The sequence below is a fragment of the Procambarus clarkii genome, chromosome 4 (assembly GCF_040958095.1).
Source record: "Procambarus clarkii isolate CNS0578487 chromosome 4, FALCON_Pclarkii_2.0, whole genome shotgun sequence".
Lineage (NCBI taxonomy): Eukaryota > Metazoa > Arthropoda > Malacostraca > Decapoda > Cambaridae > Procambarus > Procambarus clarkii.
In genome coordinates, this window is record NC_091153.1 from 8,444,145 (window position 1) to 8,588,323 (window position 144,179).

The 144,179-nt window shown below is 42.0% G+C and overlaps 8 protein-coding genes across 8 annotated transcripts; 4 read left to right on the forward strand and 4 right to left on the reverse strand.

Moving 5' to 3' along the window:
- Positions 1–6,625: 6,625 nt before the first annotated feature.
- LOC123751370 (molt-inhibiting hormone) lies at positions 6,626–9,788 on the reverse strand. Its single transcript, XM_045733468.2, has 3 exons — positions 9,571–9,788; positions 7,589–7,761; positions 6,626–7,345 (listed from the first exon to the last, which is right to left on the reverse strand). The coding sequence occupies exons 1-3, from the start codon at positions 9,604–9,606 to the stop codon at positions 7,234–7,236; spliced, it is 321 nt and encodes a 106-aa protein (XP_045589424.1). The 5' UTR covers positions 9,607–9,788; the 3' UTR covers positions 6,626–7,233.
- Positions 9,789–15,313: 5,525 nt separating this feature from the next.
- LOC123751362 (molt-inhibiting hormone-like) lies at positions 15,314–18,786 on the forward strand. The gene is made up of 3 exons (XM_045733458.2): positions 15,314–15,554; positions 17,503–17,675; positions 17,919–18,786. Exons 1-3 carry the CDS (start codon positions 15,519–15,521, stop codon positions 18,028–18,030), a joined length of 321 nt encoding a protein of 106 aa, XP_045589414.1. The 5' UTR covers positions 15,314–15,518; the 3' UTR covers positions 18,031–18,786.
- A 4,839-nt stretch (positions 18,787–23,625) lies between these two features.
- LOC123751349 (molt-inhibiting hormone-like) lies at positions 23,626–29,386 on the forward strand. The gene is made up of 3 exons (XM_045733451.2): positions 23,626–23,972; positions 26,532–26,713; positions 28,870–29,386. Exons 1-3 carry the CDS (start codon positions 23,937–23,939, stop codon positions 28,982–28,984), a joined length of 333 nt encoding a protein of 110 aa, XP_045589407.2. The 5' UTR covers positions 23,626–23,936; the 3' UTR covers positions 28,985–29,386.
- Positions 29,387–29,648: 262 nt separating this feature from the next.
- Positions 29,649–48,445, reverse strand: LOC123751334 (uncharacterized). Its single transcript, XM_045733441.2, has 7 exons — positions 48,382–48,445; positions 38,304–38,506; positions 36,532–36,747; positions 35,059–35,289; positions 31,608–31,835; positions 31,273–31,397; positions 29,649–30,207 (listed from the first exon to the last, which is right to left on the reverse strand). Exons 2-7 carry the CDS (start codon positions 38,496–38,498, stop codon positions 30,117–30,119), a joined length of 1,086 nt encoding a protein of 361 aa, XP_045589397.2. The 5' UTR covers positions 38,499–38,506; positions 48,382–48,445; the 3' UTR covers positions 29,649–30,116.
- A 12,971-nt stretch (positions 48,446–61,416) lies between these two features.
- LOC138369505 (uncharacterized) lies at positions 61,417–66,378 on the forward strand. Its single transcript, XM_069332803.1, has 4 exons — positions 61,417–61,586; positions 61,996–62,122; positions 62,770–62,890; positions 63,695–66,378. Exons 2-4 carry the CDS (start codon positions 62,024–62,026, stop codon positions 64,216–64,218), a joined length of 744 nt encoding a protein of 247 aa, XP_069188904.1. The 5' UTR covers positions 61,417–61,586; positions 61,996–62,023; the 3' UTR covers positions 64,219–66,378.
- Positions 66,379–79,156: 12,778 nt separating this feature from the next.
- LOC123752572 (secretogranin-1-like) lies at positions 79,157–88,750 on the reverse strand. The gene is made up of 4 exons (XM_045734622.2): positions 88,566–88,750; positions 79,924–81,093; positions 79,322–79,550; positions 79,157–79,210 (listed from the first exon to the last, which is right to left on the reverse strand). Exons 1-4 carry the CDS (start codon positions 88,748–88,750, stop codon positions 79,157–79,159), a joined length of 1,638 nt encoding a protein of 545 aa, XP_045590578.2.
- Positions 88,751–121,726: 32,976 nt separating this feature from the next.
- LOC138369508 (uncharacterized) lies at positions 121,727–131,485 on the reverse strand. The gene is made up of 6 exons (XM_069332806.1): positions 131,188–131,485; positions 127,003–129,155; positions 125,593–125,694; positions 124,651–124,767; positions 123,654–123,767; positions 121,727–122,230 (listed from the first exon to the last, which is right to left on the reverse strand). The coding sequence occupies exons 1-6, from the start codon at positions 131,246–131,248 to the stop codon at positions 122,030–122,032; spliced, it is 2,748 nt and encodes a 915-aa protein (XP_069188907.1). The 5' UTR covers positions 131,249–131,485; the 3' UTR covers positions 121,727–122,029.
- Positions 131,486–138,206: 6,721 nt separating this feature from the next.
- LOC138370586 (uncharacterized) lies at positions 138,207–139,139 on the forward strand. Its single transcript, XM_069335001.1, has one exon. The coding sequence runs from the start codon at positions 138,207–138,209 to the stop codon at positions 139,137–139,139; it is 933 nt and encodes a 310-aa protein (XP_069191102.1).
- The last annotated feature ends 5,040 nt before the right edge of the window (positions 139,140–144,179 follow it).

The following is a 144,179-nucleotide window of genomic DNA, read 5'->3' on the forward strand; positions in this document are numbered from 1 at the left end:
AAATATAAAAACTCTTCACAGTTCATTTAAAAGCTGTAAAATGACCTTTGGGGAGTTAATTTTTCAACTTCCTTCTCAATTAAAGAAGAACACATGACATATAGAGGTGATTCGTGCTAGAATCATTGATTCCTCTCTTTCTGTCAAGTCAGTAAAATACGTCTACAAGAAAGGCAGGGAACAGTTTTGGAAAATATTTTTGTCATCAAATGGAAGATTCTTACAATGCAACCAGTTAATCGTATTGCGATTTATGTAAGTTTTGAAACTAACACAAAATTTTCAGTTACTTCTGTTACAAGTTGATTAGACAATCTTAAACAAGGTAAACTAGTGAGGTATATATATATTGAGATATTTTTTATTGTATTAGGAAGGGAGTTCCAAAAATTGGGTCATTTTATTTACATACTGTGTTTGCATTAATACTGTAGGAGAGAATGTCTATTTGTCTGTTCAAAGGTGGAAGCCGCATTCGTGGGGGCAAGCCTTACCCAAATTTGTAGGGGGGAATAGTCTGGGGTTCAGGACGCACATAGGCCGACACATAGGGGAGCCGGTTGGCCGAGCGGACAGCACGCTGGGCTTGTGATCCTGTGGTCCCGGGGTCGATCCCGGGTGCAGGCGAGAAACAATGGGCAGAGTTTCTTTCACCCTATGCCCCTGTTACCTAGCAGTAAAATAGGTATCTGGGTGTTAGTCAGCTGTCACGGGCTGCTTCCTGGGGGTGGGGGCCTGGTCGAGGACCGGGCCGCGGGGACACTATAGCCCCGAAATCCTCTCAAGATAACCTCAAGATAGGCTTGTCGGGGTAGCCCTAAGGTAAATGATTTATGAATTATTATTAATTATTCACACCCAGCACCCGATTCTAACAGAATCAGTCCTAATCAAGTGTGAAATATTTGTGCAGTTATATATATTCCATTTATGGGACTGTTGTTGTTTGTTGTTTATGATTCAGCTACTGGGAACAAAAAGTTCCAAGAAGCACGGGCTATGGCGAGCCCGTAATGGACTTACCTGGCACAGGAGCGGGGCTGTAACTTGATTTATGGGGCATGACAGCTGACATTTATTGTTCCATTTATGGGGCCCTGACAGCTGAGTGGACAGCGCTTCGGATTCGTAGACCTGAGGTTCCGGGTTCGATCCCCGGTGGAGGTGGAAACAAATGGGCACAGTTTCGTTCACCCTGATGCATCTGTTACCTATCAGTAAATAGGTACCTGCGAGTTAGACAGCTACTACGTGCTGCTTCCTGGGAAGAGGGGGGGGGGGTGTAACAAAAAGGAGGCCTTGTCGAGGACCGGGCCTCGGGGACGCTAAGCCCCGAAATCATCTCAAGATAACCTCAAGAATAACTGAAGACTTTCTGGCACCAAAACTTATTTCTTAAGCACATAAATTAGTTTCATTTACCCATAATTTTATATTTTACATAAAGGAAGAAGGGCTAATTGGAGGGGGTGAGGAGGGAGTTTGAGGAAGGGAGGGAAGACGAGAAAGGCGAGAGGGAGGAGGGATGGATGAGGGGAAATGGAGATGGAAGAGTTTATTATTATTATTATTATTATTATTTTCTACCACAGACGTGGCCAGACATTTACAATGCTAACCAGCATATATACATTTTCTTCTATCCTCCATGGAGAGAGTTAGAGATGTGTTAAACATATAGTTCAAGGGTTTATTGAACACTCAACCACAGAAGGTGATTCGGTGCTTATAAAAGGCTAAGCTAATCTACATACGTAAATACATAGATACACAGATTTACGTATGCCCTACATAAAGTGTTCGATGTGTCTTTTACATAGTGTCATTAATGTTCATTTACAAAGGTGAAATGTAATTTTGATCAGCTTCGATACTGAAGAGGAGGGGGGGGGGGGCAAGGAGGGACAGGTGGGCACGACGAAGTAGAGAACGAGAGAAGAAGAAAGATCACCCGGGCACTACCGGGTAACCCCTTAAATATCATATATAATAAAAGGGAACAGTGGCTAAGATTCCTAATTCGTTTTATAGGGGAAGAGGCAGCCTGTATATACATGTACGTTAGGCTTATATCGAGGTCTCTCCCCCCCCCTCCAAGGTCGAACTAGTGACCTCCGCCAGAATGCCACCCACAACAGTTGCCTGTGGTTGATTGTTCAATAAACCCCTGAACTATATGTTTAACACATCTCTAACCCTGTCCATGGAGGACAGAAGAAAATGTATATATGCTGGTTAGCATTGTAAATTTGTGGGCACGTCTGTGGTAGAAAATAATAATAATAATATAACAGTTGCCTTGCTCCGGGGTACCTATTTACTATTAGGTGAACATACACATTGGGTGAAAAGAAACGTGCCCAACCATTTCTAAACCGGCTGAGATTCGAACTCGGGACTCCTGATTTCAAGTCGAGAAAGAACCCATGTACAACCGAGGATCAAACCAGAATCCCCCCCCCCCCTGGCCAAAATCCCTCTAGTTCTGGAAATATCAAAGATATATTTATTTCAGGCGAGGTTCTATTATACAAGATCTATTATAGAAATCTATTATACAAAAATCTATTATACAAATCTAGAAAAGAGCTTCGAAACCGGTTTAGCAATGAATAATACGGCCTTTTAAAACCTAAACATCATAATAATATTGGAAATGGGTATGTTTAGCATGTTTAGGAGTCAGAGACATTAGTTTGTGAGAGTCTTATGAGGCTTGGGAAGGTAGACACATCTAGATAAGTCTCACAGCTCTCCCAGCCCAGACAATGGTATTCCGTATTGGCTATATTTTCAATTAATACAAAATATCATAGTTAGGTATGCGATTTAAGCATTCAGAGCATTTTCTCTAATGCTAAAGAAAACGGGAGAAACAGGAGTGAATGCAATGGTATTCATAGCTATCTTCATAATATATATATATATATATATATATATATATATATATATATATATATATATATATATATATATATATATATATATATATATATATATATATAATGACTTCACCATTGAAATTTATCTCACTACACAGTCATAATTTTTTTTTTAACTTTACACATTAAACATCTGAGCATTCCACATATTGTGATCTTTCTACACCTGCACGACCACATATGACAGTCACCACGTAAGCATCTAGTGTGGTGTACCAGAGGCTACATATCTCTGTACTAGATATTTGATATCTATTTCAGTTGTGTAGATATTCAGTTGGGTAGCTTATCAGTTGTGTAGGGTGCTAGTTGTGTAGGTTATCAGTTGTCTAGGGTGCCAGTTGTGTAGCTTATCAGTTGTGAAGGGTGCCAGTTGTGTAGCTTATCAAGTGTGTAGGGTGCCAGTGGTGTAGGGTGCCAGTTGTGTAGGGTGCCAGTTGTGCAGGGTGCCAGTTGTGTAGGCTGCCAGTTGTGTAGGCTACCAGTTGGGTAGGGTAAGAACTATGTAGGTTGTACTGGGCACCAGGTGTATGGAGTCACGGGTATAGCAGCGCACTATAGCTGTGTAGCGCACCAGTTATGCACTGTGAGGCAGCCAGTTGTGGAGAATGAGGCAGTTGTGTGGCCACAGGTGTGTGCCGTGTGAGGCAGTAGAGACGCACAGAACCGCCGCCATCGCGTCTCCTCTCATTACTACGCACCACCGTATAAATAACTTAAGAAAGATATCGATCGCGAAGGATTTTCTGATGACAATTAGCCGGGCGCCGTAAGGTCGCGGATGACGCGTGCCACTAGCTGAGTCATTGGACCCCAATCTTGGCCCGACCTTAGCAAAAAATGGAACGGTCAGTGCTTCTCTGATGTCGTGTGGCCGCCTTCATTGGGGCCCTGGCAGGTCTCTGGCAGTCATTTCCAATGGAAAATTGCCGTTATTCTCCTCGAGAAATGGTAGTGGGCAGATCACATGTGGTATAAATAGTTCATTCATCGCAAAATACGCTGCATGGACAGCAGATATTTTGGGAATTGGGCCAGAAATGCCAAATTAGACATTTATTTTTGGGAAAATTTCATATATAACAACTTTACCCAGCAATGACTCCATGATGTGATAAATATGAATTACAGGAAACGAGAAACAAATTTTGTGACTACATTACAGAACACGATATATAGCAGTTATCAATTTGTGCATGTCGTGCAGAGCAACAGAGAGAGAGGGACTAATGGTAGACCAGAACACGTCCGGGACTTGTCATTACTGCCTCGCAGCCTGTGAACAGCGCATCAATGGGGTTCTGCCCTTGAGAATTGAGTGGCGTCGGGGCGTCTTGGAGCCAGAAAACAGGGGTCCACTACACTTGTTGAGGGCAGCGACGCTCCAAGTTGGCGCCAGAGTCGCGCCATCTCTCTTCGGACACTTGTCGTGCTTCCCACTCTGATGGTGACACATGGGGTGTCTCTCCTGGTGCTGGAGGACACATTGGGTGTCTCTCCTGGTGCTGGAGGACACATTGGGTGTCTCTCCTGGTGCTGGAGGACACATTGGGTGTCTCTCCTGGTGCTGGAGGACACATTGGGTGTTTCTTCTGGTGCTGGAGACACATTGGTGTCTCTCCTGGTGCTGGAGGACACATTGGGTGTCTCTCCTGGTGCTGGAGGACACATAGGTGTCTCTCCTGGTGCTGGAGGACACATTGGGTGTCTCTTCTGGTGCTGGAGACACATTGTGTGTCTCTCCTGGTGCTGGAGACACATTGGGTGTCTCTCCTGGTGCTGGAGGACACATTGGGTGTCTCTCCTGGTGCTGGAGGACACAGAGGTGTCTCTCCTGGTGCTGGAGGACACATTGGGTGTCTCCCCTGGTGCTGGAGGACACATGGGGTGTCTCTCCTGGTGCTGGAGGACACATGGATGTCTCTCCTGGTGCTGGGGACACATTGGGTGTCTCTCCTAGTGCTGGAGACACATTGGGTGTCTCTCCTGGTGCTGGAGGACACATGGGTGTCTCTCCTGGTGCTGGGGACACATTGGGCATCTCTCATGGTGCTGGAGGACACATGGATGTCTCTCCTATGGGGCTGAGGATTCACACTGGGTGTCTCCCTGTTGTCAGGGACATACAGGGACACATTTTTGTTATCAAATCTCCCAGTATCCACCCATACTTTTACCCATTTGTCTCCGCCTCCACCGGGAATCGAACCCGGAACCTCAGGACTACGAATCCGAAGCACTGTCCACTCAGCTGTCAGGCGCCCAAGTGCATTGTTTTTATACATTTAAGTGTTAGCATTTGTTTTGTACTTTCGAATATTTGCATTATATTATTGTCTTCATTTACAGCCATTTAAATCACATTTTGACGCGTATATATTTTTTAAATATATAGTTCATTGATTTTGATATTTTAGAAATCCCAAAATCCCAAAACATTTACTTATATATTTTGTGATTAATTTTTCAATTTAATTTTGTATTTTAATCCATCACCACGAATTTAGGATATATATATATATATATATATATATATATATATATATATATATATATATATATATATATATATATATATATATATATATATATATATATATATATATATATATGAGAACCAGGAAAACATGAAGACTTTGGCAATATTTATTGATATTCGTGCTGTAACAGTCCCCATCATCAGTAATCACTGCAACGCAGACCTGACACTCATTATCTTTTACTGTAAAGTTTCATTAACTGTAAATTAATTAGCATAACCAAACACAAAATTTTGTTAGAGATATGCAAGAAAAAATTGGAAATCCAGAAGAACCTTTCACATCTAATTGGTTACTGGGGAAAAGGAGAGTGGGAGGAGGGGTGGGGGGAGGTGGGGATATACTGCTAGGGGAAGGAAAGAGGAGGGGAGGGGAGGGGAGGGGTTGAAGGATTGATTCGTCAGGGGTGATATTATGATATTAAGGGGTGGGGGTTAGATTCTCCTAGTGTGAATGAATAACTATGTATATTTAAACAAAGTGTGTCTCTCCTGTACATATATAGTGCGTCTCTCCTGTATATTTAAATATATATATATCTATGGACTCAAGGCTGATGAATATGACCTGTCTTCAACTGTGGACTTGGTAACGGGCTTATTTGAAAATGAAATCTGCAATATGTAAATATATCATCATTAGGTCCTGTCGTCATCCGAACCTCATATATACGGAATTATAATTAAATGCCTCTTTATTTAGGTGCAACTCTGAACCATCCACATATGCAGTGAACAAGCCACATATACCGTTACCAAAGGTATATATCATTAACTAGCACATGTTCCGTTAATCAGCCTCATACACTGTTATGCTGCCATGTATACCGTTAACCACGTGTACTGTTTCCAGCAACATGTATGGTTAACGAAGCACATTTATGCTTAATCCACATACGTGAACACTTCTTGGTGGGCGATATATCTGGTGACACTGGTTGGGGAACACATACACACACACACACACACACACACACACACACACACACACACACACACACACACACACACACACACACACGCACGCACACACACACACACACACACGCACACACACACACACACACACACACACACACACACACACACACACACACACACTCACACACACACACACACTCACACACAAATGCAGACACACACACACACACCCACACACGCACACACACACACACACACACACACACACACACACACACACACACACACACACACACACACACACACACACACACACACACACACACACACACACACACACACACACACACACACACACACACACACGCACGCACACACACACACAACTAAGTCTTAGCAAGTACAGAAAAACAAAAGCAATCATCAATTTGTATCCGGTACAGTGCGACAGTTGATGGTCATGTATCGAGTGTTATTGGGACGGTTCATCTGGATAGTGTGGAGGAGAGTCAGGAGCATCACTGGGACGGTTCTTCTGGATAGTGTGGAGGAGAGTCAGGAGCATCACTGGGACGGTTCTTCTGGATAGTGTGGAGGAGAGTCAGGAGCATCACTGGGACGGTTCTTCTGGATAGTGTGGAGGAGAGTCAGGAGCATCACTGGGACGGTTCTTCTGGATAGTGTGGAGGAGAGTCAGAAGCATCACTGGAACGGTTCTTCTGGATAGTGTGGAGGAGAGTCAGAAGCATCACTGGGACGGTTCTTCTGGTAAGTGTGGAAGAGAGCGTCAGGAACCGGTATGGAAGAGTGTAGAAGGCTTGTCACTCTTCACTAGCGTCCGGCGTTAAGAATACCAATCCATCTCTTGAAGTCTGGAAACTCCTCGACGCGCTCCATAGCCAAGAGGCAAAGCTTGAACATCTCACTAGAGAAGCAGCCTTTCCTGTGAAGGGAAATAAATAATTCAACAACATGTATGTGTCGTGTCGCTAAAGGGAACGTTTTGCTTAGTCACTCTTCAGCAACTTCAGAGGCAGAAGAAAATGTATTAAATATTTGTGTATCATTAAAATATATTGCATTATCAGCCCCTAATATAGTACTGGAAGATAAGCATTCTATTTGTAAACATTTTAGTTAAATTTTTGCTGTATTTGACAGGAATTTTGACAACTTGGATACTGACCTGCATCCGGCCAAGACGTCAGTGTCCCGGAAGACGTTGTAGCAATCCTCACAAACCCGGGTCACCTTGCCGTGGACGGCTCGGTTGCCCATCACTCCAGGACATTCTTCGAAGACATACCTTGCCGTTGTCTGCTGTACCAGTAGCCCAACCACCACCACCAGCCACACTCTCTGTAAGGTCACACCAGCAGACATTAACAGTGTACTGTGTACTCCACCACCACCAGCTACACTGTAAGGTCACACCAGCAGACATTAACAGTGTACTGTGTACTCCACCACCACCAGCCACACTGTAAGGTCACACCAGCAGACATTAACAGTGTACTGTGTACTCCACCTCCACCAGCCACACTCTCTATTTGGTTAATGTTTTCTGTACAAATCTCCAAATGTTTCAACAAAATAAATACATTTTCTTTGCAGAAATATTACCTTTAACCAGTCTTATGAACACATAATGTTTAAAATATTATGTATCATCACAAGTTAGTATTATTTTAGTTCTGTATTAGAATAAAGTATAAATCTTTATTGTTCTTTCTTAGTAACATTATAGCATTAGTTTAGATTAAAATATTATATATATTTAGAGTTCTTATAGAAAGTTACAATACGAATTCTCAGTAACATTCCTGAATATATATTTTATATACTCAGCATTTGATTTCAAACACAACTTTGCCGGGTTTTAAGGAATAACGTCAATGTTATGTGAATGAAACTATAGGACCATCAGAGTCATGTCACTAACTTTGTCCAGGTGTAATTTTGTCCCTGAATAAAGACTTTAGTTGAGCAAGGAGGTGTAATTGTTCCTTTGCTCACTCTACATTCACCTTTATGTTGCGTTTTTATAAAGTTAATATATTTTCTATTTTCATTTTCACTCAGATATGTTGCATCTAATGAAAGATTTTTCTGCTCAGAGACCGAACTCATTTTGATTCTACTGCTATGACAAGTGGACGGTAGAGCGACCATCTCGCTACATGCTGGTTGGTGATCGTCCCGCGACTGTCCAAGTGGTTGGGCACCATTCCTTTCCCTCTGTCCCCATCCCAAATCCTTATCCTGACCACTTCCAAGTGTATAATGACTTGGTGCTTTCTCCTGATAGATTCTTTCCATTCCATGCATTTGTAAGTGCGTTTGTACGTGTGCTTCTGTGTGTGGGTGTGTGTGTGTACTCACCTATTTGTGCTTGCGGGGGTTGTGCTTTGTCTCTTTGGTCCCGCCTCTCAATTGTCATTCAACTGGTGTACAGATTCCTGAGCCTACTGGGCTCTATCATATCTACATTTGAAACTGTGTATGGAGTCAGCCTCACCCACATCACTGCCTAATGCATTCTATTTACTAACTACTCTGACACTGAAAAAATTCTTTCTAATGTTTCTGTGGCTCATCTGGGTACTCAGTTTCCACCTGTGTGGTATATATTCATTCACATATTTGTGTGTGTGTGTGTGTGTGTGTGTGTGTGTGTGTGTGTGTGTGTGTGTGTGTGTGTGTGTGTGTGTGTGTGTGTGTGTGTGTGTGTTCAAAATGAGCCAAACCTAACCCATAATTGTGTCCCTTCAGCTGAACATCGACTTTGTTAGAGCTTATGGTCGCTGATCATCGTCCTTACAGAGATTATTCAGGTGAAGGACAAATCTCCGTTAGCGCTTATATCAGACCGCATAAAATGTTCTCAACATCCATTACCTCTTTACTGCCTTCAGGAAATATCTTCTCTGAGAGCATTTAATTGCCTTTCATTCACCATTTGTGTTGCATTTGTTTTCGTGAAAGCGAGAGAGAAAGAGAGAGAGAGAGAGAGAGAGAGAGAGAGAGAGAGAGAGAGAGAGAGAGAGAGAGAGAGAGAGAGAGAGAGAGAGAGAGAGAGAGAGAGAGAGAGAGAGAGAGAGAGAGAGAGAGAGAGAGAGAAATAATGATATAAACTATTCAACGTGTAAAAAAATAATGACTACTAACCCGTACAATGAAGCATTGAGCCGCTTGGTTAACCATGTCTTGAAGCACTACTGACACCCGCTCTGGTGCTCTTCCACAAGCAACTCGTAGAACCTTCTTCTGTTACTGGTAACTCAGCACCAAGCTTAAGGTATGAAACCTCTCCAGGTCCGGAGACGTTGCGTCACGCAGGAATCGTGTCACAAGTTGTTACCAGGAGCGTTGCTTCTGGGACTGCACTACGCAAGGATGCTGCGATTCCATCTCCACTCTTCCCCCTTATATATGGCAGAACTCTTTTCACGCAGATAATGGTACTGCGCAGAGTTCCAGAAATACGCGCTGGGTCGATTATTCTGTATATTATCATTACTCTTTGCTTTACTTTCATAGGAGGAAAGGGTGACATCAACCCGAAGAGAAAAAACATTGAGCGATATACATAAAAATATGTAAATGCATTTATTTATATCACCAAATAATCACAATGTATCAACGAGAAAATAATTTTGTGGGAATGGGGGGTGACTTGAACCGGCGTTCTGGTGATTTCCAGACACCTGTCTTAACCCACTCGGCCAAGAAAGGACAAAATTAGACCAACCCGGAACTCTACTGAATTCAATGCTATTGACAGCGAGCAAGAACTGGCACTGGTAGGTACTCCTGAATTAATATGAGATTGGGAAATTTTCATTGATTCGTTTGAAACTATTGATAAAGCTTGTCTGCGGATTGGGGAGGGGGCCAATGTGACTCCAAACCGAATGTTCAATTTCCCACCCACACTTGCATCACCGCCAGAATTATAACTATTGAAGGAACGCGACGAGACGGAAGGTAATCTCTCCTGAAGACTAGCTGGAAAAAGGCACTCCAGAGACCTGTAAATACCTGAGACTAGCGAGATCCTGTCCGTCTCGCTTTGGCGCCAAGGACTTCGCTTTCACGAAACAAGCGCGTCTAATTTGTTTTTCTCGTGTTTAACATGTGTTATAAATGTGTTGGGATTCGTTATCGTCAGTTCAGTCGGGCTAATTTTTGCTGGCAACTGCTGTTATTAGTGTCTAGCCTTCTCATTTGTCACTGTTGGGTTATATGAGCCTGACCTATGACCTAAGTGCAATGATATATATATATATATATATATATATATATATATATATATATATATATATATATATATATATATATATATATATATACATATATGCAAACAAGCCTGAATGGTCCCCAGGACTATATGCAACTGAACAGGATAATAAGGCGTCCTGTACACGCCAGTTGCGCTGCTCCTGGCAGTATGGGTTCGAGTCACTTCTGGGGTGTGAGTTTTCAGTTATATATATATATATATATATATATATATATATATATATATATATATATATATATATATATATATATATATATATATATATATATATATATATATATATATTGGGTACTACCTCTAGTGCAATTGTAGGGACTTACAGCCTCGAAAAAGAAAATAAAGAGTATTCAGAGAAGATCTTGTGGATTCTCGCTGAACACTTGGATATTTTCCTCTCCTACCACCCCTATTTTTTCTTAAATTTTATTTAATATTATTTTATTTTATTACATTACTACAGTTTACAGAAAACACACACAAATAACAATCAATGTTCGAAGACCTCGTCCAGCTCTTCGGAGGTTGGGTGCGTGCCCAAGGCACAGCACACATTTCCTCTCTGGACCGCGACACTGAGGCGCTGGAACAGGAAACTGGCCGCTCTTGAGTCTTTAGTTTTACCAATGAATTCCTCACCCACCTTCTTTAGGAACTTAAGTGAATATATACCCCAGGCACCCAGGGTTTCAGAGTCTATAGGCACGAACCTGAAACAACGTTCTAGGACCCTGTACTTGTTGGTTTTCTGGGTCTCCCTGAAGGTGGTCGCCCCACCTCCCTAAGCTATACAGCGACTTAGATAGGTATCAGCCAATGTGGATGCACACGTGTAGTCCCACACGACCTGCTAACCATCCCTCCATGGCTGCAGGGTGACTCCGTCTGGACGTTTTTGGCTGTTGTCAGGTCTGCACAACTGAGGTTCCCTTTGTTCTGGACTCTCAGTGGGAGCAAGCAACCCTCCCTGCAAGTCTCGACGGCCTTGGTGTCCGCACAGCCTACCAGATTGCTCTACCAGCCTTCCTTTCCTCCTCCCATGCATCGCACGACCTCGTAAGAGATATCCTAAAAGAACCCGCGAGTGATATAGCAGGAATACACGATCATGCTTTCACTGAATGTTCAAATCAGTGGGATACTCTTGCAGCCCCAGCATCCATCACAGATCCAACAAAAAAACATGAACAGTCCAGCTGGGACCACCCGCTAGTGGAAAAAATAGCTGATGCCATGCTCAGCGCTACAATATCAGACAAGGAGAAAGCCCGCCTCAGAGAAGTACATGTCCCACCGGGCATGTACGCGTCTAGATCCAGAATCCCTTCGTATAACAGTGGCCCTCCGCCTTGTTTCCCCAATTCGCACTGAATACAAGTGTATTTGTAACATGGTGGAAGCAGACCAATATGGACTGCATAGGTTGCACTGCGGAAGCACAAAGGGCTGGCATGCAAGACACAACGAGGTTAATGACATCATCAAGAGGAGCCTCGTCTCAGCTCAGTGCCCAGCGGAGAGAGAAATTCGCATCCTAGGGTTCCAAAACCCGGATTTCCCCGCACTTCGCCCTGATGGCATCACAATATACCCCTGGAAAAGGGGAAAAACACATGAGGAAAATGGGACAACACATGTGTATCCGCCCTGGCAGACACCTACATACACTTCGGTGCTGATCAAGCAGGTGGGGCGGCCAACCACAGGGAAACAGCAAAATCAGTCATATACGGGCGACTGGAAGGTCAATTCATCTTTGTTTCCATAGCGTCTGAGACGCATGGCCTCTGGGGGCAGGAGTGCCTTGGGATTTCTCAAAGAATTGGGTTCCAGGCTCATTGACATCACCAGAGACCCAAGGGCTTCCAGTTTCTTGTTTCAGCGCCTCAGTGTGGTGATCCAGAGGGAAAACGCCTGCTGCGTCCTCGGTTTCTGTCCGGAAGCGGAGGAGCTCCAAGAGATCCATAACCTTTAAATCCTATTGTAGTAACTAATGTACATCTTGTACCTTCCAGCCAGAGGTGGTACCCCGTTTTATATATATATATATATATATAAATATATATATATATATATATATATATATATATATATATATATATATATATGTATATATATATATATATATATATATATATATATATATATATATATATTTTCACACTAGCTGTACCCGGCCATGCGTTGCTGAGCCACAGCAACCTTCCCCCGTCCCCTCGTCCTCCCCACCATCCCCCACTCCCTAGTCCCCTTGTCTTCCCCACCATTCTCCATTCCCCTGTCCCCTGTCCCCTCTTCCTCCTCACGATTACCCCCACCCTTATCCCCTCATCCTCCTCACCATCCCCCACTCTCTAGTCCCCTCGTCCACCCCACCATTCCCCACACCCTCGTTCGATGCATTCCCAAATGATCTGAAAATTGGGAACAATGAAATTGTTATATCAGTTCCTATCAGAAATTGGATAGAAATCCTATCTCGCTTCATGCAGGTCGGCGTTCAATCCACGACCATCCAAGTGGTTGGGCACCATTCCTTCCCTCCGTCCCATCCCAAATCCTTATATCCTGATCCCTTCCCAGTGCCATATAGTCGTAATGGCTTGGCGCTTTCCCACGATAATGCCCTCCCATCACTGAAACATAAGAAAAACAGTTAAAAAACGAAATGAAAAACTAATATATAAAATAACTATATCCTCGAAGTGAACGGAATAGTAAACAACACAGCTCAATTCCAACGCATTGTCACAGAAAATAATTAAAACAAAATGAAAATAAATCAGAATCTATGAAAATTCAATTAATCAATGAAATCGGTAACATTGAAATGGAATCGTAACATATTTAATAGCATGTGTTGCTATTACGGGCAACAGATGGCGCTGTTTTTCAAAAAGTATTTTTTTTTCCCCGTCACAGACGTGACATCTATATAAAATGTATATAAAAATCAGCTCGAATGCGAATGGAACGTTGTGTGAAAATTTTAAATCAATCGGTGAAGAACTTTCGGAGATTAGCGATTTTGAACAAACGAAAATTTACTTTTTTATTTATATTACCTGGCTGATACCTGGTTGATGGGGTTCTGGGAGTTGTTCTACTCCCCAAGCCCGGCCCGAGGCCAGGCTTGACTTGTGAGAGTTTGGTCCACCAGGCTGTTGCTTGGAGCGGCCCGCAGGCCCACATATACCTGGTTGATGGGGTTCTGGGAGTTGTTCTACTCCCCAAGCCCAGCCCGAGGCCAGGCTTGACTTGTGAGAGTTTGATCCACCAGGCTGTTGCTTGGAGCGGCCCGCAGGCCCACATATACCTGGTTGATGGGGTTCTGGGAGTTCTTCTACTCCCCAAGCCCGGCCCGAGGCCAGGCTTGACTTGTGAGAGTTTGGTCCACCAGGCTGTTGCTTGGAGCGGCCCGCAGGCCCACATATACCTGGTTGATGGGGTTCTGGGAGTTGTTCTACTCCCCAAGCCCAGCCCGAGGCCAGGCTTGACTTGTGAGAGTTTGATCCACCAGGCTGTTGCTTGGAGCGGCCCGCAGGCCCACATATACCTGGTTGATGGGGTTCTGGGAGTTCTTCTACTCCCCAAGCCCGGCCCGAGGCCAGGCTTGACTTGTGAGAGTTTGATCCACCAGGCTGTTGCTTGGAGCGGCCCGCAGGCCCACATATACCTGGTTGATGGGGTTCTGGGAGTTGTTCTACTCCCCAAGCCCAGCCCGAGGCCAGGCTTGACTTGTGAGAGTTTGATCCACCAGGCTGTTGCTTGGAGCGGCCCGCAGGCCCACATATACCTGGTTGATGGGGTTCTGGGAGTTGTTCTACTCCCCAAGCCCGGCCCGAGGCCAGGCTTGACTTGTGAGAGTTTGATCCACCAGGCTGTTGCTTGGAGCGGCCCGCAGGCCCACATATACCTGGTTGATGGGGTTCTGGGAGTTCTTCTACTCCCCAAGCCCGGCCCGAGGCCAGGCTTGACTTGTGAGAGTTTGATCCACCAGGCTGTTGCTTGGAGCGGCCCGCAGGCCCACATATACCTGGTTGATGGGGTTCTGGGAGTTCTTCTACTCCCCAAGCCCGGCCCGAGGCCAGGCTTGACTTGTGAGAGTTTGATCCACCAGGCTGTTGCTTGGAGCGGCCCGCAGGCCCACATATACCTGGTTGATGGGGTTCTGGGAGTTCTTCTACTCCCCAAGCCCGGCCCGAGGCCAGGCTTGACTTGTGAGAGTTTGATCCACCAGGCTGTTGCTTGTAGCGGCCCGCAGGCCCACATATACCTGGTTGATGGGGTTCTGGGAGTTCTTCTACTCCCCAAGCCCGGCCCGAGGCCAGGCTTGACTTGTGAGAGTTTGGTCCACCAGGCTGTTGCTTGGAGCGGCCCGCATATTGATATGGTGGGTTGTTTATTTTTTTTGTCATAATTTTGCATAATAAACAATTTGTCTCTAAAGTCTTCTAAAGTATTGTATTCTATTCAAAGAATAGAATACAATAGTTGAATAAATCACACGGTGCTAAGAGGTCTCTGGAAGCAGCTACCTCATACTGTATCATTCTGCGCATGGTGTCATCTGCGTGTAATAGACATCTGCCATATAAAAGACGAAGATTAGAGATGGGGGCCGCAGCATCCTTGCGTAGAGCAGTCCGCGTGGCATCGCTGCTAGCAACAGCTTCTGCACCGACGTGACGCACCGCCTGAGTCCAGGGGGAAGAGTCATACCTTAAGCTTGGTGCTGAGTTACCAGTAACAGAAGAAGGTTCTACGAGTTGGTTGTGGAAGAGCACCAGAGCGGGTGTCAGTAGTGCTTCAAGAGATGGTTAACCAAGCGGCTCAATGCTTCATTGTACGGGTTAGTAGTCATTATTTTCTACACGATGAATAGTTTATATCATTATTTCTCTCTCTCTCTCTCTCTCTCTCTCTCTCTCTCTCTCTCTCTCTCTCTCTCTCTCTCTCTCTCTCTCTCTCTCTCTCTCTCTCTCTCTCTCTCTCTCTCTCTCTCTCTCTTTCTCTCTCGCTTTCACGAAAACAAATGCAACACAAATGGTGAATGAAAGGCAATTAAATGTTCTCAGAGAAGATATTTCCTGACAGGCAGTAAAGAGGTAATGGATGTCGAGAACATTTTATGCGGTCTGATATAAGCGCTAACGGAGATTTGTCCTTCACCTGAATATTCTCTGTAAGGACGATGATCAGCGACCATAAGCTCTAACAAAGTCGATGTTCAGCTGAAGCGACACAATTATGGGTTAGATTTGGCTCATTTTGAACACACACACACACACACACACACACACACACACACACACACACACACACACACAATTGAGAGCCCAAATGAGCCATAGAGACGTTAGAAAGATTTTTTTCAGTGTCAGAGTAGTAGACAAATGGAATGCATTAGGAAGTGATGTGGTGGAGGCTGACTCCACACACAGTTTCAAATGTAGATATGATAGAGCCCAGTAGGCTCAGGAACCTGTACATTAGTTGATTGACAGTTGACAAGCGGGACCAAAGAGCCAACCCCTGCAAGCAAAACTAAGTACAACTAGGTAAGTACACACGCACACGCACACACACACACACACACACACAGAAGCTTACGTACAAACGTACTTACAAATGCATGGAATGGAAAGAATCTATCAGGAGAAAGCACCAAGTCATTATACACTTGGAAGGGGGTCAGGATAAGGATTTGGGATGGGGACAGAGGGAAAGGAATGGTGCCCAACCACTTGGACAGTCGCGGGACGATCACCAACCAGCATGTAGCGAGATGGTCGCTCTACCGTCCACTTGTCATAGCAGTAGAATCAAAATGAGTTCGGTCTCTGAGCAGAAAAATCTTTCAATAGATGCAACATATCTGAGTGAAAATGAAAATAGAAAATATATTAACTTTATAAAAACGTAACATAAAGGTGAATGTAGAGTGAGCAAAGGAACAATTACACCTCCTTGCTCAACTAAAGTCTTTATTCAGGGACAAAATTACACCTGGACAAAGTTAGTGACATGACTCTGATGGTCCTATAGTTTCATTCACATAACATTGACGTTATTCCTTAAAACCCGGCAAAGTTGTGTTTGAAATCAAATGCTGAGTATATATAATATATATTCAGGAATGTTACTGATAATTCGTATTGTAACTTTCTAAAAGAACTCTAAATATATATAATATTTTAATCTAAACTAATGCTATAAAGTTACTAAGAAAGAACAATAAAGGTTTATACTTTATTCTAATACAGAACTAAAATAATACTAACGTGTGATGATACATAATATTTTAAACATTATGTGTTCATAAGACTGGTTAAAGGTGTAATTTTTACAAAGAAAATGTATTTATTTTGTTGAAACATTTGGAGATTTGTACAGAAAACATTAACCAAATAGAGAGTGTGGCTGGTGGAGGTGGAGTACACAGTACACTGTTAATGTCTGCTTGTGTGACCTTACAGAGAGTGTGGCTGGTGATGGTGGAGTACACAGTACACTGTTAATGTCTGCTTGTGTGACCTTACAGAGAGTGTGGCTGGTGGTGGTGGAGTACACAGTACACTGTTAATGTCTGCTTGTGTGACCTTACAGAGAGTGTGGCTGGTGGAGGTGGAGTACACAGTACACTGTTAATGTCTGCTGGTGTGACCTCACAGAGAGTGTGGCTGGTGGTGGTGGAGTACACAGTACACTATTAATGTCTGTTGGTGTGACCTTACAGTGTGGCTGGTGGTGGAGGAGTACACAGTACACTGTTAATGTCTGCTGGTGTGACCTCACAGAGAGTGTGGCTGGTGGTGGTGGTTGGGCTACTGGTACAGCAGACAACGGCAAGGTATGTCTTCGAAGAATGTCCTGGAGTGATGGGCAACCGAGCCGTCCACGGCAAGGTGACCCGGGTTTGTGAGGATTGCTACAACGTCTTCCGGGACACTGACGTCTTGGCCGGATGCAGGTCAGTATCCAAGTTGTCAAAATTCCTGTCAAATACAGCAAAAATTTATCTAAAGTGTTTACAAATAGAGTGCTTATCTTCCAGTACTATATTAGGGGCTGATAATGCAATATATTTTAATGATACACAAATATTTAATACATTTCCTTCTGCCTCTGAAGTTGCTGAAGAGTGATTAAGCAAAACGTTCCCTTTAGCGACACGACACATACATGTTGATGAATTATTTATTTCCCTTCACAGGAAAGGCTGCTTCTCTAGTGAGATGTTCAAGCTTTGCCTCTTGGCTATGGAGCGCGTCGAGGAGTTTCCAGACTTCAAGAGATGGATTGGTATTCTTAACGCTGGACGCTAGTGAAGAGTGACAAGCCTTCCACACTCTTCCATACCGGTTCCTGACGCTCTCTTCCACACTTACCAGAAGAACCGTCCCAGTGATGCTCCTGACTCTCCTCCACACTATCCAGAAGAACCGTCCCAGTGATGCTCCTGACTCTCCTCCACACTATCCAGAAGAACCGTCCCAGTGATGCTCCTGACTCTCCTCCACACTATCCAGAAGAACCGTCCCAGTGATGCTCCTGACTCTCCTCCACACTATCCAGAAGAACCGTCCCAGTAACACTTGATACATGACCATCAACTGTCGCACTGTACCGGATACATATTGATGATTGCTTTTGTTTTTCTCTACTTGCTAAGACTTCTTAGTTGTGTGTCTGCATTTGTGTGTGTGTGTGTGTGTGTGTGTGTGTGTGTCTGCATTTGTGTGTGTGTGTGTGTGTGCATTTGTGTGTGTGTGTGTGTGCATTTTCATCCTTATATATTTGAGGTATTAGGCACTGCTCAAATTCCAGCCTTGGGAACATTTATACCTGAATGCGATGACTAGTTTCCCGGTTTTTTCATTTTCTTTATATACGTCAAAGGCTGAGACAGGCTGAACGACTACTTCTATAACCACTCCACTTCCTGAGAGCTTTAATGCGGACGAGTTTTCTATTGACGTCTCTGCAATTGATTGGTCATTCGTATTTCCATCTGTTCTTCAATTTTTGCTACTAATAAATTAAACAGTGCTTCTTTGTTTAACAATTTTCCATAGACCTTTGCTTTTGTTTTACTTATCCCTTGTTCTTCGTCGCCTTTAATGTTGGGTGCTCCTGTTCTCTCAGTATCGAGCCGGTCAACCACTTGGGCTGGACGGTAGAGCGACGGTTTCACGTCATGTAAGTCGGCGTTCAATCCCCGACCGTCCAAGTGGTTGGGCACCATTCCTTTCGCCCCGTCCCATGCCAAATTCGTATCTTGATCAAATGCTATATAGTCTTAATGGCTTTTTGCTCTCTTATGATAATCCCCTTCCTCAGTGTCGAACTTTGTTTACAATATTTGTCCCATTTCTTGTTACGCATTGTGCTGTTACAGGTGAGGGTTATATGCTTGTGCTGGATATATAAGTGGGTTTAGCAGACAGTATGAAGTGCCCAAGAGGCTCCTTTACAATAGTTTTTGAAGCCTATAGGATGGTTGAACAGTTGGTGACGGTGGTCTTGTAATGTGTTATTCTAGCATTTTATTTTTGGTTATATCTATTCCAAGATCTTGCTCCTCTGAAGCAGGAATTTACTTTCCCCTCATTTTACGCCCTTTTCACTCCTGTTGCAATCCTGTTTGCACTCCTGTTACATTTTCACTTCTGTGTCATCACTTACGAGTGTTTGCCCAGATGCTTCTGCATGGTATCACAGGCTATCTCTGTAGTAATTCCTCTTATTAATTTTTCTTGTTATGCAAATATTTATGTAATGGAGGCCATATTCTCTCTCAGGTCGATGTCATATATCAGAAACAGAATGTGGGCTCAGCTCTGAGATATGTGCAACTTTACTCGTAGCCTCACTCGACTCTGATTTCCTCACACTCGACTCTGATTTCCTCACACTCGACTCTGATTTCCTCACACTCGACTCTGATTTCCTCACACTCGACTCTGATTTCCTCACACTCGACTCTGATTTCCTCACACTCGACTCTGATTTCCTCACACTCGACTCTGATTTCCTCACTCTTGACTCTGATTTCCTCACTCTCGATTCTGATTTCCTCACTCTTGACTCTGATTTCCTCACTCTTGACTCTGATTTCCTTACTCTTGACTCTGATTTCCTCAGTTTCACTGTAACTCTTGACTTTGTTCCTGAGAGGTAGTCACTCATCCACTTTCGAACTTCTTCTGTTGCTACTAAATCATTTTGAAGAGTCTTTCCTGTTGTGGTCGTGTTGTTACCTCAAGACGTTCTAACGATGGATCAGTTTCCAGCTTAAAAAAAACTTACTTGTAGCTTGTATTAAATAGTTTGCAAACACTTTCGTGCAGCCTGATCGTCTGGTCATTCTCAGTAATGTGAATGATGTGGCTGTGAAACGGTTGGGCTCGTCCTTTGCTTTGGCTGATACATCATTCTCGTTTAGCTGCTCCGGCAATCACTTAATTTCTGGTGCGTTCGGGGTCTCGTCCCTTTGAATACATTGGAATTTTATTCTATTCTGTGTTCTGTTAATTTCATTTTCGCAAGTTTTCTTCTCGTTGGCTCTAGACACTGCCAATTGAAACATGAGTTAATTCTCTTTTTAGTTTCCGATGCTTACAATGGTGGCAGAAACCGTTCTTCCAAATCGAGTTTACTTGTGGCTCGGTTTACAGGTAGAATATTTTTGTGTAACTGTATTGATATCACAGGAAGATGACACATAATTTTTTTGTTTATGTTACTCCAATTTTTGTTTGCTATTCCTTCATATTTGATTTTACTCCCACTAACTCTTTACAATGGCATTTCTTTCAGGTATTTGTTTTAAATGTCAGCATTATTATCTCCCCCTTATCTTCCCCTTTTCTATTGCCACTATTTAAACTACATAGTCGTTATTTGTTCCATAATGAAATGTCGTGATCTACGATCTCATTCAGTGTGAAGCCTTATTCGTTAACCCGGGGTTGAGCTTCGGCTCTTTGGTCCCGCCTCTCAACTGTCAATTTATTGGTGAACAGGTTCCTGAGTTTATTGAGTTCTATCGTAACTACACTTAAACCTGTGTGTGGATTCAGTCTCCACCACATCACTAATCGGTGGACATCACTTATTTGCATTCCTAATACACTCAATTAAATTCCATGTATGTTTGTGTGTGTGTGTGTGTGTGTGTGTGTGTGTGTGTGTGTGTGTGTGTGTGTGTGTGTGTGTGTGTGTGTGTGTGTGTGTGTGTGTGTATGTGTGTGTGTGTGAGTGTGTGTGTGTGTGCGTGCGTGTGTGTGTGTATGTGTTTGTGTGTGTTTGTTCGTTTATTGGCTTACATGAAAGAATGCGTGTTAATTTTTGTGAAATTCATATGAAAGTTTAAATATTGTTCCCTAGAAAGCCATTTTCGAATTATATATGATAATTTATTATTAAAAAGAATTTTTTATTTTTATTTAGTTGACCGTTCAATAAAGTGCAATTTATTAAAAACGTATTTTTTTTTAAATACTACTAAGATATTTCGGTTCACATGTACTCCGGAGTATTGAAGTGCAAATTCTTCCACTGTGAGCTGGTCGAGCCTAGCGACCACCCTGATATAACGTCCTAACCCTTCAATGTGGTCTCGACCACAGCTGTCAGTCATGTGTCCGAGGGCGTCACTCTGCCTGAGAGACATCTGACAACCGTAACTTTCCTGCCACTGTCTTAATAAGAGAAACGGATTACAGTTTGATACATAATATAATGAATCAATAAAGTATGTACTGCTCATGTAAATATTTTTTTATTTTTTTTTTTGGTGTATGTTACGAACCCGGATCCAGCGTCCTAGCCTGGAGCAGTGACAAACACGCCATCTGTGGGTCAGCTCCCGAAACTCCCGCCAAACGAACGACGACACCTAGTGAGGACAGCGTGTACTGGCCTCGAGGACCAGTTTCCAGTCTGGTTCAGCGCTCAACACCGCCGCTCCTGACCTCTGGTGAGGTGGTGCTCCGAAGACAGCGCCATCTATGGAGTGGATATGTCGGGCGTTTGTATCTGAGCCTGTGAGTGTGGTGTATTAGTGTCCCGGTTATTAATGACGTGTCTGCTTACAGAGCCGACCTGGGACCACTGTGTTGAAGGTGTAGTCAGTCTACCCGAGGCAGCCAGTCTCCATACAGTGAAGTTTGCTGCAGCTGTCGTGACGTCGTCCCCCCGGAAGAACACTGTGGTGTGTTAAGCCTGCCAGTGGAGTGGCAGTGGAAGGATTTACCCGGGACCGACGGTTGGAGACGATAATCCACTGGGGTATTGAGGACAGGAGGGTGATTGGTGATATCACACGAGACTCCTGTCTAGGGCGTACCCCTTATATCGTTCGTGGAGTGGCCGTACCAGCCTTGGTGGCTCAGTACCTGCCAGCAGACCTGCTGGACGTGTGGTTGACGGCCTCCACGACGGTGCCCCCAGTGGACCTGTGTTGTGGCTGACCTGTGGCCAGGGTAGACTCGGCGCTCTCAGTGGACACGTCTTGAGGCCACGAAGAAAGCACCACGGACTCAGCACCTAGCTTCAAGGATCCATAGTCTCCAGCAGAAGACTACAGTGTTGATCCCCTTTGTAAAGTGTTAATACCCCTCCCCCTTGTGTACGTTTTACTTTTATATATTTAAATGGTGAAGGTTATATTATATTATATTAAGTTCTTACCTTTCTTTCCCTACTCCCTTTAAGTTACTTGCGTCACGGATCGCATCCCTTGATAGCCTCTACTGGCTTGGGGCCGGATATATATCTTCCTCTAACTACATCAGAGTGAGAACCCTGTTGCGTCCCGAGAGGGCCGTAACAGTGTATCCCAATTCATGCTTACACCTTATTTGTCCTCACCTGAAGACTCAGCTTCCTGTAGTCTCTTTACCTGAAGACTCACCCTCCTGTAGTCCCTCCACCTGAAGACTCGCCCTCTTGCAGTCCCTCCACCTGAAGACACCCTCCTGTAGTCCCTCCACCTGAAGACTCACCCTCCTGTAGTCCCTCCACCTGAAGACTCACCCTCTTGCAGTCCCTCCACCTGAAGACTCACCCTTCTGTAGTCCCTCCACCTGAAGACTCACCCTCCTGTAGTCCCTCCACCTGAAGACTCACCCTCCTGTAGTCCCTCCACCTGAAGACTCACCCTCCTGCAGTCCCTCCACCTGAAGACTCACCCTCCTGCAGTCCCTCCACCTGAAGACTCACCCTCCTGCAGTCCCTCCACTTGAAGACTCACCCTCCTGCAGTCCCTCTACATGAAGACTCACCCTCCTGCAGTCCCTCCACCTGAAGACTCACCCTCCTGCAGTCCCTCCACCTGAAGACTCACCCCCTGCAGTCCCTCTACATGAAGACTCACCCTCCTGCAGTCCCTCCACTTGAAGACTCACCCTCCTGCAGTCCCTCCACTTGAAGACTCACCCTCCTGCAGTCCCTCCACATGAAGACTCACCCTCCTGCCTCCCCTCCACCTGAAGAGTGATCCCTTCCCTCCTCTTCCCCGCTACAAGGACGTAGAGGAATGAACAAGAAATATGGGTACACCATTTGGTGTTTGTACCATAAAAATCCTTTTTGTCAATTCGTGTAAATTTTGTGTGATTTTTTTTTATCAGTGTATATATTTGTATTTGTTGCATGGGTGTAAGTAAAGATGAAGTGGTCTGGTATAGAAATACAGGGGGATTACAGATATACACAAATTAATAGACGACCGGCGAATGGACCTTCAGCAAATCGATACGAAACTTAATTAATGGAGGTGAAGCCTTTAAAACCTAAGGTTGCATGATGCAGTTACGCAGGCTCCACGTTGGCTCCAGCTCCAAGAACGAGGAGCGTGTCATAGTGCCACGCAAGGTGCTGACGTCAGTCGCTGTCGGTCGGTATATAAGGTGATACCTGTGACCTGTCCCCTCTAAGACGTCTCAACCACAAAGCCTCAAATCTCTCAGCTTCGCTTCTCCTAAATTAAGAGTGTTCCCAAGTTATTTATTCGTAGTTTCCCGTTCCTCGAGATTACATTATTCCTCCAATCTCGAGAAGACGTCTGCTTGTCGTTTTTTTCCTGAAGAACACGACGGCATTCTTCTCCTAGACGCTTTACAGTGTTCTCTAAGATTGTCAGATCTCGTCTCTCGTGTTCCAACAGCGATCACAGCTGTGAGATCAGTGACTACACGAGTACCGGCTGGTGCAGGTGCCGTGGGGAATGACACCACAGGTGTCCTCGTTTATCTCATTACAGGTAAGTGCTTCAACACACCTGCAAATACTTAAAAAAAAAATTTGGGTACATTTACTAATTTTAGCTTAAATGTATTTTTACTACTTTTTCATTGGGATTGTAAGTGATAAACTTCATTATTTGGATCACTCTTGATTATCTCAGAGTTTTATTTAATTATAGAGGTTGAGTTTATTGGTATATTCGTACATTGTTCACCAACATGTAGCACATCTGTACACTGTTGATGAACATGTACCACATCTGTACACTGTTGATGAACATGTACCACATCTGTACACAGTTGATGAACATGTAGCACATCTGTGCACAGTTGATGAACATGTAGCACATCTGTGCACAGTTGATGAACATGTAGCACATCTGTGCACAGTTGATGAACCTCTAGCACATCTGTGCACAGCTGATGAACCTCTAGTACATCTGTACACAGTTGATGAACCTCTAGTACATCTGTGCACAGCTGATGAACCTCTAGTGCATCTGTACACAGTTGATGAACCTCTAGCACATCTGTGCACAGCTGATGAACCTCTAGTACATCTGTACACAGTTGATGAACCTCTAGCACATCTGTACACAGCTGATGAACCTCTAGTACATCTGTAGTTGATGAAAGTGCCGCAAATCTGCAAATACATGTAAAACCTTCAGCTCATCTGTAAAGAGACAGTGAACCTTAGACACAGCTGTACTGAGCCTAAGAAACAGCTGGGTACATAATACATAGTTACTGAACCAACGACCCTTTTGGAGGATTTGCAAATAGGCCAAAATCTATAATTGGCAATTGTGCAAAGGAAGGGGGGAACCCCCAACAAGCACTTCCTTCAGACGTAGCAATTTGGCACACACTTTCCAGAGATAAACGATGTTAGAAGTCAAGCTTTTGAGACGTAGCGGTGTTGCCATAGCGTTCTTGAGACAGCGGTGTTGTCATAGCGTCCTTGAGACAGCGGTGTTGTCATAGCGTTCTTGAGACAGCGGTGTTGCCATAGCGTTCTTGAGACAGCGGTGTTGCCATAGCGTTCTTGAGACAGCGGTGTTGCCATAGCGTCCTTGAGACAGCGGTGTTGTCATAGCGTTCTTGAGACAGCGGTGTTGTCATAGCGTCCTTGAGACAGCGGTGTTGTCATAGCGTCCTTGAGACAGCGATGTTGCCATACCGTCACTGAGACAGTTGTGTTGCCATACCGTCCCTGAGACAGCGGTGTTGCCATACCGTCCCAGAGACAGCGGTGTTGCCATACCGTCCCTGAGACAGCGGTGTTGCCATACCGTCCCTGAGACAGCGAAGTTGCCATACCGTCCTTGAGACAGTGGTGTTGCCATACCGTCCCTGAGACAGTTGTGTTGCCATACCGTCCCTGAGACAGCGGTGTTGCCATACCGTCCCTGAGACAGCGGTGTTGTCATACCGTCCCTGAGACAGCGAAGTTGCCATACCGTCCCTGAGACAGAGGTGTTGCCATACCGTCCCTGAGACAGTAGTGTAGCCATACCGTCTCTGAGAGAGCGGTGTTGCCATACCGTCCCTGAGACCGAACAGAGTTGAAAGACACTTCCCAGAGACCTAACGGACTCAACAGACACTTTCCTTACGCCTAGCGCATTGGTAATTCCTTCCTGACACTTAGTGGAGCAGGCAGACACTTTCTTCAAAGCGAACGAAGTTACTAGACACTTCCCTCAGTTCTAGCGGACTTGAAAGGCACTTCCCTCAGTTCTAGCGGACTTGAAAGACACTTCCCTCAGTTCTAGCGGACTCTAAAGGCATTTCCCTCAGTTCTAGCGGACTCTGAAGGCACTTCCCTTAGTTCTAGCGGACTCTGAAGGCACTTCCCTCAGTTCTAGCGGACTCTGAAGGCACTTCCCTCAGTTCTAGCGGACTTGAAAGACACTTCCCTCAGTTCTAGCGAACTTGAAAGGCACTTCCCTCAGTTCTAGCGGACTTGAAAGGCACTTCCCTCAGTTCTAGCGGACTTGAAAGACACTTCCCTCAGTTCTAGCGGACTTGAAAGGCACTTCCCTCAGTTCTAACGGACTTAAAAGGCACTTCCCTCAGTTCTAGCGGACTTAAAAGGCACTTCCCCGAGAGTTAAATGAGTTGGGAGACATTCCTGACCCTGGGTCTTGATAGCTACCTTGGAGTTTTTCCGGGGCTTAGCGTCCTCGCGGCCCGGTCGTCGACCAGGCCTCCTGCCTAGCTACCATATAATGCCGACACCAAACCCAAATAAATATGTGTAAATGTGTTAGCTAAATCATCACAGAAAATCAGGAAAAATTGTGTTGTTATTTTTATAGTGTTGGCCAAACCACACACTAGAAAGTGAAGGGACGACGAGGTTTCGGTCCGTCCTGGACCAATTGACTTGAGAATGGTCCAGGACGGACCGAAACGTCGTCGTCGTCCCTTCACCTTCTAGTGTGTGGTCTGGTCAACTTATTTCAGCCACGTTATTGTGACTCCTCGACTGCATTGTGGCACTGTTTTATTTGTGCTTACAAATCTGTTTAACGATGAATGTGTATTGACGTTGTGGTACGACCACTCAGGGAGTTTGGGTGATGGTGTGGATGGTCGCGTTGCTCGGGGCGGCCCACCAGGCGACGGGCCTCTTCGTTGACGACCAGTGTGCAGGGGTGGCTGGCAACCGGGACATCTACCAGAAGGTATTGTGGGTCTGCCAAGACTGCTCCAACATCTTCCGCAACCATGACGTCGAGGTCAAGTGCAGGTCAGTCTCCTTAGGTCTATTTGTCCTTCGGCTAGGTTCGTTCAGGCGGCGGACGAACGCTAGCTAGACGCATTCCAGATTTTTACCTTACTGCGTATTCAAAATTTGTTTGTTCTCAAATATAAAGAAATATTATTTGACCATCCACTCTACCATCCACTTGGGGTGGATGGTAGAGTGACGATCTCGCTTCATGCAGGTCGGCGTTCAATCTCCAACCTTCCAAGTGGTTGGGCACCATTCCTTCCCCCCGTCCCATCCCAAATATCATCCTGATCCCTTCCAAGTGCTATTTAGTCGTACGAACTTGGCACTTTCTCCTAATAGTTCAACTCAGTTCACAATAGAATGTGTTGAATAGTTAGGCCTGAATTAGGTTACATTAATTGGCTTGATTCTGTTCACTATTATTCGTATTTGTAGTGCGTGAATGAAGTATTTAGTGGTGCGATTCGAGCAGACTTCAGGAACGAAACACTGATTGAGAAACATACATACATCATTAGTTGAGTCGTGTGTAAAGTGTTTTTCACTAATAACCAGATGGTTTGGTGGTTAGATTAACAAGCATTTGGCGTTACTGGATGAAGACTGACTGCAGTTTGTCCAAATCGTGCGCCACATGAAGCTGTATGAAGTATGAATTTCATTCATAAATTTTAATTCATGAAAAAGGGGTTTGGCGGGTGCATGGAATGGCCTCTGGCCTTTGTTGATGAGGACGGGCTGGCCGCCGGGGTACACCAGCCCCCAAACCACCTGTCATGAATTACAAATGCTTCACACACGGCTCACAACTGATGACGCTCGAGAACAGTGCTTCGCAGACGATCTCTGTTCGAATCCCGCCCGTCTCCATCAACACAAGCCACATGCTCATTAAGTGCAAAACCGTCTTCATCATCAAAAGCCAAACGTGATCGTTAATTCGGGCGCCAAACCTCCTGTTTATGAATAACAAACATTTTACACACTACTTTCACCTGATGTATGTATTTTCATCCAGAAGTGCTTCGCTCAAGGCCTCTGCTCGAATCCAGACTCCTCTAGATGCTTTACCCACGTACTACAAACGCTAATATAGCATTAAACAGAAATCGAATAAATCAAATGCTAATATAGTATTAAACAAAAACATAGAAATTAAACAGTTTTAGCTCCAGCTATTCAACATATTATAGTATGTAATAATATTATCTTCTTGAGAATCACTTGATTCACAATCGATTTGAGAATGGTCCAGGACGGACCGAAACGTCGTCGTCCCTTCAACTTCTAGTGTGTGGACTGGTCAACATACTTTAGCCACGTTATTGTGACTCATCGCCAGCATATGGCAAGGCTCTTCTTATGTCAGACGAGCACAGTTTGGGATAATTTATACATGCAGTCAGGTTTGCTACACTCTAAGTTGACAGAAAGGATATTGGCTCCGAAAAGTTTACCCAACTTCTCGGTATATAATACACAAAGAGTTTGAACAAATCCACAAGGGCGTGACGAGGATTCGAACCTGCGTCCGGGAGCATCCCAGACACTTCCTTAATCACAAAGAGTGACCACTGTGTCACAAAGAGTTTACTTTAGTCTTTGGCAGTGTTCAGAAATAAAGTATTATTGCTGGACCTGTAGTCTGTTGAGGTGGTTTTAGGAACCCGTCTACGGACCATAGCTCTTAATACCATTACAAAACGAAAGCCATGTGCATTTGCCAATACATATACCTCTCCTCTTACAAATTACTTCTGAATTTGGCCGTTTACCCGTATGGCCAAAAGTGGACGTAATTTACAAATAAAAAAATTAATAAAATTTTGGATTTTTTTTTTCCAAAACAGTAAGTTAAGGGTCCTCTGGTTGGTTAGGAGGGCAGGAAATTATCCTAAAGTTTAAAAATATCATGAAAAACGTTAATTGAAAGTATTCTCTCCTAACCTAACCGAGTAAGCCAGAGGGCACAAACAGAAAACAGTACATCACTTTCGTGAGCCGATTTCAATTCATATTACGTTAATTTTTGGCCATAGTGCACATACAAGCGAAAAAAGACGTTATTTTTAAGAGGACGAGTTGCTATCCGATGAACAAAAACTTATTGGCACATGCAACCAGGTGTGCAAGCAACAAATGTGACTGAAAACCACAATTTTCTTCAGGAAAGACTGCTTCTACAACTCTGATTTCCTGTGGTGTGTCTACGCTTCTGAGCGCCACCAGGACCTGGAGCAATTCAAGCGTTGGATCAGTATTCTGAGAGGAGCTCGCAAGTAAAACCCATCTACCTACTCACCCTCCAAGAGGTTATGTAAACCCATCTACCTACTCACCCTCCTAGAGGTTGTGTACCATTCTTTCTCCCCTCTCAGTCATATGCCAAATTCTTACCCTCGTTGACTGATTGATTGACCAAGATTTAGCCACACAAGAGGTGGCACGGGCATGACTAACCCGTATTGCCGTCGTTTCCCATCCATGTGCTATGTAGCACATGGATGGGAAGGTGCTATATAGCACATGAAGACTTAGCACCTTCTCATACTCACCTTACAACCCTAATTTCTTACGTTAAATGTGTTTCCAAGCTTCATATTTATTAATATGTTTAAGGATTAGCAATAACAATATTAATTGGTAATTTTTTGTTTAATGTTTTTGAATAAAAATGTTTTAATATTTGTTTATGGACGAACTTAAACACCTACTTATAACTAGTATTGACACATAAATAATGAGGAAACTGCACCACGAAGATAAAAATATGAATATTAATGTAAATAAAAATGACCTAATGCATTATGAGTATAAAAAAAACATGAACTATAAGACAGGACTAAATTATGGTTGCTGGTTGGTTAGTAGGCAATTGTGGTTAGCCATAATAACCATCTAGAGGTTGACAGGACTTTTTAACCCCAGCATCTCTAATATGAAGAGAGAGAGAGAGAGAGAGAGAGAGAGAGAGAGAGAGAGAGAGAGAGAGAGAGAGAGAGAGAGAGAGAGAGAGAGAGAGAGAGAGAGAGAGAGAGAATTATCACAATGCAAAGCGCCAAGCCATTACGACTATATAGCACTGGGAAGGGATCAGGATAAGGATTTGGGATGGGGACGGTGAGGAAGGAATGGTGCCCAACCACTTGGTGGACGGTCGGGGATTGAACGCTGACCTGCATGAAGCAAGACCGTCGCTCTACCGTCGAGCCCAAGTGCTTGGACAGAAGGGGAAGGGGGACTATCTGGAGAAAGCGCTAAACCATTTCGACTAAATATCACTTGGGAAGTGCTTGGACAGAGAGAGAGAGAGAGAGAGAGAGAGAGAGAGAGAGAGAGAGAGAGAGAGAGAGAGAGAGAGAGAGAGAGAGAGAGAGAGAGAGAGAGACTGAGAGACAGAGAGAGTATGAGACAATCAACAGAACTTCCAGTCTTGGTGTTCCACAGGGCGGCACTTTTTCGGACAGCGTTGAGTTAGCGTCTCACCCCGGTACTTCTTCCGATAACTGTGAAAGAAAATATTTAAATGTGAAGTTAAATTGACGTTTTAATAAACAGTAACTTTTGTCACGAAAGTATTTCGAAGTTTCATTAGAGATATATTTTTATTCAGGCATATTGGAATAAGAACAGTTTTGCTATTTGATATACACTTTTTTCGAGTGCCAAGAAAAGATTACTTAATAGTAGCAGATGGTGTAGTGGAACAGTTAAAGAAATGATGCTCGTTATTGTGAAAATAAAATGTTATTAGTAAGGTCAGTTGCAATTGTATTATTTGCAACAGCTGTATTTGTGGAAAAGGTACTACCTATGTGCCTAGGAACAGCAGTTACTCTAATGTATGAAGGATAATTCTTAATATATTTTGAAGCTTATATACGTGTGTGTGTGTGTGTGTACTCACCTAGTTGTACTCACCTAGTTGTGCTTGCGGGGGTTGAGCTCTGGCTCTTTGGTCCCGCCTCTCAACTGTCAATCAACAGGTGTACAGGTTCCTGAGCCTATTGGGCTCTATCATATCTACACTTGAAACTGTGTATGGAGTCAAACTGTGTGTGTATGTGTGTGTGTGTGTGTGTGTGTGTGTGTGTGTGTGTGTGTGTGTGTGTGTGTGTGTGTGTGTGTGTGTGTGTGTGTGTCTGAAGCTTTCTCTAACATATCCAAATACGGATAATAAACATCTTTTTAAGGATTACTTGAAATCCATACCTAAGACTGAAACAATTATTGGCAATCAAATAACCTGCTTGTGTTTCAATTACTCCGTCCGATAAAAACATTTGCTAACATTTTAAGTATATATTTATTTACCTGTATTTACCGGAAAATGCTTATTTTCTTTACCGGAAATATCTATGTAATGCTGAGGCAATAGATCCGTAAGTTGCCTACCGTGTATAACAGTCTTGGAGCTTATCCAACAGAAATAAAATCACATTAAAAAGAATAATCCTATCAAGAAACTTGATATTAGGAGAAAAACACACAGGGAAGGAGACACTGGAGGATACATGGATGGAGGGAAACACTAGAGGACACACTGAAGAACACATGAACGAGACACACACCTGCGGGAACCAACGAAAGAGCCGTTCTCCCTCTGTGTGGGCCACGGAACGTTCCCTTCAGAGTGCATGCAACAGTAGCTGTCATGAGCGAGCACTCGTCCCTTCATCAACGGCCATAACCATTTCTAAAAAACATTATTGTCAATAATAACTAAATCCAGAAACAATGAATGGCTTCACAATGACTCTTATGCACTCACGATCAAGACATTCTCCGGTCCTGAACTATTATAAAAAAATTATAATCGTTCAAAATAAACCGAAACATCACCACTTTCTTTATGTTCAAAATGTATGCGATGGGTATCTATGTTTACAGTTAACAATATACTTACTCCTAACACGTACTGATCGTATCCACGATTCGTTTGGTGTAGAGAGTCAGCCAGCATGTTCATTTTGACCACAGTTATCATGCTGCTGTTCTCGAATTCTTGCCTCCAGCGAACGCCCCATAATCCTCCCAAGATAGACACACAGTGGAATGGATGATCTCTCATCACGTGGAAGGGTTTATCCGAGGCTAACCAAGCTTGGACTGCAGTAAATTCGCGCTTACTCACCTGCCAAAAAAAAATAATCAACCTAAAAATTTACAAACAACTAGTTCTTCACATGTTTAACAAGGACATTAGAAGACGATGAACACTTAGGTGGATCCTGTGGTCATACGAGTCAGAATCTATTTACTGAGAAATAAATTACACGAATCAGTTCGATGTATTTTAGCAAAAAATCTTCAGAGCATTTACTCAGTAATGCCAATATGTAATTAGGTCAATTTGATGATGAATTTGATTGCATTTTTTATTTTGGGTACTCTGAAGTATTTATTACTTTTATTTTGGGTATTTTGGGTATGTGTATGACTCTTTGAGTTCTTGTTTATCTGTAATTGTGGGTAAAACATTGAATGAACAAGCTATATTTATAAGTTTTCACTTATATTAAACAAGATTCCCATTTGCTGTGTCATAAAATAATATATTTATATAGTATATATGTATATATATGATAGCATGTTCAGTTGGAATAAAGTGTTGCAAGTTCTGTACTCTTCTGAAATTTGTAAGTGTTGTACCATCTCGTATCCTTGTAATATCCCTGACTAATATTTTAGTGGTTTTTGTAACATGAAGATGATTTTTGCTTAAGCTTACAGTGATTTAAGTACATTTGTATTAATTTTAACCAAGAAGGGTAATTAAGCACACACACACACACACACACACACACACACACACACATACACACACACACACACACACACACACACACACACGCGCATACACGCACACACACACACACACACACACACACACACACACACACACACACACACACACACACACACACACACACACACACACACACACACACACACAGAAGAATCCATGGTATAATAGGGCATGTATGGAAGCGAAGAAACTGAACAAAAAGGCGTGGAGGAACTTCCGGAATAACAGAACACCAGAAAGCAGAGAGAGATACCAGAGAACCAGGAATGAGTACGTCAGGGTGAGAAGAGAAGCAGAGAAAAATTTTGAAAATGATATAGCAAACAAAGCCAAGACCGAACCAAAGCTACTCCACAGTCACATCAGAAGGAAAACAACAGTGAAAGAACAGGTATTGAAACTTAGAACAGGCGAGGACAGATATACAGAGAATGACAGAGAGGTGTGTGAGGAACTCAACAAGAGGTTCCAGGAGGTCTTCACAATAGAACAGGGTGAGGTCACTGTGCTAGGAGAAAGGGAGATAAACCAGGCGGCCTTGGAGGAGTTCGAAATTACGAGAGAGGAGGTCAAGAGACACCTGCTGGATCTGGATGTTAGAAAGGCTGTTGGTCCAGATGGGATCTCACCATGGGTACTGAAAGAGTGTGCAGAGGCACTTTGCTTGCCACTCTCCATAGTGTATAGTAAGTCACTAGAGACGGGAGACCTACCAGAAATATGGAAGACGGCGAATGTGGTACCAATATACAAAAAGGGCGACGGACAAGAGGCACTGAACTACAGGCCAGTGTCCTTGACTTGTATACCATGCAAGGTGATGGAGAAGATCGTGAGAAAAAACCTGGTAACACATCTGGAGAGAAGGGACTTCGTGACAAATCGCCAGCATGGGTTCAGGGAGGGTAAATCTTGCCTTACAGGCTTGATAGAATTCTACGATCAGGTGACACAGATTAAGCAAGAAAGAGAGGGCTGGGCGGACTGCATTTTCTTGGATTGTCGGAAAGCCTTTGACACAGTACCGCATAAGAGGCTGGTACATAAGCTGGAGAGACAGGCAGGTGTAGCTGGTAAGGTGCTCCAGTGGATAAGGGAGTATCTAAGCAATAGGAAGCAGAGAGTTACGGTGAGGGGTGAGACCTCCGATTGGCGTGAAGTCACCAGTGGAGTTCCACAGGGCTCTGTACTCGGTCCTATCTTGTTTCTGATATATGTAAATGATCTCCCGGAGGGTATCGATTCATTTCTCTCAATGTTTGCGGACGATGCTAAAATTATGAGAAGGATTACAACAGAAGAGGACTGTTTGAGGCTTCAAGAAGACCTAGACAAGCTGAAGGAATGGTCGAACAAATGGTTGTTAGAGTTTAACCCAACCAAATGTAATGTAATGAAGATAGGTGTAGGGAGCAGGAGGCTAGATACAAGGTATCATCTGGGAGAGGAAATTCTTCAGGAGTCAGAGAAGGAAAAAGACTTGGGGGTTGATATCACGCCAGACCTGTCTCCTGCAGCACATATCAAGCGGATAACATCAGCGGCATATGCCAGGCTGGCCAACATACGAACGGCATTCAGAAATTTGTGTAAAGAATCATTCAGAACTTTGTATACCACATATGTCAGGCCAATCCTGGAGTATGCAGCCCCAGCATGGAGTCCATATCTAGTCAAGGATAAGACTAAACTGGAAAAGGTTCAAAGGTTTGCCACCAGACTAGTACCTGAGCTGAGAGGTATGAGCTACGAGGAGAGACTACGGGAATTAAACCTCACTTCGCTGGAAGACAGAAGAGTTAGGGGGGACATGATCACCACATTCAAGATTCTGAAGGGAATTGATAGGGTTGATAAAGACAGTCTATTTAATACAAGGGAAACACGCACAAGGGGACACAGGTGGAAACTGAGTGCCCAAATGAGCCACAGAGATATTAGAAAGAACTTTTTTAGTGTCAGAGTGGTTGACAAATGGAATGCATTAGGGGGTGATGTGGTGGAGGCTGACTCCATACACAGTTTCAAGTGTAGATATGACAGAGCCCGATAGGCTCAGGAATCTGTACACCTGTTGATTGACGGTTGAGAGGCGGGACCAAAGAGCCAGAGCTCAACCCCCGCAAACACAACTAGGTGAGTACAACTAGGTGAGTACACACACACACACACACACACACACACTTGTATGTGTGCTAGAAACGTATGTAGTAGTCATAATAGAGTCAATATAGATTGGTTAAACAGGTGGGGTCCAAAATCTAATTGCTCGATTCTGCTGGCACAAATAGTAAATACACACACATGCACACTCATACCCACCCACAAACACACCCACATGCACACCCACATACACACACACACACACACCCTCACAAACACACACACACACACACACACACACACACACACACACACACACACACACACACACACACACACACACACACACACACACACACACACACACACACACACACACACACTCACACCCACCCACTTACACTCCCACATACATACACACACACACACCTCCCCCACAACGTACCGGCATGTCAGTATCACGGACCATCAGAGTCTCCAACTGCGGGTCCCCTAAGGCCGCCACCCGCCACATCATAGGGTGAATGTTGGTAATGTTACCCAAGGGTAGGGGAAGGTTCCCCACGTCACACACATACAAGTGCGGGTGACGACTGAGAAGAGGGCAGAGGTACGCAGAGCGGGTGTCTGGGACGGTGTACAGACGTACCATCCACCCTGGGTACATGGTAGCAACCTGTAGACAATAACATGATTTTTGGCTGAATTTTGTAATCATATATGCTCTGTGAAAGAGCATATAGGATTGCTTAACTATTTTGCTTGCAGGGAGCTTGGGTGGGGGATGAGTTGGAGCTTTTTGGACCCGTCTATCATTTAATCAATGAGTGTAAAATTTTCTTATACTATTAAATTTAGATTTGAAACTGTGAATGTAGTTTCCATCCATATATATATATATATATATATATATATATATATATATATATATATATATATATATATATATATATATATATATATATATATTGACTGCATAATCTGTATTGATTATTTTTTGGTTTAGGGCTTTTATCTCTCTGACTAGTACTCTTGCATCTTGGATTAATTGAAGAGGAGTTTTCCAAATGTCATCTTTGTACTAGGGGAAGAAAAATAAATAATTAACCGTAGGATAGTTATTCTACGGTTAATTAAACTTATTATAAATTTAAACAACGCTCGAACCTACATGGTTCATTCTCAAGTGATGAGACAGTAGAGAGCGTATTGGAAATATAACACATAAAATTTTCCACAGAAAAATAGAGCAATTCATCATAAATGCCCTAATTACGGAACTATGCAGTCTACCCACCATGAGAGTAAGAACAAGACCAGAAAGTGAAGATGCCAACATAGAAGACACTGCTCAACATGCCACGCCCACTACACCTGATAAATCTTTGTATGTGCTGCATCCCCTTTTTTTCGCCTTATTCTTTGCACTTTACTCTCCACTTCCTTTATGCTTTCTTCACCAATTTGTATTTGTATGTACCTGACCTCCCTTTTGGTATAAATCGAATATGCCCTTTACAGTCCCATCACTTGAGAATGAACCATGTAGGTTCGAAACGTTTTGTTAATATATAATTAGTGTAATGTATTCAACAGTTAATTATTTATTTTTATTCACCTCATTCAAAGATTACAATTGGAGTTCTTCCAATTAAACTAAGATGCAAGAGCAATAGACAGAGGGATAGAAGCTCTAAACAAGAAATTAATCAATACAGAATATGCAGTCATATTAAATGAAACATGTATAAATGAAAACCATACCTCCAGTATACACCAATATATGAGAGAGAGAGAGAGAGAGAGAGAGAGAGAGAGAGAGAGAGAGAGAGAGAGCACTCTAGTGTCGTGCACTAGAGTGCACGACACCATCACTATATGTACGAACTCCCACGGTGGAGTCACGTACGGTACTTACCTTACTGAGTATATCATCAAGACCTTCCCAGTACTCGGCCTCTTCACCATAGAGAGAGAGAGAGATGACCTTCTGCCCTCCTCCTGCCTCCCATGCCCGCTGCCCACAGGTGCCCCCAACACGTGCCATGGAAGCTCTCTTCACTGGACCTTCAGGGACACACACCTGCCTCTCACACTTGCATCGTCCGCCGTCCCACCACGGAACATGTGGCTCCTGTAATGCCAGTCATTAAGAACAGAGAGTAACGCGTTTTAATATAGAGAGCTCATTGGCCTTACCAACTGCTACTGACTGCTGCAGTCATATCTTTCTGATGTTTAGACACAATATATGTCGAGTAATACACCTGTTTCATAGTCACACACATGTCTCATTTATATTCACACACGTGTTTCATTTATATTCACACACGTGTCTCATTTATAGTCACACACGTGTCTCATTCATAATAGTACACTTACAGGTGTATATGAAAATAAAAGATCTCTTGAAGCACCTAATACAGTGTTCAGAATCCCAAAGTTTCATTCAGAGAATTGTCTATCACCAGAGCAGCAGCGTAGGACCCGTGAAGAGTAAAGTACACTAAGAAACTGGAGTGGTACATGGTATTGATTCCTTGGACAGTATCTATCTTGAATTATCTTGAGATGATGTCGGGGCTTAGCGTCCCCGCGGCCCGGTCCTTGACCAGGCCTTCTTTTTTTGTTACACACCCGCAGCAAGCAGCCCGTAGTAGCTGTCAAACTCCCAGGTACCTATTGACTGCTAGGTGAACAGGTACATCAGGTTTAAAGAAGCTCAGCCCAATTTGTTACCGCCTCCACCGGGGATCGAACTCGGAATCTCAGTACTACGAATCACAAGCGCTGTCCACTCAGCTGTCAGGCCCCCTCCCTCCCTGTATGAGTTATTCGAGAAGGGATATGAGGTCCTTAGGAAACATTTCCACATAGCTTGAACCAGAAGAATGCCAGGGAATATTGATTTCGAAATGTAAACTGAAGGGGGGCCTGACGGCTGAGTAGACAGCGCTCGGGGTTTGTAGTCTTAAAGGTTCGGATTCGAACCCCGGCGGAGGCGGAAACAAATGAGCAGAATTTCTGTCACCCTGATGCGTCTGTTCACCTAGTAGTAAATAGTTACCTGGGAGTTAGACAGCTACGACGGGCTGCTTCCTGAGTATGTGAGTGTGTGAAAATTAGGATTAAGGACTTGCTCGAAATGCTATACGTGCTCGTGGCTGTACAAGTATTTACGAACTCTTGTATATATAACTAAAACAAATAAGAAAAGTACGTATGGACATAGACGGACTTGAAAAAGACAATCTATTTAGCAAAGAGAACAAATGGCAATGATTAATTGCCATTTGTTCAATTGGAAATGCAGCAGAGTCGAATTAACACAGGGAAATTGTCTTCCGCCTTCTGGGTAATAAGTAAAGATGAATTGAATTTAATAGAAACTGACTACATTCACAGTTTTAAAAATAGGTTTGATGGAAAAAAAAAGATGGTTGTGAGTAGCTGTATAACAGATAATAGATAATATTGAGGAAACACCCTTGTAATCTATTAACTTAGATATGTTTGGTAATTTTTTTAAGCGGGTGTAGTCGTCTCGATACAAATAGCCAAGCTAACACGTCAAAGCCGTAATAACCATCGAATATTAACGACATAATTGCTTCCTGTTCTGAACAGACACAACGATATGTTAAGAACAATAAATAAATTAGAAGACAATCTTAACTAATCTTAACTTACGTTCAGAGAGAGATTGCCTGATATCTGCGTTCCAATGTCTTGCGATGAGTATTTCAGGAAATACAGTGTGTCAATCACTGCAACACTGTTGCTGTAGGTGGTCACCAGGAGAAAAACACAAGCGACCAGACACAGCAACGCCCCGTGAGATCGTACTTGACACATTCTCTGTACCTTGACCAAGATTGCTTTCATCGCCTCTCCTGTATATAGAATGTGGGTCCCCTATAATACAATTTGATTATACTGATAGAATTTTTTTGCCAATCATTTGCAGGGAAAACCATTGATTCATTACAAGTGTTTGCATAATTGTACAAGGTTTATTAGACCAAATCTGAAATTCAATGGAGAAATGCCATTTCACTTGCCAGTTACTTGTGTAATGATTTGCATATAATAACATTAATGATGTTATGTATTATATATTTCGTGTAAATTACTTTGTGCCGATACAAACACGAATGAAATTAATGATTTTCCCATTCAAATCACATTAAATGGTTGTTGCAATTTTTTACATTGAAGGTTATGTTGTCTATAACCCTTTTTACTGTAAAATACATATTTGCATATTTGTTATCAATTTCTTGTGAAAATTAATAATATACAGTAATTTTTGTTAAATGTAATCTATTATGTATGTACAATCAATTATTAATATTGTTTCTAAACTTACGTTTGAATGATCTGATGTATACTTTTACGTATGAAGTTGAAAAATTATTGTTATTAAAACAAAGTTTTATTTTCAATATATACCTTATTAGTAAGCTTCTCTGTCTTATGATACATATAATTCATTGGATAAGCAAGTTATGGAAAACGTAAGTTATTACAGGTGTGTGTAAGTCTCGTTCTAATTATAACCAAATATTTTGTTTTAAACTTACACCTGTGCAGTAGAGCAACAGCTGTAGTTATGAATATATATCACATATGAATATATGAATTAAAGTCACTGCTACACAGTAATTTACCAATAAATATCGTCACACAAAGTGAAAGTTAAATGTTATGAAGGAAATATATTTAAATTGTAGTCTGTTTACACTGCTGTTCAATTCTTTTCGTTGAGTCAAAATTGTGACGATTTGTATATGTTGGTATTATTGATTCTGATTATCATACTCATGCTGTTGACATTTGAGATAAACGTTTAGAAAGATCTGTGATGAAAGTTGACCAGACCACACACACTAGAAGGTGAAGGGACGACGACGTTTCGGTCCGTCCTGGACCATTCTCAAGTCGATTGTGAGAATGTGTTGATGAGAAGTGACATCTTTGTTACTTATGTGGTTCTGAGAGCCATCATACCTAACTTGAAGTACTGATATCAGGCACAATCGACTTGAGAATGGTCCAGGACGGACCGAAACGTCGTCGTCCCTTCACCTTCTAGTGTGTGGTCTGATCAACTTACTTTAGCCACGTTATTGTGACTCCTCCCTTGCATCTGTGATGAAAGTTATAAGAGAGAGCGCGAGGAAAAATGCCTGATATCAGTACTTCAAGTTAGGTACGATGTCTCTCAAATCCACATGAGAAGTAACAAAGTAACACATCTCACCAAACACACGACGATATTACGACGTCGCTACAACGTTCAAACAAGTTTTAACACCTAACAAGTTGTAACAAACAATATAGCAAGGTTGTAGCAACGTTCTAATACGTCATAAAAACGGTATAACAAGATGTAACAACTTCATTACCTGTTGTAACAAGCGGAAAATAGAGAGAGTTACGTTGTGTGTTTGCAGGGATTAAGACCAAGCGATGTCAAGTTCCTGGGGCCAGATTCACGAAGCATTTATGCAAGTACTTACGAACGTGTACATCTTTCCTCAATCTTTGACATCTTTGGTTACATTTATTAAACAGTTTACAAGCATGAAAACTTCCCAATCAGCTGTTGTTATTGTTATAAACAGCCTCCTGGTGCTTTGGAGCTCATTAATTGTTTAATAATTTTAAAAATAAGCCGCAAAGAATAGAGAAAAGATATACAGGATCGCAAGTGCTTGAGTAACTGTTTCGTGAATCTGTCCCCTGGAGTTTTGGAATTAATATGATCTCGTGCCCTTGAGTACGCCATATTAATTCAGCCAAAATTTCCCAGTGCAGAAAACTGATCCCATGGAAATATAGGATTAACCATCCAGCGAGATGGATAATCTCTTGACACAAAAATATTCAAACACTTCATGTATTCAAATAAAGCTGAATCAATGTAAATATCCCTAAATATGGGATATTTGAGTCGACTTGAGAACGGTCCAGGACGGACCGAAACGTCGTCGTCCCTTCACCTTCTAGTGTGTGGTCTGGTCAAAATTTTTTAGCCACGTTATTGTGACTCATCGCCTACCCTAAACATGGGTTAACAAATTAAAGTTTCTTAGCTTAGGAACCCAAATATTTGGCACGCCAGTGACTAGCATAACTAAGGAAACACACTGACAATCTTATACAGTACAAAGAAATTCTATTCCACTTGTAAGAGGCGCTGCCTAAGGTCAGCCCAGGACAACTTCTCCAGTAGTTTTCATCGAAGATTTTGGTTGGAGATGAAGCTGTACAACATGCAAAAGGCACTCAACGAGTCTGGAGGAGACAAGATGGTCAGTAAATGTAAATGAGACAGATGTGTGCTATATTACCCGAGCCACATAATCATTACATCATAGATGAAGGTGTGGAGCTAAGGAGTGACTTGGTGAAAAATAATATAAATAATTATTAGTAATTATGTTAAAAGTAATTATATAAAATAATTATCTGTAAATGCTGAAAACATACAGCAAGCAACCTTTTGTATTTAAGAACGGACGTTTCCTCGAGGTCTAGTAATTAGTTTTGTTATCAGAAATGTAATCACTGAACAAAACTAGAAATGACCATGATATGATATTTTCAACAAGGTTCGTTCCTCAGATAAATGCACTAAGCTTTGAAGAAAGATTAAATTATGCAAATCTCAGAATATTAGAGAGAGAGAGAGAGAGAGAGAGAGAGAGAGAGAGAGAGAGAGAGAGAGAGAGAGAGAGAGAGAGAGAGAGAGAGAGAGAGAGAGAGAGAGAGAGAGAGAGAGAGAGAGAGAGAAGACATATCAGACAACAGCAGAACGAGTGAACATGTTAGACAACAGCAGAACGAAGGGACATAGATGTTAACCTGAGACGCAAATAAGTCACAGGGACGTTAGAAAGAACTTTTTCAATATCAGAGCTGTATTAAGTGGAACAGGTTAGACGTAGAATCTCTTGAAGCTAATTCCACTCAAAGCTTTAAATGTAAATATGATACACATGGGAGAAATGTTTCATTGTATTAATATAAAAACGTTCAGAGGTGGGGCTAGGAGTCTACCTCGACCCTACAAGCACAACTTGATGTATTCACTTAGTTATGCTTGCGGGGGTTGAGCTCTGCTCTTTCGGCCCGCCTCTCAACTGTCAATCAACTGTTGCTAATTACTAATTTTGTTTTCACACACACACACACACTTTCGAGTTCACACGGAAGAGTTCGAAATTACGAGAGAGGAGGTCAAGAGACACCTGCTGGATCTGGATGTTAGAAAGGCTGTTGGTCCAGATGGGATCTCACCATGGATACTGAAAGAGTGTGCAGAGGCACTTTGCTTGCCACTCTCCATAGTGTATAGTAAGTCACTGGAGACGGGAGACAGGCCAGTGTCCTTGACTTGTATACCATGCAAGGTGATGGAGAAGATCGTGAGAAAAAACCTGGTAACACATCTGGAGAGAAGGGACTTCGTGACAAATCGCCAACATGGGTTCAGGGAGGGTAAATCTTGCCTTACAGGCTTGATAGAATTCTACGATCAGGTGACAAAGATTAAGCAAGAAAGAGAGGGCTGGGCGGACTGCATTTTCTTGGATTGTCGGAAAGCCTTTGACACAGTACCGCATATGAGGCTGGTACATAAGCTGGAGAGACAGGCAGGTGTAGCTGGTAAGGTGCTCCAGTGGATAAGGGAGTATCTAAGCAATAGGAAGCAGAGAGTTACGGTGAGGGGTGAGACCTCCGATTGGCGTGAAGTCACCAGTGGAGTCCCACAGGGCTCTGTACTCGGTCCTATCTTGTTTCTGATATATGTAAATGATCTCCCAGAGGGTATCGATTCATTTCTCTCAATGTTTGCAGACGATGCTAAAATTATGAGAAGGATTAAAACAGAAGAGGACTGTTTGAGGCTTCAAGAAGACCTAGACAAGCTGAAGGAATGGTCGAACAAATGGTTGTTAGAGTTTAACCCAACCAAATGTAATGTAATGAAGATAGGTGTAGGGAGCAGGAGGCCAGATACAAGGTATCATCTGGGAGAGGAAATTCTTCAGGAGTCAGAGAAGGAAAAAGACTTGGGGGTTGACATCACGCCAGACCTGTCTCCTGCAGCACATATCAAGCGGATAACATCAGCGGCATATGCCAGGCTGGCCAACATACGAACGGCATTCAGGAACTTGTGTAAAGAATCATTCAGAACTTTGTATACCACATATGTCAGGCCAATCCTGGAGTATGCAGCCCCAGCATGGAGTCCATATCTAGTCAAGGATAAGACTAAACTGGAAAAGGTTCAAAGGTTTGCCACCAGACTAGTACCTGAGCTGAGAGGTATGAGCTACGAGGAGAGACTACGGGAATTAAACCTTACTTCGCTGGAAGACAGAAGAGTTAGGGGGGACATGATCACCACATTCAAGATTCTGAAGGGAATTGAAAGGGTAGATAAAGACAGTCTATTTAACACAAGGGGAACACGCACAAGGGGACACAGGTGGAAACTGGGTGCCCAAATGAGCCACAGAGATATTAGAAAGAACTTTTTTAGTGTCAGAGTGGTTGACAAATGGAATGCATTAGGAAGTGATGTGGTGGAGGCTGACTCCATACACAGTTTCAAGTGGAGATATGATAGAGCCCGATAGGCTCAGGAATCTGTACACCTGTTGATTGACGGTTGAGAGGCGGGACCAAAGAGCCAGAGCTCAACCCCCGCAAACACAACTAGGTGAGTACAACTAGGTGAGTACACACACACACACACACACACACACACACACACACACACACACACACACACACACACACACACACACACACACACACACACACACACACACACACACAGGAAGCAGCCCGTAACAGCTGTCTAACTCCCTGATACTTATTTACTGCTAGATAACAGGAGCATCAGGGTGAAATAAATTATGCCCAACTTTTTCCACCGGCGGCGGGAATCCAACCCAGGACCACAGGACTACGTATTCAGCGTGCTGTACACTCAGCCACCAGCGCCCTAACTACATGTGTTCACCTAGCTGAGTACACACACACACACACATCTAATATATAAACATAGTATAGTTTACATCTGTATAGGCTACATCTGAGACCACGCATAATACATGAATATACAATACACGAATGCACAATACATCAGACAAGCAACCTTACAGAATCATAAGTGAAATAACATATAATAATAAATAATAACAATAATATTTCACAAATAACACAATATATTTGTGTTATTTGTGAAATAACACAAATATACAATTGAAATAACAATTGAATAGATATGCGGCTCCAGCATGGTGTCCATATCTAGTCAAGGATAAGACTAAACTGGAAAAGGTTCAAAGGTTTGCCACCAGACTAGTACCCGAGCTGAGAGGTATGAGCTACGAGGAGAGACTACGGGAATTGAACCTCACTTCGTTGGAAGACAGAAGAGTTAGGGGGGACATGATCACTACATTCATGATTCTCAAGGGAATCGACAGGGTTGATAAAGACAAGCTATTTAACACAAGGGACACACGCACTAGGGGACACAGGTGGAAACTGAGTTCCCAAATGAGCCACAGAGATATTAAAAAGAACTTTTTTAGTGTCAGAGTGGTTGACAAATGGAATGCATTAGGAAGCAATGTGGTGGAGGCTGACTCCATACACAGTTTCAAGTGTAGATATGATAGAGCCCAGTAGGCTCAGGAACCTGTACACCTGTTGATTGACGGTTGAGAGGCGGGACCAAAGAGCCAGAGTTCAACCCCCGCAAGCACAACTAGGTGAGTACACTCTTCCAGGTCTCTTCCCTCAAACACCCTCTCCATCTTTTCCAGCAAGCACAATCCCCGTTACGTGCCTTTCCCACCTTTCCCATTTCGCCTCATCACTGTAACCATTCTCACAACCCACTGTCATGATAACTGTAGCCATTCACAGTTCTCACCATACCCTTCACTAATTTACACCTCGCCATCACCCACATATACTTCCCCCATTTCCCTTTATCACTGTAACAAATTCACTTGCACACTATCTGCATCACTGTAATCAAATTGTTGTACCCAGAATACAAACCTGTCATCTGAACATTTGTTTTGAATATCACTATTATCACTATTTGAATATCTAAATTCACTATTTTTGTTTATTATCACGATATTATCACTATTTGAATATCTAAATTCACTATTTTTGTTTATTATCACGTTTAGGTACATATACATATGTGCAGATACTAGGCTATATGAAAAGTAGTACAGTGTCAAAACACTAGCTACGTGATACTAAAAATTCCCATTATTTTTTTTTATTAATACATGAGGTACATCTGCATTAGTGCAGCTACCCTAGACTATATGAAGTGGAGTACAGTGTGTCAAAAAAGCTAACTAGTTGATGCTAAAAAATCCCAATCACACAGGATGGTTAGTCATACAGAGGCATGAGATGGGCAGTCTGCACTGGCAGACTCCAGAAGCCAATTTTTTTTTATTATTAATAATACATGAGGTACATCTGCATTAGTGCAGCTACATTACCATTATTTATTTAAATGAGTGCTAAACTCTACGGACTTTATGCTGTATATTTCATATCCATGGATCTCATGAAGGTGGGGTGTGGAGGCAGACTGCCAATCAAGTGTGCCATAGGGGCTTACCCTGAATGGGCACATATATAATGTATTAGATGGGACATGTATAAGCAAGTAGATGGGGTCGCCATGGGTTCTCTCCTAGGTGGCCTGTTTGCAAACTTCTACATGATTACCATCGAGCAGAGGGTCTTAGTTGACATGGACTTGAAACCCGCCATATCCTGCAGGTATATTGACGACAATTTTATGCAGGTACCTGATGTCAGACGTCTGCAGACCATGAAGGAGGCATTCGAGCAGAATTCTGTGCTAAGTTTCACTTACGAGATGGAGAATGATGGGAATCTGCTCTTTCTAGATGTAACAGTCACGGAAAGGAATGGAGGCTTCCACACTGCAGTCTACACTAAGGAAACAAACATAGGAATGTGCCTCAATGCCAACAGTGACTGCCCAGACAGGTACAAGAGGAGTGTTGTCAACGCTTACATCGACCGTGCTCTCAGCCACAGCTCAGGATGGAAGCAGGTCGATGAAGAACTCTGTAGGGTAACTCAGGTCCTAGTCAACAAAGGCTTCTCTAACGGTTATGTTGAATACGTCATAAAAAGAAAGGTGAAACGCATTGCAACCTCTGAAGATTCAATTAGCACAACACTTGTACTCCCTATTAAACTGTTTTACATGAATTTCTTTTCGACGGCTCATAAAACGGAGGAAAGGGTCCTGAAATATATTATTAATAGGAATGTTATCCCTACAGATAAAAATCAGTAAATACAATGGACAATTTACTACAAAAAAAAAGGCCAACCGACTTATGAAAAACTCCCCAGACACCAAATAGAACGCCTTGAATGAAACCAACGTCGTCTATGCCTTCACATGCCCACTTGGGGACTGTAAGCCCCAAAGAACTCAGTATATAGGCAAGACAACAACGTAGGCGATTAACAAAGAACAAACAACAGGACTCCATCAAAGAACATATAATCTCTTCTCAGAACCAGACCATCACCAGAGAAATTCTAACAAGCAACACAGAAATCATCGATAAATACAGCGATAGCAGGAGACTCGACATCAGCGAGGCACTACACATCAAAAAGTCAACACCAGCAATCAACAGCCAATTAATGCACAACTATATTCTACCCACTTCAAGATCCTGAACCAACATAGAAGCAGCAAGAGAATGTATAGGCCAATAGGCCTTCTGCAGTTGCTTCCATTCTTATGTTTTCATACCCGTTGATTCGTGTTCTGTCACCTCCACCAAAAGTTTTGTGCCATATCACAACTCCCCCAAAACGAGGATAAGTATGATGTATATTATGTGTAAACTAGTCTTTGAAAATGTAAAAAGCTTACGAAACGCGTTCAGGCGTAAGATCAAAAATAAAAATGAAAAGAATGAATTTTTGAGAGAGCATTTTTCAATTGCCTTCGACAGTGAAGCAAACCTTAAGAAATGTAAAACGTAAAGATTCGTGTTAGAATTATTAACCTTACCCATTCGGTCACATTTAACAACATATGTTTACAAGAAAGACTGCTACCAAAATATATTAATATTTTGTTAGCAGTAAAATATACTAATATATATGTGGACCAAACTCTCACAAGTCAAGCCTGGCCTCGGGCCGGGCTTGGGGAGTAGAAGAACTCCCAGAACCCCATCAACCAGGTATCAACCAGGTATATATATATATATATATATATATATATATATATATATATATATATATATATATATATATATATATATATATATTATTAAATATGACCGAAAAAGTAAGATTAATAATTCTAACACGAATTTTCTCAATCTTTCGTACATTTCTTTTCGTACATTTCTTTTCTGCCTGTGATTTTCGAATGATAGAACGAGAAATAAGAAAGAATGTACTCACCACTTGATTGCCAAGCAGGAGTAACGAGACTGCGCCTTGATTACTTTATTTAAAATATTAATACCATATAATTTCTCCCTATATAAATGATTATCTCCCACCCGATGTATATTCCTAGTTGTGAGAGTATTGGCAAAATTGACAGATAATGTCAAGGAAATAACCAAACGTTGTATTGGTTATGGGTGTTATAAGCGGCATCTTTAATCTCTTGTGAATGTCAGAAAGATAATAATGAACACCTCATTACAGAGTCAGTTATGATCGATGAACAAGAGCTGAGCTACATAGCAGCCTCTGAACCATAGTCTAGTATCAATGACGTGCAGTCTCTGCAATGTATCAATAACACACTCTTCCTGCGTGATATTGTACTAGGTGTTTCAAAGATCATCTAGAAACAGCAGCATCCATTTAGTTAATGCAAGTTTGTAACTTTATTACACCAAGTACCAAGTTATATCATACACGTTTTGTTCTTGTTAATGACAGCACCTGTTGCTCTTTCAAAGTTGTCTAACTTCATCTCAATGTGAGTGTATTTTTTATAATTCACTTCTTTTTATAATTCACTAAGAGTAAGTGAATTATAAATAATAATTCACTATTAGCCTGCATAATTTATCAATAAGATGATTGTGATAAAGAAGTAATGGGGAGGGACGAGGCAGATTGCTTCACATTAACCTACCAGAAGGTACTGAAAAATATCTAGAAACAAAATAAAGAAAAAATTTAAAATAAACTCCTATTAAAAATAAACGAGTACAGAGTCACAGTTAAAAGGAAGACGGCAGAGAGGAGACATCTCAGAGTCGGGTATCACTAGTGACAGACAAATCAGAAATGCTTCTTGTAATATAGGCTAACAACCAATCAGAATGATTAGTTAGAATCATAAGAACATATAAGAACATAAGAATAAGGGTACCTGCAGAAGACCTATTGGCCCATACGAGGCAGCTCCTATTTATAACCACCCAATACCGCTCACAAACATGTCTAACCCACGTTTAAAACAACCAAGGAACCCCACCACCATAAAACTATCTACGTCAATGTTTCAGGATGATTTGTTGTTGTTGTTTAAGATTCGCTACCCGGAACGAAATGTTCAAAGTAGCACGGGCTATGGTGAGCCCGTACACACACACTCAGGATGATGCAAAACTTGGGGTCTAGTGAGCGCTACAGACACATCATCCGCTCGTGGCACCAAGCTAGCAGAGCGACTCACCTGCGCTGACTGTGAATGCCAAATGAATTGAAGTAAATGCTCGAACCACAGCGGGCAATTTCTGGCAACACCTGTTAGGTAACGTGTCCTACCCAACTTGCCACGAACACCGAACACGAGAACAGATGTTCTCATGAGAGAACATCTGTTTCTGACGAACATTATAACCCTCGAGCATATCGGAGATAATGATTTTCAACCTGATCCTCTTTATCTGTTATCGTTGATACACCTGACAGAAATTTGCAGTATATACTATCCTAGGAAGGTATTCACTTTCGAACACAAAGAACTAAGCCAACACGACTGTATAGCACTTAGAAGGGATATGAAGACAAGGAGCTTAGAAGTTTCACGTGATCGTTGACTGCTGTATTCTGCTGTATCCTCTCGAAGATTTGTCAAAATTTGATCTATATCTTTAGTCCGAATACTGTTTTTTTTTTGTTTAGAAATTTTGTTGGAAAATTTTGTTTAGTCCGAATACTGTTTTCAGAATTAAATTTTGGCTGGATTTCTCAACGACAGTTGATGATTTAATGAACTAATTATCGGGTAATTACTACACCATACTATAGTTATTCATATTAAAGAATTATACTAGAATAATCACACAAAAAAGAGAAGGGATGGAAACTCTCAGGGGAAAGCACCAAGCCATTAGGACTATATAATGGCTTGGTGCTTTCCCCTGATAGTTCCCGTCTCTTGTTCTGTGATTATTTTAGCATCATTCTTAAAAAAGAGAGATGTCAAAGAATGAGCGATTCCTTATATGCAAAAGAATAATTGATGGTAAGAATATATATGATATCTTTAAAGCGGAATTAGCAATAATAATAGATTAACGATAGAATTTTGAAGAACTTCCTAAACAAATAGCCCAACCACTTAAGGTGGACGGTAGAGCTACAGTCTCGCTTCATACAGGTCGGGGTTCAATCCCCGACCGTCCATAAGTGGTTGGGCACCATTCCTTTCCCTTTCCCCAATCCCAAATCCTTATCTTGACCCCCTTCCCAGTGCTATATAGCCATAATGGCTTGGCACTTTCTCCCTTATAGTTCCGCCTCCAATATGCACCAATGCAATTCCTAAACATATGAGAGAGACGTTAATGGAAGAAACATGTAAGATTCGCATTATAAATTCTCATTTAAGCACCTCATACGAAACCCATAAATCTTTCTCAAAATTCTTGCTGAATCCTCGATCTGAGTATTTAGGTAAATAATATAAGAATTTAGGTAAGTGAGGTAAGAATTCCCTTTCGATAAATGCCGGGGAATTAAATTTAAAAAAAATAGATTAGAAATATTTCACACGAAAATAGTAAACATTAAAAAAATGGATTTAAATATCTGATATTTATGAGAGAAAACGATGAGTACTCACCTAGTTGTGCTTAGCGAGAACAAAGTGTGAGTGTAAGTAATAGAAAGTTCGAGTGAAAGGATGATTTTGCGACACTATGAGGTAGCGTAGAGGGAACTGCCACTCATAACTAAAATAAACCATTTTCTGGTCACATGTGTCCCTCGTTTACTGCTAGAAATACACAAGTGACGTACTGATGTATATATATATGTATGTGTGTGTATGTATGTGTACTCACCTAATTGTACTCACCTAATTGTGCTTGCGGGGGTTGAGCTCTGGCTCTTTGGTCCCGCCTCTCAACCGTCAATCAACTGGTGTACAGATTCCTGAGCCTATTGGGCTCTATCATATCTACATTTGAAACTGTGAATGGAGTCAGCCTCCACCACATCACTTCCTAATGCATTCCATTTGCTAACTACTCTGACACTGAAAAAGTTCTTTCTAACGTCTCTGTGGCTCATTTGGGTACTCAGCTTCCACCTGTGTCCCCTTGTTCGCGTCCCACCAGTGTTGAAAAGTTCGTCCTTGTTTACCCGGTCGATTCCCCTGAGGATTTTGTAGGTTGTGATCATGTCCCCCCTTACTCTTCTGTCTTCCAGTGTCGTGAGGTGCATTTCCCGCAGCCTTTCCTCATAACTCATAATTATAAATAATCCTCATAAAAACATAATTCCTCATGTGTGTGTATGTATGTGTGTGTGTGTGTATGTATGTGTGTGTATGTATGTGTGTGTGTGTGTATGTGTGTGTGTGTGTGTGTGTGTGTGTGTGTGTGTGTGTGTGTGTGTGTGTGTGTGTGTGTGTGTGTGTGTGTTGTACTAGTTGTACTCACCTAGTTGTGAGTAGAGTTCATCACTGTGTGTGTGTGTGTGTGTGTGTGTGTGTGTGTGTGTGTGTGTGTGTGTGTGTGTGTGTGTGTGTGTGTGTGTGTGTGTGTGTGTGTGTGTGTGTGTGTGTGTGAGTGTACTCACCTAATTGTACTCACCTAATTGTGCTTGCGGGGGTTGAGCTTTGGCTCTTTGGTCCCGCCTCTCAACCGTCAATCAACTGGTGTACAGATTCCCGAGCCTACTGGGCTCTATCATATCTACATTTGAAACTGTAAAGTGTGTGTGCGTGTGTGTGTGCTTTTATCTTATTACATATATGATATATTTTATATCACGTTTTCATTCGTTTTATTACATCAAGATAATTTTTATGGTGCTGTATATTTACTTGACATCTCTTAATGTTAAGAAACTTGCTATAAATATATTTATGACTGCTCTGACGATATATTGACGAATATGTCGTGCTGTAGTATGGTCCTTTACTGGAAGAGACGATATTTGTTTGTCTGTCAATCTATCCAAAACTGGTGATCAAACGCTTGGGGCAAGCCACACCCAAATTAGCAGAGGGAGTGGTCTGGGATACGTTATAAACATAGACTGGTCAGGGTCGCCATAACTCCAAAGAGTACTGCGTGTCTGGGTCACATTTAGACCCCCACAACAATTTATGGCATTCCCCGCCGCTACACAGCTAAATATTGTCAAAACCAAAATTTTAATAGCACTTTTCTTCTTGTAGTAATACACTCCATTATTCACTAAACTCCGGAAATTAACCATAATTTCCTGCTATCTATAATTCCCCAGTACTCGCATACAAAGAACAATCCTCCCACAAATTCAAAAGTTTCTCAAACTCCGGCCTGTTTCTCAGAGTTAAGGAGAAAATGATCTATTTTTTAATATTTCACCCCCGTTAAGGTTTTCTCGCTGACAACCATCCACATACTAGAAATTATATTTCCAATGAGAGAGAGAGAGATAGAAGCGGACATAGACGAAGAGAGGCAGGGACAGAGAGTGGGTAAAGACAGAGACACAGAGAGACAGGGACAGAGAGAGGTAAAGACAGAGACACAGAGAGGCAGGGACAGAGAGGGGTAAAGACAGAGACACAGAGAGGCAGGGACAGAGAGAGGTAAAGACAGAGACACAGAGACAGAGACAAAGACAGAGGCTGTAAGTTATAGGCAGTAGGTAGATGGATTTGAAGATAAATGGATGGATAGTTGAATGGATAGATGGATAGACAGATTGATGGATGTATAGATGGATAGAAAGGTGGAGAGACGAGAAACTGATACCCTGGCAACGCCTGAGACCACCGTAGTATGTTACATTATTTTTTTTTTAATTTTGCCCCGAGGGGCGAGTTTATTGGGCAGCGCCACTCATCCTGTGGGTGGACATACCACCATAGTGACAGTATTGGGCAGCGCCACTCATCCTGTGGGTGGACATACCGCCATAGCAGCATGTACAACACTCCCCAATAGGAAGAAAACCCGCTTGGTTGTTCATCCTGTGACTTGTACCCAGACACAGCTGGGACTTGCTTAACTGTCTCAAGTGAACAGCGTATCAAACAAGCAAATTACCATTCGTTAACCCTTAAAATCTTACGTTATCTTGCAAGTGCAAAATTGGGGAATCTTTTAAGAATATTATCTATATTTGACAAACAGTGTTTTCCTAACTAAAACTACGTGGGGTTTATTATTCTACACACATTTCTAATGTCTCTCAGGTGTTCACATTCTCTCAGGTAGTGGTCAAGGCGGTGTCCATCACTCTCATCGCAGATTCTGCAACTCCTCTGATTAACTGTTGTTTCCATTCTGAATCTCCATGGATATTTGTATCCAAGACGAATTCTTACTATTACTGATTCTCTCCCGCGGCCACCTCCTATTTGTCCATAATGATTGAGATTGCCAGCTGCAACCACAGTGTACCAGTGTACAGATTCACTGATTTGTTCTTCTGTCCTCCTTTCCTCAGTAACCTTGTCACGGCGATATTGCTTGGTGATACCTCTAACTTGTAGAGGAGTCTTGTGAATGAAGTATTCAATTTGGTCTCTTTTAGTGCCTTCAGCAGCCAGCACATCTGCTCGTTCATTTCCACAGATTCCAACATGGGAGAGGATCCACAGACCTTTGACGATTCTTCCTTGATTGGTTAATACTCTCATCGCTCTCTTGATCTCAGCGACTATAGCAAGATTTTCTGGCAGATTTTTAGTAAGGCTTTGTAGCGCTGCTTTAGAGTCAGTGCAGATCACTGCACCGTTAATGCTTCGTTCAAGGAATCTTAACACCATAACAATGGCAGTCAGCTTCGCTTGTGTTGAAGAGGCATAGTTCTCAATACGGCCTTTTCCTTCATTTCCGCGCTGTAAGGCATTATTCCTAATTACAGTGTATGCTGCACCAGCCATGCCATCGGCAGGGTTAGATGACCCATCAGTGTTGATTTGATCTAACTCATTTCCGACTTCTTTATAGATTTCCTTCAGATAATTGTGCCTCATTTCATGAGCTATCATGATGGACTTTTTCGGTACCATTTCATTGATGATGATCCTGCATGTGTCATCCTCCCAGGGAGGTAAACTCTCTACAGTCATGAGCTCACGGGCTTGCTCAAGCAGGTAAAGCTCTTCGAGGTAGCAAACTGATCTGTGATGCCATTTTCTGCTTCTGTTTCTTCCTAAAAGTAGCACAGAGCTCAGTTTTTTCTTCGCAATATCAATGTAATGGGGATTTCTGTCTATCTTAATTGCAAGCTAAGCATTCAGTTCCTGAATTCGGCTTTTAACACTGGGGAGGAACAACTCCTCTCGTAGATTAGATATTTTGGCAGTTCTTGGGACTCCAAGAATGATTGTCAATGGCTTTATTTTGTATGCTTTCAAGATTTTTCATATCGCTTTGGGAATAAGTTCACAAAACGGTCGCGGCATAGTCTATGACGGAGCGCACATTGGCTGTGTACATCACTTTAAGCACAGCAATTGAAGCCCCCATGCCCATTCAAGGTCTTTGCTTTCAGTGCCCTGAGTCGACTTATGCATGTTCATATGAGTTGGTTGAGCTCCTCTTTAAGGACGATAACGCCCCACCATGCGTGTCGCTCGCCCTGAGCATGACATGCTTGCTGTATCATCCGCATCCGTGTCTGTATCACTTGTTCCGGACACTTGTGGTAAGTTATTGTGCCTTAGTTTAGGAATATCACTACCCTGATTTTCAAACAATAACGTCTGAATTTCCTCTTGAGAAAGCGATCTTTCTACACCGTGTCCCACAGGGGATTGGGAGCTTGAGGCGCGTGCATCAGCCATGGTTGCTCAATCAGAAAGAAGGCTATCCACGTCCCTGGGTCATCCTGGATTTTTTTTTTAGAATGGCTGCCTTTCACTGGAGGTCGCAGGCCTCCATCTCGTACTTAAGAGTAAGAATGGAAGAGAGAATAGGGGAGATCCAAGGAGAGTGAGGGGGGGGACCTTTAATGTTGGGAAAAAAGGGAGAATAGGAAGTAGGGAGAACTGTAGAGAGTGAGGGGAACTGGGAGGGAGAGAGGGTGAGAAACGGAAAGTGTACCCGGGCCCCGCCGGGTACTCTATTCAAGCATATATTCAGTGGTGAATATATTGGGAGTCTGATAGGGTCTTCGGGATCGGCCCAGTCACTCCCTGAAGGCAAGACACGGCCCAAATGCTTCTCCTTCATGAGGTCTGTGGATGGGATATCTTCTGCCGTAAGTCAGTATAGACTTTAACATTAGGTTAAATAATAATAAATTCAGCTATTGACTTTAAAAAACGTTTGTTCAGATTACAGATTTGCATTTTGGGTGCCGTTTTTTGGTTACTGTGACGGAGAAAGGGCACGTGTGAGCAGAGAGAGAGAGAGAGAGAGAGAGAGAGAGAGAGAGAGAGAGAGAGAGAGAGAGAGAGAGAGAGAGAGAGAGAGAGAGAGAGAGAGAGAGAGAGAGAGAGAGAGAGAGAGAGAGAGAGAGAGAGAGAGAGAGAGAGAGAGAGAGAGAGAGAGAGAGAGAGAGAGAGAGAGAGAGAGAGAGAGAGAGAGAGGACGCGAGCCTGTGTGTGTAGGGAAGGAGGAGACGGGAAAGGGAGTGTATGAGCATAGTGGGGTTATTCTCCTATCGGGAATTTGTTTAATTTATATATATATTAAATTACTAATTTACTGAACTTCAATTTATTATTATTAACTCAAAGTGGACTGTATATTTAAATTCTTCCTCCTAGGTCGACGACCGGGCCGCGGGGACACTAAGCCCCGGAAGCACCTCAAGGTAGCCTCAAGGTAGGTGTTTACCTGTTCAAAAGTTTGGGGGGGTTTATGTACGTAGCCTATTAATCAAATAATTGATAATGGTAATGTATTATTGAATTTTAATGTTAGTTCTACAGCTACTGGTATTAGTATACATTCAAACAGTTTATCTGTGTTAAGTAGTACTTGGCCTAGTAATAGGCGCTAAATATTCCTCCGTCACGTATGTAAAACACGTGGGTTGAGCCCCTAATGGTGACCGTGAATACTTCCTGTTGCACTAGGACGACTGAATGTTATTTCTTCCTCCCTTGAACAGCACTTGTAGGGCAACTAATAAGTAATAACCTGTTACTACTAAACACAACATATATCAAGGAAGAAATTTATACTAATGGAACAAAAGCTTATCCGTCGCGAGTTTTACGTAGATATCATAACCGGTCAAAATGTGTACATAAAATTAATGGCTACCAATTTATACATACACACAATTAATTTTAATCGGGTACAATACTTCTCAAGGTTAGTAAAATCTTCGGTTGATCGGAGATTTAGTGGTTTCTTTGTCGAAGCTCTGGGAAGTGTCTGAGATCCGCAGGTGTCGACTACAGAGGGAGGCTATTCTCTGTCTGTGGTCGTCTGTATGACCACACACGTAATGGAGTCTGTCTCCCTCCCACTCTGGACCCGTCCAGAGTATGAGGGTCCACTCTGGACCCGTCCAAAGTGGGAGGGTCCACTCTGGACGGGTGGTCCTCTCTGAACTCTCTCTCTCTCTGTGCTCAGTTCTAGATTTCGTCATTATCGACTTAGGGAACTAGTCTATATATTTGTTTGAGTTTTAGTTAAATTTAGTCCCGAAGAATACTTTTTTTTATCATATTTAGTCCTCGGGCTGGTGTTTTAAGTATACGTGTTGAGCAAAAATGCACATTTTGATGAAGTGACGAATCTCCCAATCCTCTTTGGGAGATCACTGAAACCCATTTTCTTGTAATGAAGTTAGTGGTTAGTAATGTTAGTTGCTAACCAGTAACTAACCAGTGCTTAGTTAGTTGCTCCTAATATAACTGTATTTACTGGTTATATTGGGTGTTAGTAATCTAGTGTCGAAATTTCCGACAAGCACAGAGCGAGAGAGCAGTCACTGGAAGGACGTGTGAGTACTAGAAAGGAGAAGACGTAAGTGTGCTGGGAGATGTAGAGAGCATCTAGTAGGAAATGTGGAGGCTGTGTAGTGGGAGAAGCCTGAACATAGGGTGCGACCCAGGCTCCGCCGGATACCCCATTTAGTAAGTATATACGTGCACGAAAGCAGGAAGTGAGTTGGGACTATGAGCTGCAAATAATGTCATGTTACCACGCCACATAGACAACATCTGGCAGCACACCTGTGATGCCATGTATAATGTTTCATAAAATAATTCATATTATTACCAAAAATTTTGTGCTACTTATTTTTCTCGTAGAGTTGTCTACAAAATTTTATATAATTTGTAATTGTGAATACACATTGGATAATTTGGAATTTGGAATACATAATGGATAATTCGAATATCAATTCATCGAAATGTCTCTTATTCTATTTATCTATCAATCCCTCCACTCATCCATCTATCACTTTATTCTAACATTCGCCAATCTACTCACACGTCTAGCAGGCCATTCATACATATATGAATCCATCCATATATGAATCCATCCGTACTTTCCTCCATGTAAGACTCCATCCATGCTTTCATCCATGTATGAATCCATCCATGATTTCCTCCATGTATGAATCCATCCATGATTTCATCCATGTATGAAGCCATCCATGCTTTCATCAATCCATTTATTCAATTAGCTTAACAATTCTTCTATCTATTAATCCATCCCTATGCTCATGCATGCACCAATCTATACTAAAACCAACATTTTCAACAACCCATCCTTCCTAAACTGCATTTATAACTCTCACAACATAGCAACTGTTCGGTCAGGTGAAGCAATTAGTGCTGCTGGACTCCGAAAAGGTTCAAGCTTCGTATTAATTAGTCCAAATGACATCCTGGAAAGTCGAGTAATGCTACGCAAGAACCTGACCTTACCTGCCCCCCGTTATCTTAATGCATATATGTGCTACACTAGGTCAAGGAATTTGTAAGTTTGGGTTTTAGATTTGCGTGGATTCGAAAAAATAATTGTAAACAACTTGATTTTTTGGGGGGGCGTCTAACGCTTCAGTCGACTAAATATTTGAGAAAAATAATATAATTTTAGACGGATGAGCTGCTGAAGTGTTGATGATATTGTGGATGGATGGTGGGGGGGGGGGGATGGACAGAGGGATGGACTGATGAATGGATGAGTTGAGTTTGAGTACCTCGGCGGTCGATAAAAGACAGGTATGCACAGATATCAGTGCCACAGGCTATCACAGTTGTTTATAACTGACGGTGTTCTCTCTTGAAAATGCTACAGACGATGAAAATCGATACCAATACCTTTCATGTTTATAACAAGCTTGTATTTGGTTGCAAATCATCTTAAATGGAGACTTACCATGATGCAGTGCGAAGGTTTAATTCTGTGAGTTAAATTAAATCGAAACTACTACTCTATGCAGGACCTTTGATGTGTGTGGACGTCGTTTTAATCTGAACTGATCCCAATATTTATGGTATTTCTATATGGTCTGTATATAGAAAGATTATAACATGTCCTCTGAGATGTTATTTCGCTAAGCGCACCGACGCAATATTCCAAATCTGGACGAAAAATATATATAAATGAAAACATTATAAACGGCTTCACTGAATAGCGTAAATAAGTTTCTGACGCTTAAGAGGACATACAAGCAAGTGTTCAGAATGCTTCTATTTGAGTCGTTAATATTTGCTTTCCCACGGTCTTGTGAACGCACGCACACACATACACACACACGCACGCACGCGCACACACACACACACACACACACACACACACACACACACACACACACACACACACACACACACACACACACACACACACACACACACACACACACACAAGGTACGGGCTCCGGTGGTGGTGGCTGACTCCATACACAGTTTCAAATGTAGATATGATAGAGCCCAATAGGCTCAGGAATCTGTACACCAGTTGATTGACGGTTGAGAGGCGGGACCAAAGAGCCAGAGCTCAACCCCCGCAAGCACAATTAGGTGAGTACAATTAGGTGAGTACACACACACACACACGTATGTTGACCCCAGTCGACTGCCGCAAAAATGACATCTGTCCTACCATAATGACCCTGGCTGACTGTCATCCCATGTGGCTTGCTGATCCACCTGTGTATACCTTATGAGTCACTCTAGTGCTAGTCTCTTAGGTGTCAGTGTGTGTACTCACCTAGTTGTATTCAACTAGTTGTGTTTGCAAGGGTTGAGTTCTGGCTCTTTCGTCCCGTTTCTCAACTGTCAATCAACTGGTGTACAGATTCTTGAGCCTACTGGGCTCTATCATATCTACATTTGAAACTGTGTATGGAGTCAGCCTCCACCAAATCACTGCCTAATGCATTCTACCTGTTAACTACTCTGACACTGAAAAAGTTCTTTCTAACGTCTTTGTGGCTTATTTGGGTACTCAGTCTCCTCCTGTGTCCCTTTGTTCGCGTACCACCCGTGTCAAACAGTTTATTTGTATCTAACCTGTCAATTTCATTACCTTGCATTACTCGGATTAAACATTAGTACTCATTTGTTGGACCATTCATTCAATCTGTCTAGGTCATCTTGTAACCTCCTGCTAACTTCTTCTGTTATAATCCTTCTCATAATTTTTGCATCATCGGCAAACAATGAGAGAACTGATTCTATACCCTCTGGGAGATCATTTACATATATCAGAAAGAGTATAGGTCCAAAGACTGAACCCTGCGGGACTCCACTAGTGACGCCGTGCCAATCTGAGACCTCCTCCCTCACAGTGACTCGCTGGCTTCTGTTGCTAAGGTAATCCCTTACCCAATGGAGTACCTTCGCTTTCACTCTTGCCTGAATCTCCAGCTTGTGCACTAGTCTCTTGTGCGGTACTGTGTCAAAGGCTTTCTGGTAATCCAAAAATATGCAGTCTGCCCACCCTTCTCTTTCTTGCCAGATTTTTGTTGCCTGGTCGTAGAATTCAATTAATCCTGTGAGGCAGGACTTGCCATCCCTGAAGCCATGTTGATGCTGTGTCACAAAGTTCTTTCGCTCCAGATATTCCACTAATTTTTTCGCACAATCTTCTCCTAGCTTGCATGACATGCAAGTTAGGGACACTGGCCTGTGGTTCAATGCCTCCTGCCTGAGTGTGTGTGTGTGTGTGTGTGTGTGTGTGTGTGTGTGTGTGTGTGTGTGTGTGTGTGTGTGTGTGTGTGTGTGTGTGTGTGTGTGTGTGTGTGTGTGTGTGTGTGTGTGTGTGTGTGCATGCTTGCTGCCACGCTCCTCTTCTACATACATATCACACACTGCTGTTGTAGAGAGAACCAACAAGACTCGTGTTGCACTCTACGTCACACTACGGGACCGGGCGAGTGTGAAGATTAACCGCTCAAACCTTTTGTAATGAATAAGTCATTGGTATGAAAGTACGAGGCCAGCATGCAAGTAATTGTTACATATTTTTGTCTTAAGAACGTAAGAACATAAGAACGAAGGTAACTTCAGAAGGCCTATTGGCCCATGCGAGGCAGTTCCTATTTATATCCACCCAATCTCATTCATATATGTGTCTAACCTACGCCTAAAACAATCAAGGGATCCTACTTCTATTATGTTATGCAGTAATTGGTTCCACAAATCAACAACCCTTTTACAGAACCAGTATTTATCCAGGTCTTTCCTAATTCTATACCTAGCCACTTTATGCCCATTGTTTCGTGTTCTGTCTTGTGTTGATACTTTTAATACCCCTATTAATATTCCTATGTTATGTCCATTCATCCACTTGTACACTTGCAGATGAAAAGTCACAATAACGTGGCTGAAAAGTGTTGGCAAAACCACGAAATTGAAGAGACGACGACGTTTCGGTCCGTCCTGGGACCCATTATCAAGTCAATTGTACACTTCTATTATGTCACCATTAACTCTTCGCCTTTCCAACGAATGCCATTTAAGCTTTGTCAACCTTTTTTCAAATGACATATATCTAATTTTGGGGATAAGCTTTATCATCCTACGCTCAATGCTTTACAGTAAATTTATATAGTTGGCAATCCACAGTACGGCGACCAAAACTGAACTGCATAATCTAAATTGGGCATAAGCAGAGTAAGATATAGCTGAAGAACAACACCAGGTGTCTTATTACTAACGCTTCGATAAATATATCCCAGTATTCTATTAGCCTTATTACGAACATTTATGCATTGATTTTTTCGGTTTAAATTCTTACTAATCAAAACTCCCGAATCTCTTTCGCAGTCCAACTTCGCAATCACAACACTATCTAACTCGTATCTTGTAACTCTATCATCTTTACCTAACCTCAAAACCTCACATTTGTCAGCATTAAACTACATCTGCCTGTCATAATGTGTAGTGTTTTTTTGCTTAATATGAAATGAAAATCTGTGTTGTGAAGCATATTGTGGTGTTTATCTGTTCGGTCAATAGCTGTAAAACCAATTTGTTGTACTTAATCCTTAAATAAGTAGCACTATTAATGTGACGTGATTGCTTTTAATTAGTATTATGTATTCTTATAATTATCAATGCAAAATATTTGTGATTTTCTATATAAATTTTGTTGCTTCGTGTTTATGTTTTTTATAATTTAAATGTGATGAACAATTATAAAAATAATTCATAATATTTATTTTAACATTAGTAAATGAATATATATATATATATATATATATATATATATATATATATATATATATATATATATATATATATATATATATATATATATTTATATATATATATTTTAAAGTCAGTATCAAATATATAGCCATTCACTAATTCAATTTTGTAAAAAAAATATATAAACGAAATATTTCTATTAATACTAATATTTTCATTCATAAACATGTATTAGGTATATTTTATGCAAAAAGTAAATTAGTTTTAATAAATATTATTGCTAATACAATCATTTTGTTCTTACTTGATTTTAATGAATCCACTCTAATTATACATTGTATTGTTGCAATTATAAATGAAAATACATATATGACAAGTAAATATTATTACTATAATTCTTGAATATTGAGGAACTCTTTCACTCATGAACCGTAATTCATGATGAATTCGTAAGTCGCTTCTATATACAAATTGAAAGTCAGTCGATAGTTGAAGACGGCGTCCTCACACTTATTGGCAAGGGAACCACGTTGCCAAGCAGGCAACTGACCAACAGGAAGGCTGGACTGAAGCAGCTGTCCAATCAAATGAAACTACGCCATACGGTCTACCATAATTTAGGACGCGATAGTGCATGGTGAGCGTCGCCTGATGTCAGGGAGTCGTCTCTCACTCTCTGCCCCAGACACACCCAGAGAGAGTCCACCCTCACTCTGCCCCAAACATCATCCCAGGAGTCTCCGGACTGCTATACCTACAGATCAACGGTCTACAAAGACTGTCTTTTACTACAAAGATCGGTGTTCTCTCAAGTCCTCCTCGTCACTTCATGACAGCATCAGCTTGACATAACAATACATGTAAGGTGCTCTTCCATTCACCTGCACTCCAGGAGACTTGATCCAAGCGAGCTTTTTTAATATAACATAGGCGTGGACCACTAATTCCTCTGAGCTTCAGTAGTAGTCAAGGGGAAAGTCGAAAATTCCAGTTTGGTAGCAGAATCTACTTCCGGGAACTTTCCTTATTAAGCTTTCTCAATAGCTCTGTTAATAGAGCTTCGGTCTCACACACGTGGGGTCCAGGGTTCGAGTCTCCTAGAACCCAGGTGATTGGAATGTTTATTTCCACGAAAGTGTGAATAACAATTTACATCTAAGGTAGTTTTAAATTTTGGGTTAAGATGAAAAAGGATATTTATCTATATTGTCTTATACATGCCCTGGATTATCCTTTGTACTCGGAAATGTTATTATTTTCTTTCCTCAGCCAGTGCAGTGTAAACATTCAAACGAATATGACGCTGCAATGGAAAATGACATCGCTGACGTTTGCAATGATTACGACAGTGAGGATGATTACCATCTTGTCAACAAAGGAAAAGACGTTTCGGAAGGTCAGTTGAAATCTAACCCAATAATTGGTCACGGTAATAATATCAAAATCTGAGATTCTGGTAATGAAGCTGTTATTATTTTATGTGAGGGGAAAGATGGAAAAACAAAGCTTATCTCCTAAAAAAAAAATTCTCAGAAACTACACTGAAAAGGAAAGTCTGCACAGCGCTTTCGAACACATGGGCTGTGTTCGTCGTCAGAGACATAGTAGGAATGAAAGTGCTACCAAGGAGGAGGTAACGATGTCTTTCTGAGATTGTTGGATGTTACTTAGTAGTCCTGTGACACTATAGTTCTGTCTCTGGCGACAAGCACGGCCCTTGTGGTTGGAAGCGCTGTGCTCGTTATAAGTGCTCGTCGTGTTTGAAAGTAATTTTTAACTAACATTGAAAAATTACTTTTTGGGATGTTTTGAAATATAGACGAAAGTGCTAAATTGTTTCCCAAATTATTCTGATTCATGGTTATATAATTTACCATTAATCGTACTGAATTAATTTCTCCCCCATTTATACACACACAATATAAATGTATAATAATACACATTATTATACAGTTCATAATAAAAGTCTGTTCGTAAAGTGGTATTTCCACAAAATTTCTGCAGCTATAATGAGTATAACTAATTCACAATGTTTCCCAACAGATGAACATCGTATACCCGGACATGAGTGATTGTTTCCTGGGCCAATTTAACATCAGCACCAAGATTGGGTGCGGAGTCCAGTGTCTCCAGTGGGATGACTGCTCCCTGTTTTGTCTCACGGGTTGGTAATTACATTCACTCTCCTTATACACAGAGCAACAGTAGTAATATTCCTCCACAAAACAGTCGAAGCTGGACTTTGCCATATAGTACCTGACACTAGATCAGGGATTCTTTTAAATTCGGGTTGAGTTGACCAGACCACACACTAGAAATTGAAGGGACGACGACGTTTCGGTCCGTCCTGGACCATTCTCAAGTCGATTGTCAACATACTTCAGCCACGTTATTGTGACTCATCGCCTTCGGGTTGAGTCTTCACATCCACTACATCGGGCAAATCTTTAAATAAAAAAATACAAATATTTATCGCAGGGTCTATTAAATAAGAATAATAATAACTTCAAACGAAAGGTTTCAATAATAAGCAACATCATATCACAGTAAATTTAAACAAACACTGTAAATACGTCTTAAAATAAACACTGTATAAGGTAGCCATTGTTCAAGTATGTCTTCTCACTGTAGGATCAAGATGGGAAGTTCGAAATATTAGTACAAAGATGAACGGAGAACGTGTAAGGGAATGTAATGAATGGGTAAGAACATGTAGAGGATGGAGGGATGGATGGAGGAATATTGTAAGAAAGGGCAGCGAGTTAGGCAGAGAACATATGGGGGACGTGTAAAGGATTGAGAGAGATTGTAAGCGACAGTACCAACATGCGCGGAAAATATGCTAGGAAACAGTATCGCCTGAATTAGGTATAGTTTATATATGTTATTGTTATTTCAGCATTGAAGTAGTTTTATTGCAAGGCTCAGGTGCTTCAGCCTCTCTCAGACTCATTCTTCTCTTCCTCAGGCGGTGGCTGCGAACTGTACAATGCCAGAGTGTCGTGGCACTATACCGGTGTGGGAGGCTCCTCTGGCACCCCAACTATGTGCTACTCCTCCTGGGGCAGTGTCAGGGAGGCTGCCCACCTCGCCACCATCACTGGTTCGTCAGCCATTAAGGGTACTAACGTTTACATGCCCGTAAACGGTTTCTACTGTATAACAATGTACTCTGAATGTTATCTCTCTGATAATGTTCCTGAACCTTTTTGGATGGCCGACCTTGGGGCTCTGCATAGAATCACCTCCGTCAGAGTTCAGATCCGGAAAAACCAAACTTTGGGTGTGCGATTTAGTAACGTGGAGGCTCGTGTAGGGAACAGCACAACTATCCCCAACAACCTGCTGCTGGGCTTCTTCCCGGGACCAGCTTCACAGAGACAGGTAGTGACCTTCACAGCTAACACCTTCATCACTGGTTCCGTCGTCTCTCTCCAGTCCTTCAGTCCCGACTACTTTTCTGTATGTAGCGTGCATATACTCTATGTCTGAACTTATGAACTTTTGAACCCTAATCTACTGGATTAGGGTATAAATATCTTTATAAATAAACATCTATATATGAATATCATAGGGTGTAAATATCTAAGTGAACAGCGGTATCATTTGAAATGAAACGTGTCAAGAAGTGTTTAATCTACGTAGACTACATCAATCCTTGAATATGGTGCTTGCCAGTAGGCGTAGAGCTCCGTGTTGATGGTGTGTCGGGCACATACACTACAGCGCTCAGTCGCTCAGAAGGGATCAGCAAAGTCGAGCTCTCCGGTTACTATAAGGGGTATAGACTCTCCAGTTTTCACGTCTCACAGAAGTTTACTGAAATAACTGTAGTTTGATGTGTAGGGGAGGAGTAAACAAATCCACATGAACCGTGATGAGGATTCGAACCTCGTCGCTGGGTGTTCCCAGGTACACTCTAGTCAACTGTACACGACATGGTCAATAGAGTGCTCCTGAGGTGGTCTGCCCTGTGAGTCACGGTACACTGAGGGCTCTTGACGACTTCTAGTCCTTGTAATTCTACTCTCACAAGCACACGACTTCTTCTGTGGGTCAGAGGTCACTGTCCAGTCAATCAAAATTTGTCAGCCGTCAAATTTGACGTTTGTCCTAAATAGACCCATAGGACCTACGTAACACTTACTTTCTCGACAACGATGGTCTTTAATCCAATGATGTTTTAACATTTTGGCGTTTCTATAAACATCAGGAAATAATTTCACCGAAATGGTCTTTGTATTATTTACTGTAGTTCAATAATTAGTGCAAAATATCGCCATATGTATAATAATATTTTTTTTCTGTGTTTTAAGTCTCGTAGAGCATTTAGAGATATCTAAAGATATCTTAATATTATAACGAGTGAATATATCATAATTAGGTCTATACAATGACACATGTGTGATGAAAAAACACTTGTTAGTTAATTAGGACCTTGGGATTTTTTTTTATTATTTCTTTATTATTATTATTATTATTATTTTCTATCACAGATGTGGCCACAAATTTACAATGCTAACCAGAATATATATATTTTCTCCTGTCCTCCATGGACAAGGTGAGAGATCTGTTAAATATATAGTTCAGTGATTTATTGAACAATCAACTACAGAAAGTGAGTGTAGTACTTTTAAAATGCTAATCTAACCTACATACGGGAGTCAATAGGTCTCTGTAAGGTATTATGGTCTCTATATATAAACTTTTAAAAGTATTGTAATAGTTGCTCGTGTGATGGGGAGACACCTTCAATAGTTAGGAAGTGTCAGAGAATTTACAGTTTTTATTTATATAGAATAATTTATTCAGAATTTACAGAATTTACAGAAGTGTCTATGTCAGAGAATTTACAGTTTTAATACATGCATTGTAGGTAACATTGATGCTATACTTACTCATGTAGCAGAGAAGGAATTGTGGTGTTCTGGACCACAAGTTAATGTTGAAAGACGGGGCAAGAATAGCATTGGCGACTTAGATTATGTCAAATGTTCAAGTCTTATGTTTGTTAAGTTTAGCTGTTATACTTTTGTTGATTATACCTTCCTTACTTGTGTTGATTGTAGCAGCTTAGCTTTTGTTCGTGGTAATTATACCAACAGTGTTTTGGCATCAATCTACTATGTTTATAGCTATACTTACGTAATAATAACACTGTGCCACCAATTAATTTTTTCTTTGTTCCTGGATGGTACATACTGATTGCCAAAGCCTCCAAAGTATAGAAAAATTATGTTATTCCTCTCAAACTTTGCCTAAAACAGTTAAAGAAAGACTTTCTGAAGGTACCTAAATGCTGCAGACTTATGAAACAATGTGTCACAGTTCTTGATAAGTTGTCGGCTGCCTTTAAATGCCTTTATCCCTTTAGCCGTTTTAGGTAAAGGTCGAAGCAAAACTTGAGGGGAATAACAGCACTTTTATATACTTTGAAAGCAATCATGCAATTAGGAAAAACAGTATCCCGAAACAGAAATTGTGATACATTAAGAAATAGATTACAACTGCATTCTGTTTTTTATTCAACATTCTGTCAATATATCATTAAACGATTGTATCTTATTAAAGAGAAGAAACCTGTTCCAACATTCAATACATATATATTTATATATACATATTATTTATTTTTGCATGCATATGTCTGACTGTCTGGGTGTCTCCTGAAGGTTGGAGGCTATATGTTTGGACTTTGCCATATATGTAATATGTGGTATACAAGGTTCTGAAGGATTCCTTGCACAGGTTCCTGAAGGCAGTTCTGATGTTGGCCAGCCTTGCATACGCCGTAGATGTTATTCTTTTTATATGGGCTTCAGGAGACAGGTTTGGTGTTATATGAATGAACTCCCATATCTTTTTCTCTGTCCGTTTCATGAAGGAAATTCATCTCCCATTCAATATCATGTGCCTGGCCTCCTGTTTCTATCGCCTAGTTTCATTACCTTACATTTACTCGGGTTAAACTTTAGTAGCCATTTGTTGAACCATTCAGTCAGTTTGTATAGATCATTTTATAGCCTCATACTATCTTCTTTTGTCTTAATCCTCCTCATAGTTTTTGTATCATCAGCAAACAATGCGAGGAACGAATCTATACCCTCTGGAGATCTTTTACATATATCATAAACAGTACAGGTCCAGGGACAGAACCCTTTGGGACTCCACTGGTGACGCCTTATCTCCCCATCTCCGCCTCTGTGTGGTGTGTGTGTGTGTGTGTGTGTGTGTGTGTGTGTGTGTATGTGTGTGTGTATGTGTGTGTGTGTGTGTGTGTGTGTGTGTATGTGTGTGTGTGTGTGTATGTGTGTGTGTGTATGTGTGTGTGTGTGTGTGTGTGTATGTGTGTGTGTGCGTGATGCAGGATACACCCAGTAGCAGCTGTCTAATTCCCAGGTAACTTTATTGCTATGTGAACAGGTGTGGGGGAAAGTCTCCTAGCAGGAATTTATTTATTTATTTAGTTATTGCTTATTTCTTTATTTAGTTTATGAATTTATTTCTTAAGTATTTATACTTTAATGTAAGTGGACTGTATGATTCTTTTTCTTAGTGATCTGTATGATTCTATTTTATCCTGCTAGGATGGATCCTCCCTTCACAAACTTTTGGGGTTTGATAATGATATCCTAATCGAAATTAATCCATTGGTTTATTTACACTACTAAGGGTTAGTTTACTAATAATGGGTTATTTAAAAAAGGTAGTATGGCTTAGTTGTTATGTAGAATGTTGCTTGTTTAATAAGCCATAAACATGTCCTGGTCAACTAATCTGCATCCTCTCGTGTTCGAGCAAATATGGCTTTAGGGATATTCTACACACGCAAAATATGGCGTGTGTAGAACCGCCACGTGTGGAACCAAATGATTCGTTGTGTAGAATCAAAGGATTCGTTGTGTGGAACCAAATGGTTCGTGGCGTGTAGAACCAAATGATTCGTGGCGTGTAGAACCAAATGATTCGTGGTGTGTAGAACCAAATGGTTCGTGGCGTGTAGAACCAAATGATTCGTGGCGTGTAGAACCAAATGATTCATTGCGTGTAGAACCAAATTATTCGTGGTGTGTAGAACCAAATAATTCGTTGCCAATGCCTTAAGTCGTCACAGGTGACCTGCCGGAATAATACACCGTAAAAGATACAATAACAACCTATAACCGATATAACATGACATTGGAATATAAGATCAAGGTGAGACGCTCACCCGTTTGGGTGTTTCGGAGGACAGAAGAAAATGTATATATGTTGGTTAGCATTGTAAATGTGTGGCCACGTCTGTGGTAGGAAAAAAACTGCATATTAAAAGAGTGATAGCCAAAAGGCACTGTACTACAAGCTATAGTGTCGCAAACTTGCAATCTTGTTGAAAAATCGTGACACTTGTTGTGATGGGGACATTAAAGACGGCTTCTTCAACAGGTCAGATGTAACACAAACAAGGAGCAACGGTTCCAAGCTCAACAAGCAACATTTAGGATGGAAAACAAGAGATTCTTTTTCACCCATCCAAAAGGCTGTGCATATTAGTGGCTTTTAGGCATAGTATGTACTAGCTTTATGTAAAAATCCAACATTCTGTTTGTAACTCATTTTGTATATATATGTACTTCTACTTGAATAAACATTATTATTATTATTATTAATCCATGGAATTGCCTACACGCAGAAAAAAAGGATACTATATGTTAAAATTAAAATTGACAAAATCATAATGAAAAACAGGGGGACCTTTGACAAGTCTCCGGCTTACTTTCCTCGTCGAGGCCACTTGTGAGATAGTGGCCCTCAGGTAAATTCAGGTAAATTCAGGATTCATCTGCTTTTCCAAGATTTTGCACTATGAATAATTTTTACTCTGTATTGATATGTATACTGAAACAAAAATGCATAACCCAACAAAACATCATATGTATTGTTAGGTTTTGCATTTTTGTATTGTTACGCAGCGAGAAAAGCAGAATATAGAGCAATCATAAATGAATAAGCATCACAAATTCAAACTACACTACAAATATGAATGTTTGCCATTGAAAGGGCCGTCGTTTTCTTTAATAACGGAAGAGTTAAAGAAAATGTATTCTTATGAACTATTTTAAATATTATTTTCACTAATATATCATTAATTCTTATCCTGATAGCGATAAGGTAATAAACTGATGATGATATTCAAACGCTTTGGGTAAGATTTGTTTACGGAAATAGTCAGTGTTTTTGTAAAAATCCAGTTGTGTTCATTCAATAAATTCATTCCAGTAAACTGTGATGGTCCAGCTGACCCTTGGGATTTAATTTTTTTAATTTTCCCCCGAGGGGCGAGTTTATTGGGCAGCGTCACTCATCATGTGAGTAGACACACCGCCATAGCAGCATGTACAACACTCCCCAATAAGAAGAAAACCCGCTGGGTTGTTCATCCTGTCACTTGTACCCAGACACAGCTGGGACTTGCTTAACTGTCTCAAGTGAACAGCTCCTCAAACAAGATTATCATTCATCAGCCCTTAAAATCTTACGTTATCTTGCGGGTGCAAAATGGGGTAATTTTTTAAGAGCAGTATCAGTATGTGACAAATAGCGTTTTCCTAATTCAAACAATGTGGGGTTTATTATTCTACACATATTTCTAATGTCCCACAGGTGTTGACATTCGCGTAAATAGTGGTCAAGGCGGTGTCCGTCACTCTCACCACAGATTCTGCAACTCCGCTGATCAGTATTTCCTTGGAAGGGTACCTTTGGTTCCAGTATAACCATTAGTGGTGCTATATGGTGGTGTTACAAATTAGTAGTGTTACATTATTAGTTCATATTTATAGTGGTGTTACACAGAAATGCCCCAGTTTTACACTTCCATTGCTTTTTGTCCATTCTATAGCACGGCGCCCAACACTGAACTGCTCCGTCAAAATGAACCAGAATAAGTTGAAGAATATCATCAGAAGTTTCATTAGTTATGTTTATAGATATGGCTCGCCAGCATCCTAAGAACATACATGTATTAGTAAAGTATAAATACGCCAAAAAAAAAGGCTTTGTTGATGCTCTTTTGAATATATGATAAAATTAATTTCAGTGAAACAATATAATTAAATAAGTATGAAAAAAAGTGAATAATCGAATTATATATAGTGATTATTTATCTGAATAGGGCTCTCACCCCTCCTCCCCTTCTCCCTTCTCATTACATTACATTATTAGTGTTACATTATTAGTTCATATTTATAGTGGTGTTACACAGAAATGCCCCAGTTTTACACTTCCATTGCTTTTTGTCCATTCTATAGCACTGCGCCCAACACTGAACTGCGCCGTCAAAATGAACCGGAATAAGTTGAAGAATATCATCAGAAGTTTCATTAGTTATGTTTATAGATATGGCTCGCCAGCATCCTAAGAACATACATGTATTAGTAAAGTATAAATACGCCAAAAAAAAAAGGCTTTGTTGATGCTCTTTTGAATATATGATAAAATTAATTTCAGTGAAACAATATAATTAAATAAGTATGAAAAAAAGTGAATAATCGAATTATATATAGTGATTATTTATCTGAATAGGGCTCTCACCCCTCCTCCCCTTCTCCCTTCTCCCTCTTCCTCTCTCCCTTTCCCCTTTTTTTCTTGCCTCCTCCTCTCCTCAGATTTACACAAGAAATGTATTGGTCGACCTTTTTTGTATTTATAATAAGCAGTATCGCGACTAGAATGTATCATTTCGTCAAGTTAATATGCTATTTCATTTTTAGTTTAAATTACAATATAATGATGCACAATATTTCACACTGATAAATGGAAGGCTATTGTTGACTTTGTCAAAATCTTGCGTGTGCAGTTGCCTTTTCCGTGTTGCAAAGCCGTGTGCGTGGAGAGAACGATGTGCGTGTGTGTGATTGTATAAACATTTGAACTGTGTGCAGTTTTACAACGTTTTAATTTCTATTCGCCCCACATGTGAAAAATAAATATATAAACTGTTCATTGTAGTAGTAGTAGTGGTGGTGGTGGAGAACTTTACATGATTCGATATGTTTGCGTGTGTGACCTAATCGATTTTTTGTGACATGTGGTCTATTAGGCTTTATGTAAAGTAAGGGGAATGTTATGTGTGCTTTTGAGTATATATATGCTACTGAGGTTATGTAGTGAGGCTATGCGCGCTACGGCCCAAAACTGACGTGATTAGAAATTATATCGGCTCACGAATTTGACGTACTGTTCGGATTTCTATTTGGGTCCTCCAGTTTAATCTGTTAGGTGAGGAGAGGACGCTTTCAATTAACGTTTTTCATGATGTTTTGAAACTTTAGGAGAATTTCCTGCCCTCCTAACCAACCAGAGGACCCTTAACTTACTGTTTTGGAAAAAAATACCAAATTTATTTTCAATTTGTTTTTCATTTTCAAATTACATCAGTTTTTGGCCATACGGGTAAACGGGTAAATTCAGACTTAGTTTTTAAGAGGACGGGTTGCAACTGAGGCTTTGGAGGACGTGTTTTGTCTTGAATTGCTGAAAACAACAATTATATGACGAGCTCCAAAAAGTTCAGCTAATTCGATTCAAAATTGTAAATGTAAATATGATAAAAGCGTGAGAAATGAGTCACTGCATTATTCTAAGAACGTTCAGAAGGCGGGGCTAGAAGCCTAGCTCAACATTGCAAGCACATATAGATGAGTACACACAGGCGCGCGCGCTTCAGAGTACGACATTCTACATCGTCAAACAATGAAAATAGCCAGACACGTTATCAATACGGTCTCAAGAAAATTACATTGCGTTGTGTTTCCAGCGAGCGTACTGAGGTGAGAGTGAGGGGAGTACTGAGAGGGTGAGGGGAGTACTGAGAGGGTGAGGGGAGTACTGAGAGGGCGTGGGAAGTACTGAGAGGGTGAGGTAAGTACTGAGAGGGTGAGGTGAGTACTGAGAGGGTGAGGTGAGTACTGAGATGGTGAGGGGGAGTACTGAGAGGGTGAGGGGAGTACTAAGAGGGCGTGGAGAGTACTGAGAGAACGTGGGAAGTACTGAGAGGGTGAGGTGAGTACTGAGAGGGTGAGGTGAGTACTGAAAGGGTGAGGTGAGTACTGAGAGGGTGAGGTGAGTACTGAGAGGGTGAGGTGAGTACTGAGAGGGTGAGGGGGAGTACTGAGAGGGTGAGGGGGAGTACTGAGAGGGTGAGGGGAGTACTGAGAGGGTGAGGGGAGTACTGAGAGGATGAGGGGGAGTACAGAGAGGGTGAGGGGAGTACTGAGAGGGTGAGGTGAGTACTGAGAGGGTGAGGGGAGTACTGAGAGGGTGAGGGGAGTACTGAGAGGGTGAGGGGAGTACTGAGAGGATGAGGGGGAGTACTGAGAGGGTGAGGGGAGTACTGAGAGGGTGAGGTGAGTACTGAGAGGGTGAGGGGAGTACTGAGAGGGTGAGGGGAGTACTGAGAGGGTGAGGGGAGTACTGAGAGGGTGAGGGGAGTACTGTGAGAGCGTATGGAGTACTGAGAGGGTGAGGTGAGTACTGAGAGGGTGAGGGGAGTACTGAGAGAAGAAGAAGAAGATTAAGATTAAGCCACCCAAGAGGTGGCACGGGCATGAATAGCCCGTAAGTGGTAGGCAGTACTGAGAGGGTGAGGGAGTGTCTTTACAGTGCCACACACTCCCGTGTTATGTTCAAGCAAGAACATTGTTAGCAAGGGGCTCGTTAAATAATTGTCATTGTACAGAATGTGCCCCTTGTTCAGCAGCAGTTCCATGGGCGTCTTCACCACTGCCAGAAAACCCGCGAGGGCTCTCCATAGCCCGTGCTACTTAGATTTTTTTTTGTTCCAGGTAGCGAATCTAACAACAACAACGTGAGGATCTTGTGCGGGTATGTCTAGGTCTGTACCGGAATATAATATCATATCCGTCACTATTCCGGTTTCACAGTCGCACAGTACAAGGAATTTGAGACCAAAACGGCGCTGGTTCGATGAAATGAAGAGAAAACGTCCCTTGAAAATAGTTAGGGATTCATTAATGACAACATTCTGTCCTGGTACAAAGTAATCGCGAAATTTCCCCCTGATACCACTGAGCACTTTTTGCACTCTCCAAAGTCGATCAGTTCGATCAACATTTTCAAGGATTTCAAAGGGGTAGTAGTAGTATCAGGAACCTGTCTCGTGATAGGTTCCTGATACTATATTCCTGATACGTGTTGAACACTGGAGTCGGAACAATGCAGTCTTTGTTCCAATAATCCTGTATGACATGCTTCACTGAATGTTTTATAAGCATACACAGAGTTAAGAAAACTTACAATTGAGCCACTGTGGTGTCCTTCCAACTTACCATGCGTGAAGCAGGTAATAATGTCACCTGGAATGAGTTGTGCAGCACCCACGGGCGCCACCACCGTGGCCGCCATACCCACGGGCGCAACCACCACGGCCACCGTACCCATGGGCGCCAGCACCTCGGGCGCCAGCACCTCGGCCGCCACCAGCACGGGTCCGTTTTCTTACACTAAATCTCCGTTGGGTAGGAGTTGAAGCTCTTCTACCTTGTATACTAGTAGGGCGAGCAGGGAAGAGTAGATGTAGAGACGACACTGTCGTCAGTGTCTTTATGAGGGCCGACATGGCAGCGCTTGGCAGGGCAAGCTGCAGAGACAGCACATCTCCGCCAAGTAGCACCACCACGGTGCTCTGGCTCTTTGGTCCCGCCTCTCAACCGTCAATCAACTGGTGTACAGATTCCTGAGCCTTCTGGGCTCTATCATATCTACATTTGAAACAGTGTATGAAGTCAGCCGCCACCAAAACACTGCCTAATGCATTCCATTTGTGTGTAATTACCTAAGAGTAATTACCTAAGTGTAGTTACAGGATGAGAGCTACGCTCGTGGTGTCCCGTCTTCCCAGCACTCTTTGTCATATAACGCTTTGAAACTACTGACGGTCTTGGCCTCCACCACCTTCTAACCTAAGTTAATCCAACCGTCTACCACTCTGTTTGCGAAAGTGAATTTTCTTTGTTAATTTGGGGGATTAACTTTGTCATACTACGGTGGACGCGTTCTAGTGAATTTATATCCATTCTATAGTACGGCGACCAAAACTGAACTGCAAAATATAAATGGGGCCAAACCAGAGCAACATATAGCTGGAGAACAACACCAGGTGTCTTGTTACTAAAACTCCGATAAATAAATTCCAGTGTCCTATTTGCTTTATTACGAACATTTATGCATTGATTTTTTGGTTTTAAATTCTTACAAATCATAACTCCCGGATCTCTTTCGCAATCCGACTTCGCAATCTCAACACCATCTAACTCGTATCTTGAAACTCTATCATCATTACCTAGCCTCATAACCTTACAATTGTCAGCATTAAACTGCATCTGTCTGTCGTTTGTGTAGTGTTTTTTTAATATGTAATGAAAATCTGTGTTGTGACGCATATTGTAGTGTTTATCTGTTCGGTCAATAGCTGTAAAACCAATTTGTTGTACTTAATCCTTAAATAAGTAGCACTATTAACGTGACGTGATTGTTTTTAATCAGTATTATGTATTCTTATAATTATCAATACAAAAGCTTAGTAATTTACTATATAAATTATGTTGCTTCGTTTTTATGTTTTTATTATTTAAATGTGATGCACAATTATAAAAGTAATTCATAATATTTATTTCGACATTAGTATATGTATACAAAAAATTTTGTTGTTGAAAAGCAAGTTTCAAATATATAACCATTCACTAATTCAATTTTTTAAGCAAATTTAACAAAACTATTTCTGTTATTACTAATATTTTCATTCCTAAACATGTATTAGGAATGTTTTATGCAGACTGTAAATTAGCTTTAATAAATATTATTGCTAATATAAACATTTTGATATTACTTGATTTTAATAAATCCATTCTAATTATACACTATATTATAATTATAAATGAATATACATATAAGACAAGTAAATAGTATTAATATTATTCTTAAATATTAAGGAACCCATTCAACTATGATCCGTAAGACGCTTCTATATACAAATTGAAAGACAGTCGATAGTTGAAGAGGGCGTCCTCACACTTATTGGCCAGGGAACCACGTTGCCAAGCAGGCAACTGACCAACAGGAAGGCTGGACTGAAGCAGCTGACCAATCAAATAGCAATAAGCCCCACGGTCGTCCATAATTTATGACAGGATAGTGCATGGTGAGAGGCGCCTGATGTCAGAGAGTTCTCTCTCTCACTCTCTGCCCCAGACACTCCCAGAGAGAGTCCACTCTCACTCTGCCCCAGACATCATCCCAGGAGCCTCCAGACTGCTATACCTACAGATCAACGGTCTACAAAGACTGTCTTTTACTACAAAGATCGGTATTCTCTCAAGTCCTCCTCGTCACTTCATGACAGCTGCAGCTTGACATAACAATACATGTAAGGTGCTCTTCCATTCACCTGCACTCCAGGAGACTTGATCCAAGCGAGCTTTTTTTATATAACGTGACCGTGGATCACTAATTTCCCTGAGCTTCAGTAATAGTCAAGGGGAAAGTCGAAAAATCCAGTTTGGCAGCAGGATGCTGCTTCTGGGAACTTTCCTTATTAAAACTACTCAGTAAGTCGAAGATCACTCAATAGCTTGGTCGATAGAGCTTCGTCCTCACACACGTGGGGGTCCACGGTTCGAGTCTCCTAGAGCCCAGATGATTGGAATGTTTATTTACACGAAAGTGTGAATAAAAATTTACATCTAAGATGGTTTTAAATTCTGGGTTAAGAGGAAAAATGATAATTATCCATATTTATATTGTCTTTATACATGCACTGGATTATCCTTTGTACTCGGAAATGTTATTATTTTCTTTCCTCAGCCAGTGCAGTGTAAACAGTCAAACGAATATGACGCTGCAATGGAAAATGACATCGCTGACGTATGCAATGATTACGACAGTAAGGATCATTGGCATCTTGTCAACAAACGAAAGGACGTTTCGGAAGGTCAGTTGAAATCTAACCTAATAATTAGTCATAGTAAAAATATCAAAACTGGTGATACTGGCAATGAAGGTGTTAATACCTTATGTGAGGGGAAAGGTGGAAAAACAAAGCTTATCTCATATAAAAAAAAAAATGCTCAGAAACCACATTGCAAAGGAAAGTCTGCACAGCGCTTTCGAGCACAACGGCTGTGTCCGTCGTCAGAGATATAGTAGGAATGAAAGGGCTACCAAGGAGAGTGTAACGATGTCTTTCTGAGATTGTTGGCTGTTTCTTGGTAGCTCTCTGACACTACAGTTCTTTCTCTGGCGACGAGCACAGCTCTTGTGGTCGGAAGCGCTGTTACAACATGCTCGTTGTAAGTAAGTGCTCGTCGCGCTTGAAAGTAATATTTCAATGTAAGTGAAACATTAAAAAATTACTTTCAAGGATCTTTTGAAATTGGGACAAAAGGGATGAATTGTTCTCAATTTATTCTCTCTCGTGGTTACATAATTTTATAATAATTGTACTGAATTAATTTCTCCCAGATTTATACAGACACTATATCTACATAAATATAAATGTAAATGTTTCTTTATTCAAACTCGTTAATCTCCGAAAGTCCTTCACCAATTGTTTTGAAATTTTCACACAACGTTCCATTCGCATCCGGGCGGGTTTTTATATACATACTATACAGATGTCACGTCTGTGATGGAAAAAACTTTTTTTAAAACTGTGTTTTTCATGTGAGGGAACTCTTCGAAACCCTTTAACGAATGCTCTGAAATTTTGACACAACGTTGCATTCGAATAGCCACGTGTTTTTATATACCTACTATATAGATGCCATCAGTGTGACAGGTAAAAACATGCTTTTTTGAAAACAGCTCTATCCGTTGTATGTAATTGCAACAAACGTTATACTAAATATGTTACGATTCCATTTCAATGCTCCGATTGCATTGACAAATTGAATTGTCATGAATTTATATTTATTTTCATTTCGATTTAATTATTTTGTGTGACATTACATTGGAATTGAGCTGAGTTGTTTACCATACCGTTCATTTCCTGAGTGTAGTTTATTTTTTTATTTTTATATTTTTTTAATTTTTTTTTTTTACATTTTCTTATATTTCAGTGATGGGAACATCAGATCATTTTATGTTCTAAATTTTCTCATGGGAACATCAGAACTTTTGGTGATGCATCGGTCGAGGGAGTTGGGAATGATGGGGAGGACAAGGGGACGGGAGTGAGGGATGGAGGGGAGGACGAGGGGCCGGAGGAGTGGGGAATGGTTGGGAGGACGAGGGGAAGGAGGAGGGGATGGGGAAATAGCGGGGAAGACGGGGGGGGGGGGGAAAGAGAGGGTAGCTGTGGCTCAGCAATGCGTGGCCGGATACAGCTAGTAAGTGTATAATAATACACATTGTTATACAGTTCATAATAAAAGTCTGTTCGTAAAGTGATATTTCCACAAAATATCTGCAGCTATAATGAGTATAGCTAATTCACAATGTTTCCCAACAGATGAACATCGTATACCCGGATATGAGTGCTTGTTTCCTGGGCCAATTTAACGTCAGCACCAAGATTGGGTGTGGAGCCCAGTGTCTCCAGCAGTATGACTGCTCCCTGTTTTGTCTCTCAGGTTGGTAATTACATTCACTCTCCTTATACACAGAGCAACATAGTCTCGTATGATCACATTATTGTAATGGAACAAAGTCCGGATGATCGAAATTCCTCGCTACATCTACGTGGACATTCTTAAGACGAAACCTTAAAACATAATTTTTAATTCTTGTTCATATCATATAGCTTTTGTGTACTTAAAACTATGGGTATGTAATTGCTATCTACTGTTTACATATAGGGATACTGTATGGAAATATAATATCGCCTGAATTATTTATAGTTTATTTATGTTAATGTTATTACGGCATTGAATTAGTTTTATTATATGGCTCGGGAGGTGCTTTAGTCTATCTCTGGCTCATTCTTCTCTTCCTCAGGCGGTGGCTGTGAACTGTACAATGCCAGAGTGTCGTGGCACTACACCGGTGTGGGAGGCTCCTCTGGCACCCCAACCCTCTGCTACTCCTCCTGGGGCAGTGTCAGAGACGCTGCCCACCTCGCCACCATCACTGGTTCTCCAACCACTTGGGATACTAACGTTTATATGGCCGTAAACGGTTTCTATTGTACATTAATTCACGCTGAATGTTATCACTCTGCTTATCTTCCGCAGCCTTTTTGGATGGCCGACCTTGGGGCTCTGCACAGAATAACCTCCGTCAGAGTTCAGGTCCGTAAAGACCTGTCTGGGGGTGTAAAATTTAGTAACGTGGAGGCTCGTGTAGGGAACAGCACAACTATCCCCAACAACCTGCTGCTGGGCTTCTTCCCGGGAAAAGCTTCACAGAGACAGTTAGTGACCTTCACAGCTAACACCTTCATCACTGGCTCCTTCGTCTCTCTCCAGTCCTTGGATACCGGCTGCTTTTCTATATGTAGCGTGCATATACTCTATGTATGAAGTTATGAACTTTTGTACCCTAATACATTGGAATCGGGTATAAATATCTTTATAAATAAACATCTTTATATAAATATCATAGGGTATGATATAGAGTATACATAAAAAATTTTAAAAAATATATTAGGGTGAACTAATATAATAAATATATTAGGGGTGTTATATCTAGATGAACTGAGTTATCATTTGAAATTAGACGTGCCAAGAAGTTCTTAATCTACGTAGAAAATATCAATCTTTGAATATGGTGTTTGCCAGTAAGTGTAGAACGAATCACCAGTCGACACTCCATCAATGTGTTGATGGATTGTCGGGTACATACACTACAGCGCTCAGTCGCCCAGAACGGATCAGCAAAGCATTGCTCTTCTATTACTATAATGGCATAAACTCTCCAGTGTTCACGTCTCACAGAAGTTTACTGAAATAACTGTAGCTTGATGTGTAGCAAAGAGTAAAGAAATCCACAGGAACCGTGATGAGGATTCGAACCTATGCGCTGGGTGTTCCCATGTACACTCTAGTCAACTGCCTTGTGAGTCACTGCACATTGAGGGCGACTGACGACTTCTAGTCCATGTAATTCTACGCTCACACGCACACGACTTCTTCTGTTAGCAGAAGGTCACTGTCCAGTCAATCAAAATTTATCAGTTGTCAAATTTGAAGTTTGTTTGTCCTAAATAGAAGCATAGGATCTATGCAACCTGTCTACTTTCTCGACAACGATGCTCTTTAATCCAATGATGTTGTAACATTTTGGCGTTTCTATACACATCAGGGAAGATTTTGACCGTGAATTAGCCTTTGTATTAATTACTGTAATTCAATAATTAATGCAAAATATCGCCATACGTCTAATAATATTTGTTCTTGCTGAGTTTAAAGTCTCGTAGAAAATTTAGAGATCGCGTACCTCACGTCTCTACCCTGGGGTAGCCTCCACCGTCGCCCCACTCCGCAACCTCGAGCTGCAATAACAGCGGTGGAATCAGTGAGTGTGAATGCCAACGAGAGTGTATGTCATACCGGTTTAACTAAGGTGAGTACTCAAACCATTTATTTCTCTGTATCATTCGTACGTGCCAAATTCCAAGTGTTGGGATTCGCTCGCTGGCCGCCAGGGGGTCAAGACGTGCCCGCCTGTCCTGCCAGTTGTTGCCTGGCGTTGAGTGGAGGCAGGTGTGGTTTGTGGGGCGGTGCGCCTGCTGGCCGTTGGACCCGGCTGGCGGTATGGTTGTTGGTTGTGTTTCCCGCGTTCGGCGGGTTGACACGGCGTGCATAGCCTTTTCTGGGGCTGTGGACTGGCCGCTGGTGGAGATTGCGTTCATTGATGTGCTACATGTGGACGTTCTTGATTTGCTTGGGCTGGAAAAGCTCTCACCTACTTGGGTGGCGATGTCCTTCCTTCAACTCGAGTCTGCTGTACCGGGAGTTTGTGGCGCGCTGGGATGCACGCACAATTTCTATTCCTGCATCGGCTGTGTCTGTGGAGGTTTAGGATCCCTGGAGGGCCATGCAATATGTGAGCATTCATGGTGTGCCAGTGGCTTTCCCCGTGGACGAGCTGAAGTCGGTGTTTTACGCAATACGGTGTGGCGGTGGTTCACCACTTCAACACTTTGAGTGCAAGCCGGCTGCGAGGGATACGTATGGGCACTCGTACGCTCGTTATACGGGTTACGACACCCATTCCGTCCAGAGTTTTGTATCGCGGGCTCTTGCTCCGGGTCTTTTATCAGGGCCAGACACGGACTTGTTTCCGGTGTGGTGCTGAGGGCCATGTGGCAGCCGGCTGTGACGCTCCTCGTGCTGAGGCTCCCTCGGTTTTCTTGGAGGGGTGACTTCCCCTGTTTGTCTGAGCATGGGGCTTCCTCGGCGCATACTCGCTCTGTCCTGGTGAAAGTTTGGTTCCTGCGGCAGTTTCGGCTGGCGCTCCATCTGGCCCTGGTATGTCTGCCCCACCGTTGAGCTCTGCGGACCTGGGGGCTTCTGCTTCGGGTCTTCGTCGTTCGGTGGTTGCGGGGGTGCATCCGCGGCCGGTTGCTTCCGTGGGGGCCTTGGATGTTGCTGTAGGGGTGATGCCTGCCTCTCGTGCCGACGATCGTCTCCTTCCCGGGGATTCCGGGGGTTGTGGTGGGTGAGCCCTCTCCTCCGCCCCTTGCCCCTGCCCCGCTTTGTGCCTCTGCATCGTCTCTCTTGTCGCCTTCGGTGGTCTCCTCGCCCTCCGGTCCATCTTCTCCTGCGCCGGCCCTGTCGTCCGTATTGGATGCCTCCAGTGTTCTGGAGTGTGCTCTCCCGCCTGCTGAACCTGCTCATTCTACGTTTCCGGTCTCCGGGCATGCTGGGGCTGTCAGGGTTGTGGTGGGTGAGCCCTCCCCCCCTGCCCTTTGCCTCGGCTACCTCGTCGCCTTCGGCGAATTCCTCGCTCCCTTGTGCATCTTCGCCTGCACCAGCGCTGTCGTCCGTGCTGGATACCTCACATGTGCTGGAGTGTGCCCTCCCGCCTGCCGTGTCTGATCCTTCTCCGTTTCTGGTATCCGGGCGTGGTAGTGGCTTTTTGCCCCGGGCGGTTGAGGCTGCTGTCCTGCGTGTTAGTGCTGCCCCAGCTTTGGGGCCGCCTGCCGTTGGTTCTTTTGGGGCACCGCTTGCTTGGGGTGACAGTTCCGACGATCTTCGGCCCCTTTTTAAGCGCCGTCGCTCGGCTCGGAGTGATTCGCCTCGCCGGTCGTGGGCTGAGGAGCGTGATGCGATGGACGATGACGATGTGGCCGACGCTGTGTTGCCTCCGGTGGTGCCTTCGGTGTGGACGCTGTGCCTCCTGCTGGTGGCTCCTCTCAGTGGGCGGTTGCCCCTGGTGATCGCAACCTTGTAGTGGTGTTGTCAAAGTATGTGCGGCGGGGGGACTCTGCTCCTGTTCCGGCTGGTGGGAGTGCTGGGGCCCCTGCGGAGCCACCCTCCGCGGGACTCGGTGCGGTGTCTGGCGTCGACCGGGGTGCGCGTCCTAGTGGGCGGGCCGGTGTGCGGCCTGCCGTTCAGTCCGGTGTGCTTCCTGGTGTGCGGCCCTGTGACAAGCTTCCTAGGAGGAAACCCTTCCCTTTCGTCTTCTCGTCCGGCGAGGTGGTACGTCCCGAGGCAGCTGTGGAATATGACTGTGATGACCTGGTGCGTCCTGTTCCCTTTTGCCCATCTACCATCTGGGTTCCACGGGCGCAGTGTTTTGTCACGGATGTGCCGAATTTGATGCCTTGGCCTATTGCGCCTCATGGACGTCCGATTCCTGACGTTAACCAACTTCTTTGGGGAGCTTATTGCTTACTGTTTCCAGCTCAGGAGTACCCGGAGAAGTATGAGTGATTGGTGTGTTTGGTTTCAGTCTGTGTTGTTCGTGATGATTCCCCAGTGCCTGCGTGCATGGGTGGGTGTCCTTGTCTGTGAGTGTGGGCAGTGTGGGTGTTGTTCTTTGCCCATGCTTGGCCTGTTTTGTTGTGCTTGCCTTTTATACGTGTTTGTGGTGTGGTTGTGTGCAGTTGTGGGTGTTTGGTGTTATTTCTTGCGTGTCATTGCATGCACCCCATGTTTTGTTTTGGGGTGGCGGGCGGTGTGGTTGTGTATGTTGCTTGTGTGCGTGTGTTTCTTTTCTTGGCCTCGTGTATTGCTTTATTATTTGTATTACATTTCTGTTCTTTATGTTTTTCTGTTTGTATTTCACTGTTTATGTATTTCGCTGTTTTTATTTTTTATTGTTTCCTGTAGTTATGTATTTTTACCTCTGTCAGTGGTTTCGGAGGCCTTTTCCATGTCCATGTAATTGCTGTATGTCCATTTTGCATGTTTGTTTTGTAGTTTGCCTCAGTACCTGGCGTTTCTAGGTTCTGGTGATGTTCTGTGTTCTTCTGTACCTGTATTTGTCTTTCTGTTTATGTATTGTGTATTCTGCTATACCTTGTATAATTCTTTTATAAAAAAAAAAAAAAAATCCTAGTGTTGATTTAATCAGCCGACCGGTGTTCGTTCTCAATCATCCCTCTATGGGACCAAGTTCGATTCCCGAGGAAGCACGATAGGTAAAGTCCTAATACAGCTATTCTGTGTGAGTACTGTAGCTGGACTTGAAGTGTGATTGTCATATTACATTTACATTAATTTCACAATTAACGACTCTGTGTTGTGCATCGTGTTTTAGTGTGGTTTCAATATTATACCCTTGCTGTGTGTTTAACCATGTCCATGCCATTCTTTTCCTACTTCCAGGGAACATGCTGTAATTAACAAGCAAGAACATTGTGTATGTTCTTGCTTGTCAATAAAACATTGTTGTTTTATTGACACGAGTGTCAGTGTGTTGTGTTCTTTGATTAGTGTCATTATTGTGTACTGTATTGTGTTGGTCTCCGTGACCCAGGTATTCTTTGCCTTAGTGTCATTATTGAGTATTATATTGCATTGGTCCAAGAGTCCCAGTGTTGTTGATTTAGTGTTATCATTGTAAACGGACTCCATGACCCAGCGTAGTGTCACTTAGTGCTTATTATTTTGTGATAAGTCAGTGTCACTTGTCACGGTAAAATCTCTAGGAAGAGATTCGGCCTGCTCCATCATCACCTATTCTACCCATACCACGTCTATATATTCAAGTACTACAGCAACAACAACAACTACTACTACATCCAGACATCTAAGACATTACCTCCTATACCCCCCCATACACCACTGCCCGTCACCCCACCTCGCACCTGGGTCGCTGGAAGCTCACGTCATCCGAAACAAGCAGTTTAAGAGCCGGTTAATAGTTACCGAAGCCATCAGCGCCATCTGCACGGCCGTCGTGGTGTATATATAGGGCTGCCTATCCCACTACGATTCAGATTACTCCTGAGTGCTCAGACTGAATAGACCTGTTAACACATCTCAGTGTGGTAACGGAATTAGTCAGCCTGGCTCACAGTATTCCCGCACCATATTTTATTTTGCACATTAACGTAACGTAAATTTAATTGTTTGTTTGACTTGTTTATTTGCACTCTGTATAAAGTCAAGCCAGGATATTATTTTATGTTTTGTAATATGTACAAAGTAAAGTATTTTAAAATGTTTTTTCTCTTTTGTGCTTTATCCTACAGTCGTCACACAGTGACGATTCAACTTGCAGTCTAACTTTTTTTCCCTTTTTGTTGTTGCTTTTATGTGACTGGCATTCCATCTGCCTAAAGAGACTGCGATACCATCTATTTTCTCGACACACACTTAGTGTTCATTTATCTTGAGAAGTCAATGTGACTTTCTGTTCATTATTCTTGAAGTCAGTATTTTGATTTAACGTAGTGGATTATCGTTTGATTAGTACGTGGTGATTAGCAATCGTGTTGACTAATCAGCGTTTGTCAAGTGGTCTCAGTGACTGCCGAGCATTAACGTAGATTCTTCGTGAGTCAAGTTGATCTGTCAAAGTTGTAACAGGACCTTGATCGGTTTCTCAGGGATTGCTAATTACCCGGAGCTGTTGTTGACTTCATTGACTTGTTTTGATTTGTTTGATTGTCTGTGTTGACATAGTGTGGTTTTCGTAGTTTACCTTGTTTTGATTGGAATGTCTTGGAGACAGAATAACATAATTGGAGTTAATAAGTAACGTAAACATCTGTAATTGTTTTGATTGAAATTGATTAGATCAATTGTCATCTGTCTGTCATTGTGTTACCGTAATTAATTGAGTGTTGCACAGAAGACTGGTATCAGTGACAGGTCTGTCTGTGTTATTTTCTTGTATCATTATTATTGCTTGCCGCAGTCGTGACGAGCTGCTATTGCGTCTGGAGTGGTTGACCACTTTGTTAAGCATAGTTAACGGTAGTACCGCGACCGGTCCGAACCGGGAGACAGTTCTTCCGGCTAGCCTAGCTTTGCAAGCGCCACGATGGACATTAACGTAACGTTAGAGTATTCATGCCATGTATCGCTTGTATGAAGTTTTATGAATAAATTGTTGAACTACAAGTGCCTTTACGATCCACCTCCTAACACCCTTGTACCCTGTTCTGACTCTGCCCCTTGCCCTTTCAAGTGACATCAGCGTTGCTTGGATACTTGGACTCGAACTATTTCATGGCTATTTCATGGACTCGAACTATTTCATGGACTCGAACTATTTTCATGGCCATACACATCAGATAAAATAAATTATTTGATGTGAGAACCATCGAGTTACTCTGATAACTACCCTCAATAGTTAAGGAAGCTCCACGACTCAGTGGATTGGGAGTGCCAAGGTTCTGGACTCCTGCAGTTGCTCTATGCATTCCTGTGCAGTCTTAAAGTATAATCTGTCCTCACAGCTTTTGTTCTGATGCTAGTTCAATCCTTTCTGACTGTGGTCACTTGTTTTAATATTGGGATAACATCACATCTGGTGCCTAACGTGGTGCTGGTAACTTGTAATTGAGAGTACCACGAAGTGCCCATCTGACCAATAGATACGTGTAACCTTTCACCTTGTATGTGTGAGATTGTAATAATCTCACACTTACACAACAGCTATCGTTATAGTGTGAGAGAAGCGTGGACGAATGCAATGCAGGAACCCAAGTTAGCGTGACACATGGAGTAACATGCAAGTGAGTGTGTCATGAAGGGACGGACACTCTAGTGAGCGTGACACCTGAACGGACACACTAAGATCACAGACCTGACAGCATATATTTGTATGTCAGCAACTGAAAAATGTAAAATGACTTCATTGATTATCGTTTAAAAGTTAACACGCTCAAGATGATTTACTAGCAAGAATTAAAAAGCATTTTTAAACATGTGCAGTTGCTTTCCCAGCCACTTGGGCAGGACGGTATAGCAAAGGTCTCGCTTCAAGCAGGTCTGGGTTTAATCCCTGACCGTCCAAATTTTTGGGCACCATTCCAAACACCCGTCAAATCCCAAATCCTTATCCGGATCCCTTCCAAGTGTTATATAGTTGAAACGGGTTGACGTTATCTCCTGATAATTCCCTTCTCTTCCCACGGTTTTGCTGCACGCATGTACATATTGACATACTCTAGCACGCTTACACACACACACACACACACACACACACACACACACACACACACACACACACACACACACACACACACACACACACAATTTTAGCAAAGAAGAGCAGCCTACTCAATGTACTGAAGTTCAAAAAGGTATTCCTGCAGAGGGATATGACCAGGGAGGAGAGACAGAGAGCAGCAGCAGCAAGGAAGGAACGCACGGAGAGGGAAAGGAATCAGGTAACCACAACCCAGAACCCTACGATCCCAGAAGGGAGTGGGGAACCCTCCACAGGCAATTCAACAGCCCCAGTGGGAGGAGAATCACACCCATCACCCACCCAATAGAAGCCCTACCTGCCCCAGCCCCTACACTCCTCCACCACCCTAAGCCCTCCCTTCTCTCCCACCCACCTATCCCCTCCCTCCTCCCCCACCCCCCTAAGCTCTCCCTTCTCCCCCCACAAGCCCTTTTTCCTCCCCCTCTCCCCCACGCCCTCCTTTCTCCCCCATCCCCCTAGCCCTCCTTTCTCCCCTATCCCCAAGCCCTCCCTCCCCCCTTCCCCCCAAACCCCCCCACTTCTCCCCATTCCCCCATGCCCTCCTTCTCCCCCACCCCTCCAAGCCCTCACTTCGCTCCTACCCTTTTGAAACCAGATCCTCCCAGCCCCCCCACAACCCACGTCCCCCTCACTCTCAGCTCGCCTCATGACCCAGGGCCCTCCCCCCCTTCCCCCTCCACATCCCAGACCCTCCATGTTTACCTACTCCAGTAAATGCAACAGAAACTGTGGATGGAGGGAAAAGAGTCAGCTTCAAGGTGATGTACACGAACATAGATGGGACTACAAGCAAGGCGAGTAAATTTAGGGAAAGAGCACAAGAAGTAAACCCAGATGTAATTGGGATCACGGAAACAAAACTCTCAGGAATCATTACAAATGTGGTGTTCCCCCAGGACTACACTGTAATAAGGAAAGAGAGGGAGAGTAGGGGAGGAGGTGGAGTGGCCCTACTCATGAGAAAGGAATGGAGTTTCAAGGAGATGGTCATCCCAGGCTGTGAAGGGTTTAGAGACTAACAGACACCATGACGATGGGAGGACCAAGAGTAGTAGTAGCAGTGATATATAACCCTCCACCAAATGACAGAAAACCCAATCAAGTGTATGACAGAAACAACATATGGCAGTTAATAACATAATTGAGAGGGCAGCTTCTGCTGCCTGTAGAAATCGATCCCATCTGCTCATCATGGAGGACTTCAATCACGGAAGGATAGACTTGGAGAACAAGGAACTGCACGGAGGAGAGGATACATGGAGAACCAAACTAGTGGAGGTGGCGACAAGAAACTTTCTAAGCCAACATGTCAGAGAACCCACTAGGATGAGGGAAAACGATGAACCAGCGAGACTCGACCTAGTATTCACTATGAATGCCTCCGACATAAGGGAAATTGACTTCGAGGCCCCAGTAGGAATGAGCGATCACAGTGTACTGACGTTTGAGTTTCTGGTCGAAGAAGGGCTAAAGTTTTCGAGAAAGGGAACTGAAAGCAAAAGGCTAGCATTCCGTAAGGGAAATTACGAGGAGATAAGAAAATTCCTAACGTATATAACATGGGAATCAGAGCTAAGGGGAAAAGACGGCCCAAGAGATGATGGAATACATCGCACAGAAGTGTAAGGAGGCAGCAGAAAAGTTTATCCCGGCCAAAAAGGTAAACAATGAAATGCAGATGAGAAACCCATGGTTTAATCAGAGATGTAAGCTAGCTAAGCAACAAAGTAAAAGACCTTGGAGAAACTATAGAAATAACAGGACACTTTAGAGCAGAGAAGGTTACAAGAGAGCCAGGAGTTAAGAGAAGTCCTTGAACTGAGAAAGGTGCAGTAAATAAAGCAACATTGGAAGAAATTCAAATGGCTAGAAAGGAGCTTCAGAAGGATCATCTAGAGCATGCCGCAACAGAAGTAGTTGGGCTTGACAAGATCTGTTCATGTACACTAAAAGAGGGTCCAGAAGCACTATGCGTACCACTCTCAATGGTCACTTGTAACAGGAGATCTACCAGAAAGTTAGAAGAGAGGTTCTATAATCCCAATACTGTACATTAAAAGAGTGATGGCCAAAAGGCACTGTACTACAAGCTATAGTGTCACAAACTTGCAATCTTGTTGAAAAATCGTGACACTTGTTGTGTTGGGGACATGAAAGACGGCTTCTTCAACTGGTCAGATGTAACACAAACAAGGAGCAACGGTTCTAAGCTCAACAAGCAACATATAAGATAGAAAACAAGGGATTCTTTTATACCCATACGAAACGTAGTGTGTATTAGTGACTTTAGGCATAAAATGTACTAGCTCTATCCAGAAATCCAACTTTCTGTTTGAAACTTATTTTGTATATATGTACTTATACCTGAATAAACATTATTAATATTATTATTATTAATCCATGGAACTGCCTACACGCCGAGAAATAGGATGCTGAATGTTAAAATCAAGCTTGACAAAATCATTAGGAAAAATAGGGGAACCTTTGAAAAGTCTCCGGCTTACTTTCCTCGTCGAGGCCACTTGTGAGATAGTGGCCCTCAGGTAAATTAAGGTAAATTCAGGCTTCATCTGATTTTCCAAGATTTTGCACTGTGACCAATTTTGACTTTGCATTGATATATCTACTGATTCAAAATGCATAACCTAACAATACATCATATGTACATAGGCAGCGATAAAAGTAGAATATAGAGCTATTGCCACCAATCATAAATGAAGAAACATTACATGTTCGAAGTCACTACATATATGCATGTCTCCCATTGAAAGTGCTAGTGTTTTCTCTATTACCAGAATGGTGTAGAAAATGGTTTCATAGGGACTATTTTAAACATGTTCGAAGTCACTACATATATGCATGTCTCCCATTGAAAGTGCTACTGTTTTCTCTAATAACAGAATGGTGTAAGAAAATGGTTTCATAGGGACTATTTTAAATATTATTTTCACTAATATATCATAAATTCTTACCCTGATAGCAATAAGGTAATAAACTCATGATGATATTCAGATGCTTTTGGTATGATTTGTTTACAGAAATAGTCAGTGTTTTTGTAAACATCGAGTTGTGTTCAGTTAACAAATTCATACCAGTAAACTGGGATGTGTACCCTGTTCCTGCTGACCCCTGGGATGTGTTCCCTGGTCCTGCTGACCCCTGGGATGTGTACCCCGGTTCCAGCTGACCCCTGGGATGTGTACCCTGTTCCAGCGGACCCCTGGGATGTTTACCCTGGTCCTGCTGACCCCTGGGATGTGTACCCCGGTTCCAGCTGACCCCTGGGATGTGTACCCTGGTCCTGCTGACCTCTGGGATGTGTACCCTGGTGCAGCTGGCCCCTGGGATGTGTACCCTGTTCCAGCTGACCCCTGGGATGTGTACCCCGGTTCCAGCTGACCCCTGGGATGTGTACCATGGTTCAACTGACCCCTGGGATGTGTACCCTGTTCCAGCGGACCCCTGGGATGTGTACCCTGGTACAGCTGACCCCTGGGATGTGTACCCCGGTTCCAGCTGACCCCTGGGATGTGTACCCCTGGTCCAGCTGACCCCTGGGATGTGTACCCCGGTTCCAGCTGACCCCTGGGATGTGTACCCCTGGTCCAGCTGACCCCTGGGATGTGTACCCCGGTTCCAGCTGACCCCTGGGATGTGTACCCTGGTCCTGCTGACCCCTGAGATGTGTTTACGTTTAGAAACGTAAATCAGGGATCTTTCAAGATAATCTACACAGTCTTCACTTATACAAGTACTGGAATATGCAGCAACTAAGGAAATACTCGCACCTTAAGCAGAGGGACCAAACTACTCGCACCTTAAGCAGAGGGACCAAACTACTCGCACCTTAAGCAGAGGGACCAAACGTGGAGTGCAGAGCAAGCAGAAGTTCTGGAAGCTACTTCCATCCACAACTTTAAGGCCAGAATTGACAAAGATTTCGATCGTCAGAAACGTTAGACTGTAACTTCACTTCCCTGTAGTCAACTGTAGGTTAGGTACCACCACTGGCACCACTCACACTAACACAGTAATTGCTACCACAACCACTATCAGCATTATAACTACCACCAGACCACCACCACCATTCTCAACAGCATTTACCATAAGCAAACAGACTACTATCACCACCAACACCACAGGCACCACTACCACCACCACTACCACTACCATAACCACCACCACAACCACAACCACCACCACAACCACTACCACCACCACAACCACAAACACCACACCACAACCACCACCACTACCACAACCACCACCACTACCACAAACATCACAACCACCACCACTACCACAACCACCACCACTACCACAACCACCACCACTACCACAACCACCACCACTATCACAACCACCACCACTACCACCACCACTACCACCACCACCACAACCACCACCACTACCACAACCACCACCACTACCACAACCACCACCACTATCACAACCACCACCACTACCACCACCACTACCACCACCACTACCACCACTACCACAACCACCACCACTACCACCACCACAACCACCACCACTACCACAACCACCACAACCACCACCACTACCACAACCACCACCACTACCACCACCACAACCACCACCACTACCACAACCACTACCACAACTACCACCACCACTTTCGTATTAATATGGCTCAATAAATATATTGTCGGGAGCAGATTATACTTCGTGAACATAATATTTACAAGAACCTTCCGATAATGAACGAAAATTACCTTTCAGAGATTTCCAGCTTGGAAAAATAACTGTTAAAACATAAGCCTGCAAACACCTTTTTTAAGGCCGACCCAACAACCACTGAACAATATATTTAACGATACCAGGTTACTGATGATAGACGTATGGTTTTGCTCTTGGTAAAGGTGGATTCTGAACCTATTAGGTAGGGATATTCCTGCGTGGACCCCCTAAATGTTTCCTGCGTGGCCCTCTTAAGTGTTTCCTGAGTGGGCCCTAAGCTCTGGCTGACCCCAACTAAGTATTACTCAAGCTTTGTTTCCCTCTTACTTAAGCGGTGGATAAGTATTTTATAACTTGTACGTTGGCTTCATTATCATTATGTCCAATGTACAAGAGGTAGAATAGCTTATTGACAGAGCCCGGGTGCATGGGGGAAATTGTGTAAAACCCTGGTTTGTGTCTCGGAGGGGCTGCAGTATCCGTGTGAGGTCAGTTGAACTCCCGATTGCAATTCTTTTGACCATGACGTAGCACAGTCGATTAAGGCGCGTCTAGGATACTCTCGGACGTAGGTTCGATCCCTCATCACGGGATTTGTTCATTTGATGCATCACACTATTGTGATTTCTGTGTGTAATTATGTCCAATGTGTTTAACAGCTTCCTCTGTGTTGTTAACTCTTAGTCGATATCTTCTTTGGTGTGTAACTGTGCATTGTGTTATCACATGTTCCAGTGGTCTGTCGGGCAGTTCTCCAGAGTGCTGACATTTCCTCTCCTCTTCAGGGACCAGTAAGCCTATTTATTACCCATGCACATAAATATCCAAGCCTGATGCGATGTAAGTGCACTTCTGTTTTTCTATTGCTACCTTTCATCAAAATAAGTGGTTCGTAGTTGGTTGAATTCAGTTAACTATGAAGTAAGTGGCCCAATCATGCTTTAAAAGGGGCAAATAATGGACACAGGCTGGTCGCTGCGTATCAGAGGATCATCCAAGATAAATATTGTGAAGTACAATACAAATTTGCATTAACAACCATGACTGAAATGTATAGCTTATGACTGAAACTTTTAACCATGCTGGAATGTTTTAAACCAATACTCCTCATTTATAACAAAAGGGCACCATGACTGCCAGGAAAATTGACATTAAAACGATAAATTGTCACGTTTTATGTTGCTTGTCCTGGAAGTATATTTACAAGTGCCTGGAGTGCAACACACTGATGCTCGGCTGCTACCATAATGTTGTCTATGTTAGAGGAGCAGCCGCAGGGAGGCTGGTACTTCTCGAGGTCAATTTTCCTCACTCCGGCTCGTGGGTCTAAAAGACCCATCAGTTGAGGTTATTGAAGGTTGTGGCCAGTTAGAACGCACTCGAGCATAGCTTATGTGGGCCTCTCTTTTATCACTTATTTGCTTTCATTGCATTATTGTCTATTATATACTCTTCCTCCATCTCTGTTGCTGTCCTAGATGTTCGTTGTCTCATTCTCTATTGCTGTTCGTCAGTCTCTCTCTCTCTCTCTCTCTCAATGCTTGTCCATCAGGCGGTCGACCTCAAAATCGCCTTCATAGTTAATAATGCAGATAGTCACAATAACGTGGCTCAAGTTAGGATAATCAAAAAACACTTCACAAAATGAAGAAACGACGACGTTTCGGTCCGTCCTGGACCATTATTGTACCGTTATGATAATGGTCATCATCAATTAATAATTATATATTATAATTATGTACATAATTATGCGTTCGTTAAGTTTGGTTAAGTATTAGGTTGTTTTGATAGCTACTTATATTTACAATATGTGAAGCAAGCATTTACGGAGCTGTGATTCGAATATATAAGGAAAGCGAAGCAATGTTAGAAAAATGTGTGGATTTGAATTTGCCTTACTTGGACACAATGAGGGCCTCCTACTGCCCCTTGGTAAACTTGGACACAATGAGGGCCTCCTACTGCCCCTTGGTAAACTTGGACACAATGAGGGTCACCTACTGCCGCCTGCTAAACTTGGACACAATGAGGGCCTACTGCTGCCCCCTGGTAAACTTGGACACAATGAGGGCCACCTACTGCCCCTTGGTAAACTTGGACATAATGAGGGCCTACTGCTGCCCCTGGTAAACTTGGACACAATGAGGGCCACCTACTGCCCCTTGGTAAACTTGGACACAATGAGGGCCTACTGCTGCCCCCTGGTAAACTTGGACACAATGAGGGCCACCTACTGCCCCTTGGTAAACTTGGACACAATGAGGGCCTACTGCTGCCCCCTGGTAAACTTGGACACAATGAGGGCCACCTACTGCCCCTTGGTAAACTTGGACACAATGAGGGCCTACTGCTGCCCCTTGGTAAACTTGGACACAATGAGGGCCACCTACTGCCCCTTGGTAAACTTGGACACAATGAGGGCCTACTGCTGCCCCTTGGTAAACTTGGACACAATGAGGGCCACCTACTGCCCCTTGGTAAACTTGGACACAATGAGGGCCTACTGCTGCCCCTTGGTAAACTTGGACACAATGAGGGCCACCTACTGCCCCCTGGTAAACTTGGACACAATGAGGGCCACCTACTAACTCCTAGCAAACTTGAAAACGCTTTCCTAATTTTTTTCAATAGCAGTTTCCAGTCTAAATAACATCTACACAATGTGTACCGACCATGATAAACTGTCCTACATGACTAATTTACTCCAATATATATATATATATATATATATATATATATATATATATATATATATATATATATATATATATATATATATATATATATATATATATATATATATATATATATATACTTCACCCTTCTCTCGCAGAGAACAAAATAACACAATATAAATGAATAAACTTATTGGCACTCTAATTTCTTTAGTGAACTGTTAGGCACATTTCACTCCTTTACCAAACCAAACATCTTATTACCACTGAAGATAAATTCTCTTTAACATGAAGGTATAGTTAATGCAGGCACTCCATTTTCAGCTACTAATTAAGGTGAAACAATATACTAAACTGAATATAATGAAGATGGATAAACGAGAGTAGTCATTAGTGTCTCCCAGTAACGAGGCTCCTATCAAAGTATAATCATTACGGCCGCTAATCACAGGCCTTCCGCTGAACATCTCGTGCAGGTGAGGATTATACTAAAGCACTACCACTGACTCGCGCCTGGCTCGATTTAATAATGTATTTTACCGGTAATTTGGTAATTTGGTATATATATATATATATATATATATATATATATATATATATATATATATATATATATATATATATATATATATATATATATATATGCAAACAAGCCTGAATGGTCCCCAGGACTATATACAACTGAAAACTCACACCCCAGAAGTGACTCGAACCCATACTCCCACAACTGGTATGTACAGGGACGCCTTAATCCGCTTGACCATCACGACCGGACATAAGGAAGTGATAGCCGAGGCTATATGAACCACTTCCCCGCCGGCACTCGGATGGTAATCTTGGGCATAGCATTTTATCAAATCACCTCATTCTTTGGGGCACACGTGAGGAACACAAATGCAAACAAGCCTGAATGGTCCCCAGGACTATATACAACTGAAAACTCACACCCCAGAAGTGACTCGAACCCATACTCCCACAACTGGTATGTACAGGGACGCCTTAATCCGCTTGACCATCACGACCGGACATAAGGAAGTGATAGCCGAGGCTATATGAACCACTTCCCCGCCGGCACTCGGATGGTAATCTTGGGCATAGCATTTTATCAAATCACCTCATTCTTTGGGGCACACGTGAGGAACACAAATGCAAACAAGCCTGAATGGTCCCCAGGACTATATACAACTGAAAACTCACACCCCAGAAGTGACTCGAACCCATACTCCCACAACTGGTATGTACAGGGACGCCTTAATCCGCTTGACCATCACGACCGGACATAAGGAAGTGATAGCCGAGGCTATATGAACCACTTCCCCGCCGGCACTCGGATGGTAATCTTGGGCATAGCATTTTATCAAATCACCTCATTCTTTGGGGCACACGTGAGGAACACAAATGCAAACAAGCCTGAATGGTCCCCAGGACTATATACAACTGAAAACTCACACCCCAGAAGTGACTCGAACCCATACTCCCACAACTGGTATGTACAGGGACGCCTTAATCCGCTTGACCATCACGACCGGACATAAGGAAGTGATAGCCGAGGCTATATGAACCACTTCCCCGCCGGCACTCGGATGGTAATCTTGGGCATAGCATTTTATCAAATCACCTCATTCTTTGGGGCACACGTGAGGAACACAAATGCAAACAGTTGCATTTGTGTTTTCAGTTGTATATAGTCCTGGGGACCATTCAGGCTTGTTTGCATTTGTGTTCCTCACGTGTGCCCCAAAGAATGAGGTGATTTGATAAAATGCTATGCCCAAGATTACCATCCGAGTGCCGGCGGGGAAGTGGTTCATATAGCCTCGGCTATCACTTCCTTATGTCCGGTCGTGATGGTCAAGCGGATTAAGGCGTCCCTGTACATACCAGTTGTGGGAGTATGGGTTCGAGTCACTTCTGGGGTGTGAGTTTTCAGTTGTATATAGTCCTGGGGACCATTCAGGCTTGTTTGCATTTGTGTTCCTCACGTGTGCCCCAAAGAATGAGGTGATTTGATAAAATGCTATGCCCAAGATTACCATCCGAGTGCCGGCGGGGAAGTGGTTCATATAGCCTCGGCTATCACTTCCTTATGTCCGGTCGTGATGGTCAAGCGGATTAAGGCGTCCCTGTACATACCAGTTGTGGGAGTATGGGTTCGAGTCACTTCTGGGGTGTGAGTTTTCAGTTGTATATAGTCCTGGGGACCATTCAGGCTTGTTTGCATTTGTGTTCCTCACGTGTGCCCCAAAGAATGAGGTGATTTGATAAAATGCTATGCCCAAGATTACCATCCGAGTGCCGGCGGGGAAGTGGTTCATATAGCCTCGGCTATCACTTCCTTATGTCCGGTCGTGATGGTCAAGCGGATTAAGGCGTCCCTGTACATACCAGTTGTGGGAGTATGGGTTCGAGTCACTTCTGGGGTGTGAGTTTTCAGTTGTATATAGTCCTGGGGACCATTCAGGCTTGTTTGCATTTGTGTTCCTCACGTGTGCCCCAAAGAATGAGGTGATTTGATAAAATGCTATGCCCAAGATTACCATCCGAGTGCCGGCGGGGAAGTGGTTCATATAGCCTCGGCTATCACTTCCTTATGTCCGGTCGTGATGGTCAAGCGGATTAAGGCGTCCCTGTACATACCAGTTGTGGGAGTATGGGTTCGAGTCACTTCTGGGGTGTGAGTTTTCAGTTGTATATAGTCCTGGGGACCATTCAGGCTTGTTTGCATTTGTGTTCCTCACGTGTGCCCCAAAGAATGAGGTGATTTGATAAAATGCTATGCCCAAGATTACCATCCGAGTGCCGGCGGGGAAGTGGTTCATATAGCCTCGGCTATCACTTCCTTATGTCCGGTCGTGATGGTCAAGCGGATTAAGGCGTCCCTGTACATACCAGTTGTGGGAGTATGGGTTCGAGTCACTTCTGGGGTGTGAGTTTTCAGTTGTATATAGTCCTGGGGACCATTCAGGCTTGTTTGCATTTGTGTTCCTCACGTGTGCCCCAAAGAATGAGGTGATTTGATAAAATGCTATGCCCAAGATTACCATCCGAGTGCCGGCGGGGAAGTGGTTCATATAGCCTCGGCTATCACTTCCTTATGTCCGGTCGTGATGGTCAAGCGGATTAAGGCGTCCCTGTACATACCAGTTGTGGGAGTATGGGTTCGAGTCACTTCTGGGGTGTGAGTTTTCAGTTGTATATAGTCCTGGGGACCATTCAGGCTTGTTTGCATTTGTGTTCCTCACGTGTGCCCCAAAGAATGAGGTGATTTGATAAAATGCTATGCCCAAGATTACCATCCGAGTGCCGGCGGGGAAGTGGTTCATATAGCCTCGGCTATCACTTCCTTATGTCCGGTCGTGATGGTCAAGCGGATTAAGGCGTCCCTGTACATACCAGTTGTGGGAGTATGGGTTCGAGTCACTTCTGGGGTGTGAGTTTTCAGTTATATATATATATATATATATATATATATATATATATATATATATATATTAGTATATTTTGCTAGCAGTCTTTCTTGTAAACATACAACCTGTTCTCGCACTTTCGAACAGTCAATATTGACTTATTAAATAAGTGCATATGTGACATACTAATTTATTGTGAATATTTTAGTAAACCTTGAAAAACTTCATAGAAAACACCGACCTTACCTAACCTTCTTAGTATGTTAAGATAAACATTTTATTGCTTCTTAATTACAATTATTACTTAACCTATTACAGGTATTGGTTAAGTAATAATTGTAATTACGAAGCAATAAGATGCTTATCTTAACATACTAAGAAGGTTAGGTAAGGTCGGTGTTTTCTATGAAGCTTTTCAAGGTAAACTAAAATATTCGGAATAAATTAGTATGTCACATATGCACTTATTCAATAAGTCAATATTGACTGTACAAAAGTGCGAGAACGGGTTGAAACATATAAAGGGTAAGATTAATAATTCTAACACGAATCTTCTCAATATTTCTTACGTTTTTCTTCACTGTCGAGGGTAATTGAAAAATTAACTCTCTAAAATTCATTTTTAATATTTTTATTTTTGGTCTGACGCCTAAAAGAGTAAAAGGCGTCAGACAAAAAAATTAAAACTAATATTGGCAGCTAAATATTAAAATTTTAGCCTCACAATTCTAATACGATTTTCACTAGCGTACACATACTCATTACCGATAAAATTGCAAAGATTTGTATCGCTTGTTACAAGTAAAGGTTCTAAAAGTTAGTCGAGTACTTCTGAACTGCTATTTAACATCAAAGACATTAACGGGAATCACATTAACCCGATCTTTCTTTTTCCGAGGCGTGGTGAGTGTGTGACAACAAGTTAATATGACCCACGAGTCAGGACTCACATCTTTTCCACTCCAAGAACAAACTATTTTATTATTTTTCACACATTCATCAAAGGCCACATCAGATAACAAAAATTCACTTGGCGTTTTTACTCATAATGTTGAGTAAAATGTTGCCAAACACTTCCTTTGAGCATGCCTTTTTTAGTGTATCTGCGAAACAGATGAATTGAATGTCTGTTCAAGATTTGATTACTTCTCACGAGTAAAGATAAAATGCCGAAGACAGTCAGTTAGAGTTGGCTGCAGAGGCATAGATAGAGCAGAGCAAAGAGAATAGTATAGAACGGGATATAGAAGCACAGAGTGTATAGTCGAGACAAAGTTTCTATAAGACATTGAAACACAGATGTGCTATAGTGACTGTCGCAGTCAGACAATACAGGATAAAACTATTTATCACATAGGCCGCGTTTAAAGCAGCGTCTGGGATGCTCTCTTACGTAGGTTCGAATCCTCGTCACGGCCCTTGTGGATTTGTTCATTTGATACATTACGCTAATGTGATTTCTGTGTGTAGTGTATTTATCGCATATTTAAAACGATCTGAGAGAGATCTTGATCTTTATCTTGAGGTTATCTTGAGATGATTTCGGGGCTTTTTAGTGTCCTCGCGGCCCGGTCCTCGACCAGGCCTCCACCCCCAGGAAGCAGCCCGTGACAGCTGACTAACTCCCAGGTACCTATTTACTGCTAGGTAACAGGGGCATTCAGGGTGAAAGAAACTTTGCCCATTTTTTTCTGCCTCGTGCGGGAATCGAACCCGCGCCACAGAATTACGAGTCCTGCGCGCTATCCACCAGGCTACGAGGCCCCGTAGATATATATCAGAGCGATACAGAGTGGAATGAGGCCAGTATGGATGAGTAAGTTCTTGGGAAATATATATTCAGGGATAGAAGGAAGGTGGAATGTGCTTTAGGGATACCGACAGTTCAAGAGATATGTTATAGAAGTCACAGTTCGACTATTAAGTACTAAAAGATCCATCCATCAGCGTACAGCCCCGCTTCTGTGCCAGGTAAGTCCACTACGGGCTCACCATAGCCCGTGCTACTTGCCCCGCTCCTGTGCCAGGTAAGTCCACTACGGGCTCACCATAGCCCGTGCTACTTGCCCCGCTCCTGTGCCAGGTAAGTCCACTACGGGCTCACCATAGCCCGTGCTACTTGCCCCGCTTCTGTGCCAGGTAAGTCCACTACGGGCTCACCATAGCCCGTGCTACTTGCCCCCGCTCCTGTGCCAGGTAAGTCCACTACGGGCTCACCATAGCCCGTGCTACTTGCCCCCGCTCCTGTGCCAGGTAAGTCCACTACGGGCTCACCATATCCCGTGCTACTTGCCCCGCTCCTGTGCCAGGTAAGTCCACTACGGGCTCACCATAGCCCGTGCTACTTGCCCCCGCTCCTGTGCCAGGTAAGTCCACTTCGAGCTCACCATAGCCCGTGCTACTTGCCCCGCTCCTGTGCCAGGTAAGTCCACTACGGGCTCACCATATCCCGTGCTACTTGCAACTTTTTGTGCTGAGTAACAGAATCTAAAACAGCAACAACAATAATGCATCCAGGTAAGTACACAAACACACAAATACACTAACACGTGTAAGCTAACTTCCTATACTCCCTCATTCAGCACCCTCATACAAGTATGTATTGCCAATGTAATTATTCATAATATTTACAAATGCTTGAATTACGCAAGTGCGCAGCTCGCATATGTTTACCTGAACCAACACCTGTGTACTTTATAGCACTGTCCTAATCCCAGGTGTGATAAATTGTCCTTGTTCTTGCAGCGTCGGATTTTGGGGGGATATTGATTGCGTATTATTGGCGTTCCTGGGGTACAGTGTCCATTTAAATTACAAATTTACTATTTTTTACAAGTGTAAAAATCATGATATGAAGTATGCTTTGGCTTGTGATTGTGGTTTGATAAGTGATTTTTGTTTACCTATTTAAAATATAATTGAGATTTTCGCTTCGACTTTAGTAAAATCATTTTTTTCTAGTTATTTACTAGATTATTAATATACAGTGGGTGTCGTGTGAAATTCATTCCGGCTGTATTTAATACTGAATTATTTATTGTGATTACTATTCGGAAAATGCCTGAAATATATCTCTCCAGCTAAGTGTAGACAGATAAGCATGTACATCTTATTTGAATATTAAACTAGTAATAATTTTACGTTTTAATTACCGTTAATTATATTTTAATAGAAAATAATTCTGAGAAAACGTAAATCTACTTTTGAGTAAAAATAAAAGTTCAGCAAAATAACTGATTGAAAACTTAATGGGGATATTAAATATATAAATGAGATGGAAATCAATTAGAAGTATTAGGAGAAAAATGCTTTTGAAGGCTGATGGGTCGAAGTGATGAACTAATTGTAAAAGTGAGCGTAATTGGTTGTGATGGTGAGAGAGGAGTGCGTGATAGAGCGCCCAATGATGCATACGTTAGTTAATTCAATTTCCAATTTCTTTTCTTTATTATGCACCCCATACCCATCCCGTGGGCAGTTGTGTAAAGGATTACAGCACATAATCGGTTCAGGAACTGAACTCTCTGGTTCGTTTAGCTAAGCAAATAACACTCTTTTGACGCTAGTTACAAAATTATTAATGTTATATATACATGCACACAAACTCATGCATACATGTACATATACATACCTATACATATATACATACAGACACATATTTAATCACCCACACAAATACACACATCAATAATCTTATGTGTAGATTTCGGGCAGCACATCTTTATGAATGAAGTACTTACACATTTCTTGGACATTATTGATTATGTTATCTCTAAATTCCGCGATTTTTTCACATTCCATTATATAATGACGCAAAATATGCTAATAGTTCTGCTGACAGAGTTTACATTTAGTCAAATCTACATCAGCAGATGTTACAAATTCCCAGAAGTACTTGTAGCGGAGCCTAAGCCTGGCAGTGGTAACATCTAGAAGTTTGCTAACCTTATTGGATGACCCATAGACCATAGACATGCGGTACTTCCTGCATAATAGAAGGATGATAGATGGAGTAACTGGTGTGAATTTCCCTTTGCCTAAAGTCTCCGAAATTTAGTTGATGTTCCCGGAATATTACTGCCCTCAGGCTGCTGAAAGGCAGTCCAAGTTGGTAATTTAGTTAACACTAGCGGCATCAACGCACAAGCTGATATATGGTATAGCTACAGGCATTGGTAAGATATACGATACTGCAAGCACTAATGAATATTGTGGTAAAACTGCAGTCTTTGATGACGTATATAATAAAGCTGTAGTCTACAGCTGTAGCTGTAGTTAGGGAGCCGAGCGGACAGCACCCTGGACTTGTGATCCTGTGGTCTCGGGTTCGATCCCGGGCGCCGGCGAGAAACAATAGGCAGAGTTTCTTTCACCCTATGCCCCTGTTACCTAGCAGTAAAATAGGTACCTGGGTGTTAGTCAGCTGTCACGGGCTGCTTCCTGGGGGTGGAGGCCTGGTCGAGGACCGGGCCGCGGGGACACTAAAGCCCCGAGATCATCTCAAGATAACCTCACTCTGAGAAATATACAAAGGCTTCAGGCAGTAGTGAAGTATTTGGTAATAAATATAACTTAATACAGTGTTGACCAATCCACACACTAGAAAGTGAAGGGACGACGACGTTTCGGTCCGTCCTGGACCATTCAATCGACTTGAGAATGGTCCAGGACGGACCGAAACGTCGTCGTCCCTTCAATTTCTAGTGTGTGGTCTGGTCAACTTTCTCAGTTCATCCAAATTTTCGTTATTTCTATATATTCTCCGTGGAAGGTGGCATTTTATACAGCACTTGTCAGTTTCATTTCTGCTATTGCGATTGATATGAAGTTCAGCGTGGTGGCAGGTATGGTTGTGGCAGGCATGGTAGCAGGTGTGGTGACAGGTGTGGTGGAGAGAGAGAGCGGCTGTACTGAGAGCCAGGATAAGCTCCAACACTGGCTCACTATCACGCCTCCCTTTCTCAGGGCGCTCTATGCTAATACTTCTTAATTCCATTCTTCCATTTGTGTATCTGAAGCTTATGGGAAACCACCGCTGGGGTTTCTATATTCGTTTTGGCATTAGTTACTGATTCTCTTTCTCTCTCTCCTCCTCATCTAACACCGTGTCTGCATGTATTGCATCTATAAAACCTATTACCTGATGTGTATATTTATATATTAACATATATAACCACAAATCACAGTGCTTTGATATATAAATGAGAAGCAATCTACCGAAACATCGTGCTGATTGGGACCTGCCAGATGTCTTAGAATCACCAAATGGCCGGCTTGAGGCACCTCATTCAGCTAAAATGATGTTCTTATCAACATATATGAATAGATCTTATATGATCCCTAAGCTATAAATCACTTAAGATATCTCTAACCTCACCTGGTGAAAGCACGCTCCGGTTATCTTTTTTCCCAATCTCACTGTGGTTATTCTGCATTCTCTTATACCACATTATTGATAGTGAAACAATAATATTATGGTGAATTGGTAATAATAGAGCCCTTTTGTTTACTTCTGTGAGCTGGATCTCTTTTAACGGCAGAGAGAGAGAGAGAGAGAAAGAGAGAAAAAGAGAGAGAGAGAGAGAGAGAGAGAGAGAGAGAGAGAGAGAGAGAGAGAGAGAGAGAGAGAGAGAGAGAGAGAGAGAGAGAGAGACAGAGAGAGAGACAGAGAGAGAGAGAGAGAGAGAGAGAGAGAGAGAGAGAGAGAGAGAGAGAGAGAGAGAGAGAGAGAGAGAGAGAGAGAGAGAGAGAGAGAGGGGGGGGGGGGATATTCACTACAGTATACCTGTGGCTCGTTATTCATCCCCATGATGGCTGCAGACTTAAGGTAAGCTCCTAAGATTTTACTGAACATCTCCGGCGCCTCCTCTTTCACCTCAAGAGCTCCTTAACGCTACTGGGTATTTCCTGGAGAAGATGACTTCGTCTTGGAGACACTTTTTGTCCTGTCTCAAATACTTACATTCATTCTATTTCTGTCTCCTTCTACCTCTTCTCTATCTTTATTCATATTTCTGTCATTTCCTCCCATCCTATCTTCCTCATTTTTCCCCGTCGTTCTTCCCTCACTCTATACATCAATTCCTGCCTATTCTCCATCTCTTTCTCTCTATCTCTCTCTTTCCGTGTTGAGAATGGAACATCGACCACGAATTTTTGAATATAAATAGCGTTTTCTGCCTTTAGGTCATTTTACAGTGAGGTATTGTTATAGCCTGAAGCTCATCCAGAAGAACAAAGAACCAGGCCTAGTTAAAGACAAATATCATAACCTAGTGGAGCCGGTCGGCCGAGCGGACAGCACACTGGACTTGTGATCCTGTGGACCCGGGTTCGATCCCAGGCGCTGGCGAGAAATAATGAGTAGAGTTTCTTTCAGCCTATGCCCCTGTTACCTAGCAGTAAAATAGGTACCTGGGTGTTAGACAGCTGTCACGGGTTGCTTCCTGGGAGTGGAGGCCTGGTCGAGGACCGGGCCGCGGGGACACTAAAGCCCCGAAATCATCTCAAGATAACCTCAAGATAGTGTAACAAAGCATCTGGCCTCAGACTTACCCAGTGACTAGTTTTACACAACAGCATTTTCTCTCACATACCAACACATGATGTAACATTGTAATTATCCGAAAGGCTTTTAAAAAGAAGTGCTATTTTTTTATTTAAATACAAGAGTTCTTATATTCTTATAAGCTTATATTCTTGGACAGCCACTATATACAAGAGTTCATATATTGACCAGACTACACACTAGAAGGTGAAGGGGCGACGACTTTTCGGTCCGTCTTGGACCATTCTCAAATCGATTGTGAATGTCGTCGTCGTCCCTTCACCTTCTAGTGTGTGGCTAGTCACAATAACGTGGCTAAAGTATGCTGACCAGACCACACACTAGAAGGTGAAGGGGCGACGGCTTTTCGGTCCGTCCTGGACCATTCTCAAATCGATTGTGAATGTCGTCGTCGTCCCTTCACCTTCTAGTGTGTGGTCTGGTCAGCATACTTTAGCCACGTTATTGTGACTCATCCCCTGCAGTTCTTATATTCTTGTACAGCTACTAGTACGCGTAGCGTTTCGGGCAGGTCCTTAATCCTATGTTCCCTAGAATACGACCCCAACGAAGAATCGTTTAACAACCAAGTACCCATTTTACTGATGAGTTAAACAGAGGCTACAGTTAAGGATTTGCGCCCAGTAAATCCCCTCCCCCCCGGCCAGGATACGAACCCATGACAAAGCGCTCGCAAACGCCAGGCGAGTGTCTTAACCACTACACCACGGGGGACTGTATAGTTTTAATAATTTATAACATCTCACATTTTTAAAAACTGTGGGGTTGGCCACCGCTATGGTCTTTTGGTGAAACGGATCGTTTAATTACCTTCTGTATATCATAAAATGGTTCCGGGGATCATTTACTAATAGGACCAGTCTCTGACAAGTCCTCCTGGTTCGGGAACTGGAGCAAGATACACGAAGCAGTTACGCAAGTACTTACGAACGTGTACATCTTTCTTCAATCTTTGACGGCTTTAGTTACATTTAATAAACAGTTTACAAGCATGAAAACTTGCAAATCAACTGTTGTTATTGTTATAAACAGCCTCCTGGTGCTTCGGAGCTCATTACCTGTTTATTAATAATTGTAAACAAAGCCGCCAAAGACAGATAAATAATGTACAGGTTCGTACGTGCTTTCGTAACTGATTCGTTAATCTGGCCCCTGGTTAACCAGGCTATTAGACGCCGCTGATGGCAGTCTGCTGTATGAATTAGAGCCCGTTGTTTAAGTAAATTGAGCTGAGGAGGAGTTTATCAAGTGCTCTTTTCCTACCTTCTACTATATATATATATATATATATATATATATATATATATATATATATATATATATATATATATATATAGGAAAGTGGGTCAGGATAAAGATTTGGGATGGGACGGGGAGAAGGAATGCTGGCTCCAACCTCTTGGACGGACGGGGATTGAACGCCGACCAGCATCAAGCGAGACCATCGCTCTACCGTCCAGCCCAAGTAGATGGAGCTCTGCTAGGGAGAGTTGGCAAAGGTAAGTGAGTGGCAACACCAGGGGACTCGAAGCCGTGACCTTGTAATCAGCCAATCATAAATGATTAATAGATCGAAATCCGAAATCTCACAATCCGAGATGTGCTCACATGCACTCGACTTAAAAGTGCATGTGAGTACATCTTGAGTTTGTAAATAACAATAACATACATTTTGGGTTCTAAAATTCAAAATTCTTCTCTGGTTAAATTACATGATTTAAATATTTCTATCATTTTAATATGGCAGCGAAATAAAAAAATAATATAAAATATAACTAAAAAAATAAATAATGAATTATCATACATGAAAGCGACATTAAATTAAACCCCAACTAAAAATGCGATGGAATTGTGTTCAAATTTCAAATAAAAGTAACCAGAGCGAACGTAATTTGTGTCTCTCGCCACGCTAGTCATAAATTTAATAGCCCTCGTGTTGTGGAACATTCTTGAGCCCTATAGTTTGTTTTTGATCAGTGAACACATACCTATGGCAGACATGAATCTCTATTCTCTCACGCTAAGTGAGAGAAAAGTCTCAACTCTGATGGATGAAGATGGCAACTCACTTGGATGAAAAGTTCACATAGATTCAAGTTCAAGTACGTTTATTGAGACAATAAAATACATCTCAAAGGGATAGAGTAGCTTAGGCTATATTCACGTGGATGAAGAGCACTCACCTTGATAAAGAGAGAGTTTGGTTTGTAATATTATCAACAGCTAATTCAGCAAATTGAGAATTTTGAGTTTAATGCACATTTGTATCCATTTTTAAGAATATACTTCAAAACTCGTTATTGATCTTGTGGTATCTTTTCCTAACTATTATATATGTAGATGGTGCTGGATTTTTTGTATTAATATGTTGACTTTTTATCATAATATGTACGAAAACGGAGTCTTCTGTTAATATAAACGGAGTCATTCATAATTTTTTTGCGATATTGGGTTAAATAAAACTGAACATCAGGAAGAGCAGAGCTGAACGAACAACGGAGAAAACGGACTGTCAAAAGGGTTATATAATTTTAGTATGTTGTGATAATCTGGTGAAGCTTATTTAACTTTTGTGGAATCCTGAGTTTAGTCTTTTCAAGGCTCGAAATGCTATCATCGGGGATTGAGCTTTCACAGAACAATTTCACAACACACAGAAATCACACTAACGTGATGCATCAACTGAACAAATCCACAAGGGCTGTGACGAGGATTCAAACCTATTCGAATCCTCGTCACGACCCTTGTGGATTTGATCACAATTCCACAATATTCAGAGACGAGTGTCAAAGAAATAAAACCTTATCACCCTCCTACCCATAGTGCGATATTCCCTGCACTCTGGCGGAATGATTTAACAGACTAATTCCGTCTCCAGAAGATAACGTAGTTCATTCTAGTTTCCTCGGAATTATTATTTGGCGAGTTTCTACTAAACAAGTACTTAGAGGTAGCGGCCAGTCCATCTTTCCATTCTCTGCAGTTAAAGAAAGGATTATTTTGGTTTAATGGAACCTCTACAGATTCGTCGACTATGCTACTAGCTAACCCCCTAGCGACCACACCGTAGCGACCACACCGTAGCGACCACACCGTAGCGAGCACACCGTAGCGACCACACCGTAGCGACCACACCGTAGCGACCACACCGTAGCGACCACACCGTAGCGACCACACCGTAGCGACCACACCGTAGCGAGCACACCGTAGCGAGCACACCGTAGCGACCACACCGTAGCGAGCACACCGTAGCGACCACACTGCAGCGACCATTGCATTCCTTACCTAATACGATGCTCTCGAGGCTAATACATAAATACAAGCTCCCACAAACTAAAAATAAACAGATACTGTGAGTCGAATTTAGTGGATTGTGAGGACTAATGCAATGACCCCGAGCTATAGATACTAGAGACAGCCATCACCGAACAGATTCACAGGATGTTGTCACACAAATTTAGAGAAACAAATGTTTTGTGTGTTACAAAATTAAGGTTAGCTAGTGACTGTATAAATATCTAACATTAGGAAAATAGTTTGAAAATTTTGAATTTGAACAATAGTTTGGCAAGTTTAAATACATATGACAATAGTGGTTTTATTATAGGGAAACGATTCCAGTTCAGTTGGAGCTAATAAGAAAGTGAAGAGACGACGATGTTTCGGTCCGTTCTGGACCATTATCAAGTCAATTGTGATAATGGTCTATCTAATGAACAAATCCACAAGGGCCGTGACGAGGATTCGAACCTGAGTCCGAGCGCGTCGGCAGGATGCTCTCGGACGCGCTCGGACAATTACATCATATATCTGTATATGATATAATTGCTTTCCTCTCTCATATATTTCGTTGTATCTCACATCATCCTTAATGGGGCCCTGAACTCCTCATTGACCTTACTCCTGAATATCACACCCATCTAGACCTGGTAACTTATTCATGAATGTCTTGACGGAATCACTTATCTCTCCTTGATATATTAACACACCTCCAGCTCCATCCTCCATGTCTGCCAGTGACAAGACTGGCTTCATTAGCTAATGCGTACATGAATATATACAATGAAAATCCCAACGAAATTAACACGTAGTGAATAATGTGAAAATATTTAACCACGAAGGAAAATGTAACAAGAAATGACTTCAGAGCTTTCTGGTATATCAACAAATATTAAGTTTTGGTATATGCTCTTTATTTGCAAATTGGCAAAATAAAATTAATAAAGAGACATTCTCCGTTTTGTGAAAGACACTTTGAAGTTGAAAAACGATCCCTACAGAGCTCATTTCACAGTTTACTGTGGCCTATCCAGAAGATGGATGAACAATCTTCTAAGAACAATTCCTGGAAGATTGTGTTCCGTTGAAGCTCTCTTCGACACAGGAGACATTTCCCGTCACGCAGGGTGCAGTCGCACCTCCACAGATCTCCAGTATCATCTATTGATACTGGAAATGGCTCAAAAACGGCCACCACTTATGGGCTATTCATGCCCGTGCCACCTTTTGGGTGGCTGAATCTTCATCAATCAATCAATCTCTTCGACATTTTAAGTCTTTATGATAAATATTTACTGTGATTTAGGTGTTAAAAACAACGTTACTCTCCTATAGACAGCTTACGTTCTAATTGATCCGTTTTAAGTAATTAAGTAGCACTCTGCAGCCGTAACTTCAAACAGATCAATTAGTAAGGAAGGTAATGTATTTATCAGAAGAAAACGCTAGATTGATTGATAAAGATTAAGCCACCCAAGAGGTGACACGGGCATGAATAGCCCGTAAAGAAAGCGCTAAGCCACTACGAGTACATAACACCTTTGAGGGATGAGGATGAAGATTTGGGATAGGACATAGGAAAATGGAACAGTGCCCAACCACTTGGACGGTTAGATATCGATCTTCGTGAAGCGAGACTGTCGCTCTACCACCCAGCCCAAGTAGTTGGGCAGAGAGCAGTTAATAGTCACTCTTGCATCTGTTGCAGGAGTTAACTGTGACTCTCACACCTGTGATGAAGTTACGTCACCAACACAGGTGACGTAACTTCCTACACACCTGACTACTGGTCAGGTGTGTGGTTTAGTGATTAATATTATACACAGAAATCACAAAAGCGTGAGTTACAGCCCCGCTCCTGTGCCAGGCAAGTCCACAACGGGCTCACCATAGCCCGTGCTACATGGAACTTTTTGTTCCAAGTAGCTAATCTTAAACAACAACAACAAAAGCGTGATGCATCAAATGAACAAATCCACAAGGGCCATGAGCTTTTAACCTACCGCGGGTCCTGCAGCCTCTCAGAGACACAAACCAGGATTTTACTCAATTTTCCCAAAGCACCCGAGCTCTGACAATAGGCTGTTCTACCTCTTTTTTTTACGGGGGAATTGCGTAAATCCCTGGTTTGTGTCTCGGAGAGGCTGTAGGACCCGCGGTCGGTCAGGATGATTTCCCGCTTGCAATTCTTTTCCATGTCGTAGCTCAGTCGATTAAGGCAGCGTTTGGGATTCTCTCAGACGTAGGTTCGAACCCTCGTCACGGCCCTTGTGGATTTGTTCATCTGGTGATTAATGTTTCTTTTACGTAAATGTGGCTTGCATTAGAGTTAGTTGTTATTGATCATTATGAGTGATGCTCATCTAGGGAACTGGAATTTGCAGTTGGTTTTTGAACATTATTTACATGTATAACTTGGAACTACAGGTTTTGTAAATGAAAAATTATTCCTTTTTATTTTCGTCAACACCAAAACCCGGTAAGCCTCGCATGATTTCCTGTCCTCCTGTAATGCTCTGCAACACCGGGTCGGCAGTACACGTTCCTGAGCCTAGCATACCATGATATATTATATAATGTGGCATGGTAAATCATTTAAACTTGCATTACACAAATAATTATTTTCAAATCTTGGTTCTCTCCATGTTGATAACTCCACAAGCTTACCAAAAACAGTCTAGTTAAGATCCAATTGCTGCTTGGAACTGTTTGTAATTCATTGTAAGATTAAGCTGTTGTCTGCTATTATTCGGGGCATTAAAATATTCCCTCCAGCTGTAGACACGTTAAGACCTGCTAATATTCTCTGTCGTGTAGCATTTTCTTCTACCCAACCACTTGGGCTGGACGGTAGAGCAACGGTCTCGCTTCATGCAGGTCGGCTTTCAATCCCAGACCGTCCAAGTGGTTGGGCACCATTCCTTCCCTCCCCCACCCCCGTCCCATCCCTAATCCTTATCCCTTCCAAGTGCTATATACTCGTGCTGGCTTGGCGCCTTCTCCTGATAGTTTCCTTCCTTCTCTCCTGCGTATAGAAATATTCCACACTGCCAATATGCTTAGCCTCCAAGAATATTCTCTCCAGCTGCTGGGGTATATACGAATCACCACACGCAATACAACATACCCGCCAAACACACACCGAAACTACGACGTTGGTACAACGTTCGAACAAGTTTTATCACTTCCTAACCAGTTATAACAACCAATATAGCAAGTTGTAACAACGTTCTAATACGTCATAAACACGTTAAGCCAAGATTTAACAACTTTATTACAAGTTGTAACAAGCGGAAAATAGAGACAGTTTCGGTTTGTGTTTCCAGGGTTATACCGCTCCTGTGCCAGGTAAGTCCACTACGGGCTCACCATAGCCCGTGCTATTTGGAACCTGTTCCGAGTAGCTGAATCTATAATAACAACAACAACAGCAATACAACACACTTGTGAGTTGTGGTCGCATCCTGCAACTTGTGAGACAAGGACAATTCTCCAATTACAGCAGTGATCCGCCCTCATTGTTTCATAATGTTCAGTCGTAATGTTTAATGAGACACAGTGAAGATCCATTCTGTTTAGGTCTCAGGTAATTCATTGATCCATTTTGGTCCATAAAACACGGCTTGAATGGTAAATGAAACCTCGTTAGTTATCTGCAATGATTGGGTGTGCCTATTCATCTATTATGATTGAGTGAACTTTTTATCTACAATGTACGTATTTATCTGCAATTATTTGGTGTGCCTATTTAAATACAATGATTGGGTGTACCTAGTTGTCTGCAATGATTGGGTGAACTTATTTATATGCAATGATTGTTTGTACTTATTTATATGCAATGATTGGGTGTACAAATTTATCTGTAATAATTAGGTGTACCTGTTTTTATGCAATGATTGGGTGTACCTATTTAATTATTTGAAATGATTGGGTGTAAATAATATTTGAGTGTCAGTGGGACCTATCATGCTTAAGTAGGATTAATATGTAATCCATCAATAGTTCTCATCATTCACCTGTATGATCCAATAGTGAATGTCAATCATGACCGTGAACTGTTGATATTTGATTCATCAAGGTGTCTCATCGGATGATACACTAGTATGAATCACACAACTCACAAGATGCTCTAGGTTGATTGATATAAGCCATCAATCATGCTCCATCATGCTGATGTATGATATATAAACCTTCACTGGTTATACAAATTGCATAATGATATGCAACCATTAATTAAGCCTTTGTAGAAATAAAGCACAACAATAATAAACAGGAAGAAATGTTTTTATCCGTGTCCATCACTCACATATATATCAGTTATAATTTTCTTTTCACACTTGAATAAAGATTTGGGCGTATTGACACAACTATGGCAGAGTCAGGCGACCTCTGATGTTGGCAACAATGGCCTATTTCCTGATTTGTGCAAAATAATGAATTATTGCTTTGCTCGCTAAATTATTATCGACATTTGTGATAATTTTCAAAACGCAGCCATCAAGCCTGATTTATTGTCCCACACTCACACTTGAGGAAATAGCTCACAATCGAATGATATAATTTGTCTGAAAGGTATAACTAATCCAGTAAACTCAATCAACTATTGTTTATGTACTCGTTTATCACTGGCTACTTCCACCTGTTCAGAAATATAAACTTATTTGTTTGGAAATACAACTTAAGAATGAGTGATATTTGTAGCGTGGGAGCGGGTCTATAGGACATGATAACTCAAGTCATCAGCAGCGAAACCCTCTGCTGGATATTGGAATGATTAAGGATCTAATATCACAAAGAGATGGATTACTGGCGGGTATTTTGGGTCCAAATGAAGTCAGCTCCATGTTATATGAGCTGTGTGTGTGTGGAGTGATTTTCAGCCTGGAAAACCTCAGAAACTGTTGACGTAGAGGCTGAGGGCGTGTATGTATGTATGTATAATGTCATGTATGTATAATGGCATTAGAAGCCTGACAGCTGAGTGGACACGACACGGGATTCGTAGTCCTAAGCTTCTGGGTTCGATCCACGGAGGAGGAGGAAACAAATAGGCTGAGTTTCTTTCACCCTGATGCGCCGGTTCATCTAGCAGTAAATAGGTACATGTGAGTTAGACAGCTGCTACGGGCTGCTTCCTGGAGGTGTGTAACAAAAAGAAGGCCTGGTCGAGGACCGGGCCGCGGGGACGCTAAGTCCCGAAATCATCTCAAGATAACCTCAAGAATAAGATTTTATAATAATATAATATTATAATTATATAATAATATAATATTATAATAATATAATAATATAAGATAGAAGATGTAAATACATCTAAGAATGTCCACCAAAGGAAGTACACACGAACAAGCGAGTATCTTTCAGACAATCGTACACAATGTCACATTACATTTATAATTGAATTACATTTCACATTACATTGTGGCATTTATACTTGACAACCCTTACACAAAGGTCCCTTCTGTCTCTCCCTCCTCTCATACAAACACTTAAATACTCATCAAAAACTGACATTGTCTTTCGTATGAAAAAAATTTAATTAAAATGAAATACACCGAATTACCATTGACGCTCGAGTGTTGTTTGTGTATCAGACAATAACTTTGTAATTATTGTTATCCAATTAACATTAGTTTATGTTCCATTTCACAATACAGTAACCCGTCTGACTGTCATCAGCTCGCATATCGTAAACACATCGTTGTCCTCTCGTTAATTTAGGATAATATTGTCAATGATACGGGAGATAATGCTATTTGTAAATAGTTTAGTTATGTATTAACTCGTTAGCGTCAAAGATAGAAATGTTTAGTATTTGATTGCCTGTGTGCTTGGTTAGGGTTGAGCTCCACGAGTCTTTATTGCTAGTTGCGTTCGAACCTTATCCTCTTCCTTCCTAATATCACCTGGTCTCATACTGCAATGGCACCTGATCCTCTTCCTTATCTTAACTGGTTTACAAACATCCCTTTTATGTTATTACATTTACTCACAACTGTTACACTGAAGTGCATCTCTGTATTACTATGTCAAACCTGAGTTATGAAGTATCCCGCGTATCTTCTTGTCCAGCCCTTGATTATGCTAGTAGTCATCCTGTAGTCTCGGGAGACTATGGACGTGTCGAGACTGGAGTCGCCTCTTCAGGGCGCAAAGCCAGGGTAGGTTGATATGGAGGAAAAGCTGTTACCCATGCAGCAGGTCGCTCCTCTTCACGATGCTGAAACTGTTTAATGGAACGGTAAATGCCAATACTCTTTGTTCCAGCGCCGTCGCAGGAGCTGCCAGAACGAGGTTGAAGTCAACAACGAACTGCCTTAAGGGCAGTTCTTATGCTAAAAATTTATGTAGCCTGTACAGTATTGATGTACAGGTACATCAGGTTGTTGCTTCTGCTGTTGGGGCCAATGACCAAATGCTCGTTAACCCAGCCGCCAAATACCCTGTTTATGAATAAAAAACTAAACACGGCCCCCACTACTGATTACGTTAGTGCATTTTCTTCCATTCCGCCGACTCGGTAATGAGAATTTACTTATTCTTAATATATTTAGATATTCATTTTCTGTAAGATTCTAACATAGCTTTCGTGCACTGAACAACACAATTAGTCACTAGTCAAGGAGAAGACCAGTATAGTTGCTGTATACTAGGCAACTGCTACAACAGACTAATTAACGTTTTCATTGTTAAAATGATCCCAGGCAAAAATTATTCCCCAAGTATTTGAAAAGCTCTTTGGATACTTTTTCGGCATAAAGAACAATTTGGCTTTAGCACGTCATACAGCTGTTACTAGAGACGGCCACTAACTTTAATAAAAGTGTTTAACGAGGAGTGGATAATGTTGTCGCATATGATTAGGTATGACCCCAAAGGACAGGTAATTAAGTTTCAAGTACCCTCCAGTTAGTGTGATAAGGGCTCTCCTGTGGAGGATATATATCTGCATCATCCTGAAGTTAATCTCCGCGACCTGTACTTATCGGGATTATCGCCCATTCTGTTAGCCACCGGAACGAAGCCAATAAAGTAATATTGTGTGGATGATATTGGGAAGTTATTTACATCTGTGCTCTCGTAAACTCATATGATAATCTTACTGAGGTACCTTATGTATCATCCGACAGTAAGGTTAGATATTAACTGTGTATAATATTCTTAATGACTCGCTGTATAGGCTTTTATTAAATGTCGTTCTTTTGTTGGTCAGTCTTGCATATGATGTGATAGCATGTGTGTGTGTGTATATGTATGATTACTTGCTCATTTAGTTGTTCTCAACTAGTTGTGCTTGGAGAATCTAGCATCGGTTCTTAAGCTCCATCTTTCGACCATTGGTAGTTCAATGCAGTGCCTCTTTTTCAGTGCATTGAAATATGATTTCATATTTACATTTGAACTGTATGTAGAAGTGACCTCAACAACTTCATCGTTCCATGCATTTACGACTCTTTGACTGACAAAGCTTTTTATATCTTTGTGATTCGTCTGTATTACCATTTTCCAAATATATCCTCTCGTTCGTCTGCTCCTTGATTTAAATAGTCCTTCTATATATACTTTGTGAATCCCCTTTAGTATCTTGTACGTTGTTATTATGTCTATTTTATTCCTACTATACCAGACTGATGTACAGTTTCAGAGTCTAGTTGTCTCTGTGATAGCGACGTATGAAGTTGTATTTGAAATCTTAATCCACTAATTTTTCTTTTGCAAACTCAATTTGTTCATTATTGTGATTCTTTTCGGTACATATTTTCTACCGTCATATTTTCTATTTTCTACTTGGGAGCCGGTCGGCCGAGCAGACAGCAAGCTGGACTTGTGATCCTGTGGTCCTGGGTTCGATCCCAGGCGCCGGCGATAAACACTGAGCAGAGTTTCTTTCATCCTATGCCCCTGTTACCTAGCAGTAAAAATAGGTACCTGGGTGTTAGTCAGCTGTCACGGGCTGCTTCCTGGGGGTGGAGGCCTGGTCGAGGACCGGGCCGCGGGGACACTAAAGCCCCGAAATCATCTCAAGATAACCTCAAGAAGATACCGTTGTCACCATTATCCGTTTAGCACCCGTCGCAAATCGTTCGTCATTGCCTGTCCTTCCTAGACTGATCAATGTCTGCAAAAATCTAACTAGAATTTACAAATACAAGTATAAACAATGGCTAAAATTTCCAAAAAATCAGCAGAGCTTTCACGCGCTTGAGCAGTAAAAGTTCTCACAGACAAACACCCAAAGACGTAAACCAAACTTTAAAAACACAATTGATTATTTAGGAGATTTATTTAAAATAAGGATAATGGTTTTCTGAATATTAAGTAAAAGTAAGTGAATTTCTCAGGTTTATATGCCTTCGGGAGCTTCCTTATGTATGATTACGCAAGGTAAGGTTAGAATTCTTAATCGACTTGAGAATGGTCCAGGACGGACCGAAACGTCGTCGTCCCTTCACCTTCTAGTGTGTGGTCTGGTCAACATACTTTAGCAACGTTATTGTGACTCATCACCTGCGTAAGGTTAGAAAGTTTCTTTAACCAATGGAAAGCGGCTAATTAAAAAGTTTCATAGCTATTCATATGTTACGAATTTGTCATTAGATTTCACTACAAATTTGTAACCGGTTAAGGTAGGTAGGTATAAGGTAGAGCGAGTTGGTTATATTAAGGGTTTAATTAAGATCGGTCACGTTAGGTAGAAAAGTTTTCAGAAACTTATACCAAAAGAAATAGACTCAAAATACACAAATTTTATAAATTGAAACGAGAAATAGTACAAAGATGAGATGCGGATTGCATTATGAATTCGCACGTCTCAAAATACATTAAAATATTGTACCTTTTGAGGTAAAAAATCAAGAACTGAAATATACGAAAATCGTTGTGAGAAAATAGAAGAAACAATCCTGGAGTGTTGAGAGAACGAGAGAACATAAGAACATAAGAATAAAGGTAACTACAGAAGGCCTATTGGCCCATACGAGGCAGTTCCTATTTATGTTCACCCAATCTCATTTATATATATGTCTAACCTACGCTTGAAACAATCAATTTACCCCCACTTCTATTATATAGAGCCTGCCACGTGTTGCGGTCGTCTGGGATTACTTTGCTTAGCCAGCTAACATGTTCCCGATGCCTCCCTCACTCTCACACTCTTTCTTGCCTCTCTTACTCTCACACTCTTTCCTGCCTCTCTCACTCTTACACTCTTTCCTGCCTCCCTTACTCTCACACTCATTCCTGCCTCTCTCACTCACACACTCTTCCCTGCCTCCCTCACTCTCACACTCCTCAGCCTCTCTCACTCTCACACTTCCCAGCCGAATGAGGAGACAATTATATACTGAACTAAAGGACCAAAAACTTGGTAATGTGATGTTATAGTGGCCAGAATACGCCTGGGATATAGACGTATCTGGCAGCTTTCTCAAAACCCAAATGTTGAGTACACAATGTGTCAACTTTGTGAAAGAGAAAACATGCACTCACTTGAACATTATATTGTAGAGTGTCCCATATTGACTGACTTTCGCCCTCCTGGGCTAAGGTATGCTGAACTCTGTAAATACTATATGAATACTGGAACACTTGAGGATTTATTGGACTTGTACTCAAGATTGACTATGTAATACATCTGTTATACAATATTATGTGCCTATACGATATGTAATAAATCTGTTATACAATGCATGTACCTATAACCTGAGCTTGTAAAAGCATCTTAATCACCTTCAGTGGTTAAGTGTTTAAAATCACACTAGTTTCTACAGAAGCTATCTTACCCTGTCAAAGTAGGAGAGACACAGGTGTATGTATATATATTTGAAAATGCGTAGGTATATGTGTATATATGTATATGTGTGTGTGTATCTGTATACAGGGTATGTGGAAACTGGTCAGAATTGAATTTCTCCTTTGTAAACACACACTAAGGACACTATGTAAAAAGATTTCTCGAGGTGGCTTCTTGAGGTTATCTTGATTTGCCTCAAGATACCTCAAGATGCCTCGAACACTGTTTATGAAGGACAGACGCAAATCTGTGTATTTATGTTTGTAGGTTAGCTTACAATCACTACAATCACCTTCTGTGGTTGATTGTTCAATAAATCTCTGAATTATATGTTTAACAGATCTCTAACCCTGTCCATGGAGGACAGAGTGAAAATGTATATATGCTGGTTAGCATTGTAAATGTGTGGCCACGTCTGTGGTAGAAAATAATAATAATAATAATAATAATAATAATAATAATAAAAATAATAATAATAAATTCCCAGCCTCCCTCACACTTACTCATACTTGCTCTCTCATATTTACCAGCTAGTTTAAGTTTCTGGTCTTCGCCGATGGGGTTATGGCATAAATTTTCTGGTTAGGTTTGATAATATTTTCACCCTAAATATAAGCTTTCACTCGAAGCTTTCACCCAAACTCAACATCCTCAATTAGCCTCGTGAATGGTAAATTTAACATGCGATTTATGAGTTAGCAACAACATATGATAACAATTTAACCTGATCAACCAGCTTGTTGCAGATAGCCTCCACATTGTTTACGTAAGCATTGCCTGACTTAGCCGAGTAAACAATGCCTATCGTGTTCGATTGGGCAAAAAATTGTTTGCTTATTTCACTTTATCCTCGCGGGAATTTTGTATAAATTTCACGGTATTAACACATTTGAATGATTATGAAAGTTATTTTAATTTTTAAATATTTATTTTAAACTAGCAGTACCCGGCCACGCGTTGCTGTGGCTCAGCAATCTTCCCTGTCCCCCAGTCCTCCCCACTCCCCCCTCACCCGTCTCCTCAGCCTCCTTCACAATTGATGTCCCTGTTCGGACTCACAATTGATGTCTCTGTTCTGACTCACAACTGATGTCTCTGTTTCCACTCACAACTAATGTCACTGTTTTGACTCACAACTGATGTCACTGTTTTGACTCACAACTGATGTCACTGTTCTGACTCACAACTGATGTCACTGTTTCCACTCACAACTAATGTCACTGTTTTGACTCACAACTGATGTCACTGTTCCCACTCACAACTGTTCAGGTATGAACAGGCATCCCTGTTCTGACTTACAATCTGACTCACAACTAATGTCACTGTTCTGACTCACAATTAATGTCACTGTTCTGACTCACAATTAATGTCACTGTTCTGACTCACAACTGATGTCACTGTTCTGACTCACAACTAATGTCACTGTTCTGACTCACAATTAATGTCACTGTTCTGACTCACAATTAATGTCACTGTTCTGACTCAAAACTGATGTCACTGTTCTGACTCACAACTAATGTCACTGTTCTGACTCACAACTAATGTCACTGTTCCCACTCACAACTATCACCACACAGATCTCTACACCATCAAAAAAATTTTGCATCACGAAATGAAAGATAAGACTGCTACCAAAATATACAATAATGTATAATGTATAATTATACACGCTGATGTTACCAGCTGTTCGGTTAACAAAATAGTGTAGGAAGGAGCCGGTTAAGATAAGAGCGTAGTGAGCACTTACCGGCCTAGTCTAGACTAACGGACGATCGCTCGCTCACCAAACTTTCAACTTTTCCGGCAAATTCTGTGTTTTTCCTCCATATCCTGTAATCTTCTTTTTTCGGAGTATTTGGCTATTTGGGTTTATATATATTCACTTTTGTAGAGTCTGTTCAGTTCAGGATTTGTGCGTTCCAATATTCGTGATTGATATAATTACTATACCGACGCTGCTGGCGCTATATGAGTTATTGACTAAATTATATATTTACAGGACAATTTTCCAATTATTCATGTATTATATGAAGCTCTAATATTTCATTTACACCGATAAATAATTATCCACGTAAAAAGATTATCGACTGAGACACCCTCTGTCCCGTAGGAAACCTTCAAACTCATCTACTCAAAAAATTGAAGTTGATATCATAAGCAGATTTCTCTTAGATAACGCCTCAATATTTTATCCATAATTATACAAATTCTTTGAGTAAATTGCATTTTTCGTAAACTTTGTATGACCAAAGTTACGTCGCTTGACATCAAGTGAGCTAAAAGTTGAGCAGCATGCTGTGGTGGTCTTCTGTTTTGCTGCCTCTGGGCAGGCTAGGAGGCAGGACTACCTGAGCAGGCTAGGAGGCATGACTACTTGGGCAGGCTAGGAGGCAGGACTGCTAGGGCAGGCTAGGAGGCAGGACTACCTAGGCAGGCTAGGAGGCAGGACTACCTGGGCAGGCTAGGAGGCAGGACTACCTAGGCAGGCTAGGAGGCAGGACTACCTAGGCAAGCTAGGAGGCAAGACTACCTGGGCAGGCTAGGAGGCAGGACTACCTGGGCAGACTAGGAGCCAGGACTACCTAGCCAGGCTAGGAGGCAGGACTACCTAGCCAGGCTAGGAGGCAGGACTACCTAGCCAGGCTAGGAGGCAGGACTACCTGGTATATCCTGCCATTATTTAATTACAAGTAACCTTATAAATAGACAATTAACAGTCCAATTTAACTCAACGATAGAGCTAGTAATTATGCTAATTTTGATATGTTAACCTTCGTAATTAATTGTTTATCTTTTTATAAAAACTGTGGGTGAATTGGTTTAATTAAAAACAATCTATACTATATGTAAATTACTTTAGTATTTACAGTATAATATTAGTGGAATTAAAAAAGAATAATAAATTATATATTCAACAGAATGTATTGATATTTCGTCTGTGCATCAGATTAAACACAAGAAATTAAGACAGAACATGCTAAGCATGGGAACATTGAAGTACTTTCATACATGTACAGACACTGACGCTCTCTCACACAGACAAAGACACACTGAGACATTCACAAATACACAAAGACTTCAGTCGTGAGTCTCAGTGTGACATCATACTCTCTATTACTTCCTTCATTCCATTCCACACGACTTCTCTCGTGCATACACCCTCAGTCATTCATACACCATCACTCATTCATTCACCATCATTCATTCATACACCATTCATACACACGGGGAATCTGTACACCAGTTGATTGACAGTTGAGAGGCGGGACCAAAGAGCCAAAGCTCAATCCCCGCAAGCACAATTAGGTGAGTACACATTCACACTCAGTCCTCATGACGTACTGAAGGAGATGGGAGAAGGAAGAGAAGAAGGAGATGAGGAAATCACGTGGAGGCTGTGAGAAACGTGCTTGTAATGAGGCTATTGAAGAAGGCAATGAGAAGGTGGGGAAGGAGTCTAATCTCCCCTTCGCTTCCTCATGTTCCATCCGTGCCCCATTCCTCCCCATTTCTCATTTTATGTTGTTCCCTATTGCTTCCTTCCTCCCTTCACCACAAGGGCCATTATTGATGCCGTTGCTGATGATAGTACCAGCAAGGAATGATTAAACAGACAAATGACTCAGAATTTCTAAGGCAAAATTCTCCCTCCCCCCTTACACCCAATCCCCCCCTCCCCCCTTACACCCTATCCCCCCTCCCCCCTTACACCCAATCACCCCCTCCCCTCTTCAACAATCCTAAACATAACTGTGTATCGGTGGTGTTGTGCTACACTATCCACTGGGAGGGATTTTGGTTACTAATGACCTAATTTCAAATATTTTGCTTCTGATATAATTTTCTACTTAATGGTCTAATGCTTGGGAACGCAATCATTTATTGGTAAAGTAATAGATGCAATTTTCCATGAACATTGAATTGAAAATAATCTGATCATTTTTGTATTCTATATTTCCAATAGTGACACTATTTATGTCGTATTATAATTTTTGACGTGTGATTTTTACAGTTTTTAAAGTTTATGGATAATTAGTTTACAAAATAAGTAACTGAACGCCTGCATGAGTAGTCATACTCACAATCACACACAAACACATACACTCATATATCAGTCATCTATTACAATACCGCAGTCTATCATATCAATATTATCCCTCTTGTGATAACGTAAAGGTAAAACTTTATCCCCAAGATATCAACGTCAATAATGAGCTCTTAGCGTTCTGCCACTCATCCTCATGCCTATCTCATTTGCATATTAAGCATTCTGTCAATATTGCTTTATGTTTCTCACCAGCAAAAGTAAGCTACGCTCGCCTGCAACAGGCACAAATTTCAGCAAGTTGAGGGAGAGGCAAGGTAATTATCGGGAGAATGTACTATGCCATTACAACTATATGGAACTTTGGAGGGATCTGAATAAAGATTTGGGAAGGGACAAGAGGAAAGAATGGAGATCAGAATAAGGATAGGGATTTGGGATGGGACAGGATGAGAGAGTTCAGTCTCCATTCCTCAGAGAGGCACAGAGTGAGGAGAAAACATGATCTAAGTCTTCAAGTGACTGAGAGGCATCATCAAGGGAGATAAGATCAGTCTTAAGACTTCCAGACCTGGTATGCATCCATAATAAGGGCTGTAAGATATCTGGAAGAAGAGGTTGGCTGGATACATATATACTAATGCCTGGAATGGGGCAACAACCATGAGTATGTCAACATGCCCACTGTCTTGACTCCTACTCCAGATGTTCTTATAGTGGTCCATGAAACATTCACACAAAAATCCCAATAATGTGATATATAAAACGAACAAATCCATAAAGGCCTTGACGAGGGTTCGAATCTTTGCCCTTGGAGGTTCCCAGGCGTGCCTTGGTCAACTGTACCATGACATGATCAAAGAACATGATAAAACATGCCTGCTGTTGACAGTATTCTCTCTCTAGGTGTTGCGTTTTTTCTATAATAATACAAGACTGTAATCTCTTATCTGTCTCACGTCACCTGTCTCACGTCACCTCTCTCTCGTCACCTGTCTAAGCAGCTGTCCTGTATCTCTGGTTGTGGAAAGCTCTTTCAATCAGAACGTCAGCCTGAGTAAGACTGCATCCTACTTGATGATTTTTTTCATGCTTCTATATTTAATATTTCATCCCTCTTCTCCTATTTTAAACCCTATTATTTTCCTTTCAAAAACTTTATTATATTTAGATTTACAACTTTAATAGCCTTCCATCAACTTATTATATTATTATTAATTTTAATATAACAATGAATCTCTTGGTTATCATTAACTGTTATTTAAGCCACAATCGGATGAAAATGTATGATTTTGAAAACGACGATTCATCGATGATGTTTTAACACTGTGGAAAGCCACAGTATCCCCAATGAACGCAAGATGGCGTCAATTAATTGATTTTATGAAGGTCGTAACAGAAACGGGAAGGTCTCTAAAATAGCCAAATCGCAATAACGACATCACTAGAACGACGCTATAAGAGAGCGGAATAGCACTAATAACATGAACGGCTTCCGCTGATAACCTCACTGGTGGGGAATTAAGCCAGAGGCACAGTGCCCTCTCCTGCCACAGTGGCACCAGGTCACATCACATAAACACACACACACACACACACACACACACACACACACACACACACACACACACACACACACACACACACACACACACACACACACATACAAAAGTGTAGATATGATAGAGCCCAGTAGGCTCAGGAACCTGTACATTAGTTGATTGACCGTTGAGAGGCGGGACCAAAGAGCCAGAGCTCAACCCCCGCAGACACAACTAGGTAAGTACAACTAGGTAACTACACACACACACAGTTCGTATGTGTGTGTGTGTGTGTGTGTTTTAAATTAATTTGCCATACTCTTTCCTTTCCATACTCTTTCATCAAAGAAATAGTTAATCAAGGATTCAAGAAACATTGCCATAAGCTGACAAACATTTTATATAAGGCTGTTTCGGGATAATGCCACTTTAGTACACGAGTCTCTTGACGACGTGGAAACCTCAGGAGGACGAGCTGATATACAGGCGACGAGTCACAATAACGTGGCTAAAGTATGTTGACCAGACAACACACTAGAAGGTGAAGGGACGACGACGTTTCGGTCAGTCCTGGACATTCACAAGTCTCATTCTCATCGACTTGAGAATGGTCCAGGACGGACCGTCGTCCGTTTACCTTCTAGTGTGTGGTCTGGTCAACGAGCTGATATATCTGGCTGTGGTGTTACGGACAGAGTTCAGGGTACTTGTCAGAGGGTCTGAGGGCGTCGCAGGCTGTAGCCGGGAGCCCAACCTGGTACATGGGGCTCCCTTGAGGGTGGCTGGTAGGACCGTAGTTACACACATACACACGACTCACACCCCCCATGAATGGGGAGTAGTACACTGCCCCACACCCCACCTCTTGCGTCTCAGCCCACACCAGCTGCCAGAGAGATAAACACAGAAAAGTATTATAAGAGGAAGTGATGATGAAGATGAAGATTAAGGCACCCAAAAGGTGGCACGGGCATGAATAGCCCGTAAGTGGTGGCCCTTTTGAGCCATTACCAGTATCAAGAGCTGATACTGGATATCTGTGGAGGTGCGACTGCACCCTGAGTGACGGGAGATGTCTCCCGTGAAGAGGAAATGGAAGATTATAATGGAAGATGTGAATTTTATGGGCTATTCATGCCCATGCCACCTCTTGGGTGGCTTCATCTTTATCAATCAATCAATGTGAATTAAACCATTCATTACAAATATACAACATACCAATGAAACATATGTGATGATCACAAAATATGAACCCAATGACTGCACTTATAGAAAAACATAACTTGATACTATATGATGATATAAAATCAAGTATATACATACTTGATGATATAAAAACAAAACAAACACTATGATTTAAGATAGTGTACATGTGACTTTGGATTGTTTGGACAGGTCAGCTTAGGTTCTTTAATTACTTTTCCATTTATATAGAATGCCATTTTGCCCAATTGAGTAATATAAATCGTGAACCATTTTGGGTCGAACATTTTAGTAACCTTGACCAAAAAGTTGTTGTAAACGCTGTCACAGCTGGAGGAAGGGCTGCAAATAAACATGTAAAGATTTCTCATGGCACAAAAAAGTACCTTCAGATGGCTAAGAAAACAATAATATATCTTAAGAAAGCAGCAAAACATTTCTGAACTTGGCTGAGAATCAGTAATTGTAAGTCACATTCCCCCCATAAGATTTTTATGAACACGTTTAAACTCAGAGAACACATATATATGCATTACAAAACACCATTACATAAAAATATGAACAATATTCAAAACAAAAGCCAGTGTAATTTATATTTGCATAACCACACATATTTATGTGCGACCATCAATATGTGTGGCCATAACCGCTGCTTAACCACCCATGCATGTGTTGCTTATACATGTGTTGCTTATACATGTGTTGCTTATACATGTGTTGCATGCATAGTTGCTGATACATATTGTTTACATCATCCATGCAAATGTATAGGTTATTCACTAACATGCAATCTTTCCACTACTAATTTCTTGCCTGTGTATATAAACCCATATTTTAAAATTATTTGTTTGCCTGTCCATTGAGAATCATGGCATGACAATGACTCTTTAATTATTAAGCAAAAACGTACATTAAGAATTTAATATAATTAATTCTAGCAAATTATTATCTTATTAATAGTTATAATTATTATCTTATTTTACTCCCAAACAAAAACACTATTTATTCTTATCAATATACAGTGCCAACAATCACTATATCAAATATTAAGTGGATATGTTCCGATGTTTCATAAGGTTGTTAGACAATGTAAACATGAGACTAACCTGTGTGTAGTGGTCAATATCCTTGATGGGTTGACCTCTCTGAGAGCCAAACACGTAGGAGTAAGGAAGGCTACTCACCTCTGCGTACCACTTGTTGATGGCTGTGTCCCAGTTCTGATGAGATGAAGTTGACATTTATTCACTGGAATTATTCATCAAACCTGCCTCCTTCTCCTCCCACACACACACACACATACACGGCCATCCGTCGAGCAGACGGCATTCGGGACAGAAAGAAATAAGGCATTTTATTTATGTAAAGGCATCAGTTTATTTGTTCTGATGCCTTGGCTTACTTTAGTATTAGACAGGTACTTGGGTGCTAGGTAGCTGCCTTCTGGGTAGGGAGCCGGTCGGCCGAGCGGACAGCACGCTGGACTTGTGATCCTGTGGTCCTGGGTTCGATCCCAGGCGCCGGCGAGAAACAATGGGCAGAGTTTCTTTCACCCTATGCCCCTGTTACCTAGCAGTAAAATAGGTACCTGGGTGTTAGTCAGCTGTCACGGGCTGCTTCCTGGGGGTGGAGGCCTGGTCGAGGACCGGGCCGCGGGGACACTAAAGCCCCGAAATCATCTCAAGATAACCTCAAGATAACCTGGGGATGTGAGTAAACTGGTTTGGGTGTCATTATATAAGACAATCAATGGTTAGAAAGGTGGGGTTCAAGACGTAATAGCTCTATCCAGGAGGCACGAATAGAAAGTACAAATAGAAAATATTCTGTGTCATTCCATCCCCCAGTCCCATCCCAAATCCTTATCCTGACCCCTTTCATGTGCTATATAGTCGTAATGGCTTGGCGCTTTCCATTGATAATTCCCTTCCCTTCCCTCTTCTCTCTCTCTCTCTCTCTCACACACACCGTTTATCAAACTAAAAACAATTTAGTTGTTAAGAAAGTTTTGCATCGTCCAGCCTCCAGAATGCCACCCTCCTTGTGTAGTGGTGATATCATGGAACGAACTGTGAGGGGGAGGATGCCTACTCTCATACTTACCTGGGTATCTGAATGACTCCACTCGTAGTATACATTCTGACCCACGTCATACCCACGCGAGCATATCCTGCGCTGGGCATACTCTTCAGAAGACGACTGGCATTGGTTTGCCCAAGCCTGTGGGAGAGAGTCATAGGTAACACATATGCTCTTGAGGTGATTGTAAGGTTATTCATGCTGAACAGATTTAACACATATTTATATGTATATTTTAGACGTTAACATCACATAAATGTCAAAGACAGCTAACTTTGTTATAGAAAAGATTGGGTAAAAATTATATAACCAAAAATAAAAGAGGTGCACGGTAATTAGATGAGTTTTGACTTTTGTATCAGTTAATATGAAAACACTAATAGAGTGCAAATAATACAATAATCAGATGCAAAAAGACGGGTATTATACAGCTTTGACTAATTACCTTATAACGTGTTCTGACATGTCATGTCTAATGCCACTTCTACTGGCTCGTTTGTGAACAATGGCTGAACATCTAGTGAACATCTACCTAAGGTCTTTGAACCCCGCAATAAGTAGTCAAATTTCATCAGAGACTTAAATCTGAAAGATGTGTCTCAATTTGTGTGTGTGTGTGTGTGTGTGTGCGTACTCACCTATTTGTGCTTGCGGGGGTTGAGCTTTGGCTCTTTGGTCCCGCGTGTGTGTATGTGTGTGGTTTGCGTGTTCGTTTAAGTGTATACATGTGTATGTGTTCAGATTGTCTGTAAATGTGCGTGTGTGCGTTTGTATGTGTGTGTGTGTGTGTGCACACTCATGAATATCCCCCATAAGTGTTTTTCTAAAGAATAAGCTCCAGCTCCTTGACCTCACAACTTTATTACTAATCCACGAAATTTTTGACAAATATAAAACATTCAATAATTCGATTAAACTAGTCTCCATTAATTTTACCTTCCCGTTACTCACACGACAAACACTCACCTGAGCAACAGAAGCCAGTTCATCATTCCAGTAGAGAACCCTCATGTTAGCTGCTGGTAGTTGAGGACCTGGTTTACCACGCAGTTCCGCCCCTCTTGCTACCTGTAACACAAATTGACCAGATCCCTGTTACTGATATTTCAACACAATCTTACGTAAGACACTTTGTAGGTTATACCCGTCTGAGGGTTGGTAGACCCGGTACCCTTGACAACCTGCTGCCTTAGACCACCAAAACAAGGTTGCACCATTTTGGTTGCTAAGGGCCCCTCAGGAATGCAAACCTACAATCATAAAATTTGTTTTGCATGTCATTATCTGAATTCGATAATAATAATATGAAGTGGTTATAAAACGGAACGGACTCGACACTTAACATTTCAACTCCATCGACCTCATGAAGGCTACGATAGGGTGTACCCTGACCCGCCTATGATAATCCTCTCGTACTCAACAGTCATCCAGCAAAGTTTAATGAAGCCAGCCCCAAGTGTTGGCCTCTGACATTGGGCAATTATATATATATATATATATATATATATATATATATATATATATATATATATATATATATATATATATATATATATATATATATATAAACAATTCTGCTCATTTAAACTATTACTAATTTATTTTGTCTTTCAAATCATGAAATAAAATTATCAATTTTAAATGAAGATCACTTAGAGGCAATGGAGTGACTCGTTATGTAATGAACAAATTCATAAAATATAGACAAAAATCACGAGTGGCGAATGTTGCCAATCATGTTGAATTTTGATTAATGAACATTCAAGTACAAATCTATAATAGTTATATTTTATCCAGTTGCTATTAGTAGAATAATAGAAAGAAAATTGTACACTTAAACCACATATAATTTGTCCAGTCTGCATGATAGTGATTATAAAGTCAACTGCATTTTGCAATCCTTGACAAAAAAAGTCTTGGCTGAGTTGATGACATAAATATAATAGAGGAAGACACAGTTACTTGAAATTTTTTTTTGCACTAGAAATTTTGAAAGAGTAGACAATAACGTCAACAGTCTAATATCCCAATTATGTCAAGTCTCATATGGAGAAATTTTGACAAGAAAAGAATAAATATAAATATTATAAATAAAGAAAATAAATAAATAAATATAAATAAAAATCTTTATATATCCATGTACATTTTAAGATTAGAAATTTCAATAAATTTCGTTTGAAAAATATGATTAGTTGTAGATATACTGAAAGTGGAGACAAGATATAACAAAAGTTTGATACCGAAAAATTTTTTTTGTTAGAAATTGCTTAGTGTCAAACAAGAAATTTGGAAGTCTTTATATATGTGTAAATTAGTGTAGCTCTACAGCACTTTAAATGGATAACTAAATAAATTTCGCCACAATATAGAACTAACCTTAGATCTGAGGGTGTTGTGTACTCTGAGAATCTCTTCCACCTCATCCTCTGGAACTCCACTTCTGATGATGTTACATTCTGTATCCACCTCTAGTGTCATGCTGTGCTCAAGGTGGAACTTTGAGTAGTCGCATATCAGATCTTCTGTGGCCTTAGTGGAGGTTGCCTCTGAAGTAGAAAATGTTCCTAGAACAATGGAACTGGAATTGGATAGTGTTGCTGATGGAGTGGTTTGTTCTGGTTGTGAAATTGATCCAAGAACTGCTTGCTTGACGCTGATTTCTGTGGGTGAAACATGCGTAGTTAACTCGGGTTTCTGGTGATTTTCAGGAACATTGAAATTGGTGTTGGTCGGAGTTATTGAACGAGGTGTCGTTGGTTCATTTACCGGGACTTTTCCTGAAACCGGTGTTCTGTTGCTGACCGATATTACTGAGCGACGTGTGGTTGAACCCGTTGTCAAATAAATTCCAGGAAGAGATGGATAGGAGTTGACTGATGCGACTGAAGTGGTTGGTTCCTGGGTTTGGTATCTTCTACGAGTAGTTGAGTAGATGATAGGGGTTGCTGAAGTAGGTGTAGAGTGCTTCGGTGTGTCGCGTTCTCCAAGAACGGACGTAAAGGTGCTGGTTGGTTTTGCTGAAGTTGTCGATGGTTCCTGTGTTTGGTATTTATTTTGAACAGGTGAATAGGTGCCGACTGGTGTAATTGATGGTCTTGTAGGTTTGTGTGTCTGGTATTCTCCAAGGACCGACGAATAGGTGCTGACTGGTGCTATTGTAGGTGTTGTTGGTGCCTGAGTTGGATATGTCCTATGAATAGGCGAATAGGTGCTTACTGGTGCTACTGTAGGCGGTATTGATGATTTCTGTGTCTGGTATTCTCCAAGGACCGATGAATAGGTGTTGGCTGATGTTGCTGAAGGTGTCGTTGGTTTCTGTTTTGGGAATTTCCTATTAATAGGAGAATAAGTATTGACAGGGGCTGCTGAAGGAGGTGTAGAGTGCTTCTGCTCTTGGTAATCTCCAAGAACAGACGAAAAGGTGCTGACTGGAGATACTGGAGAAGGTATTGATGGGTCCTGTGTCTGGTAATCTCCAAGAATCGATAAATAAGGGTTGATTGTTGTTTCAGGTGTTGATTGTTCTTTTGTTTGATATTTTCCAAGATCTGATGAATAGGAGGTGAGGCGTAGCGGTGGACGAGATGTGATGAATTCGGGTGTCTGATATTCGCCACGAATAGATGAATTGGTGGTGAATGTTGTTAACTGTGTAGTTGATTCTATTCTTTGGTTGTATCCATTAGGTTGTAAATTGATGTTTACTTGTTCTATTGGCTGTAGAGGGTTTGGTGGAGAGAAATACAACGGTAGAGTTTGTTCGAAAGTAGGATGATTTGGCTGGTATATTGCTGGATATATTGAATAAAAAGGAAAAGTTTTTTCTGACTGGAAGATGCCTGAATCCACTGGCTGTTTAGGTCTGAACACAGGGAGATTTCCTGGATAGATATGCACTGATTCAGTGCCAAATTTAGTTTGACGAAAATCTGATGGTTTTGTTGTTGGAAAACCGACATATTCTTTCGGCAGGAAAGTAGGTGCTTGTGTTTGCTTGAATGAAGTTATATATGGTGTAGTAGAGGCTGTGGTGATTACTGGATTCGTCGAAACATAATTATTGATGTCAGATGGATGCAAGTGGATTAATTTTTGCCAGACGTTTAATTGAGATTGAGGATCTAGCAAAAGTGGATCGGAAGGACTGAAAAAAACTGGTAAAGGCGGCTTTGAGATAGCAGGCCATGGATCATCTGAGATATCTGAGTTTGATGACTCTGGTTTAGCAGGCAATTGATACCCTGACGACACTGGGCTTGAAGGCTTCGAGACAAAAGACCAAATATTATCTGAGAGAAGTGGTATCGAGGGCTTTGAGACTGCAGGCCATGGATCTTCATAGCGAACTGGTTTCGAATACTTTGAGACAAGCCAATGATGTCTTGAGTATTCTTGATTATGGGGACTGAGAGTGCGTGGTCTTATCTTATAGTCGGATCTTATTGGGTAAGTTAGGGATGACTCGGAATGCCCATAAACCCTTTGTGTGTTTTGCGTCTGTCTGGAATAGGTGCCCTCAACTGATATTCCTGTAAAGGCAAATTAGCATTAAAATAATATTACCAGGGAGTTTATAGATAGTCCACGTATCCAAGCAAGCAGGAGTACAGCTTTTTATCTTTAAAGATAATTAGCAATATAAATATATATATATATATGCAGAAGTCCCATCGTCTGCATATGTATAGATTCCCAAGCGTGATCAGTAAAGCGTATTTACGCTTTTTATTATTTAGAGTATTTTTTAAATCAGATTAATTATTTTTATTTACCCCCCCCCTCCCCCTGGAAATACTTTGAAGGATTTACCGTTTTTGATCTTTCCTGTTAACTTTTTCACAGTAAGGCAACTCTGTTATTGTAATGGAATTTTACAATAACATCTTAATGCAAATACAATGTTTTTACCATTATCAGAGTCGAGTCAACTGTATAAACAGAAAAAAAGTCAGCCAAAAAAATATTATATATAATAAATTTAAATTAATGAGTTTTTTAAGACTCTAATTAAGATTTTTTCTCAGCTGAGATTGTGAGCCTGGAAGGCTATGGCAAAGTCAAAACCAATTAAGACATCCCTTAAGACCTCGATCCATCTTTTGGCTTTTAAAGTTATAATTATTATACAATATATTCACAGTAAAACATACTGATGCTTGAAACCTAGTATTTGTCTTGTTTAACAAAGTTAGATCATTTTCATACAGGAGTTAAGATTATTTACTACAGTCGTTCGATAACATTAAATGCATATCAACACATCCTAATAACTGTATTGCACTTATAGAACTTATATCACTTATAGCAACTATTTAGATAGACGTATCATGTGTGCTGTTGGGCACTCAGGAAAATTCAAGTTTTCAATTTCTGAATTATCCCAAATGACATTCTAGAGAACCTGAAAAGGTAACTAATGAACCTAAGCATACCTCTCCCAGCAAACCTAAGCCTAATACACGCTATCTTGAGCATTATATAGTACATATATGTACTAAATTAGGCCTAGTAATGTTTTAGTTTAATTTTTACCTTTTTATTCTCGGACTATATAAAATGATTTGAAGAAAATCAATCAAAAAAATAAAATAAAAAATGATTTGAAGAAAACGTGATTTTTCTTACAGTTCAACAGACCATACTGGTACGTGAAACACATAGATGCGACAAGTACAATCAGTTTAAGATGATGAACTGTTTTATCCATTGAATATGCAATGACCGGTAATATAGAAGACGCAACTTAATGGAATAAAATCACAGTGCCGTGATTTATCGAGGAAAATCATTTTGAGGCAATGGAGGGAATTGAACCCGCGTTCTGGTTATTCTCAGACACCTGGGGCCAGATTCACTAAGAAGTTAGGCAAACAGTTAAGAACCTGAACACCTTTTCTCAAGCTTTGGCGGCTTTGTTTATAATTATTAAACAGTTAATGAGCTCCGAAGCATCTGGAGGCAGTTTATAACAATAACAACAATTGATTGGCAAGTTTTCATGCTTGTAAACTGTTAAATAATTGTAACCAAAGCCGTCAAAGATTGAGGAAAGATGTTTACGTTCGCAAGTACTTGCGTAACTGCTTCGTGAATCTGGTCCCTGCACCCCCCATCCAGGTGTCTAGGAATCACCAGAACGCGAGTTCAAGTCGCTCCACTTACTCAAAATGATTTTCAAGACTTACCTTGTTTTAAGGAATTAATGTATGTAGCAAACCTGATGTATATGTTAAGGTAATATCTGGCAGATAAAATAATATTTTCTGAACAAAAGCCACTTAGGACTCTTGTAAGAGTCTAGAGAGAGAGAGAGAGAGAGAGAGAGAGAGAGAGAGAGAGAGAGAGAGAGAGAGAGAGAGAGAGAGAGAGAGAGAGAGAGAGAGAGAGAGAGAGAGAGAGAGAGAGAGAATTATTTAAACTTTAAAAGTGCATGCTATTAGACTAAGCTGTTCCCGCGCACTAACTCGTTCAAATAAGACCATTTCATATTTGCCTTCAAAGCTTCGAAGGCAAAGAAGACATACATAAGATATTAAGGAATGCTAAAGTAGTTTACCTCACCGTGAATCAGTAGCAGTGGCAGCAGGAGTTGCATCAGCAGGAGAGAACTGTTACCCTCCATGGTCAGCAAGTGAATGGCCCTCCAGTCTCTCACTTCCGCTTATATATGTCTACCGTCGACCTCACTCCGTCGCTATTTGACCTTGAGAGTTGCCTGCTAACTCGTCATTATTATTGAATCATTAATTCAAAATGATGAAACTTGGTTTGGTATTGGACTTAAGGCCTGTCATCAATGTCTGGAGGGTTATTAAGGCAACGTAAGTTCTTACACTGACCAACCAGGAAGTACACTTCTCTGAAGTTGACTGATCACACATAAGCAAATTAACTACATCCACTCTCCTGACCACACCACACACACACACACCACACCACACACCCACCACACCACACACCCACCACACACCACACACCCACCACACCACACACCACACCACGTACCCACCACACCACACCACACACCCACGACACCACGCCACCCTTCCACCGGAAACCCTCACGAGTCAAAACATCCAGCGCCACAACACCAAAGCCTTGAATGGTCAAATCAAGTACAAAACAAGCAACCTTCTATAATCCATTCCCCTGCGTATTTCATTTGTTTCGATGTGACTTCAGTTATTCAATAACCTCACGCGACCTGACTTCACATATTACAATATTGAACTACAAGAAACTTGGTATTCAGATTTGGATGTCACTGCCTCGTTTCTTTTGTACCGGGAGGAGGCATCCGGCGCTGCTCTGGTGCTGGGGGCAAGAGGCATCCGGCGCTGCTCTGGTGCTGGGGGCAAGAGGCATCCGGCGCTGCTCTGGTGCTGGGGGCAAGAGGCATCCGGCGCTGCTCTGGTGCGGGGGGCAAGAGGCATCCAGTGCTTCCCTGGTATTTGAGAAAGAAGGAATGCAGTTGTAGCTCTTCTCTGACACTCAGGAGAAGAAGCATGCAGTTCTCTTCTGTCAATCAGAGGAGGAATGCAGCTCTCTTCTGTCTATCAGAGGAGGAATGCAGCTCTCTTCTGTCAATCAGAGGAGGAATGCAGCTCTCTTCTGTCTATCAGAGGAGGAATGCAGATCTCTTCTGTCTATCAGAGGAGGAATGCAGCTCTCTTCTGTCAATCAGAGGAGGAATGCAGCTCTCTTCTGTCTATCAGAGGAGGAATGCAGCTCTCTTCTGTCAATCAGAGGAGGAATGCAGCTCTCTTCTGTCAATCAGAGGAGGAATGCAGCTCTCTTCTGTCTATCAGAGGAGGAATGCAGCTCTACCCTGACACTCAGGAGAGGAGGAATGCAGCTCTCCTCTGACACCAAGCAGAGACATCCGGCCCTTCTGACGTTCACTTTGCTTCAAGAGACCTCTGTCGCCTCTGCCCTACACATTCCTTTCACCTTTATGAAATTCCGAACAATGAAGTAGAAATTTCCGAGGATCTTGTACTTACTAATATAAAATGGACCAAATAATGAACATACACTGTTAACATTACAACATATTGAACATTAAATGAAGCCAAATCATGTACTTAAAGTTTTATTTGATCAGAACTTAGTGTATAACGAAATAGAAACATTTAAGTACCTTTTGTGGTAAAGACATTGAAGGGGTTTTAATGAAGTTTCTAACGTTAAAATTATAAATGTCATTCAGGAAAATATAGAATTCAGTAACAGGAGTCATGCAGTATTAGATGTTGGCTTCATTTTTCATCTATGTATTGAACGAAGCAGAGAATCCAAGATCGCGAATTCAATCTTATTTCATTACCTAAATATTTTCCTCATAATATCAAAACACTATTGTGATTTAATTGTGAATATACAGTAATGTTTTGCAGAAAATAATATTAATTAATGGATTGTTAACTTTGTATATAGAATATTAATAATCATGTTCATTTTCTTAAGAAATACAGTTACTTAACGTTTTCATTAAGCACTACCAACAATTTCAACGTTAACTTGGTAAATAAACAAAACAAACACAGAACAACAATCATTGCAAAATAGAGGTTAATCTAAGCAACAGGAAAAATTCGACGTGTTTTTATAATCAGAGTAAATACTCAACTTGCTAAATGAGTGGAACAAAGTGCTTAACGTGTTCTTTAAATAGTACCAAGTATTCAACGAGTTCGTAAACGCTGCCAAATATTGTCATTTAAACTATTAAAAAACGAGTTAAATATATAAATAATAACAAATATTGACAAATAAATTCTTGAACGGTACCATTTTCTTCAATACATATATCTTCTTCAACCATATACTCAAGGACTTCTTTAAAAGAATAGAGGTAAATTCTTAGTCCAAATAAGTGTGGACCAAACTGCAGGTGGAGACAGGCCACAAGTTGGTAACTGACGGAAAGTTGATAATTGTTGGGGCTCAACTTAGGCCTCGCTTGAGCCCGTACGTCTTCCCAAACTCGGGTCCAAAATTAACGCTGGTAATTATTAGTTACCCACAAGTTGTTCACCAGCCTTACACCTCCAGCGCGGCCAACTTACCTTGCGTAGTGAACTTACCATATTCACTGAAAGTTCTCCCTCACAGTAAACTAACACCGTAAGGTTAACCTTCTCAGATATTCTGGTCTGGAGGGAATATTATTATTATTTTCGTCACACAGTTTTACACAGCGTAAAGAATGATATAATTAATAGTGATGTACTAGTAGATATTTCTACTCAAAACGTCATGGATACCGCACATTTGGGGCTATAGTCACTGAACTTTGCAGGGTGGCTAATGAGGGGTGAGTAACGGGCATAGACGCTTCGGGGTCAATTCTTATTGCCTCCCTTAAATGGGGATCGAATCCCAAAGCAGTCCTCATGAAATCACTGATGAGAGATGGGTAGCTGAATCATTAGAATTTCATAACTTGATGTATCCAGAGTATTATATATATAAAAATATAGGGGTACCACCTTTAGTGCAATTGCAGTGACCCACATCCTCGAAGAAGAAAACAATATATATATATATATATATATATATATATATATATATATATATATATATATATATATATATATATATATATATATATATATATATGTATATATATATGATTCAAGCTAGTTCGCATATATATATATATATATATATATATATATATATATATATATATATATATATATATATATATATATATGTATATATATATGATTCAAGTTAGTTCGCATATATATATATATATATATATATATATATATATATATATATATATATATATATATGCGAACTAGCTTGAATGGTCCCCAAGCATATATGCAACTGAAAACTCCTCACCTCAGAAGTGACTCGAACCCAGACAGCCAGAAGCACTATGCAACTGATGTACATGGTTCCTTAACCACTTGACCAACCGTGACCGTACAAAAGATGCTGGTAGCCGCGGCTATATCCCCAACATCCCGACGGCACCTGGTGATAATCTTGGGCATAGTTATTTCATCGAATCACCTCACTTTGTGGGGCCACGTGAGCAACACAAATACGAACAAGCTTGAATGGTCCCCCAAGCATATATGCAACTGAAAACTTAAATGGTCTAACTCCGTAAGATACGGAACAGAAGCTGTCACCCATGCAGCAGGTCTCCCCCCCACACCCACCCATCCCTCCTCTCCACGGCGTCAAGTATAAACAAGCAAATGTATTGATTAAATAGAGACGAAAATGTTCTCTAATAGCGGAATGTGAAGACATGCATGAAATTGAGAAAAAAGTTTCATACCATCAACTAAACAAACGTAAAAATGTTTTGAAAATTCACATTCAAGCCGATATCTTTAATGTCAGCATTCTATATCACGATAGCATAGCCAGAGTTTTTACTTCAATTATATTAACGATTTATCCGCGTAAATTTTTGCATGATCTTTTATGTTAAGACAATTGTTCGTCAGGAATTGTGCTGATGCTCTTTATACTGCAAGCTAGGAGCTGTTATTCTGCATCAGCATTCTCTCTCTCTCTCTCTCTCTCTCTCTCTCTCTCTCTCTCTCTCTCTCTCTCTCTCTCTCTCTCTCTCTCTCTCTCTCTCTCTCACTAACATTCATGCCTCCCTATCTCCTCCCCTATCTCTCATTCTTCTCATAAACTCCACCTTCTCGTTTTTCTCCACTTCCTAGTACCACAGCCCCATCACCCAGTACCACAGCCCCACCACCCAGTACCACAGCCCCACCACCCAGTACCACAGCCCCACCACCCAGTACCACAGCCCCACCACCCAGTACCACAGCCCAATCACCCAGTATATCAGCACGAGGGATATAATCCCCTCCATCACTATGTTTGTCTATCCCACTGGACACACTATCCAAATGTGACGTTTATTCATCGATGAATAAGGTAGATTCAACGCGATATGGTGCCCACTGGGAAAGATGTCATCCGTCTGAGTCCATCACACCAGCCAATAAACATTGAGTCACTGAATTTTGTCATGAGCCAATACAATTTGCCGCTGCATAGACGAGACTGCTTAAAAGTTACCAAACATTGTCTGAGACAGTTCCTGAGGTGTTGTGGGTGCACACACACACACACACACACACACACACACACACACACACACACACACACACACACACACACACACACACACACACACACACCCACACACACACACACACTCACTCATACACACTCAGAGGATTGAGCTACGAGGAAAGGCTAAAGGAGCTGAACCTCACATCCCTGGAAAACAGAAGAGTAAGGGGAGACATGATAACCACCTACAAAATTCTCAGGGGAATTGACAGGGTGGACAAAGACAAACTCTTCAGCACGGGTGGGACACGAACAAGGGGACACAGGTGGAAACTTAGTACCCAGATGAGCCACAGAGACGTTAGAAAGAATTTTTTCAGTGTCAGAGTAGTTAATAAATGGAATGCACTAGGAAGTGATGTGGTGGAGGCTGACTCCATACACTGTTTCAAATGTAGGTATGATAGAGCCCAGTAGGCTCAGGAATCTGTACACCAGTTGATTGACAGTTGAGAGGCGGGACCAAAGAGCCAAAGCTCAACCCCCGCAAGCACAATTAGGTGAGTACTCACTCACACACACACTCACTCACACACACACACACACACACACACACACACACACACACACACACACACACACACACACACACGCACACACACACGCACACACACACACACACACACACGCACACACACACACACATACACACACACATACACACACACACACACACACACACACGCACGCACACACACCGCACCTCAAGGTACGCATCTACATCACTAAACTCAATACCAAAATCACTGTGTGAATTCCCACCCACCCCCAACCTAGCCAGTCATAAGGTGTCAAAGGAGCTACTGTGGTGGATGTAGCTCTGATGAACGGCCCCTATGATGAATAGTGGCGTTCACACCCTCGTTCATCACCACCAAACTCATCTCAGGCGCCTACCGGGGACACACAGCAAAGGACAATATCTATACGATGCTCCGGCTCCTTGATAAACTGCATATAATAATATATATATTCCATCCAAGGTTTGGATTCATCAAGGATTAACTCATCCATTAACGTCACCTGTTCATCTTTTCTTATTCATGGCTGGTTTGTTTATATTTATTAAAGAGTTTATGAGTGTGAAAACTTCACAATCCAAGGTTATTAATTGTTATAAATCACCAGTTTATAAATCAAACAGTTTATCAGTGCTTTGGAGCTGATAAACTGTTTAATAAATGTAAGCATAGCAGCCATGCATTAGGTAAGATGTACAGGTTTCGCAAGTGAATACGTAAATGTTTTATGATTCCTGGTGTTGGAAAGTTAGAGAATATGTTACTGGTTTTAAGAGGCACCAGTTCGAAGCTAGAGAATAATCACACAGTCTAAATACATGTTCTGATCCTGTCGCATGAGAGTGTAAATGATATTACAATACAAAAATAACATATTATATAACATGTTTGGAGCACCAGGTTCAATGAAAATTAATAACAGTATTTGTTAGAAAATATAAAGCCCATAACAAAATATTCACGAAAATATTCCTTTATCAGTATGTTTAAAAAAAAGATAACAGGCCTTCAGCTATCTTTTACTTACGTCTTAACTTTCTGACGTCAAGAAAGGCTAGTACTTATAACGACTATGAGTCCATGGTATAAACATGGCCATTGGCGCCCTAAAACGGTGTCTTTTGTGCTAAAAATTATTTTTAGAAGACAAGAGAAAGTCCAAATGTAAATTTTCCTAGACCTGGTACCTAGGAACATTTACGTGCATTGATATATATTCAATGCAAGGCATTTTTAATCCCCGACATTTATACAGCATATAAAATTATTAAATTAAACGTAAGACAATGTTTGATTCTAAAGATACCGTTCCACTTTTTAACTTTTGTTGCTTCACCGCACTACCAGAAAAGCTGAAGAAATGTATCCTTCCTCCTTGAAAATTTATGGTAAATATAAACTCATTTAATTTAAACTAATCATTTGCACGTCTGTTTTTCGATCGTCAGATTTCACCCGCAAATTATATTTTGTTAAGCAAGTTCCTAAATCTAATCTCTCGACTTTTCTGGTCCAAGCAATTCGTCTCAGTCAGTCGGTGACAGCAGTCAAGATTCTTCCAAACCATTTCTTGCGACACTTTGGAAACATTGGGGTAATTGTGTGGAGGAAATGAACTCTTTCACCTCCCTGTAGCTCATGCCCTGGGCCTCTCCTGCAGTCTTTCATCAGCTAAATAGTTCCTCATCCTGTGAAGGCATAGTGGAGTCGCCCTCCTGCACTGCAGCACTGAGGACTAAGCTATCAAAGCTTAACTGTGACATAGCGAAGTCTAAGCTCTCAAAGCTTCACTATGATATGACAAGGACTAACCTAGAGTCGTCAGCAGCATTAGCAATGAACACCAGCTTGAGACTATGTCTCTGGATTGGTCCGTTAGCCAGCTATTATAAGGCTTTTCTTCCATTTGTGTGAAGCATATGTGCCAGTTTGAGCATGAAATCTACGACCTATGTTGATGGGTGTCGGGAGAGGCAGCACAGCTGGGTGTCGGTGTGGGAGGCACAGCTGGGTGTCGGTGTGGGAGGCACAGCTGGGTGTCGGTGTGGGAGGCACAGCTGGGTGTCGGTGTGGGAGGCACAGCTGGGTGTATGTGTGGGAGGCATGGCTGGGTGTCGGTGTGGGAGGCACAGCTGGGTGTCGGTGTGGGAGGCACAGCTGGGTGTCGGTGTGGGAGGCACAGCTGGGTGTCGGTGTGGGAGGCATGGCTGGGTGTCGGTGTGGGAGGCATGGCTGGGTGTATGTGTGGGAGGCATGGCTGGGTGTCGGTGTGGGAGGCACAGCTGGGTGTATGTGTGGGAGGCATGGCTGGGTGTCGGTGTGGGAGGCATGGCTGGGTGTCGGTGTGGGAGGCACAGCTGGGTGTCGGTGTGGGAGGCATGGCTGGGTGTCGGTGTGGGAGGCACAGCTGGGTGTCGGTGTGGGAGGCACAGCTGGGTGTCGGTGTGGGAGGCACAGCTGGGTGTCGGTGTGGGAGGCATGGCTGGGTGTCGGTGTGGGAGGCATGGCTGGGTGTCGGTGTGGGAGGCATGGCTGGGTGTCGGTGTGGGAGGCACAGCTGGGTGTCGGTGTGGGAGGCATGGCTGGGTGTCGGTGTGGGAGGCACAGCTGGGTGTCGGTGTGGGAGGCATGGCTGGGTGTCGGTGTGGGAGGCATGGCTGGGTGTCGGTGTGGGAGGCATGGCTGGGTGTCGGTGTGGGAGGCATGGCTGGGTGTCGGTGTGGGAGGCATGGCTGGGTGTCGGTGTGGGAGGCATGGCTGGGTGTCGGTGTGGGAGGCATGGCTGGGTGTCGGTGTGGGAGGCATGGCTGGGTGTCGGTGTGGGAGGCATGGCTGGGTGTCGGTGTGGGAGGCATGGCTGGGTGTTGAAAGGGTTGGTAAACGCGGGAAAGTGGCCTTTAAGTAAGATTACATTAATGGCCACAGGACGCATCTCCAGAGGCCCAAGAGGAGCCACGACACAGTCCTCCACACCACCTGGGTGCCAACCTGACCTATCAGTGACTATCTTGAGATTATGTCGGGGATCAGCGTCCCCGCGGCCCGGTCCTCGACCGGGCCTCCATTTTTTTTTACACATTAACAGGAAGCAGCCCCGTATTAGCTGCCTAACTCCCAGGTACCTATTTACTGCTAAGTGAACTGGGACATCAGTGTGAAAGAAACTTTGCCCATTTGTTTCCACCTCCGCCGCGGATCGAACCCGGAACTTTAGGACTAAGAATCGCGAGCGCTGTCTACTCAGCCGTCAGGCCTAGTGGGGGAGAGTGATCAATGTGGTTTCTTAGGAATCAGAACCTATTGCATTTACATGACTTTGCAATGTTTAGCTCTCGGGTCTCCTCGTGATCTGGCAGTGGCTTCCACGGTTTAATTCTTAAGGTGCATTGCAATAGTTGATTACCAGCGTTGCATGCAGGAATTTCGTTACAACCCTTTCATTCATTTGCATTTCAAACTCCCACCTTTGACGTTTTGTCTAATTACATGATTTCAAAATGCTGCCGTTTTTTTCGCACATTCTTTGCAGTACTTTGTATGTAGTGATCATGTCTGCTAAATATCATATACCAGCGCTGTATATTCAGAAACTGCTCTGAAGTATTCTGAATATTTTACCTCGAACTTCCAGCAGCAAGTTAGCATCTCGTATTGTTTATCAAGTTCTTCCTGAATCATCATACTATCTTCCTAAGTGTTTACTCTTCATATTCACTTTGCCCTATCTTCAAACATCAACATTGGTAAGTCACCTCTTGAGACTGGATCACTGAGACATCATTAGAGTACTAAGGAACAAGTTTTGAGAAACATCTATTACTTCATCTCTTATTTAAATTTGCTCTCATGTTGTCGTGTTATTGTCTTAGCTGATGCACTTGTTAACTTGTTCTAACGTTACGGAACTCATTAATTAACTCGCTGACTTGGCTAATATTGCAGCTAACTTATGCTCACTCCGGTTCTTCTGATACCCGGCATGAATTCAGAATATCTTTCACGTTTCGGCTTCACGTGATGAAACTTAGCCTGGATTTCACGTTCATTCCTCGATGGTTTGCTGACTTAAACACTGACTGGATTTCACGTTTCTTTCTTACTATTTTCCTGGCTTAAACATAGTCTGACTTTCACCTTCCTTCCTCACTAGTTTCCTGCCTTAAACATTGACTGAATTTCACGTTTCTTTCTCACTATTTTTCTGTCTTAAACATTGGCTGGCTTTCACGTTCCTACCTCACACACATTCTGACTAAAACGATATCCGGTGTTCGCTACAAAGGGCCTCGATCATCACAGAGAGTCTTCGCTCCTGGTGATTTCATCCACATATCATTATCGATATTCACACCTTGTCCGTCTAAGCGAGGAAGCGCTTGAAGTATCCGCACCTATTGTCCCTCTACTACTGAGGAAACTCACGGTAAGAACACTGTAATAAAAAGTGTATCTTCGTTTCTTAAATTATCTTTACTTGTGGGGATAATAATTTGACATTCACATCTTTCAGAACGCAATACCGGAAGATTCAGGTCGTGGGCGTTACAAACCAAAGATTAAATTGTGACTTCATTGTGTACTTAAGCAGTCGGTCCTTATAAGTAATGGCTAAATGATGGTTAATCCACCTGCCAAAATAGTTGTATATTAGTGAAAACAGTTTACTCATGACTTGTTTTTGAGTGAAAACAGTTTACACATGACTTGTTTTTGAGTGAAAACAGTTTACAAATGACTAGTTTTTGAGTGAAAACAGTTTACACATGACTTGTTTACGAGTGAAAACAATTTATACGTGACTTGTTTATGAGTGGAAACAGTTTACACATGATTTGTTTATGAGTGAAAACAGTTTACACATGATTTACGATTTATGTCCGAACTTTTCTAGATAATTTTTTTAGTTTTTCTTCATTGCTCACAACAATGCAATTCCCCTAATTACAATTCCCTAAATGCAATTTGCGAAACAACAACTCAATGCACATCACCTCTTCCATAAGCAATAATACTCCACTGGTCTTATTTCCACTGATTCCAATTAATTACTCCCAGAATTCGTGATCAACTCCTTGTTGTTACAAAGTATTTTCAGAGTTCCCCAACATGTCTTCAACACCCACCGAACACAACCCACAACGGCACCTGAATTTAACTAAATGTCATGGCTGTTTTATATTACCTATTTCAGGATTCCAACACTCAAGAGATTTGCCAATAGATATTGTTACGGTGCCCTCTCCCATTTCTTTCGTTTGCCGGCTTAAAGAGTCATATCAGCTCTCCCTACTGATTCTCTGAGGTTCAGGGAGTCTAATGATATATGTGGCGACCAGACCGGCTGCCAGTTAAGGGAAGGAAGTTATATTATAAGTTGAAAATAAAGGAAAATTGGCGCCCTGTTATAAAATGAAACAGTATCCCCTACGGCAGATATGACCTTTTGGAAGGGACATTAGCCGATCGCGGATGGGCCGACGTAGGTCGCGGGCGACAAATCAGGGCCCGCCATGACGTCACCGAGTGCCCCGGGCGGCGCCGACGTCAGAGTTGATCTGACCTTGGAAGCGACAGGACGCGCCTCGGTCTGCTCTCAAGGATTGGAGGCTCTGCAAGCCTTATTCAGTGGATTGAACTAGCCATCGCAGCCCACCATAGTTATTGGAGACCCTGCGCTTCTGGGAAGCAAAAGAGGAACCAAGTTCATTGAGCGGAGAAGTGCCAAACTTGGAAAATAGTCGGCGACGACGCTGGGCGGCGCCGCTGGCTGGACGTTGAGGTCTGGAAGGTGCGGCGGGCAGGCCTGCTGTGACCGGGTCACATCCACTGAGAATCTTGGAAGGACGACACCGTGCCTAGGACAAGGAGCAACGCCTTGTGGGAGAGGCGAGTGTGGGGAAAAATAGTGATTAGCTCAGCGCCCATCGATGAACCAGGATTGGGGCAGCTGAATATCAGGGATTGGAACGGCGACGACGCGAAGGCTCCACGACACCTGAGGACCTGTGGAACGTCCTGGATCGTCAAGGATCGACCCAAGGAAGCGTGGGAACCTCACACCATCGAGGGACAGGCGTCGTGAGCCAGGAATGTAAGGTAGATCATTTTCCCTCCCATTACCCCTTGTATGAGTAGGCTAGTTAGGCCACAATATTTACTTGTGTATGTGGCAGCAAGACTTGATTACTTTAATAGTAGAATAGGCTGCAAGGCAGCTTGAGTCCAGGACTGTCAGAGAGGACAGTGCGTATGGATGGCAGGACAGTGAAGAAGAGGCGCCGACGTGGTGAAGAGGCCCTCCTGTGAGAGTGTGAGACTCCTGTCTTTCTGCCCAGTTGAAGGAGTGTTGGAGGTCGTGGAAGAAGAGGCTGACGATCTCCAGACTCATTATCCATATTTCCATATTCATGTACTACTTGTAATTGTGTGTGTGTTCATGTAATTTGCATCAGTAAATTCACACATTTTATCACTGTGTTTGAGTGTGCCTCCATTTATGATATTTCTCTATGAGCATACATTTCTGGCTACAAACAATATATAATACACCCACTGAACTGCGTTGCTGGGGCGCAGATATAATAACCCAGCTGGCGACCTTGCTAAGAAGAAGATAGAGAAGACAGGCGGGAAAGGAGTTCCTGCAACCTTTTTTGTCTGGCAGGCAAGACTCAGGGAGGTTATGGTTATAAGGTAAGCCTGAGTCTTCCTTCACTCCCCCACGGGTCTAGGCCGGAATTGTTAACAGCAATTTCCCCGTGTTCGACTGAAGGGCTTCCAGGGTGAATCAGTGGCACCCCTTTTGTGGTGGAAGCAAAGACCTGCGGAGGTGGGCATTGTTGGTCCTCTCCCGTGTGACCAGGGAGGCTCCGGTGAATCCCGGGAGTCGGAGGGGCTGAGTATTTGGGTCTTTTGAGCCCCTAGCAACCGAGTGTTAGCAGAGCCCCGGACCACCCACCCCCACGTGACAATATGCAAGTTACCCCTCTGTGGTGGATAACTATTACTCATAACGTCATCCAAACGAAATAATTTTCACAAAATATCTTGACGATGCTACAGACGCTGGTAAAGATTGGTATTTTTTTTCCTTTAAGGCGGTAGGGGCTCAGCAGTAACTGCAGAAGATGACGTTACTGGGCCATTGGGTGAAAATATAGAGAGAAAAGGAGCCGGTTAAGATAAGACCGGACGGGCCGGACACAGCCTCCGAGAGTACTGAGGCATGGGTCTGGGAACCCATCAAGACTACACTTCAACAACTGAAGGCTCTGACGTGCCTTCTAGTAGCAACTTTCCTTATGTGTGTTTTCCTTTTCATGGTTTTCTACTTGTTGTGGTGTATGTATATTAAAAGATCTATTGTGTATATATATATGCATATAAGCATTTATATTGCAGTGTGTACTCACCTAGTTGTGCTTGCGGAGGTTGAGCTCTGGATCTTTGGTCCCGCCTCTCAACTGTGAATCAACTAATGTACAGGTTCCTGAGCCTACTGGGCTCCATCATATCTACACTTGAAGCTGTGTATGGAGTCAGTGTGTGTGTGTGTGTGTGTGTATGTGTGTGTGTGTGTGTGTGTGTGTATGATATTAAATTTTGTTTGTGTATATAAATATATTAGTATATTTGTAGCTGTACATATTTAAATATTATACCAACTATACACACGCATATATATTATCTTGCGGCAGGTCAATTCGTAGGAATTAAATGCTTTGAACTAAACATACTACGTAATACATATTATATAAAGCTGCGTCGCCCACACACACACACACAGAGATGCAAAATACAGCCTGAAATACCATGATAAAGGTCCTTCATGGATTAATTACACATTACGTATTATAGAAAAGATCCTCGAACAAAAAGAAATGTGAGAGCTCTGACTTACATTCACTG

Bases quoted from the DNA above. Each gene is read 5' to 3' on its own strand.
- LOC123751349 (XM_045733451.2), top strand. From the start codon at position 23,937: ATGACACCACAGGTGTCCTCGTTTATCTCATTACAG. The intron at 23,973-26,531 runs GTAAGTGCTTCA...ACGACCACTCAG, and splicing joins CCTCGTTTATCTCATTACAG to GGAGTTTGGGTGATGGTGTG. The intron at 26,714-28,869 runs GTCAGTCTCCTT...AATTTTCTTCAG, and splicing joins GACGTCGAGGTCAAGTGCAG to GAAAGACTGCTTCTACAACT.
- LOC123752572 (XM_045734622.2), bottom strand. From the start codon at position 88,750: ATGGTACACATCCCAGGGGTCAGCTGGAACCGGGGTACACATCCCAGG. The intron at 81,094-88,565 runs GTAAACATCCCA...TGCGATCACCAG, and splicing joins CAGGGGTCAGCAGGACCAGG to GGGCAACCGCCCACTGAGAG. The intron at 79,211-79,321 runs GTACGAATGATA...CTGTTATTGCAG, and splicing joins CAACACTTGGAATTTGGCAC to CTCGAGGTTGCGGAGTGGGG.
- LOC138369508 (XM_069332806.1), bottom strand. From the start codon at position 131,248: ATGGAGGGTAACAGTTCTCTCCTGCTGATGCAACTCCTGCTGCCACTG. The intron at 129,156-131,187 runs GTGAGGTAAACT...TTGCCTTTACAG, and splicing joins GCCACTGCTACTGATTCACG to GAATATCAGTTGAGGGCACC. The intron at 125,695-127,002 runs GTTAGTTCTATA...TTTGTGTTACAG, and splicing joins ACAACACCCTCAGATCTAAG to GTAGCAAGAGGGGCGGAACT.
- LOC123751362 (XM_045733458.2), top strand. From the start codon at position 15,519: ATGGTTAACCAAGCGGCTCAATGCTTCATTGTACGG. The intron at 15,555-17,502 runs GTTAGTAGTCAT...GTGACCTCACAG, and splicing joins CTCAATGCTTCATTGTACGG to AGAGTGTGGCTGGTGGTGGT. The intron at 17,676-17,918 runs GTCAGTATCCAA...TTCCCTTCACAG, and splicing joins GACGTCTTGGCCGGATGCAG to GAAAGGCTGCTTCTCTAGTG.
- LOC138369505 (XM_069332803.1), top strand. From the start codon at position 62,024: ATGACGCTGCAATGGAAAATGACATCGCTGACGTTTGCAATGATTACG. The intron at 62,123-62,769 runs GTCAGTTGAAAT...GTTTCCCAACAG, and splicing joins AGGAAAAGACGTTTCGGAAG to ATGAACATCGTATACCCGGA. The intron at 62,891-63,694 runs GTTGGTAATTAC...TCTCTTCCTCAG, and splicing joins CTCCCTGTTTTGTCTCACGG to GCGGTGGCTGCGAACTGTAC.
- LOC123751370 (XM_045733468.2), bottom strand. From the start codon at position 9,606: ATGGTTAACCAAGCGGCTCAATGCTTCATTGTACGG. The intron at 7,762-9,570 runs GTTAGTAGTCAT...GTGACCTTACAG, and splicing joins CTCAATGCTTCATTGTACGG to AGAGTGTGGCTGGTGGTGGT. The intron at 7,346-7,588 runs GTCAGTATCCAA...TTCCCTTCACAG, and splicing joins GACGTCTTGGCCGGATGCAG to GAAAGGCTGCTTCTCTAGTG.
- LOC138370586 (XM_069335001.1), top strand. From the start codon at position 138,207: ATGAAATCTACGACCTATGTTGATGGGTGTCGGGAGAGGCAGCACAGC.
- LOC123751334 (XM_045733441.2), bottom strand. From the start codon at position 38,498: ATGAAAGCAATCTTGGTCAAGGTACAGAGAATGTGTCAAGTACGATCT. The intron at 31,398-31,607 runs GTAAGTATATTG...AATGTTTTTTAG, and splicing joins ACGATCAGTACGTGTTAGGA to AAATGGTTATGGCCGTTGAT. The intron at 30,208-31,272 runs GTGTGTGTCTCG...TTTCTTTCACAG, and splicing joins TCTTTCGTTGGTTCCCGCAG to TTATCGGAAGAAGTACCGGG.